This window comes from Schistocerca piceifrons, chromosome 1 (genome assembly GCF_021461385.2).
Source record: "Schistocerca piceifrons isolate TAMUIC-IGC-003096 chromosome 1, iqSchPice1.1, whole genome shotgun sequence".
Classification (NCBI taxonomy): domain Eukaryota; kingdom Metazoa; phylum Arthropoda; class Insecta; order Orthoptera; family Acrididae; genus Schistocerca; species Schistocerca piceifrons.
The window spans coordinates 500,567,576-500,711,754 of record NC_060138.1 but is presented as its reverse complement, the minus strand read 5'-3'; the positions used below and the strand labels follow the sequence as shown (position 1 = coordinate 500,711,754).

Sequence of the window (144,179 nt, the reverse complement as noted above, 5' to 3'; positions counted from 1 at the left end):
GACCCACAAACATCACTTGTTTTCACAAAGGCTAAATTTCCTGGCGTTCCCAACAAGGTGTGGTGTTATTCTTCCACCAGCACCCTACGCCCTTTGTTCCCACCCAGGCTGCGCAGACAGGTTTTCGACGCCCTGCATAACCTAGCCCACCTGGGCATTAGAGCCACCACACGTCTCGTGTCAGAAAGTTTTGTTTGGAAGAATATCAAATGGGACTGTCAAACCTGGGCATGCAGCTGCGTTGCCTGCCAGCGCCCATATCTGGGCAAGTTCGACGTTCCTGCAGGATGATTCTGTCTCTTACATATTGATCTGATCAGGCCTCGCTCATTTCAGGTGCCTGACCACTATCACCATCGATCAGGGTCGACAATTCGAATCCTCCCTTTTCATGATCCTCTGAAATGTCTGTGGTATTAAAAAAAATACACACTACCACCTATCACCCACAAAGCAAATGGGTTGCATAGATGGCACCACACCCTCGAGATGGCCCTTCGATGCCATGATTGTCTCTGGTAGGAAGCTCTTCTGTGGGTGATACTTGGTCTACGCTCGACCTATAAACCTGACCTACAGGGGACTATATCCGAATTTGTTTTCGGCGAGAATCTGGTCCTACCGGGGGAATTTATTCTTCCCCAGGTTGGTGAGGATCTTTCCCCCTCGCCAGATTTTATTAGCTGGATGCGCATGCATTTTCAACAAATGCGTTTGCACCCGCCCATCAGTCACTCACCGCCTGAGACTTATGTTCCCAACACACTCTCCGACTGCTCCCACATCATGCTGCAATGCAGTTAGGCAGCCTCTTCAACCTCCTTATCTTGGCCCCTACAAGGTCCTGTGGTGGGGGACACGATTTTTGATATCATGATTAAAGACCGCACACTGACAGTTTCTCTGCATCGCCTGAAACTGGCTTTCGTCGACCCTGATGGTCTGACACCACTGCAGTCAGATTGTGCAGACGATCCATCCTTGATCGAGAATGAAGACATGCTCCCATCAACCTCACCACACACCTCTTCCGTTGAAGACTGTTGACCACCATTTGCTGGTTTCCCGAATTCGCCCACTGTTTCAACCTGCGCAGGTTTCGTGCCCTCACCTCCAACGTCACACACACACACACACACACACACACACACACACACACACACCTACTATCAGTTTGTCCTGCAGCGTGCCGCCGCACCGAGTGAACGACATTTCTATAGTGACGTTCGATGACCGAGTGCTCATCCTTTTGACAGATACTGAGGTCCTGCCATCAGACGGCCCCTTACACGTCAACATTGCACACATCCCGCATGAGTGTGACCGAGCATCTCTACGTGCTTTCATTTCTATGGATGGCTCGATCCACTTAAGGGCCACACACGCCTCCACCATGCCATCGACCGCCCCGCTCGCTTACTCCTGGGCTGGCTGCCGTCTCATCCGGCCATGGTGGCTGACTGACTACGAAGTGGATCTGTCTCTCGCCGCTCCGCCTGCACAATCCACCTCGTTCGAGGTGGAAGTAGCTGTGGTGCACTTGCCTACACGCACAATTTCCACCGACATCAACACCCGCACACCACCCTTGGACATCTGTCGTGAGCCGTACTGAGGGGGGAGGGGGGGGGGGGCTGTGTGGCATTGATAGTTCATATCAACCACGAAGCTTTATATCTGTGAACTCTAATGAGCCTCCATCTTAACTTTACTTTAATCAGTTCTGTGTTATACTTCATTCTGTACGGACACAGTGTCAAGTGTAAATACATACCAACTACGATGCATATGGGAATTAAGTTTTCTATATCCTGATTACAGATCCCATTCCCATAAAGGTATGAATAAAGCCACTTCCCTGCTGTATCACTTGTGCCTGGGTATGTAGTTTTGTGTAAAGGTATTTGGTGATTGACACAGTGAAATGCTTTTGTTAGAGTGCAAAATATTCCAACCATCTTAATTTTTTTGTTGGTGGACTCCAAAACATTGGCAACAAATGCAAATATTTCATCTTTTGTTGACCTTTCATAAATCCAAACTGTCTTTCACTGATGATACCCTCTGTAAGTCCTTGGAAAAACTTGTGTATAGTAAAGGCAGGTGATATTTAACAGTATCTTCCTCATCTCCCTCCTTGTTGTTTTACAACTGCATACTTAAAATTTTCTGCAACTATTCATTGTTTAAGTGGTACATCGAAAATATGCCAAAGGATTTTATTTACATGGCTGCAACAGTATTTCAATAAGTAACAAGATATGTTGTCCAACTTTTCAGAGATTTAATAATTCTTTCAATTTCCTGTACAGTGACTGTTGTTGCTTTGAACTGTTGTACTGTGATAGGTGCACCAGCTTGAAGAAAATTCATGAGTTGATTTATGGAGCATTGTGATCCTGTTTGCTCTGTTACCATTAAAAAGTTTTTCTTGAATTATCAGCAACTGTTTTTTGGATCAATAAGAAGATGATCCTAATTTTTATTTGGATATTTTCTCTACAAACTGTACTTCTTTACAAAATTTCTGACTTTTTTACTTTACTGTTTTGAGTTATGATTTTTGGCCTTCAAAAACAAGTTATTCAATGCCTATATGGTCTTGTGATGAATCCCATTGTACAATTTGTAAAGTCTAATGTCATTGGTCTCCTTTGCTGTCTTGGCTACAACATAAAGCAAAGCTCTCTTTTCATTCTAAAAGAAATTTTGACACCTTAGTAATCCAAGACCTATAGCCGGATGTGTTCTCTCAATAGCTTTTGGGGAAAATATTTCATCAAATAGACTTGTAACTTCATTAATAAATACATTAATGAGGTGATAAGTCCACTTAAAGAAATGTTTTCCCAAAACATTAATAAATATATTAATAAGGTTATAAGTCTATTTGAAGGAAGGTTTCCCAGAGCATTAGTGAGAGTGAACCTGTTTAAATCAGGTTATAAGCTGTAGATTACTAAGGGCATTAAACTGTACAGAGATTGGCAGTTGACATATTGTGTGTACATAGGTGAAGAGATCATTTACTGTTGAATCACATTGTTGATGATAAGTCAATGTTAACAAGAGCAACTGTAAAATACATAGGAGTAACTGTTCAGAGTGATGTAAATTGGAATGATTACATGAAACTATCTGTACAAAAATCAGATGTCATGTTCAGATCCTTTGGAAGAATCTTGAGGAAACATTTTTCATTCACCAAAGAATTTACTGAGAAACTACTTGTTTGATTCATCCTTGAGTACTGTACATCAATCTGGGAATATTATCATGTTGGATTAATAGAAGAGCTAGAGAAGACATAATGAAGAGTGCATGTTTCACCAATGGATTGTTTAACAACCATTTATATACAGGAGGCTCAACAAACTCCGGTGATCTATGCTACATGGGAGGTGTTGCACACCATGCTGAAGTTTATTGCTGAAATTCAAAGAGTGCACATACCTAGTGTTGTGCAGCATATTACTTCCTCCAGCTGCCTCAGCACTCCTTCAGCCGAAAGCTTACTTGTTTGACGTGCCCATCTGCAACTTGGCCTCTCCACTACGAGTATATAGTGAGTAGCAATGTCTCCTTTTCATAATATTGTCACTATTCCATCCCATATTTATCAGTGTAATTGTTGTCTTTCAATAAAAGTATAATTTCTGTTTATCTTATTGCATATTTCTTTTGCAGTTCATTCTATATATGGCCTAAGTATCATCATGTATGTTGCCTGGTAGTGGCATACTACCTGAAATTTAATTTTGTCTTTAAGTTTTGCACATTATTGTGTAATTTATGAGAGGAACAGGGATTTTTTTTTAAGGGGGGGGGGGGGGGGGGGAGTGGAATTAACAGCAGTATCAGAAGTACTCTCTGTGCAGTCCTAATGTATCAACTGCACATTGAGCATTGCATTGCCGCAAAACAGCATCAAGAAGGTGCTGACCCACATGCCAATGGAAAGAGCAGGCAGCTCCACACCTCCAGGAAGACGAAGTTCACTGCCCCCTGTCAATGCTGATTTAACCAGCTGCCCATCACTGATTGGCCAGTTCGGCCGCAGTCTTCGAGAGCAACAGTTCTAAGTAACAGGAAGGCGTTACTTAGCCTGCGTTCTGCGAGTAGTAATAGTCATTGGATGTAGGAGGCAAAGGAAGTTAGGTATTGTTTCTTCCCTTAACAGAAATAAAAATTTCTATTAACATGCAAGTTTAATGTACAGATGATTTTGGATTTCTGCTACCGGCCATTGCAACTTCTCTACTTCCTTGTTTGTGTGGGCACTGACTACCACAGTAGCCAACATAACACTTTCCACCATACACACTGTAATGTGGCTTGTGGAGCATAGATGGAGGTGTAGAAAAGAATGCCTGCGTCACCGTCTTTTATAATCATTATAAGTCATTATGTCAGTTAAGAACAACAGCTGACTAATTTCATTCACTTTTATATTCATTTGTCATGTTGTATAGTTAACATCACAAAGGAGAACCATCAAGGATGTGTGGCAAGTCAAGCAACACATTAAAAAAGTGAAGCACCTGTTATAAACAGCATTAATAATTAAACCTTTTAAATTGCTGTAAACTATTGTGCTTACTCGAGTTAAATTGAATAAGGTAAAATTAACAAGCAATCCTTTAGTACGAGTACTGAACTTAATGTACTCGTTTATTTCAGGTTTTATTTATTCTTAGTTTTGTATTATTACTGTGTTGCATTTTGTCAAAATAATTCTCTACTAGCACTCGCAAAGTTAAGGCTCCATACACGTAACAGGCCCACTAATTCATCAACATTTTAGTTTATTATTCATAAAAAGGTTCACACAATTGATGCCATCGGCAAGATCAGAGAATGTGCAGATAGGATATTTTTTGTTTTGTTTACCACTTTCCAGTAAAATTGCATACTTTCAAATTATTAGTGGTACAATTTGTATATGTAACATAATAAATAGACCATTTAAAGAAGGAAATAAGAAAAAGAAACATTACTACTCAGTGCTTAAGGCACATTTTTTTTGTCAGTGCTTGTTATTGTGAGCACTGTCCTGTATTTCGACAGTACAAAATTCTTACGCCTTTGTGGAAAAGAATATTTCATATTTGCTATTAGTTTTGAGACAAATGGAACGATACATATCAGAAGAGCTGTACAACGAAATATTTGTTTAATATATTTATTTATAAAACATAATTTCACATAATACAGGTGAAGTTTATAGGCTACTGAAGTTTTGAGGAAGAGTTCTTGGTAGGCATATTATTAATGACCTTAGTTTTAAAGCAAATGGAATTGGAGGACTTGTTTGCAACAGACCATTATATTAAAACATTGTCTTGAGAAAACATGTCTGGAGTGGTTTCCCTTTTGCTACTTAATATAAATGATGCTGACAGTTTTGGTTTCGAAGATTATAGTTCAGTGTACATTACCACATTCTGTTGTTTTGGTATATGTCCTTTGGTAAAAGGTATTGCAATTAAAGAGAGGAACTCTCTCATTACATGTTGTCATTGAAACAGAAGTAGATGGGAGTATAGCATTTTTTGGGCAACAGTTTGTTGATTACCCTCTTGCATGTTTGCTTCCACAAGACCTTTCACGTGTGTCCTCTGCAAGTTTTTGGAGTTTTATTTATTTATGTGTAGTGACTCATTTATCTTAAGTACAGTAGATTTTGAATTCAAGTTTGCATATTTATTCTGCTTTTCTCTTGTTTTTGCAGTCATCACATGTAATGTGTCTCAACATTTTGACGTATAGTAACTGTGAGATCACTCCCATCCGCATCTATTTCTAGTGAAATGTTAGTTTATTTGCAACTATTTTCTGTTATTGACTGGAATTTGTATTTGTGTTATATTGTGAACCTATACAGTTTTTGCCTTTTTCACCCATGCTCCCATAATTTTTACTTTTAGTGCGCTGACAACCTTCTTTAATGCTTGTAGTTCGGCCTCTGTAAGAGCATTTGCTAAGCTACCTGCCTCTAATTCAATTACAACTACTTTTTCCGGTAATGGTATTTCCGTGTTCTTTTTTGCGAAATGGGTGAAAGGCAATACTTTCTGGGTCATTCTCAGTTTACGAATGTCAATCTGTCTTTGCAGAAGCATTTTAGACTTCGCCACGACTGCTTCCTGCAGTTCGGATTTATTCTGGCTGTTTTCCGAATGAATCTGCTCGTCACTGGAAACTGTAGTTCCTAAAAGTTTCGTGGGCTTACATGATTTTTCACGCACAGCAGTGTCTTTGGCTTCCCCACATTGCCTTGTTTCTTGCGAAACTTTGCGTTTTTCAATACAACGCTGTATAAAATACAAGTGCTGGTGATGACCTGATTCTGTATTTATATGTTTCAAAACTTCTGTCAGCGGAATTTCATCAAGGCTAACCTGGTCTGATACCTTGGCTTTCTGTGAATAAGGTACAATTTGACTAACCTGTTTGTTATGTGTATATTCTGTTTCCATGTTGTATTTTGTCCAAGTTTCTTCTATTATCCCTTGTTTTCGTTCCTTTAATGAAGAAGTTCGTTCACCAGGCAGTATTTTCTGCATTGTCCTATATTTATTTACATCGTATGTTTCTAACGTCTCTATCTATTGTCTTCTTGGTTGGCGGCGTTTTCAGGTACATTGTTGGTATTCGATGCGGAAATAAATACAATTAGTTACTGTGTATTATAATCCAACCCTTCTTGTTGAATAAGTGCTGGAAAAACTATCAAAAATTCGTAAGACGCGTGGAGATGCGCACAATCCCTTCAAGAGTAACAACGGCGCGCACCGGCTTCACCGAGTACAAAAGTTTCCAGTTCGCACCGCTTGCGAGTTTCCAGAGAATAATTATTATGATTTAGTAGCAAAACAGGTGGGAAACTGCTGTCGCTTACACAGCTAGCTCTATGGATGGGCAATTACTTGCAATTAATGAATGAATCGTAATTATTAGGGTTATCGAACATGGATACACTAATATTTATTTCACGTCAATTAATTTTAGGTAATCGATTGTCCTTACCATTAATTACTTTAATTTATCCATATTTGTTTTAATGCTTTTTGAGAGATGGTACCTTTCGTTTTTAATACTTCAGTGTTTCATTTTTTTGCTAGCTCTAGTGAACACTTTTTCTGAAATGACACAGAGGTCGGAACATGTTCAGTTGTCATCAAATTTTAATTATTAATGAAGCCGTTAAACATTTGTAGCCCTTACTGCAAGTAACCTAAGAAATCAATAATAAAAACTATGTACCTGGAAGCAAAGTAACACCATTTGTTTATTTGTTGTCAAGAAAGTTAATCGACTTACATGCATGTCTGACAAGAGAGCACACACAGTTGACAATCTACAGCAGTACAAAATGCACTGTGCAACAAAATTAAGTGATAGCTTTTTCAGAATTGTCTCCCACTGCGACAGACAACTTTGAAATTTGGCTCAAAGGTGTGTACGACCTTCCTTTCTAATGGCGCTAAAGCGTGGCGCCCTGCGACGTCACCCTCGGGCTCGGCGACACTTCAAACAGGCAAGATGTCGACACATGCGGAAAAAAAGGCTAGAGATCAGAAGTTCATTTGAGCTGTAAGCTGAGTTAATGATGCCACATTGGCATCAAATTTAACCACAATTCTGCCCCTGTGGACGTGTCACACAACGAGAAGGTCGTCATAGCCCCTCTTATTGACGTTTCACCCCATCTTCTCACATCTCTGCGATTGAGGTCGAAACTCTGACACCCAACGTTGAAATAAACCGGTTGGCTGAGGAAAAAAAATTTCAGACACCCCGCCACTCAGAATCGATACGAAAAGGCCTCAGCAAGTGGCGTAAGGGACGTCAATAAAACTACCCCATTGTCTAGAGCGTCGATTCCCACAAATTTTGCTGTTGGCAACGATAAACTGCATTGCGATGAGCAACAGGAAGATGTCCTCGACAACCTTTGACACTACTGACACCCTTGGACGTTTAATCCATTCTATAAGCACATTGTGAGACTGTAGTACCACTGAACGTGATCGTACCCCTTTGGAGTGCAGTACAACCACAATTTTTGCTCTTATGTACAGGTTGGAACACCAGGGATCATTAAAAATCATTCGACGAAATTTGAACGTTATCCGAAACAGTAAAGGGTACCTATGTTTTTTTCCGACATCCTATCGCGTGATTATGTGGAAGTGCAACATTAACATGTGCATGAATAAACCAGCAAAGTCCCTCTAAGACCCCTCTCCCCAGTTCAGCAACACCCTCGGTGCCACTCACGCAACTTTATTGAGCATGGTACAAATTTATCTGTCAGAAAGTTTGACACCAATTCAGCCTAGCGGTTGCTCTAGTGCCTGAAGGCAACACCGACTCAAAGGCAGGCCTCGGCGCTTGTTCGTGACGTCACGTCAGCTAGGCATGGCGAACGCCAGGTCTGTTGCAGGCAGGAACGCCTGGGCGTGCTTATCACTATAAATCTCTTATTTTTGGACAAAATGTTTGGTATTGTTTTGGAATCTGCAGGTTTATTTAGATGAAAGATTTCCGTACTATCGTAAAGCTACAAATGAAGATCATAGTTCTGTATTACTGAATCCTGTTGAAACAAACTTAAATCAACATGAGAAGATGCTTTGCCCCATTGCGAACTTCGGAAATTTTACATTCAAGTAATTATATTTACTTGATCCATTTTGTTATCGAAATTTACCCCAACCCCCTTACAATGAACTCGTTTCTTTTATTTATTTATTTATTTTCGTTTGACATCGTCTCTGGAAATGTGAACTAATTTACATGTGTAAATGTCCAACTGTTGCCAGTCCTTAGATTACAGTCGTTTTCAACGAAAGGAATTCTAAACAGGAAACAAAATAGCTTCATACATCGAAAATACTGCTGAGCTTAAACTTTTTTAAACATGCATATTACAAAAGATAAATATTCCCCTCTTGCAACTGAAAGGAGAAACTTTATAAGATAAAAAAATTTTATTTGATAAAACAAGTATCTCTCTTTTGCCTCTTCTTCTGTCCCCCACCCCCTCCCCCAACGAGTACAATCGCAAGATATTTCATTAACATTCAGTGCTCCTCACCTCATAGTCAACCAAGATACCTAAAGAAGAGCACCAATATGTTCACATTTTCTCGCAACTTCGTCAGATTTACAAATAAGGTAAAGAAGCACGAATTCTGTTGCTGCTGGACCATGAAGTTATTTTTGTATGTCAATCCTTAAAACAGGTGGAAATTTAAGTTCAGGTGTACACTATTTGTTAAGAAGTGTAATGAATTGCACAATTAATTGATTGCAGAAATCTCTCAGAACAACGTGTGTTGGTCAACTATCGCCAATAGTTTCACATTTTCCTGTGTCAGAGAGGGAGACACCACCATTATGAGTATGCCTGCAACAGACCTGACGTTCGCCGTGCCTAGCTGACGTGACGTCACGAACAAGCGCCAAGGCCTTCCTTTGAGTCGGTGTTGCTGAAGGCAAGCAAACCGCACCCAATGCTGTCGAAGAGTTTGCCCAATTTGGAGCATCTCCAGACTCGTCTACGCTCTGGAATATTATTTACAGGAGTAGAATTGTCTTACGTGATGAGTCCTAATTACCAACGAAGACGTGTCTGGAGACACTCCAGATAGCGGTGGGATACCATCCTGATTGCTGCCCACCATTCGGCCTGACAACCAGGAGCGATAGTCTGGGGTACCACTTCATTCCATAGCACGACCCCTTCGGTTGTCATCCACAGCACCTTTGCAGCACAGAGGTACGTTGGTAACACTCTACGCCCTGTTTTGTTGCTCTTCATAGCAAGCTATCCTGGGCTTACAATTCAGAAAGATAATATCCACTCACACATGCCGAGAGTTTCTACTGCTTGTCCGTGCTTGGTCAGCAAGGTCTCCGGATCTCTCCTCAGTTGAGAATGTTTGGGGCAGTATGGGCAAGGGCGTGCAACCATCTCGGGATTTTGACGATCTACCACGCCAATTGTACATAATTTGGCACGATACCCCTCAGGAGGACATCCAACAACTGTATCAATCAATGCCAAGCCGAATAACTGCCTGTATAAGAACCAGAAGTGGACTAACGTGTTACTGACTTACTTATTTTGTGAAGCTCTTTCTCTTGAATAAATCATCAAACTGTTCTGGAACTGTAATCATTTGTTAGTCTCTACATGCACACCACAACTACAATTGCTTCCTGAAACATTTTTGCCTGGTTTGAAAAGATAATTTCCATAATATTCGGTGTTAGGCGGCAGAACTTCATTGCCACAAGGTCGCTAGGCGAGATCGACCAAGAGAAGAGTTTTCGAAATGTTGCTTCGATTCGCCAGCTAACTTTGGGCTGACATTACGAATAAAATGTAAGCCCACGTTCGTTGCCTCAGTATTATTTATTTTAACAAATACAGTCACCAAGTCGCTACTCGTTGGTAACAATACTGTTTGGTTCCAGTGTTTATGGCAATGGAAGAACCGTTCTCTCTAATCGTTTGACTGCCAGGTTACAGAAGTGTAATTTGACGTAAACAACTGGTTCTAAATTATTGCTTTCACACACGCTTGAATGGCAACTAGGAAGTTATACTATTCCCCTGACGCCCAGGAAATGCAAAAGATATGTACAAAATTTTAAATGAGAATGATAGCTGCCTATAGTTCCATTAAATGTTACCGTGTAGACAAAAATACTTGCTACGAACATGACTTGTTATTTCGATTAGAAAGAATATTAGATACACGTCACGTTGACGAACTTGCTTGAAATTTTTAGGAACTTCCCTCAGGTGTGGACAATCTTGCGTCGTAATATCTTACACAAATTTTAAAATTGGTTAATATTGATTTCAACTATATAACTTAACTGCTTAAATATCTCCTGTTACCGTTACTGCAAGGAAAGTAGTACTTTTCTAACGTTTTCCAACTTGCCGCAATGGTACAGAGAAGCCTCGATATTTGTGGCAATAGCTTGTCTAAACGTTTTACTCGTATTTATTTTGAAGGAGCTTTGGCAGGTACTATCTTTACACTGTAAATTACAGCATTCCCTTCGCGATGCAGAAACCTCAATGCGTCTGGTACTGAGGCATGGCACACAAACATTAGATACATTCGTTTGGGATAAAAATCCAGACACACACATTCTTGTTTCTGTCTGTATGCTGCTGCATCCGTGTCCATGATGACAAGCGTACCGTACCGGAGAGTTATAAATGAAGTGTAGCTACTCAAAGTGGCCCATGTAATTACCGTACGGCAGCGAAGCTTGGTAGGTATTCTAATGCGTTAATGCGAAACAGATTTATGCTAGGAAAAATTTAGTTCCAATTTTGACCACCAAGGGCAAATCTAGCTCCGTGAATGCAACAAATAGAAATGTTTCCATATGTAATGCATTAGGAGCAGGATGTGGGCAGAAAAGGTCAAACAAGTAAGAAAGGGATAATGTTGATTTTTATTATTAAGTGCCACTTACACAGTTTGTTCAGCATGAGCACCGGAGACATCGACAAGAAGCTGCATCCGTAAATCGACGTGATCAACGATTCCTCACAGCAGCTGCAGTGGAAACCGGAACGTGTTCCTGTACACTGGACTTCAGATTGGGTTGGGACCAAATGTGTCACTCTAAACACACGTTTTAGGTATCACCAGAGCCAAAAGTCACATGTATTCAAATTAGGTGAACTTGCGGGCCATGCATCTGGAAAATCTCTGGAGATACGTTTGTGGAAATTTGCATTAAGCATGTTTTTCACTGGGCGGGCGACTTGAGGTGTTGCCCCATCTTGCACGAAAACAGTGGTTTCTACACAGTTGCGCTCTTCCAGAGCAGGAAACACTTGTTGTTCAAGGAGGCCTCGATAATGTGCAGATGTTATGGCACACATGACTGACACACTGGGTGTATTCTCTTCAAAGAAGAATAGAAGTGCTTGTGGATCCATATCGCACAGCGACATACGGCGAGTACAATGGCTCTTCATGCGTAACATGTAGTTTAATAGTGCCCCAAATCGGTCGGTTCTGTGTATTCACTGCAACCTCTGGTGTAATACGTACCCCATCATCCTACAGAGTATTACCCAGCCCGTGCCATCATCGCACCATACCAGATCCCATAAAGCAAATTCAGAATGTTGCTGCGGCTTGTGAAGTTTCATTTGCTGTACTACCTGGATCATTTACGGGTACCAGTGTAAAATAGAACGCATAATTTTTCCTACTGTCGCTCATCGGATGGACAATTCTCGTGACACCGCACGAGCATAGCACTGCCTCGGGCACGTGCTGCATGGTCAGTTACAGCAACAACATTTTCAATAACTTCCACTGGAATAGGACGCCTTACTCTTCCAGGTGGCACACCAAATTCACTCGTGTTGCCGAATTGCTTTATCATCTTATTTAAAACATTTTATGATATCCAACCTCTCCTCAGACCTTCCAGTCGGCAATATTCTCTCAATGGAGCACAGTAATTGCTGCCGTTGACATAAAACCGTTTCGCTAACAGCATAAGCTCTCTATTCTCGTTAGACATACCATTCATTCACATTATGGCTTGTCAAATGAGAGTTGATGTCACATCATTACACAGACAGTGTCCAGCGCCAGATTTGCCGAACCTGGAAGTAATTTTTTTCCAGCGTAAATCGGTTCCACATTAACGCATTAACACATCTACCAAGTTTCGCTGCCATACGATAATTACAGCCCACACTGGACTTCTGTGAGAAGCTGTACTGTAATTATAGCCACCCTGTATTTTCATTTTCTTTGCTGGGCCAGAAAATTTGGGAAACGTCGTTAATAGTATTACATTATCATTTTTCAGGTTAAAACCGAGAAGAAATAGTTTTCTTTCACTGTCAGAATGATGTACACTACCGACCATTAAAACTGCAACACCATGAAGGCCGTGTGCAACAAACGTCAAATTAGCATAAAGCGAACTACATGGGTGGATATGTAAATGATTAGCACTGCAGTGCAACCGTACAAAGTAGTTGGTGGTAAAGCCATCTGCATTCCGTGTATACGGAAAGTGGGTTTCTCATTCAGAAATCACATTTTAATGTTGTTTGTTTGTGAGAAGATCGTCTTGCGCCTTGTGTAAGGAGGGGGAACGTGTTCCTGCAAGTGTCTGGATTCGACAGCGCCACAATCGTGGCCTATTGAGACTGCAGTTTACCATTCCGCAGCTGCCTGCGTTGTTGAGGTCCTGCAACTGTCATGCGAATATGGAATCGATGCGTACCGGACGGCCGTACTTAACACCATGAGGAATCTCAGTGGCCACATACGTCTTGTGGCCAAGCGAACAGACACTCACTCAGCCGTGAAGGATCCTATAGGCATGTCACATATCTCATGTCAGAAAATGGACTTACTTGTAACCAGGCAAGTAACGACACGGACAGTACGACGAGTGGAGCTCAACAGGCCGTCAGCATGGTGACAGTTCTTGTGGCGTCCCTTAATGTGGCAGCATAAAGAGGCACACCGAAAGTGGTGTGCACAGCAACAACTCTAAATGAATGGCTCTGAGCACTATGGGACTTAACTTCTGAGGTCATCAGTCCCCTAGAACTTAGAACTACTTACACCTAACTACCCTAAGGACATCTCACACATCCATGCCCGAGGCAGGATTCGAACCTGCTACCGTAGCGGTCGCGCGGTTCCAGACTGTAGCGCCTAGAACCACTCGGCCACTCCGGCCGGCCAGCGGCAACTCTGGACACAGGATGGGCACTACATCATCGTTTCAGATGAGTACCGGTTCTGTGTACATAAACGTGATGGGCATATCTGGGTGTAGCGACTCTGGGGGAGAACAAGTTCCGTGTGAATTCCCATTGTAATCTTGGAAATGTCGTAGGTTCGTGTCGAGATTCTGAACGTACTTTCTTCTAAGACCAGTTATCCCTTGAAGTTCAGTTACATGAATCCACTGCAAGAACAAGTATGCAGTGTAGGTGACGTCAGTATCTATTACGTGAGAAATTTTGTCGAGTTCCTAATGCAGCAGCAAGAGTTTCCCACTACCGGTACCTGTGCCTTCGTCTAAGTATATAATGGACAGTCAAATGAAAACTAGACTGATGGAAAGAAGTAAGTAAACTGTTTCTTATTTCAAAAGTAAGCGCCATAACTATTCAGACGTTTATCCCACTGTGAGAGAAGACGGTCAAAGCTTTCATGAAAACTTTTTACCATTGCTTGCGGAACTACAGTCGTAACCAGGAGTGCACCTCTTCGTTCAAAACAAATCGACGGCCACGAACGTCTTTCTTCAAGGCTCCAAAAATATGCAAATCGCATAAGGAGAGATCAGGTCTGTATGGAGGTCTGTAAGGGTTTCCCAGCGGAGCTCGTGCAGCGTAGTCGAAACAACCTAGGCAACATGTCTGCCCGCCCACGTGTTCGATTTGTTTTGGACGAAGAGATGTACTCCTGGGTACAATCATGGTTTCGCAGCAACTGCAAAACATTTTTCCATGAAGGCTTTGACCGTCTTGTCTCACAGTGGCATAAATAATCAACAGTTGTGGCCCTTACTTTTGAAATAATGAACAGTTTGCTTTTTCCATCCGCCTCGTTTTCATTTGATTGCCCCTTGAAAACTTACACCTGACACATTTTTTCTTCGCTGCATACAACAACAATCATAAAATAACCGAAAACGTTTTCAGTGGAATGCAAATATTTCTAATTAGGCAAGTTTCAGAAGCATCCTCTTTTGATTAGGTTTGCCCGCTACAGACAAACATATTATGCGCGTTAAAATGTGTCAGTTTCGCAGATTTTAGACTCCGAAAAGAAACACGAAATAATGAGTGAATTAGAAACTAGATCTGCGTTGTTTCAGGTTTCTGTGTTAAAGATCTGACAATGATTCCTGTAGAAAGCTGGTTAAGAAGCATAAGGTATTCACAGAACGTTCAGAAACATGTAAATAAAATCGAAACCCCTCAAAACTTCTATTTGTAATATTCTAAAGGTTGCCTGTCGCATTGTTTAACATTTATATACGGCTCGATAAAAGTAAAATGAGTTCACTGCAAGCAGGACGAGGAGTTACAATAATTTGTATTCTTTAAGTCTGTACAGAGGCACAAAATATTTGTTTCCAACAAAAGTGATGAGATTGAAAGTTCGTTCCTAAGCAGCGCAAATAACGGAGAAGAGTTTAAACAGATGCTGGACAAAGCAGTTGACTCCTCTGAAACATCTACTTCTAGTAAAGATGTGAAAGAAAAGAAACTTTAAAAAAAGGCACATGGCACAATGATTTCTTAACTATTATTCCAAAACAATGGTTGGGTTGTTTTTGGGGGAGGAGACCAAACAGCGAGGCTATCGGTCTCATCGGATTAGGGAAGGACGGGGAAGGAAGTCGGCCGTGCCCTTTCAAAGGAACCATCCCGGCATTAGCCTGGAACGATTTAGGGAAATCACGGTAAACCTAAATCAGGATGGCCGGATGTGGGATTGAACCGTCGTTCAAAATAAGGAATCGCTGCCTTGTAAACAACAGCAGACGGAAGCTACCCACATTTTCAAACTGAATGCAGATTTCTGTGCAGCGGCATGTGCTTTCCTTACTGGTCTCGCTACTGTTGCCCTGTACCACGCGATTTGAAACCTGCGTTTTTTTACACCGGATCAAGCTCCAAGGCGCAAATTTCACAAAACCTCGAAACTGACGCGAGTAATTGCTTTGAACGTGAGTTGTGTTTACAGTAATGTTCCTGAGGAACGTTTATAGTTTTTACTCCCGCTTTTCACTTCCTCTATAGGAATACTTAATATGCATGAAATGCACAATATACACTATCCAGTCATATTAATGCGGCCACAAGCCGGAATAACTATCTTTTTGCAGTGCAGATCGCAGCGAGACGTTCAAGCAAGAAGAGGATCAGTGACATCATGGATGGTATCCGCATGGATGTGGAGCCGAGCCGACTCCAGTGCTGACCAGCTGCACTAGGTTTCACGGTTGAGAATCCATGGCACGAACAGCCCGATGCAGCTATTCGCACAGATTCTCGATTGGGTTTAAATCTGTGGAGTTTGATGGTCAGGGTAGTACGATGAACTCATCCCGGTGCTCTTCGAACCACGTACGTTCACTGCAAGCTGTGTGACATTTCACTTTGTCCTGCTGGAAGTGCCGTGGTGCCGAGGCAAAACTAACTGTATAGGAATGCACATGGTCTCCACGGAGAGTTGCCTACTTGTGTTGATCCATTGTGCCTTCCAGAATGATGAGATCACCCAAAGAATGCCATGAAAACATTCTCCAGACCGTAACACTCCCCGCTCCAGCCTGGACCCTTCTGACGATTGATACAGGTGTTTCACGCTGTACAGGCCAACGGCCATGTGTCCGTCGGAGCATAAAATGTGATTCGTCTGAAAAGACCGTCTTTCGCCACTCATTGGACGTCGTCAATGAACAGCAGTCAGCGTGGGTGCTCGAATCAGGCAACTACAGCAGAGGCCCATACACAGCAAAGTTCGCTGGACGGTCGTTGAGCAGTCACTCTTGGTAGCCTCTTGGCTCATCTGGGTGGTCAGCTGCTCAACAGTTGCACGTCCATTCGCCCGTACACATCTCCGCAGCCATCGTTCACCCTTTTTGTCTACGATCCGTGCTGTACCACAGTTGCCTCAGCGCCGGTTTCGGATAGCGGCATTTTTCCATGCACGGTATACTTTTAACCACGGCGACATGCGAACAGTTCACAGACTTAGCCGTTTTGGAAATGCTTCCACCCTTTGCCCGAAAGCTAATTATCATGCCCTTTTGGACGTTACATAAATCGCTCCGTTTCCACATTAAGACAACGACTGCATTGTTTTCTGCATCGCTATGACATGGTTTATATACCCTCCACTGCTATGGCTGTCATCTGTGAATGATTATTACACGTTGGCGTCGAACATAGGTGGCGGTTACATTAATGTGACCTGAATGTGTATAACAGTTTACACGTTTGCAGTAAAATTTCATTCCGGATTTTGCACCATGATCTGATAGCAGTGGTACACTTGTGGCTGTACCTATCTTCGAGTTCTCCGTTGACTATCTTTCAACAAGATAACGCAAAGTCACAAGTTTCCTGTGATATCTTGGCGTAACTCGATGCAAAGGATGTCTGATTGTTGCACTGGTCTTCAAGTTCTCCAGGTATCTCACACACTGAAAACATCCGGCCATGGTTTACCAAGAGGCAGGCTCACCAGCGCTCTCCAGCCACCAGACTGATGAATTCTGGCACAGAGCTGCAGCAATATGTAATGTCATGAAGGTAGCTGTTATCCATGGTCAATTAGACTCAGCATCCAGCTGGGTGAAAGCCATTGATGCCACAGCTCTATGAAATAAATTTCGCACCCTATATACCCACAAATCAGTTGCAATTTTAAACAAATATTCTTCTTCTATAGTGTTTATGCACAAAAATAAAATTTTCGTTATTTACTACCCTTCCTGGTGTTGCAGTTATAGTGTGTTTTGGTTGGATGTACAGCTGTAGCTGTTGCTGGTGTCGCTGTCGTCTCTCTTCACAAGAATCTGAACTAATACAGATTATCGAAAGATGGATGAAATGGCTCTCGAAGATGTACCAGCTATCATTGTTCCCTGGCAGATCACTCACTTGCTGATCTTCTGTCCCACGTGTCGGACTTCATTCCTTGCAGCAGGTGTTTCGTCGCCTAATGAAGAACTGATTAACAAAAAGGGGCAACAGGGATGCTACAGATCAATGAAAGTCAGAATAAAAATCGTCCTGGCAGATTAAAACTGTATGCCAGACCGAGACTCGAACTCTGCACTTTTGCCTTTCGCTCTGCCAGCTGATCTACCCAAGCATGACTCAAGGCCCGTCCTCACAGCTTTAATTGCGCCTGTTCCTTATCTCCTACCTTCCAAACTCGAACTGAGGAATTGGGATGTGCGGACGGGACGTGATTCGTGCTTGGAGCGCTTGCCCGCTAAAGGCAAAGGTCCTGAGTTCGAGTCTCGGTCCGGCACAAAGTTTTAATCTGCCAGGAAATTTCATAGGGGGCACATTCCACTACAGAGTGAAAAATTCGTTCTGGAAAGTCAGTATAGTCTGACAGCGCTGGTATCTCGCAGTGCAAATATAGCGACAGCACCGTCGCAACCATTGTAGTTTCAGTTTCCTTCTTAATTCTAAACATCACGAGCAGCTCGCAGATGGCTAACACCATGCTGCTCGCAAGGTAGTGAGAAACTACACTTGTCACTAAATGGTGATAACTGCTGCACAATGAACCTCTCGCAGTGTCCACACCTTTAGAAATTGCAATGTAATGGCTGGCCGGAGTGGCCGTGCAGTTCTAGGCGCTACAGTATGGAACCGAGCGACCGCTACGGTCGCAGGTTCGAATCCTGCCTCGGGCATGGATGTGTGTGATGTCCTTAGGTCAGTTAGGTTTAATTAGTTCTAAGTTCTAGGCGACTGATGACCTTAGAAGTTAAGTCGAATAGTGCTCAGAGCCATTTGAACCATTTTTATTTTTTTGCATTGTAATGGGCTGGAGAGCTGCTCTCTGGAGTAATTAAAGGCTCGGTTGATGAAATACAGTGCACTTCCACAGTAACCAACCAAACAGAAGTTGGAGGTGTGCTGTTCTGGGTGACTGTAGCGGCCAAGTTCCTGGGTTCAAGTTGGGTGGCCCGAATTTTCACGGATTCCCAGAACGTGGGAGAATTGTGTGGGTCTCCGCCACCGCGTGGCTTCAGCGACGATTCGGAACAATGGCCAGGAAGCCAAGCCAGACTTCGCCACATTGGGCGTTTTCTATACTAAATAAGCAGGGAATGCCAAAATTATACTACACGCCCTCAATGATCCTCCTGTAGACAATACCTTGGAGGCGTCTGCGGACCTGGGAAAATTATGTGCATGTCAGGTTGTGGCTGAGGTGGAAGTGGGGTCTAAAAAAGAACAAGTGTTAATTTTTCAACTCCGGTCGGCAAACTGCCACCCGTTTATTGAGAAAACATTTACTGATTGACCTAGCCGGGGTACATTATGTGAGTTTAGCGGCCCTAAGGCGCAAACAGATTGAGCCGGGGCTCGAAAAGCGCACGGAGGCAACCGGCCAATGCGTCTGATCTCGTCGGGGGCCTGTCAGTAAAAGAGAGTGATCCACACGCCTCGTCCGCGCAGCTCGGCGCGGTGGACGCTCACACGTGATCTCCTGGACCTTTCTGATTGGCTGCTGTAGGAGCTCCGCCTAGGCAAGCAACGCTTTCCTAAGCGTCACCCCGTGAGCAGAAAGGTTGTTCGTCGAGCACGTGAACAAGCCGTGGGATAGCGGCACATACTGGAAAAATCTGATGTGTCGCCAACCCAGGACCCGTGCACGGCTTTGTGAAGATCCATTGCCATCCATAGCTCACGCATTTTTAAAAAAAATCCCTTTTCTTTTATTGAAAATAAAGGACTCCCGTACTCAATCTGTCAGCACCTGTACAATTAATTTAGTAATATTAAATGAGTAATTAAGATTGACGACTTCTCAATTAACTAACAGAGCCGTTTGAGTTTGGTATCAATTCACTCGGAATCGTATCGGGTACCGGGCTAAACAGATGTTGTGGCCTCATTGTATGCATTGTGTACTTGACTAAGTCACTGCATTACATAGTTTTAGTGGGCAGCAGTGTAAATTATTCCTACATAATGCATCGCACAATTCTCTCAACTTCTGTACCACTGTCTATTGCAGCACACACAATTTTCCATGTTACAAGTGGGTCTTATTTAGCAGATATTGTTTCGCCTACAGAAACCGCTTTGGGGGCATTGCCAATGCCGTTCGAGATACTCACCAGTTTGTTGATACCATTACTGTAGAATGTTTGACTTCCTTGATGGAACTACAACCTCGCCTTTGGTTGCACCGCTTCATCACTATCAAAGTGAAGTCCCCAAAAGTTTTCTTTAAGTTCTGGAAACAGATGACAATCGGATGGGGCCAAGTTGGGACTGTATGGAGGATGATCGATGACGGTGAACCCAAGGCGTCGGATTGTTGCCGATGTTGCAGCACTCATGTGTGGTTTGGTATTGTCATGCCGAAGAAGAGGATGCTCCATGTGTGGACTAATTCTTCTGAGGTTATAAATTACAGTATGCCGTTTCTCACGCACCGACATAGTTACGTTACATACCGCCATGTTACAAGCTACAATTCGGAGCCCTATAGTGGCAAAGAGTTGCGACTTGTGTTAGCAAAGTGGCAAAGTTGATTGAGTAAGATGCATGACATGTAGTACATCAACCCCCACGCCCTCGCACATATTCGGCATATTCTGAGAGTTATTATGTTTTACTTCTATATGCACCTCTGAATGAAGTGGAATTTACTGTTTCTATTGCTTTCAGTAGAACCCACATTTATTAAAGTCAACTGGCGATCATAACAGATTCGCTGAAGATCTGCCCACCATCCTCGCAGATAACGATACCAGTGTTACATAGGTGGTGAAATTTTGTGAACTGCCAGGCCTCATCCCTAAATTGGTGGGGAAGGGCGACGGACCTCAATAGATTATGAACTGCTCCGCATGTGGGACAGCCTTAGTCCCAAACCATGGGATTTCCATTCTGATGACCATGATGTCGAGCGTCCCTCAACCCAAATCATCATCATCATAATCGTAACAGATTTTCGACCCCTTCTTAATGTGCAACAAAGTCTCGGTGTGCTGAGTAATCTGGAATCCCTTTTACAATCAATCTGTAATTCATACCAAAGCGTTTCACTACAAAATGCAAAAATTATTATTAAATTACTAGTTTCAGTTTTAAGTTTTATTTTGGCAGCGTATAGGCCTGTCTAATCTGTGTTCACGCTTATCGCTACATCTGCAGCAATTCATTGAGGTATCAAGTTTGCTTTAGTTGCCTCTTTCTTGGGCCTGACATCACAAACAGGATGTAAACTTATAATAATTATACAGGTACCCCTAAACATCTAGCACCAGACTGCAGCACAGTCTTCACCTGTCTGCTAAATAAATTCTATGTAATCATAGCGGTGATAGTTTCGTATCAGTCTCAGACTAATAGTGCTCGCTTTCCGTGATCTGCCAACTTGTTGTTCAGAACAAAAGAAGGCTTGTTTGTAAAAGCAACACACAAGGTGCTAAAAGTACACGACTTAGCACGTTACCAAGTCAAACGTATAGTTTAACAATTTCCCTTTCTTAATCGATTTCCTTTTTATAGTCAGTTAGAGAACAAGACAAATTTGACGAGATACGTGTTTAAAAGAAACGACATGAACTCAAAAAGTAATGTAGACTAATGATGTGCACGCACATATGGGCCTGTGGTATGTATGCACACAGACAAAAAATCTGCGCTCTAGTCACGACTAAAGAGCTGACGATGATCGTTATACACTAAAAACGGTCATTTTATTTCTTAGTAAATCACACATGTAACTGTGACGCAGATGAACACCGATTAATACATTAACAATTTATGGGAAGCTATAGACAATACATAGTCGCTAATTAACAATGTCGAAGTGCAAGGGGTCTCTCTAAGGAAGAGAAACAATCAATTTTATATTCTCTCCGGATTAATCTATTTTAAGAACATTTCTTTGCTTGTTAATATGCTTACTTAAGAGGTGACTGTGACTTTAATTTCGTTGTTAGATACTTCGCATGATCATAACCTTCAACATCGCTAAAATGTACCTTCTTCAAAATTTCCTTAGGATTGACGGGTACAAGGAAAATAGGCTTATTCAGGAGGTACGCCACGCAACCGACCAACCCACTGATCTCTATATCGGATCTATCTGCGCGGCAAATTTAAGTCTTGTCACACTCTGGTACTTGGGCTGACGTCATGAGCCACGACCCGAGCGAACCCCACGAGAAAGACAGGCCGTGGTGCGTACGTCACGAAGGAAGGCCGAGGTCGCTCAACTCAGCAGGCAAACTGCTTTTCTACATCTGTTAGCTCGTAACTAGACGTGTATGTATAAACGAGAATTGCATCTTCCACTGGAAGCCACTATTATGGAGTCTTACTGTTATTAGTCCTACAATGATAGGAAGTCCACAAGCCTATTGATAATTTGTTACTGCTGTACCGGAGAATAATAAAATTAAAATCATGCCAAAATGATAATCTGTTGCATACGGCACCACATCTTGTATGGCATGAGGACTGTTAATCGGAAGAGACTAAATGCTCCAAACAAGACGTTATGCCATTTATGTTGAGGATTGATCTTAAATTTTATTGCACGACTAGTAATCAGTAAGACCTCGTAATATCAGATTCCAGTAGAAGATGCAATCTCGTTAGTACGTACACACCCAGTTGCGAGTTAACAGGTTTAGAAACGCATTTTGTCTGCTGAATTGAGCGAGCGAGCGTGACGTACGCGCCGCGGCCTGTCTTTCTCGTGGGCCTCACGACCCCAAGATGCTCAGCATTTAACGCCAAGTTTCTAACGTGGCGGGGCACCGAGTGAAACTGAGCTTGCGTGAAGAAACAGATACGACATTCCATCTTGCTTCATCAACCTAGTGGCTGGGGAATGGTGATGAGCAACCCTGGCCAGATATTTTCATTGAGTGATAGACCTGGAAACGTGCAGGTCAGGACAAGAGTGAAACACCCTCTATATCGACGTAGGCCAGGACAGTCGGCAAACTTGTGACTTTGTGTTATCTTGTTGAAAGACAACGTCAACGGAGTCCTCGAAGACAGGGCACAGGCACAGGCCTTAACACGTCGTAACCTTTAAAGCGTCAGATTACAATTATGCGAAACAGGGTTGATGCTGTGCACCCATCAGCGCCCCATACTTTCACGCCAGGCGCTGAGCTCGTATGAGCGTGAGGAAGATCATCAGGTAACGTTTGTTCTTCTTGGGGACTACACAAACACACTTCGTGGAAAGAAACAAAAACTAAATGTATAACGTCATCTGATAAAGCCAATAGCATGGTGAAGATGTTGAAAGGCTAATAAATAAACATCTAGTGGCGTGCCGCTCAGGAAGACGAATTTATGCTCCATCTGTGCATTACGTCACGCAGTAGCCAACGTAAATAACGAGCGTGAAGTTCATTTAAGAACCATTTTTCACGATATGTACATTGTGACAATGTTGTTACAATTAAAACACAATATTAGAGACAACTTACTTATAAAAGTAGCCTACACTAAACTTCAGATCGCTATAATACTAAGAAATCTGACGTTTTTAGTGTTTTAGCATAATTTTGCATTTCCTTTTACAGTACCAATTCATAAATGTTCAAATGTGTGTGAATTCCTAAGGGACCAAACTGCTGAGGTCATCGGTCCCTAGACTTACACACTACTTACGCTAAGAACACCACACACACACGCACACACACACACACACGGCCCGAGGGAGAACTCGAACCTCCGGCGGGAGGGGTAGCGAAAGCCGTGGCAGGGCGCCTTCAACCGCGCGGCCACTCCGCGGCACCAGTAGATAAATTTCACACTTACTATACACGAATGCAACATTCTTATTTGCTTCTTTAACTACACTTGTAACACATCGTGTGACGAGCGCATGAGTGCCCACGCAAGGCCAGAAACAAAGGATGAGTCAAGAAGTAATTGTTGTTCTGGTCTTCAGCCCTGAGACTGGTTTGATGCAGCTCTCCATGCTACTCTATCCTGTGCAAGCTTTTTCATCTCCCAGTACCTACTGCAACCTACATCCTTCTGAATCTGCTTAGTGTATTCATCTCTTGGTCTCCCTCTACGATTTTTACCCTCCACGCTGCCCTCCAATACTAAATTGGTGATCCCTTGATGCCTCAGAACATGTCCTACCAACCGATCCCTTCTTCTGGTCAAGTTGTGCCACAAACTTCTCTTCTCCCCAATCCTATTCAATACTTCCTCATTAGTTATGTGATCTACCCATCTAATCTTCTGCATTCTTCTGTAGCACCACATTTCGAAAGCTTCTATTCTCTTGTTGTCCAAACTATTTATCGTCCATGTTTCGCTTCCATACATGGCTACACTCCATACGAATACTTTCAGAAATGACTTCCTGACACTTAAATCAATACTGGATGTTAACAAATTTCTCTTCTTCAGAAACGCTTTCCTTGCCATTGCCAGCCTACATTTTATATCCTCTCTACTTCGACCATCATCAGTTATTTTGCTCCCTAAATAGCAAAACTGCTTTACTACTTTAAGTGTCTCATTTCCTAATCTAATTCCCTCAGCATCACCCGACTTAATTAGACTACATTCCATTATCCTTGTTTTGCTTTTGTTGATGTTCATCTTATATCCTCCTTTCAAGACACTGTCCATTCCATTCAACTGCTCTTCCAAGTCCTTTGCTGTCTCTGACAGAATTACAATGTCATCGGCGAACCTCAAAGTTTTTATTTCTTCTCCATGAATTTTAATACCTACTCCGAATTTTTCTTTTGTTTCCTTTACTGCTTGCTCAATATACAGATTGAACAACATCGGGGAGAGGCTACAACCCTGTCTTACTCCCTTCCCAACCACTGCTTCCCTTTCATGTCCCTCGACTCTTATAACTGCTATCTGGTTTCTGTACAAATTGTAAACAGCCTTTCGCTCCCTGTATTTTACCCCTGCCACCTTTAGAATTTGAAAGAGAATATTCCAGTCAACATTGTCAAAAGCTTTCTCTAAGTCTACAAATGCTAGAAACTTAGGTTTGCCTTTCCTTAATCTTTCTTCTAAGATAAGTCGTAAGGTCAGTATTGCCTCACGTGTTCCAGTGTTTCTACGGAAGCCAAACTGATCTTCCCCGAGGTTGGCTTCTACTAGTTTTTCCATTCGTCTGTAAAGAATCCGTGTTAGTATTTTGCAGCTGTGACTTATTAAGCTGATAGTTCGGTAATTTTCACATCTGTCAACACCTGCTTTCTTTGGGATTGGAATTATTATATTCGTCTTGAAGTCTGAGGGTATTTCGCCTGTTTCATACATCTTGCTCACCAGATGGTAGAGTTTTGTCAGGACTGGCTCTCCCACGGCCGTCAGTAGTTCCAATGGAATATTGTCTACTCCGGGGGCCTTGTTTCGACTCAGGTCTTTCAGGGCTCTGTCAAACTCTTCACGCAGTATCGTATCTCCCATTTCATCTTCATCTACATCCTCTTCCATTTCCATAATATTGTCCTCAAGTACATTGCCCTTGTATAGACCCTCTATATACTCCTTCCACCTTTCTGCTTTCCCTTCTTTGCTTAGAACTGGGTTTCCATCTGAGCTCTTGATATTCATACAAGTCGTTCTCTTATCTCCAAAGGTCTCTCTAATTTTCCTGTAGGCGGTATCTATCTTACCCCTAGTGAGATAGGCCTCTACATCCTTACATTTGTCCTCTAGCCATCCCTGCTTAGCCTTTTTGCACTTCCTGTTGATCTCATTTTTGAGACGTTTGTATTCCTTTTTGCCTGTTTCACTTACTGCATTTTTATATTTTCTCCTTTCATCAATTAAATTCAATATTTCTTCTGTTACCCAAGGATTTCTACTAGCTCTTGTCTTTTTACCTACTTGATCCTCTGCTGCCTTCACTACTTCATCCCTCAGAGCTACCCATTCTTCTTCTACTGTATTTATTTCCCCCATTCCTGTCAATTGCTCCCTTATGCTCTCCCTGAATCTCTGTACAACCTCTGGTTGTTTTAGTTTCTCCAGGTCCCATCTCCTTAAATTCCCACCTTTTTGCAGTTTCTTCAGTTTTAATCTACAGGTCATAACCAATAGATTGTGGTCAGAGTCCACATCTGCCCCTGGAAATGTCTTACAATTTAAAACCTGGTTCCTAAATCTCTGTCTTACCATTATATAATCTATCTGATACCTTTTAGTATCTCCAGGGTTCTTCCATGTATACAACCTTCTGTCATGATTCTTAAACCAAGTGTTAGTTATGATTATGTTGTGCTCTGTGCAAAATTCTACCAGGCGGCTTCCTCTTTCATTTCTGTCCCCCAATCCATATTCACCTACTATGTTTCCTTCTCTCCCTTTTCCTACACTCGAATTCCAGTCACCCATGACTATTAAATTTTCGTCTCCCTTCACAATCTGAATAATTTCTTTTATTTCATCATTTAGACTATGAAATTAGGTGACAGATTTGGGACCTTTTGACGAGGAATAAACCGCTGCTACTCCATTATTTGCATATCAGTTTTATTTCGAAGTATCTAAAGATTGAACCGCGAATTAAAGCTGTTAAATAATTGCAGAAACGAAAATAATTCCCTACCCACAGAGGAAACGAAATCTGTAAACAGGCCTCAGCTGTCGTCATTTTGAGAGAAATTAATAAACTGTTCAAAATGGTGGCGGCCGTTAAAAATCTTATTTTTAGACAGAGTGTCTTCTTCACCTTGGGACACGCATGAACACAGAACATCCTGCCATCCGAGGCTGCCATCCCAGCGGCCGAAGCTGCGCCTGGTTAAGGAACTTCTGGGGCAAAGAGGAATTGGCGAAGTCTTCGGCCCAGCAGGCGACAGCTAGCCGCTTGACCACACAGCTAGTTGGCACCGGAACTACCTTTTTGAGCCGTAGACATACTAGTGTTGGGTGCCGACCAGCTACAAAAAGTTCCTAAGCATCACTGCTCCAGCATACTCTGGAACGTATTCTTACCTACTGTCTCTTCTGCGACTGCCTATCGTCCATTAGTAAGCTCCACCACACGACAGTAAAGCTTAACAGATCGTGACTCTGGGTACAGCCTCATAATGATGCTCGGATTCGATCACTGCTTCAGTTGTTTGACGATCATGAGTATTTCGCGGTACTTAGGGACAGCAGCAGTGCCAGCCATGCGATGATGGTTCAAATGGCCGTAAGCACTATGGGACTTAATATCTGAGGTCATCAGTCCCCTAGACTTAGAACTACTTAAAGCTAAGGACATCACACACATCCATGCCCGAGGCAGGATTCCAACCTGTGACCGTAGCAGCAGCGTGGTTCAGACTGAAGCGCCTAGAACCGCTCGGCCACATCGGTTGGCCATGCGGTAATGTTCACCAAATTCTGCCACCATCCCTTTTGTGGCCAGAACCTTGTTCTCATAGTTCAGTATTCTCTTCCAAAGTGTTTTGAGTTGAACTTGTGTAGCTATAGGTGAATGATATTTCTACATGTCATTCAGTGAATGTGTCAATGTCAGTGGAGGCTGTCCTCGGGGCATCAGTCCCCTAGACTTAGAACTACTTAAAGCTAAGGACATCACACACATCCATGCCCGAGGCAGGATTCCAACCTGTGACTGTAGCAGCAGCGCAGTTCAGACTGAAGCGCCTAGAACCGCTCGGCCACATCGGCCGGCCATGCAGTAATGTTCACCAAATTCTGCCACCATCCCTTTTGTTGCCAGAACCTTGTTCTCATAGTTCAGTATTCTCTTCCAAAGTGTTTTGAGTTAAACTTGTGTAGCTATAGATGAATGATATTTCTACATGTCATTCAGTGAATGTGTCAATGTCAGTGGAGGCCGTCCTCGGTGAAGAGTATGTTGTTATGCGCTCATTTCAGAATATATCTTTTTGTGTTACTTTTTAAATCTTTTATTTTCTGTTGCGATTTCTATCATCTTCTCCTAGTACTTACAAATCAGTGGCTCTCTGCAACTAGGATCATAGTCCACGCCTTTCTACAATCTGATACTGGGTAGAATAATAACATGAAAACCCAACAGCCTATTAATATTTACTTCACTTTTCATTCAGGCCACCTGGGATACAAAAACTGGGGCATTCAGTTTAGGTGTAGTAGTGCACACTGTTCACTTGGATTAACATGACACCTGTGAAAAGTTTAAATAACCACCCTTTACAGTGCAGACTGCTGTTAGACGTGCAAGAAGAGTCGATGAGTTTCTCAAAGATATCGACAGGGATGTGGAACCATGCCAACTTCAGTGCTGTGCCGGCTGTGTTACATTTCTCACATCCATGGTATGAATGGCTCAATCGTGGTCATCCCACAGTTTCTCGATTGGATTTAAATCTGGGGAGTCTGATGGGCAGGGGAGTACAGTAAACTCATCCTGGTGCATTATAAACTACACATGTATGATGTGAACTGTTTGACATGTTGCATTGTCCTGCTGGTAGATGCCATCCTGTGAGGAAAAACAAACTAGTATGGGTGGACATGGTTCCCATGGATAGATGCACACTTCTATTGATTCATTGTGCCTTACAGAATGACGAGATCACCCAAGGATGCTGTCCAACTGGCCTTTCCGACAATTGTTGCAGTGTGTTTGCTTTCTGATATTTCACGATATAAGTGCCAACAGCCATCATAACACCCTGGGGCAAATATTCACCACAAAATTGCAGAAATCATAAATTTGGCTGCAGTGCATTTGCCTGATATTGGTCCCCACTCCCCACAAGGATGCCTGCTCCCCATGCTACACAACGTAATCTCAACAGTAATATACAAACAAAGTGTATGTACTACAGTACCGCATAGACAAAGAAGATTTGTGATAGCTTACTGAGTCTACATTCTGTTTTACATGGCAGAGCTGTTGTAATAGACTCTGAAGAACATGGTCGAGCTATACTATAGGTGTGTTCATTTGTAGGTCCAAATGCACCAGCCGAGAAAGACATAGAGATACGAAATTGAAACAATGAAAATAATGAAATAGGAAAAGTGTTTGGCTGTCAAGAGAGCAATGCGTGACACCTTCCATGACTGCCACAGCAGAACATTGTCGAAGGATCATTCACAAAATCCAAAGAAGTTCTGGTTGTACATAAAGACTGTTAATGGCACTGAATTAAATGTTCAATCAATCACCGACAAGACAGGAACTGAGACTGAGAGTAGCAAAGCAAAGCAGAAATGCTTAAATCTGTTTTCAAATGTTCTTTTGCAAAGGAAAGCCCAGGAGTATTTCCCCAGTTTAATTGTCAAGCCACTGAAAAGATGAGTGGCATGGAGAAATAGCTAAAATCGTTAAAATTGAATGAAGCCCCAGCGCCCTATTGAATCCCTATCAGATTCTATCCCCAATTTAGTCCCGCTGTTAACTATAATCCATCCTAGATCCCTTGAACCAAAAAACAAGCCCAGGAGTTAGAAGAAAGCACATTCTGGGTGCAGCTAAGTTTAGGGCTGCTCATCTTTGTTAGGCGCGCTTCTACCACTTGTCAGTTGATTAACTAGGAACAATAACTTTATTTATTGAAGAGTAAAATAGTTGTATCCAGTCCATTACACTAATGAGAAGACATCTTACATGAGCATAATATCGTCCTCAACACTCTGGGATGGCAAACAGAAAATAATAGTAGAGCTAAAATTGTAACTATGCACAATTACATGGAGAATGAATGAAAGGCATAGAATAAAAACACTGTTGCTGTAGCATCATATGTGGTGGTGTGCATAATTTCACTTGACTAATGGCCAACAACAGCAGACGACGGCAGATGATGATGTCTTGCTACACACAAGTCACACCCGTATACAAGAAAGGTAGCAGAAGTGGTCCACAAAATCATCATCTAATATCCTTCACATCCATTTTTTTTTTGTAGAATCTTAAAACATATTCTGAGCTAGAACGCAATGAGGTACCTTGCACAGAAGGACTTACATGTCAACCAGAACAGATCCCGAAAACATTGCTTATGTGAATCCCAACTTCCAATATTCTCACATCTCTCACTGAAGGCCTTAGATCAAGGCAGTCAGGTAGATGCAATACTTCTCAATTTTTGACAAAATCTAACTCAGTACTACACCTATGTTTATTTTCAAAAGTAAGAACATATTTGTGACTGGACTGGGGACTTCTTGGTTGGGATGACGCAGTAAGTTATCTTGGACGGAGAGTCATTGACAGATGCAGGAGTAACTTCGGTGTGTGCAGGGAAGTGTGTTGGGTCCATTGCTGTTCATATTGTATATTAATGACCTTTTGGACAATTTGAATAATAACTTCAGATTTTGGCAGATGCTGCTGCTATCTATTATGAATTAAGTCTGAAAGAAGGTGCTCAAATATTTGGTTAGATCTTGATGGATTTCAAAGTGGTGCAAAGACTGCCAACTTGCTTTAAATGTTCAAAAATGTAAAATTGTGTGCTTCACAAAACTTAAATTTATAATATCCTATGACTACGATGTTAATGAGTCACAACTGGAATAACTCTGGTAGTAAGACAACTGTGTAACACCATGTAGGGACATGAAATGGGACAGTCACATGGGTTCAGTCATGGGTAAGGCATGTAGTAGACTTCAGTTTATTAGAAGAATAATATAGAAATGTAGTCAGTCTGCAAGGGAGACTGCTTACAAACGACTCATATGACTCTTCTTAAAATAATGCCTTTGTGTGTGGGGTCTGTACCAAATAGTACTGTCAGGGGATATTGAAAGTACGAGGGTGGTTTGAAAAGTTCTGGGACTCACCAAGAGAGGTCAGCGAAAGTGCAACGAGTTGTTTACATGATATTCATTGGACTGTTGCCTGTAAACATCTGCCACATCAGTGATCTAGGAAGAGAGCTGTGGTGGTGATGTGGTTCTGTTATTGTTCCCGCATAGTGATTTGTGAAGATGGAAAAAATCAAGATTCGATCAGTGATTAAGTACTTCGTAAAGAAAGGTATGAAAGCAAAGGACATTCATGCCAATTTCCAGAATACACTGGGGGACCCTGCTCCTTCATATTCAACTGTTGCCAAGTGGACAAATGAATTTAAATTTGGTCGGGAGAGCTTACATGATATCCGCACAGTGGTCAGCCAAGATTTGTCACTACTCCAGAAATCCTGGCAACGTGCACAAAACAGTCGTGGAAAATCACTGATTGAAAGTGCGTGAAATTGCTCGGGCTTGCCAGATGTCATCTGAAAGGGTATATCACATTTTAATTATAAATGAAAAAAATATCTGCAAGATGGGTGCCGTGACTCTTGACAATGGATCAAAGACGCATGAGAATGGACAAATTGGAACAATATTTGGCCTATTTTAGGAGAAACAAACAAGATTTTTTCATCAGTTTGTGACACTACCAAATCCAAGAAACAAAGCAACAGTCAAAGCAGTGGAAACATGCTGATTCTCCGCCACCAAAGAAAGCAAAGATAATTCCTTTGGCGAGAAAGGTCATGGCATCAGTGTTCTGGGATGCAAAGGAAATTCTCTTTATAGATTATCTCCCGACTGGGCAAACAATTACTGGAGAGCACTACACTAACCTCCTGGACAAATTGCAACAAAATCTAAGTGAAAAAAGGCCAGGTTTAGCAAGAAAGAAAGTAATCTTCCATCAAGACAATGTGTGCCGCACACATGGGCCATCACCAAGGTAAAATTACACGAACTAAGGTATGAATTGCTGCCATGCCCACCTTATTCACCTGCTATGGCTCCATCAGACTTCCATCTCTTTCCAAAACTGAAAATTTTTCTTGGTGGATGAAGATTCACTTTAAATGAAGAATTGATAGCCAGAGTTGACAACCATTTTGCAGGCATGGAGGAAACTCGTTTTTGAGATGGGATCAAGGCACTGGAACATTGTTGGACAAAGTGCATTAATCTACAAGGAGACTATATTGAAAAACAAAACAAAAAATCAGTTATGTAAGTACTTTTTTTCTATTCCATCCCAAGAACGTTTCAAACCACCCTCGTATACAGAGAAGGACAGGATGAATGGTCACAGGTCTGTTTGACTCATGGGAGACACTCACAGAGATTTTCAAGAAACTGAACTGGCAGACGCTTGAAGACAAACACAAACTATCCCAAAAGTGCTTACTTATGAAGCGTCAAGAAGAAGCTTTAAGTGATGAATCTAGGAATAAACTACAACCCCCTACATATTTCTCTTGTTGGGATCAGGAGGACAAGATTGACCAACCATAGCACCCAAAGAGTTGTTGAAACAATCATTCTTCCTGTGTTCTGTGTGTGAATGGAACTGAAGAAAGTCCTAATAATTGGTACCATGGGAAGTATTTTCTGCCGTGCTCTTCACAATGATTTGCAGAGGATGGATACAGATGTAGATACAGGCTCTGTGGGAAATGGGACTTTCTCAAACCCTATGGCATACTACAAAGCACAATAAGCAGTCACAGAGTTATGAATCTGGTAGTCCAATTGATATAGCTTTAAATAACATGTCAAACTGGAGAGATGATTACTGCGATGATTCAGTCTTAGGCTGTTACAGGTTGATTCTACCCTCCAATTACACAGTGATTTTTGGAACTTTTTCACATTTATCTCCTTGAATATTGGTGTTGAGTTATACTTTACCCAAACAACCCAAAAACACATTATTTCAAATTTAATTATACTAGTCAACATTAAATAAACAGTAGAAGACAGGAAGATATAGTAATAGACCTATTTACATGGTCAAAGGTGAAATTTTGTGAACATTCACATTGTTATACACTGCATTATAGCTGAAAACGCATTTTTAAAAAGTTTATTTCCTGTTCCTTCTCTTATGTTGTCAAATAGATGTAATCTAGGTCATCCAATATATCTTTGTCCTGATGGTGTTCTGTATACCAATGTGTTATGTGTAACAGAACATAATATGATAATCACAGAAATTGAACAGATACACCTAGATGGGTACAATTTGGTATTCCATAACTGCAGTCTTACTATAAGAAAAACAGAAGGGACAATATACACAAAAAGTTTAATAAATTTCCAGGTCACAGATCTAAGCAAGAACTTCAGAGAGCAACTTTTTGGAACTCTTCAGCAACAGACTTGGAAACATACAAGATGGCACTTATGACAGTGTACAGGCCCTCATCAGGAATTTTTTTCCTGTTCTCAGGTTAAAAGAAATAGTACTAATAACCTGCAGTTGAAATAACTGAGAAGTCATTGCATATGGTGATTTCAATATTGATTTTATTTTTTACAGTACTGATTGAGGGCACTTACATTATTTATGTGATGTCCAAGTTTGTTGAATCTCGTATTCCTTCATGAGAAAGGGAAAATTACAGTGGAAGTGGAAAGAAAGGGTGGCTAACATCAAGGACCAAATTATCTTGTGTCAGGAAGAGTGAGCTTTATTTGGCATTGGAAAGCAGCTCTAATGAAGAATAAAACCTATACTAAAAACAAGGGCATGTTCACAAATGTGTTAATTTCAAAATTCACAACAAGAACACAGGACGATTTTGTCATACATAAGCACTCAGCACATGCATTTTCACCACATTTCCTGTCTTAATAACTTTTAAACCTTTTCATAAATGCTTTGATAGAGATCAGAAGAAATAAGTCTTTCACAAACTTCACCACATACTGAACAAAAAACTTTCTGGCTGTCCTAGTGCAGCAAACCAATAACAGATTCAAAACAAGGCCTCCGCAAGAAAACAGCTCACTGTGTAACAACCGTCTTAAGATGGATTTGTATGTAAAAAAATAAATAAATAAATAAATAATCTGAAACCAGTCACGGCTTGATCCAAATAAACCTTGTTAAACCAAACCATATTTGTGGCTAGTTTCTATTTCAATTATAAACCATTTAATACTGAAAAAGTCATGTACACAAGAACTAAAATTTATAAGAACAAAACAAACACAATTTCGTGGATTATTAGGCATGAAAGGAATGAACTTGGTTAGGTAAATGAAGTTTAATTCCCAGATGGAAAAGCCACAACACAAATGAGGTAGGAGAACTAAACACACCACTAGTTCAGGCAAGGTTTGACAACAGCAATGATGGCACCGTGCAGCCACCAGACTTTGACATACACATATTTTTTGTTATCAATGATTATAAAAAGAAGAGTGTTGATCATTCTTCTCTTGCCCATGTGATACCATCGCTACGCTCCTGGAAATGTCAAATGCCACAAGTCAAGTCTCGCATACTCAGTGAAGTAATAAGGTGATGTAATAGTGCTCTCAGTCATTCTCTCTTAACTGCATTGTTTTCACCACCTCTTTTCATGCTTGGGTGATGTAATCACACAGGACTGGAGTGGAAATTTTTAGGGTCTAATAGTACCATTTATTGTGAAAGGATAGGTGGCAGCCTAACATCAAACTTTCTGTGCTAAGTGTAATAAGAGGTATACCAAGGAACATTTAGGATTTCAGGAGGAGTATGTGGGAGTTGATTTGAGTTAGGGCAAACACAATATAATGAAATGATGGAGTTAGAGAGATCAAATTCTGATGATGATCCTAGTCACAGAAATATGTGTGAAGAGATTGTTGTTATAATAAATAGTGAATATTTTGAGATTGTTGATAAAATAGATAGGGCACTGTAGAAGGAACACAATTCAAAAAGAAATATAAATGTAGTATATAAAGATTTATGAATGAGAAGCTGGGCACACCGTCATATGTGCAGTCAAGAAGTTGGGATGACACCATGAGCTATGAATAAATTTTGTAATGTGTGTTGAAAGGGAATAGTAAATATATTAAAGATGAAAACAGTTTAACAGATAATGAATTGCAGGAACAGAAACTGTGATTGAAATAAGTTCTGTGACTCAGAAGTAGGAAGAGGGTAGCCATGTTGTTGTTGTTGTGGTCTTCAGTCCTAAGACTGGTTTGATGCAGCTCTCCATGCTACTCTATCCTGCGCAAGCTTCTTCATCTCCCAGTACCTACTGCAACCTACATCCTTCTGAATCTGCTTGGTGTATTCATCTCTTGGTCTCCCTCTACGATTTTTACCCTCCACGCTGCCCTCCAATACTAAATTGGTGATCCCTTGATGCCTCAAAACATGTCCTACCAACCCTTCTTCTTGTCAAGTTGTGCCACAAACTTCTCTTCTCCCCAATCCTATTCAACACCTCCTCATTAGTTATGTGATCTACCCATCTAATCTTCAGGATTCTTCTGTAGCACCACATTTCGAGAGCTTCTATTCTCTTCTTGTCTAAACTATTTATCGTCCATGTTTCGCTTCCATACATGGCTACACTCCATACAAATACTTTCAGAAACGACTTCCTGACACTCAAATCTATACTCGATGTTAACAAATTTCTCTTCTTCAGGAACGCTTTCCTAGCCATTGCCAGTCTACATTTTATATCCTCTCACTTTGACCATCATCAGTTATTTTGCTCCCAAAATAGCAAAACTCCTTTACTACTTTAAGTGTCTCATTTCCTAATCTAGCCATATAGCACTCATTTGTGTGACTGCCCATTACAACAGTAGGTGTTCAAATTGTACACCAATGGATGGTTGTTATATACTGTATCTGGTAAATATGTATGGTGGAGAAAAGGAAAAAAATTGGAAGTAAGAATGAACAGAAAATAGACAGTAAGCCTAGACAACAGAAAATAACAATGTAGAAAACAAGTACAGGAATCGAAAGAAGCAAAATTGGAAGAAATATTAAGAAAATGGAATTTTCAGAACAAAAACAATAAGCAGAAATGGAGGGAAAGGAAAACCATGTCCTGTTAATGATAAGGGATGAAGCAGAAACACACACACACACACACACACACACACACACACACACACACACACACACACGTGCGCGTGCGCACATATATACAAATGCACACTGTCAGCACAACAATGACCATCTATGAGTGAATGTATCTCTTCCTAAAGTTTCTATAAGAAAATCATCAACAAGAAATTGCTCAAAGATAAAGTAAGTGATGTACTTAAACTGATTGTGAATGGACTTGAAATAGTTGTCTGGACTCATATAGTGAATATAGTGCCACAAAACAAGCAGCTACAAAGCCTGCACAAAACAAGTAGCTACAAAGCCAACACAAGATCGATTCATCACCAACTGGTAGTTAACCATCAACTGTTGTGCATTGTGTGGTCAACTATCGGACATTGTTAATGTAAATCCAAAACAGCATTGGATTCAGCACAACCTCACAGGCAGTTATATTTTACATATTCTGGACCTGAACAGTGTATGACTTGAAGTTGGGCACATGTTATCTACTATATATGATGCATGTGATCTATACAATTTATTTACTACCCCCTTATTTCTGCTGAATCAAGGTTATACAGAAGTATTTCATTATAAAGTATGCAAACTGTTCTACTAAAGTCTAGGAAGATGCCTTTTAGAAGTTCCCCTTTATCCAAAGCTTCAAACACTATTGTTATGAATTTTATTGGATTTAGCCTTGTGTTACTGATCTATTGTTTACGGGCAGTCCCTATTGTTTACCGTTTTGTGTTTTGAAGCATTTTGAAAATTTTACCAGCATGCATCATTACACCTTTTTGTATTTGACATAAAATTGTATGAAGGCTGGGTCACTCCGTTTGTCTTTCATAAAGCTGAGGTATTTGAGTTTTTCAGACAAATCTCTAACACCTTTTAGTCACCATTTTCTTTTCATTTGATATCCATTGGAATTTTATACTTTAGAAATTCTTCAAATTTTAATTTCAATAAAAATATAAAGTTCCTGGATTTATGTGTTTCTGAGTAAGCTTCGTTCCATATCTGGTCAGCTAACTGCATGGTAGACTTGTACCTTTTTTATGTTCTTTTAGTTTTATTAATGAATTTTCAGTTTTTAAAAATTCTGTGTGGGACAGTGGCAAACAAAGAATATTATAGCTGTGTAGCTTTATATTAGCTTGTCTACATACTTCTACTTTAGTATGCTGAAAGGTCAGATATCCATCTCCTCCACTCTTTGTTTACACCTATACTCCTTAGTTTCCTTCACACATTTCTTCCAATAGAATCTTTCTCTCTTACTTTTATTCAGCCACTACTTAGGGCAACAGTATCCCTGTAGATAACTAGGAAGAAATACTAATTTAAAGTTGCTACAAAGATCTGGGATCAAATTTCTGCATACCAATGGGTAACACGCTTTTCAAGATTTTTTTATGCAATTTTCTCTTACTTTTGATTTACTGATTTCTATCTCAGAAGAAGATGTCTTACATGCATATACAAAGCAAAACATGAACATCACCTCTGCATCCTGCTAATAACTGCAAGAAAGTTAAAGCTGAGAGGGTTTCTATGGATGAATATTAAATGGGGGAAAATACACAGTATTTTGGTGGAGTTGGTTGGTTGATTTGGGGGAGGGGACCAAACAGCAAGGTCATCGGTCATTTTGGTAAATGGATTTTCATACAAATTTTGTTAGGACAGCTTGTCCATTTACAGTCATCTTAAAACTTAACCATGCCTTAGAAAGGAGATAAATATTTGTTAGAACAATGGTATTTTGAGGATGAAATATGTCTCTCAAACAGCATTTTATGTTTTCATTTAACTCAATCAATTATCTGAAAAGTAGATGTATGCAGTCATCGACAGGTGCATAAACAAGACTCCCCTCTCTCACTCTACCCAGCATAACCGCATCCCATTTAGCATGTAGAACTGCTGTCGTGGCATTGTATATTCAGCTTGCAAAATCTTTCTGTGACTGGTTTGATTTCTCGTTGGTCCTGTTAAATTACATCAGGAACCTTATATCTTTACTGAAATTAAAATTTGAGGAAGCATTTTCTAAAGTATAAAATTGTACTATAATGTAGGGCGATTCAATGAATACAGTCTTACACGGGCAAAAAGAGAAGAAAAACAAACAATATTGTAAACAATATAAATGCGAGGCACACAATATTACATCCAAGGTTTCAAGAAGAACAACAATATTGCATACAACATAATTGCAAGATATATAGTATTACATACATTAGCATACAAATTACATCATTTACAACATAATACATATTTTACAATAGCTGAAGCTCTACAAATTATTTTCAAATATATGCAGTGTGGTTTGTGAGGAATTGTTTTGGTTTACTCTTGAATACATGAGGGTTGCCAATGTGCTTTTTTACATTCAGTATGAGCATATTTTAAATTCTTATGCCAGCCTGGATAATTCCTTTTTGTACTATATTGATAATTACTGAGACTTTGAAAAGCCTTTGCTTCTGCCTTGTGTCATGACTGTGAATATCGCAGTTAATATGTAAATATTTTTTGTTGTTGTTTACAAATAATACCAATAAGTAGTTGTACAGACTTGTGTCTGTCAATATCCCAAAGAGCTGCCTACAGGATGTCTGATCTGTAGCATCGCAGATCAAACTGACAGCTCATTTTTATATTTTTTAAAATGTTTCCATTTTTGCAGCATTTCCCCAGATTATTATACCATACAAGATCAGAGAGTGTAAATATGACAACATTATTATTTCCCAGTCAATATATGGCAAAACAGTTCTTATTGAAAAGCATGCTGGGCTTAGTTTCTCGAGCAGATAATCAATATGGTCATTCCATCTTAATTTGTTATTCATCCATATTCCTAGAAATCTTATACACTGATGGGAAAAAATCACAACAACAAAAAATAATTGATGTAGAAAATGAAATTTTGGGAATACACTTGTCCAGGTAACATATTTAAGTGATAAACTTTGCGAGATTATAGGTTACAGTAGGCGTGAGAAAAGCCATTACAAATGTGAAAGGTTGATACATTAATGACCGGTGTAACCACCAGAATAGTGAATACAAGCATGCAAACATGCATATTTTGTGTTGTATAGGTGCCCGATGTCAGTTTGTGGGATGGAATTCCATGCCTGTTGCACATGGTCAGTCAATACAGCAATGGTTAATGCTGGTTGTGGATGAAGCTAGAGTTGTCATCCAATGATGTCCCATATGTGCTCAATGGGAGACAGATCTGGTGATTGAGCAGGCCAAAGAAATGTGTCAACATTCTGTAGAGCATGGTGGGCTTCGACAGTGGTAGACTGTAATTTCATGTGAAGGTCCAGAGTGTCTAGCAAGCAGACAGGTTGGTTGCAAACCCTCAGCTGGCTTCCTTCTAACCAATACATGGTCATCGTTGGCACTGAGGCAGAACCCGCTTTCATCAGAAAACAGAACAGAGCTCCACCCTGCCCTCCAATGAGTTCTTGCTTGACTACACTGAAGTTGAAAATGGCCATGGTTTAGGGTCAGTGGAATGCACACTACAGAGCATTTGGCTTGGAACTGTCCTTGAAGTAATGGACTTGTAACAGTTTATTGTGTCATGGTGGTGCCAACTGCTGCTCGAAAGATACTTGTATCATCAGCAAACATTACTATATTACATTGTGAAAGCCAAACTGGGAAGGTGTTAGGTGTTCATACAGCCTGTTGAATACTAGGCTCTCAAATATTTTGAAAGAACTGGTAGCAGAGAGGTAGGATGATGGTTAGATATTACATGTCTCTCATGAACTTTGTGAACTGACATCACTGCAGCATGTTTTTACCTATAGGGAGATACCCCAGTTTTCATAGACTGCTTACATAAACAGTGTGGTATGTTGCTGATTAAGTCACCCTGTTGATATTCTACTACACCCAGAAAAGCTGGTGCTTTTTACGAATCTGATTATTTTTATAATTTAATTGGGCATTATGGGTTCAAAGTGCAGTGTTATTGTTGGTGTACATTTGGGAAGAGTAAGTACATTGTTTTAAGGCTTCTGAGGGAGGCTGAATTTTCTGTGTTCCTATGTTTTCGGTTACAGGGAGGAAAAATTTGTTCATGTCAGAGGCTGTCCTTTTCAGATTATTGAGGTTTCTCCCATTTTCTGTGAACTGTGTTAGCCATGATATTCTGTTATTTTGTCCCTCTTTGTTTCAGAGTTTATGATTTTCCATTGGAGTTTTCTTTTATTGTTTAATCTGTTAATTTCCTGTGCACAATGCACGTTTTAGGCTGTCCTGATTACACAGTTTAAGATTTTATAGTATCTCTTATAGTGTATTTTCACTGCTTTGTATGTACTGTTCCTCTTTCCTGGGTAAAATCCCCTTTTTCTGGAATGTGATGCCCTAATCCCAGATGTCATACAGTTCTTCTGCCTGCTTACATTTGATTTGTATTTGGGGTAAGATGTGTGTGTGTGTGTGTGTGTGTGTGTGTGTGTGTGTGTGTGTGTGCCATCTCCATTTAATTCTTCTTATCAATAAAATCCTCATTGAGAATAACGTGTACTTCTATTGTTTTTTCCCGAAATCTATTGAAGTTCATCACCGATGCACCCCTTCTACAACATCTTATTATCATATCTTGGTCAGGACAGGCATATTTTCAGATTTTATCTTTGACAAGCAGTTATGGGATGGGAATTGTGAGATTCTTGTTACAAATTCCACAGAATGATTTCTAGGATGCACTGCACAATTTTTAACCACCAACATTAAACTAACAAAATATCACTTTTAAACGTATAAGCAGTCTTTTCTTCGGTGTTATCTGTGTAAAGTACAAAAAAGTTATGGTGATTTGTACAGAGCAAATGCACATATAGTTGTTGATCAGATAAACCAAAGATCAGAACTGGAGCAGAATGCAGCAATCGAGATAGGATAACAATGGGTACCATATTAGAATACCAAGTTTGAGCATGGCATCAGAGAAAGCAAAATAAAGAATTGTAGTTTGGATGAAGATGGTTTTTGTTGTTTTGTGTGTTGCTGAAGAGCACTATAATTTACACTTTGATGTGCTGCACCACTCTTTCAAACTGGTACTGATGAAAAACTTGCATGTGAAGAATACTTTTTATTCATTTTATTCTTTGGTTTTTCGCCACTGACCATGTATTCAGAACTAGATTTGTACTTTGTATGTGCACTTAACAAGCAATATAGACAACTGTTTTGTAGCTCATAATTAGTTACTAATTGCTACAAGTTGATTCTACATGTTTAAATTTTAGTATGGGCTTAAAGATTTTTTTGTTTCCATTTCCCAATAAATGGACTTGCAATGCATGTTTGCCATATTCTTCAGTTTAAGTAGTGTCTTCTATTTTATTAATGCATCTAATGTCATGACTGTATTGCAGATATATTCTTAGGAGTTAATCACTTCTTGCACTGTTTTTCCTCAGTTGCTGAATGTCATTTTTAATACCACCACAGTGACAATATCCACTATGTTAGGTGATGTTCAATGAACAAAAATATACAAGAGGTGGAACTTAAATAGTGGCAACAATTTATTCGCAACTGAAACAAAAGAGTTACATGTTTGCACCTGTTACTGTCCTTCAAAGTAGTCACCAGTGTTGTGTAGAATCTGTTGCCAGCAATGTGGATGGCATAGTATACCATTAGCAAGTCTGTTCAGTTGATGGTGCGAATGGAGAGCGGGCTACTGCGTGTAGAATCTCTGGAATAGTTCTGAAGTGAATGCCACAATGTGGCTCCTTCATCTTCAGAATCAAATCAAAGTCACAAGGGCTTAAGTTGCATTACTGTTCATTTTTGGAGCATCACCTGCAACCAGATTTGCGAAAGAAGCGGAGACACTTTGTGTGAAACCCACCCACAATTTTACACAACAACACGTGGGCACATACAGCGCAAGCTGTGGCTGCTCTGTGTGGTCGATGGGACTGGGAAGTACTGTACCATCCACCACTTCAAGGCCTTGTGACTTTGGTTTGATTCCAAATATGTAGGAACCACTTCATGGCATTCGCTTCAGAGCTGTTCCAGAGATTTGACAGGCAGCAGACCGCTCCATTGGCACCACCAACAGAACAGGCTCTGCGAATAGTATACTACGCCTTCCATATCACTGGCAACGGGTTCTACACAAAGCTTGCTATCACACCTTGCAGTTCCTCCTTACCTCAGTGAAAACAACTTCAATCAGTTGAATATCTGAATATGAACTGGTCTGTAAATCATATTGGCTGAGACAATAATGGTATTTCTTTATAGTTTAGATGACTAACATAAAACTATTTATTTCTTAACAAAGTATGGATGAAACATGAAGTTCAAACCACACAAATGTTGTTTTTCTTTCATTGTTTATTGGAAGCACTTAAAAGTACATTTATTACGCCATAAAAATATTTTTTTAACTGAAGCTAATAAACAAATCTAAATTAATAGACTATTTCATATAAACAATATGGACACAAATCTTATGCATGCATATGCACTGCTGCCAATGTGTGGCATACTATCGTAAAATATACTGTACTTTTATTCATCATGATGACAGATTAGTCCATTGAAATAATGGGAAGGCACTTTGTCAGCTTTTTGAATTGTTTTAACTTGAAGTTTTCTGTGATACGTTTGCTAAAGGGAATCTAAGCTGAAAAATTATATTTTTGTATCTGTCTACATCAGGTTGTGGAATTTGATAATTTCATACTTCGCTTGAGAACAACAGGTTTGAAAGTTTTTGGAGAATTCTTGGTAGATACTTTATTAGTTGCAAAGTGTCTGGAAACAAATGGTGCAGAAATGTTTGCTTGTAGTGGGTTAACTTCCAACGGTAGCTTATTTTCAGAATTTGCTTGGGGATTTATGTTCTTGTTATCCGAAAAGGAATGAACTACAGACTTCTGTTTTGTAGGGTGCAAACGGTGATTCATTGTACCTTTCTTCTTCTCTTGCATTTCTCTCCTATTTAGCGATTCTGTATTTGACTTTTTTTGTTTATCAGCTTGAGTGTTTTGGAATTTTATTGCAATTTGTGAGTTGTACAGTGTTGCTGGGTGCGTCATTTTGAGCCCGCTAACGTTTCGATTTGTTTCTTGTATCTTTAATTTTGTACCGCTGTATGATAATCCTGGTGATCTCTTCGCTGAAGATCTTTGTAATACAGTTTGCATTTTTGGCGTACTGACAGGAGTTGACTGGGGCATTGTTAATACTACACTCTGTTCACATGTTTCTGTCTCTATGTTTTCAAATTCTTCATTCATTTCATATACTGCGTCCTTGAAACGCTGCAGCTCGGTGAGCTCATACGTAATTTTATCCACTTCACAGAGCATTTGAGTGAAGTTACTGTAAAGAAGTTTATTGTCTATGCCTAAGATATCCATATTTTCCTCTTTTCTTACCTCGGAAATCACATTCATCGTGTTGACTGCTTCCTTTGATGTATGGCTTACAGCCCCTTTGCATGCATCTGCAGCTGGTGCTATATTTGTTGGTATTTCAACAACCTTTTGCTGTAATTTTCCGTTGTCACCGAACTGTTCTACGTGGTGAGATGGAGGTATTTTGTGCCCCCTATTCGTTTCGGTCACCTCATTTTTGAACGAAGACTGCCGCTGTTGGAAAAGCTCCGTAGGCGTTAATGTTGTACTCTGCGTTCCAGCTATATTTTGACGGTACTTGGAAACACATAGCTCTATATTGGAGGGTATTTTCCTTGGAAGTTGTTCTGTTGTAATCGTACGCGTCGTCTTGTCAACATGCGCGACTTGATTGCGATTTCTGTTTTTGTCGTTAGATTTACGCATGTCAGTAAACCACTGACTATTGTATAGTGACCGAAGAGACTCTAATTCACTGTTTATATCCTTCAGTGCCTCCGCAAATGCTTTTTCATCATATATATTCGATTGCCTCAGTTCTCCAGGTTCTTGTGAAGAAAATTCGTGGGCACTATGAATGTTTGCTTTTGCTGCTTCCACATTTTCACGTTCTACTACTGAACAACTATTTTCTGATAGAGTTCGGTACAGTTGTAACTTTCTAGCCGCAATCCTATCGTTGCTAGCGGCGGTGATCTTTGACCATGCTCTTGACCGCGGAGTTTGTAACGACATTGCGGTTTAAGGGCTCATTCGGGTAATTTCGTACATAAAAACGGCTCACACGCAACACACCACACACTTCTCATTGACTGTTACTGCATCTGACACCGAAGAAAAATCGAATGGTTTATCTGTAGACACAACTAAAAATTCATAACATTCACAAAGTGGTACATTATCCCTCAGTAGTTGATTTTATGGTCTACGGTACATATTACCCATTCCGAGAACTCCACATCACCTGCTTCCAGAGAACATGTATCGTTGAGGCAGTGATATGTATACGGTATTACCCACAGAGCTAATGTTAACTGCGATATGATTCGTCTGTGGAAAGTTTAGCATGATTATTTTAATCAGCCGGCAGTATATTTTGAAACAATCGGCGTTGTCAGCAAGGAGCTGAATCAATCACAGAATTTGTAGTGAAAGTTTTACGACGCAGTTATGATCATGAATAATGAAACAGAATTCCATATTCTATTAATACAGAACAAAACAAATATGGAAAGAATAATATGAATATTTAGTTTCAGTGAACTGGTGAAAAGAGAGAAATCTGAATTGGACTATTTACCGATTTCCGTGTTTCATATTTCTTTTCCAATAAAATGTTTTTGAGGAACTGTTTGTTTGCATTTGTTCACACTAAATGTTGCCTGACTGAAGTTGGGACAGATTCCCGTAGGGGCTTATTGCCCGTAAATGGTGACCAAATTTTCTCTCTAACAAATTAAATTTTTGAGTCGGTAAATAACAAAGTGTCACCTATTGGAATTTTCTGTGACTTTTCAAACGCTTTTGACCTTGTAGACCACAACATAGTCTTAGGGAAGGCCAGTTTTTACGGTGTGAATGGTAGCACTGGTAGATTCTAGCACTTCTCTAGACTCATTTTATCTAATGATTTTTGTCTGTAATAACCATTCTCTCTTTACATGCCATGACCACAACACAAGGTCTAAAATGATTTACATAGGGATCTAAAACATCTAAGTCTTGCGCAAAAAGGTGTCCACTGTTCTGCCATAAAAGTTTTCAGTTCTCTTTTGTCAGACATTAAAGCTCACATTAACGACCCACCTGGATTTAAATCTTAAGAAAATGTCTTATGAATAATTCATTTTACTCTGTTGATGAATATATGAAGATTAACCAGTGGTTAATGTTTGTAAACTAGTATTGTCATTTGTATTTACATGTCGAGACTTTGTTTCTGATTGCTGGCCATTATTTGTCTTCCGGGTATGTGACAGTCAGTGTGTATATATTTATTTCTGTACCTTAAGATGTTCTCAATAATGAACATTACTTTATTATGCACTGTTTATTGTATCTATATAATAACGTAAACTCCATTCCACATCCTTGTGATTCATGAATTAAAAATAAAAAATAAATAAAAGTTAATCCCATATGTGAAGTTGGCTCTGACTATGGGTTACAGGAGAATATCCCAACATATTCCCTGAACATTAGTTCTGGAAATGCCTTAAGTATATTTTCAGAGATTAGGTCAACACATCTTTCTTCGAGTGTGTGGCAATTTAATTTTTCAGAATTTCTGTATCCTCATGTTTGAGTCGCTTAAACCAAAGTGTTTTACTTATACATGTACTTTGTAAACTGTGAAATGTATCTCTGCAAATTGATAATCCCAGGTATTAGACAACATGACTCTCTACAATTGTGATTAACTATGATTCATCATATAAGCAAAGTTTAATTCTCTTTTTATGTTTCACAGAGTGTACACAAACATCTATAGCTATAAGTGCAGGATGATTTAGAGGGATCATCAGTATTTATCAGGTCCTTTTGATGGAAATACGGAAGCGTCCGATCCCGCCCGTCTGCTTTGACCCATGACGTCAGAAATATGGCGGAAACACAAAAACAAACACACACACACACACTTTCCACAAGAAGCCTAATGACACTAACGGGACAAGCGCGGAAATGGGGTGTTTTGGGTGGGGGGCAAACTAAATATAAACAAATTTAGATGCCTTGCGTAGCTACAACGTGTAAGTGAAGACAGCCATGCATGAATACCCACCCACCTCCCCAGGGGTCGTAACCCCTGCAACCCATAGAAGATAAAGATGCTTCAGTAGCTGATCAGTGTTTTTTGTCTTTTTTTAAAAAAAATCTCACGGGATAGAACGAACAGATCAGAAAGATAAATATAATAAACTAAAACAGAAATTGGAGTACACAGATAATTAAAATAAGTAAGAAGTGTTTTTAAATTTAAAAAAAAAATCTCGCGAGATAGAACGAACAGATCAGAAAAGTAAATAAAATAAGATAAAACAGAACTGGCGACAGCCACACTCAAACCAAACTCCACGCCGCCATGACGTCACACACGACAGCACCCTTACGTCACGGGTCAAAGCCGACGCGTGGGATCGGACGCTTCTGTCGACCCCTTTTGATTTATTACATACTTCAGGAGTAGATCTACATCAGACATAAAACTTAGGGTGTCTGTGACGATATAAAAATTGGATGTGAAATGTAGATAATTTGAGTTAAAATACATTAAAAAAGAAGAACATCATAAGGAATTGATTTTCCAAATAGGATGGAAATCTGTAGCTGTGATGTACATGTAAAGGCACATTTTCAGCCTAGAATCTCATTGACAGGAGTAGAATTGTCAAATTGTCTCTGGTGATAATTCCTGCTTACAATCAAGTCCTGGTTACAACCAAAAACGTTTCTGGAGACACCCTGGGCAGTGGTGGGATATCAGCCTGACTGTCTCCCACCATATGGCCCAATAAGCAGGGTGATACTCTGGGATGCCATGTCTTTCCATAGCATGACTCCTTTGGTTGTCATCCACAGGACCCTTACAACACAGTGGTGTGTTGATGATCCTCTGTGCCCCATTTTGTACCATTAATGGCAAGACATCCAAGGCATACATTTCAACAAGATAATACTCATACTCACATGGCGAGAGTTTCTAGTGGTTGTCTTCGTACTTGCAAAAACCTATTTTGGCCAGCAAGGTCGCTGGATCTCTCCCCAATTGAGAACCGAGGAGCAATTTTGGCAGGGACCTCCAACCTGCTCAGGATTTTGATGATCTAATGTCTACTAAATTACCCTCATCAGCCAAAACATTGTGACCCCTGACCTAGTATCAATATAAACCTGTCCAGGTGATAGTAGAGGAGTGACTGCTAGTCGACACACATATGGTGCATGTAGTGTCAGAGTGCTTGCCGTTCATGTGTAGAATGGGGAAGGTGCGCGATCTATCTGAGTTTGTCCTGGGGCATACTGTGATGGCCTGGAAGCTTGGCTTGAGCATTTCAGAAACTGTACGACTTGTCAGGTGTTCAAGGAGTGCTATGGTGGGTGACTTCAACACAGGGCAAAACTACGACCAGGCATGGGGTTGGGTGGTCACATCTCATTACAGATGTCGGTCATTGTAGGCTAGGCAGACTGGTAAAACAGGGCAGGTGACAGATGTGGTAGAACTAACATCAGACTTTAAGGCTGGACAGAGTACAAGTATGTCTGAAAACACAGTGCACTGAGCAGCCCTAACGACATGCCTCTGCAGCTGACGACCATGCATGTGCCAATGTTAAGACCATGACATTGGCAACTATGACTGAGATGGGTACATGACCATCAGTACTGGACGTTGGTACAGTGGTGAAGTGTTCCTTGGTCTCATTGATCCTGATACCTTCTCCATCATGCCAACAGGAGTACACGAATCTGTCATCTTCCAGGGGAACAGCTCCTTGACACCTATACTGCAGGACAGAGACAAGCTCCATTATGATCTGGGGAACATTCATGTGAGCATCCATGGGTCCAGTGGAGTGTGTGCAAGGCACCATGATGGCCAAGGAGTATCATACATTTGTTGTTGTAATACCACATTCACCCCTTCATGATGATCATGTTTGGTAGTGCGCTATGTCACAAGGTCAGGAGGGTGATGGAGTGGTTTGAGGAACACAGTGGTGGGTTCCAATTGATGCCCCCCCCCCCCCCCCCTAGCTCTCCAGATCTGAACCCAATCGAACACATCTGGGTGTGACTGAATGTGGTATTGGAGCTCATTGCCCCCTTCCCTGGTATTTACGAGAATTAGGTGACTTGTGTGTGCAGATGTAGTGCTAACTTCCTTCAACGATCTACCAGGGCCTAATTGCTTCCATGCCACAATGTGTCTCCGCTGTTATCTGTGCCAAAGGTGGAAACAGTGGCTGTTAGTTAGGTGGTTATTATGTTCTGGCTGATCACTGTACGTCCCATCCAGATAATTCCTTTGAGGTGAGTCTTTTTTTGTCTTGGGTGTGTATTGAACAGACTGTAATGAAGTTATTACAGGTTATGATTATATTATAGTTTTATTTATTGAATAAAAAGAAGTTACTTAAAACACAAGAACACAGAACATTTGCAACTAACAGCAGTAACAAAATTGAAAAAGGGTATCATATGCAATGGAATAAAGGACTTAGTATTGGTCAGAAATGCCAAAGAGAAAAATGCGTCAAACACTTGGCAAAAGCACTACACCCACAGAATTTCTACTCTATGACTAAAACTATAGAGATATTTGTACTTATATCTAGAACATACATTCATACAGTCTTGAAAGCAATGAAACTTTATGTCTATGTGTTTAGTCTTATTGTGGTGTTCATTGTTTTTCATTCCTAACTGCAATGCATTCAGGTTGTACATAAAAAGTTGTCTTGGTAGCTACATGTTTTGCCCACAAAATGTTGACTTGGTTACTTCATGTTGACACCAAGCTCCCATTAAGAACATGATTTCAGCAACTGTATTGGATGCTACAATGTGTCTGCTTCTGTTGTAAATGTGGTAATACATTTTTGCCAGGTCCACTGGGCAATACAGGGAGAGTTTAATTAAAGTTCCATTTTTAAAATGCTGTAAAAAAAGTGCTACCCAGAATGAGGACAATTTAAACAGAATATTATTGAAAAGAGGTGAAATGTTATGGGAGAAAAAAAAAGTAACAAAAATTTTCCCAATACATCAATACATGGCACTATAAGCTTCATAATGTAAATGGGTTCCGCTACAAATGGCAGATGAATTGCAATACAACGACTGTGGTGTGAGTTACACAGTAACCAACCATACTGTACAATGTGGGTGACCATACAAGCTCGGCAATCAGTAGTTGTTGCACTGTTTGTTAGGTAAACCAATCCACCACAGAAGGTCATACTACATCAAATGTGAAAAATCTGTTTTTAATTGTCCTGAGACCAAAGCTCACATAAAGAGAATGACGTCGGTTTTTAATTGTCCTGAGTCCAAAAACACTATAAAGCAAAATGAAATCAGTTTTTAACTGTCATGAGACTCGCGCAAGAAATGTTCCACACAATGTCCGCCCTTCTCTGCAACAAACAGCATGTTCCACAAGACATCTAAGAGTTTTAGGTGTCATATTCAGAATGTGTTGTGCAATACCTGCTTTTAATTTAGCTATGTTTGTAATTAGAGCATTGAACACAGCATATTCCAGATAACTCCAAAAACAGAATCCACATGAAATGAGATAAGATGATCTGGATGGCCAGGCTGTAGGGAAATGACGGCCGATGAATCTAGCATTTCGAAAGTGCCTCTGCAGCAGCTGCTTCACTGGCTGGTCAATGTGCAGAGGAGCACCAAAAGATGATCCTAGCAAAACATCCACACTGTTGAAGGGTTTGAATGACACTGGTGTGCAAAAGGCTCTCATAGCATTAAGCAGTGACTGTACAGAAAAAAGGACTCGCCTTGAAAAAATATGGTCCTAGAGAAATGATGCCATCAGCCTGCAACGTGCAGCATTGCAGAATGAAGCATGACTGTTTTATGTACGAGCGGAGTTTCTGTTGCCTATATTCTGCAATTCTGTGTATTGACATGTACTTGGAGATGGAAATGGGCTTCATCTGATCACAAAATGTTCTACGGCCATTCATTGCCCACTTCCAAGCAAGCAAGAAATTCTAGAGCAAATGTTTGTCTTACTGGCAGGTCAGCATCAAGCAACATCTGAACTTGGGTAATTTAATATGGATAGCAAAGCAGGATGTTCTGTAGAATTTATGCACTGTGCTCATATGCATGTCAAAAGTTCAGGCAATTCCTTGTGCACTGCATGTTTGTACACCACTGTTCTATCCCTCTTGCAACGCTGTTGCCATGGATCAATTGTTTTCTTTCCTATGCCACATTCCACTTCGAAAAAACTTGTCTTTTCAAATTTTGTAATCATTTTCCCTGGACCCTTGGCAGACATGGGACCAATGCCTTTTCTCATACTGTTGCGTATGAACTTCTGCAGAGCTGCTGGCGCACTGTCACCAGCAGCCCAGCAGATAGTCATGCCGAGCATCTCAGATGCAAACTGGGGAACATGCATGTAATCTGGGTCTTTTATTTTGTTTTTTATTTTATTTATTTATTTATTTATTTTGCATAATCTGCCATTTACAGTGCCATCTAGGGGTAAAATTTTCTTTAATTCTTTTTGATTTCTATAACATTTTCCCCTTCTTTGAAAATATTCCATTCAAATTTGATGTAATTTGTAACAGTGGCTCTATTTTTACAGTGTTTTGAAACTGGAACTGTAATTATAATCACTGTGTATACTGTATGGCCCATTGTTGAATGACGAGTATCATTATCTTCAGCAAAATGAGCATCCTACACTGCTTGAAGTTTATGATTACTACCACTGTACTTAATACTTGTGTTTCTTATACCTTGAAGATGTTTTAGTATGTGTTTAATAACTGTCTAGGGTTGGACTTACTTGACTAGCAGAAAACCATGTATGAAGTATTCCAACTGTGGCAGCAAACATCAACCATCTACAGCCTCACATTTTCCATGGATTTCGTATTGTCATTAGCTGGGCACTGTCCCAAATGCAATTTAAATTCCAATCAGCAGGTGTTACATAGGACTTCCAGTTGTTTGTGCTGAATTTGTGTAAGATATGTCATACAGCCCTCTTGGGTAATGAACTGTTCTTTACTTTTACAGTTTTGATTTGATTTCCAGTCATACAAAGTAACTGGGATCATCAATCACAATATCAGTATTCCTCAAGTACTTTATTTACGTAGATTGATTCTTTCAAAGAAGAAAACAGCAACCAGCCATTATTGATAATGCTATTTATTTATATATATCACACTGTAAACGATTTTGAACAGACAGATTTGTATTCAGATGTCTGTTCACAAGATGCAGATTTGTTCATGTGCATTTTGTAAACAGCCATCTGAAGATGAACCTATCAGTTCAAAACCAGTTACGACACTTTTACGTAAATAAATAGCATTATCAATAGTGGATGGTTGCCATCTTCTTCTCTGAAAGAATCAACCAACATTTTGTCACTTTTTGACAAACTAGTATTTTATTTATGAGGCACATTGTACTAAGTCTAGTTCAGAAGGAAGTAGAGTGGATACTACAACATGCACACAAATTATGGGTAATAATAAAAACTTAGACATGGTAAATACTCAATTTGGAAACAAGTAGTGTTCACACAGATGACATGAAACTAATGTTATTCCTGACACTTATAACATTTAGCACTTCTAAGCTTTTCAGCTATCAATTAAAAAGTTGGCACTTCATTACAGAATGATAGATTCATTTCGGAATCTAATTGTCTTCAACATGACTTAGTGTAACTGTTTTAGTCACATGCAGATCTACTATGAAGATACGGTACTGTTGTCATATGCAATGATGACAATTGATTTCTGGTTACATAGAGAAAGAGCTGAGCAGCACTGTGCTTGGACATAAATAACTTCCTGGCTGTGGTGGCGTAAGGTGTGTGTCTATGCCTGCATCTTTGATTTGTTGCTGCATTTGGCAGCAAGTGTCTTTACTTTTGGAGTCCATCTTGAGCTACCAACTTTTGCTTGTGACCTTGTTCTGGAGATAATACCACAATTTATATCTGCAGTTGACTTAGAATTAGGCCATCATCAAGAAAAATAGCTGAAAGCAGTTCTTAGCCTATCAACTTGAGCACGAAACACACAGTTATCTGAAGAAAGCTGTTTGAAATCAAAAGACTTAGTAAAGTGAACAAATTTTTGATTCCAACATTGTGGAGACTGCTTCAGCCCATAAAGGCATTCTTTATTTTTCACACTAAATTTGCCTTGTCACTGGTGAAATTTTCAGGCTGCATCACGTAAGTATATTCTTGCCAGTCAACACTGAAAAAGACAGTTTTTATATCAAATTGCTTCACGTCCATATTACATACTCCAGCCAAACTCAAAAGAATACTAACTGATAAATCACCAATAGCAGGTGAAAAACTTTCACCATAACCAGATTTGAGTTTCTGGGAACATCCTTTTGCAGATAGTTTACATTGAATTTTGTAAATCCACTTACAGTTGAGGGGATCAGAAGCAAAAGGGTACAAGTCACTTTTCCACAAAAATGAGATAAGTGCAGCAAAAGCATGGTAAGGTATGTAAAATTGTTGTGGCAAAGCTATACAAGTGAAATCTCACTCTGTGCTGCTCCATTGAATATGAAAAGGAAATTAGATGTCAAGAAACACTTACATTCATGTAGGGTTATATTAATGTTTTGTGTTGTATATTATCTGAATAATCTTTTTATGATATATGAGAAGAGGGAAGTGAATTAGGTGACACGAAATATTTTCAATAATGGGATAATACATTAAACAGTATCCTTTCTTATTTTGTTTCTCCATGTTTAACCACAATGTAACATTACAGAAATGTTTTGTTATATCTATAAACAGCAGTTTTATGATAAGTGAATTAATAATAGCCAATAATAAAGCATTACAAAAGAAAATAAAAGACATTCTTCCCAATTCGCCATATGCTGGAAGCAAAGGGATACAAACTTTTACGAATTACGATATAAAATTGATCATTTATTTTAACCTGTCATTCCAACATGCAAACAGAAAACTCTACAAATTATCTTTATGTCTAATATATACACAAAACTTGGAAATTCCATTTTGATATTTCAAGAGGATTTTGGGACCTTATGAACCTTAACTCCAGTTTTCTCGAAACACTATGAAGTGTACTTATACCCCTTTGCTTCTGACCCCTTCAATTGACAGGTTGCCAAACTGGAGGTAATCCCAGATATTGTTTAGAGCCATTGAGGGCATTTCATCTTTTATTGCTTTGTACCACTACTCAGTGACTTGTAGACCTCATCACCTCTTTGAGGGGCAAAGTTCATCATACTTTCTAAAATTCATTCCTAGTTGAGCAACCTCCTCAGTAACAAAGGATCCTTGGTTCTTAGCTCCATTTTCAACAGGTTATTGAACTTCATGTCCTTCTGCATCTGCAGGAAAGCTGTATTCACATGAAGTGTTGTTGGTACTGATTTCTGTAGGATAATCTGCCGTATTTTCATTGAAGACCACTTAGTGTGAAACAGTTATTTTTTTGTTATAGGATCATACATCCTACAGTTGTTGTGGTAACCACTGTGACCAGCCATGACCATTTTCTTTGATTTCATTTGAAACCTGGATGGAAACTGTATGAGAGTATGCATGAAGCATCTGGCTCCAGCTCTGCTCATATGCTTCAGTGATTTTTCCTTCCCAAACCATTTCTCATAAGGCACCTTATTGCATTTACATTAAATGAATTTACAGTTGCGAATGAGAACAACCACCAGCTGTAGGATGGAATGACAACAATGAAAATTTGCACCGGACTGTCACTCAAACCTGGATTTCCTGCTTATCACTAGTGGTTGCTTTACCATTTGGCTATCCATGCACTACTCATGACCAGACCCAAACTACCATATGTTGTCAACCATGTGTCTGTGGCCTGTACTTGTACATCCACTATGTATATTCCTGTACAGGTCAGATGTTGTACTTGAAAGTCACTTGCCCAGTATTGGCAGATAAATACGATATTGCAATACCCATGTTATTGTGAATCGATGCAGGCACTGCAGCGACTGCAGCTAGTATGTAATACATTAAATGAATTTGCAATTGCAAATGAGGACAACCATCAGCTGCCAATACTGGAGAAGCGACTTTTAAGTACAACATCTGGCCTGTACGGGAATATATGTAATGGATGTATGAGTATGGGTTGCAGACGCATAGTTAACAACATATGGAAGTTTGGGTCTGGCTGGAGTCATGCATGGATAACGACCATTAGCAATAAGTGGGAAATCCGGGTTTGAGTCCTGGTCCAGTACAGATTTTAATTGTTGTCATTCCATTCTACAGCTGATGGTTGTCCTCATTCACAATTACAAATTCATTTAATGTATTACATAATGGCTGTAGTCACCACGGTGCCTGTATCTATTCACAATAATGCAGGCACTGCGCTATCATATTATTAAATATACACTAAGATGGTATCTGTTCTTTCGGACATGTCCGATGGATAGACCGTCTGCCATGTAAGCAGGAGATCCCGGGTTCAAGTCCCGGTCAGGGCACACATTTTCATCTGTCCCCGTTGACATATGTCAATACCTGTAAGCAGCTAAGGGTGTTCTTTAATTGTAATTTCATTGTATTATTAAGTTTAGGCTTTCATAGACAGTGATATAATGTTTAGACTGCCATATTGACAGCTTCTGCTCAAAGTGTCTCTGGAAGGCAAGAATCAAAATGCACTGTGCAGTCTGTTTCCAATATGGATCTGATTTCACATTCAGCTTCACCATTCTGCTCTGGCATATATGGTGAGCTGGTTTCATAGATGATACCAGTCTCCTTGAAATTATTATGAAGTTGACCATTAAGAAATTCTGTCCCATGGTCAGTACTAATGACTTTAAGCTTGTTTCATGAATGGTTTTCCATCAACTGTTGAAACTCTAACAACACAGAAGCAGCATCACTTTTATCCGTGAGAAAATGTACAAATCCTTGTAAAGTACAATTACCTCTATAAACACTGAAGTCCATCTAATGATCTGTGTGGCATCTTTTCACATACATCAGCATGAATAAATTCTCCTGGACCACAGGCAAGTCTGCAAATTCAATCTCACTGCCTTCTTATTCTGTTTACCATACAAAAAGATTTACAAAAGAATTTGCTTAAGATTATTTTTAAATTTGGAATTTGATGTCTGCTGTTTTCAGTCTTATTGCAATATATGAGCCAATTGTCTCCATCATCATCATGATGAGGGACTGTCTGTTGTGAAATGGCAAAGGCACTCACTTTTATTCCAGAGGACAGCATCTGTTTGGCAAGATTACATCTTGGAGATGGTACATGCTGAGGTACAATTCTCTATGTACATAGATAACAATTGTGCTCATTGTCCTGCATTTGCTTGCAGCCAACTACACCACTCTTTCTTTATCAGCTGCATACATCCCTGCATTCCTAAGTGCATCACTGATGTCTCTATTAGAGTTGTTATCACAAAGTCTAATTTCCGTTGCTTTCTGAAACACAGGGCCCCAATCAGTGCATGAATTCTGATGCTATAGAATGGAAGTGATTTCTTACTCCAAATGCCTTTTTTAAATCCAGGAAGAGCTCAGTCAACTGTTTCCATTTTTTCTTGTAATCAAGTGGATCTAAGTTATTGTCCAGAGACATACACATGACAAATACTACAAACTTAGGCTTTTGAAAACCATGTTGAGCATTGGAAAAAAAATATTAATCTTTCCAGAGTTGAAATGGTTGGTGGAAAGGAGTGGTAACTGTAAATTTAAAAAGAATTAGTGTGAACTCATTACCTGTTGTGATTACAAATGCAGAATGTGATGGTAACAGATAAATCCATTTGCAGTGCTAGAAGGATCTGTCTGCTATATTTAATTTAATTGCAAAAAAGCTGTCACACTGGAAAGTGGAAAAATGGCATAATAAAACAAGAAATATGCAGAAAGGAAGCCCACCAGAAAATGATTTGGAATAACACTAGTGCAGATCTGAAAATATCAGTTGACATTGATGCACACACATAATATGAATTTAACAACTCATAAGTAGAGCAGTCAACAGACTTACAAACAAACTGAAAATGTGCCTTTTAATTGGACATGATCACATACAGCTGTCCACCCAAGTGTAAGACCACAGCCAAACTGTGGTCAAGAGCAAAGTTTGTCATCCACTGGTAGAACGTGCTGCTCAGTAAAACATGCTCAACTTCATTGACTACATTGCATCCCCTTCCCCTCAATAACAACTTCTCCTAATTAGTTAGATAGGTTTTGTTCTTAGAACACATCCTTCAATACTGGCATCAGTGTCTGCTAGCTCCTTTCCCTCATTTATCTCCAACCCTGTTCCCATGCTCCCTTTTTCACACTACTGCTCTACATTCACATTTTTCTCTCTGCCACCTTCCCCTCCCTCTGATATGTTTAGCCCATCATTACACCCCTTTCAACCCACTCATCACATTATTACATGCTGCATGCAACTGCCCTGTCTGTGCCAGGATGGGCCACATTCTTATCCCACATTCTTGTTGTCTTTCCGTCCACCCGTTGCATCACCTCCCTGTGTCCTGGATCCTCTCACTCACAATGCATGACACAGATGCATGGCAACACCAAGACAATGTAGTTGACCTGGCAAACATAACTGTGTATGTATGTGTTTTCTTTCTTCTTTTACTTAGCTTTGAAGAAAGCTGTTGTTCAAAATTTGGTTTATGTGTCTGTCAATCATTTAACTGTATGTTCAGTGGTTAACTGTTCATCTGCATCCACATCTGTATTCTGCAAATCACTGTGAGGTGCACTGTATGGAGCAAACGAAGAATGAGTCTTTGACTGCCTCCCTACATGCAGTAATTATTCTAGTCTTATCCTCACGATCCCTATGTGAGTGATACATAAGAGTTTTGGTATTTTCCTGGAGTCATCACTTAAAGCTGGTTCCTGCAATTTTGCTAACAGACTTTCTGGAGATAGTTTACATCTATCTTCAAGAGTCTTCCAGTTCAGTTCCTTCAGTATCTCTGTGACATTCTCCCATGGGTCAAACAAACCTATGACTATTTGTGTTGCCCTTTCTGTATACATTCAATATCCCCTGATAGTCCTATTTGGTATGGGTCTCACACGCTTGAGCAGTACTCTAGGATGGGTCGCATGAGTGATTTGTAAGACTGAGTGCTCTTCCCCAGTATTCTACCAATAAGCCAAAGTCTTCCACCTGCTTTATACACAACTGAGCCTAAGTGATCATTCCATTTCATACTCCTCTAAGTGTTGCACTGAGGTATTTGTAACAGTTGGCTGATTCCAACAGTGACTCACTGATATTATAGCCATAGGATACGATGCTTTTTTCATTTCTGAAGTGACAATTTTACATTTCTGAACATTTAAAACAAGTTTCTAATCTTTTATTCACTTTGAAATCTTACCAAGATCTTACTGAATATTAGTGCAATTTCTTTCATATAGTACGTCATTATAGGTAACTGCATCATCTTCACAAAGCCTGATGTTACTATTAATAATGTGTGCAAGGCTAAAGGATGGGTCCCAACACACTTCCCTGGAGCACATCTGATGTTACTTCTACATCTAATGATGACTCTCCATCCAAGATAACACAATGCGCATTCTCCCTACCAAAAAGTTCTCAATCCAGTTACAAATTTCACTTCACACCCCATATGACTGCACTTTTGACAATAAGCATAGGTGTGGTACTGAGTCAAATGCTTTTTGGAAATACTGCATCTATGTGACTGCCTTGATCCCATGCTGGTTGGCACTGATGAGAGCATTCTGTTCAATGTACCTCATCATGTTTGAGCTGAGAATATGTTCTGCAAGAGGTGACTATTGGGAGGGCATCAGTAGAGTTGGTTCCATGTCAGGTGGCGTTCTCCCAGTTCACTCCATGCCAGTTTTCCTCTGAAGGATAGTAGTGACCTGTGGTCCTTGGTAGGCACAGTGAAAGAATATTCAGAATTAGTTATTTATTTCCATAAAAAATAAGTGGCATATTGACTGATGATTAGCATCATCTGTCAGTGCCTGCTCAGGAATCACATCATGTGGCATTCAGCCCGCTCAAGGCAGCTGACACCGGGGCTTCACTGCTTGCAGTGACCCCAGCACTGGCTGTACCATGACACCTTGGCAGTGAGTGATGGCATCATGCATATTGAACTTGGAGACGATGACTTGAGGAGAAGGTACTCTGTCCTCCCCTCCCCTCCCGTCCCCCCTGCTCATCACTCTTCTTCGTCATCCGTTGTATCCCGATGATGGTTGTGTGTAGCCATGAAGTTCGACGATATTGGCCTGCCATCAATGCTTGTGTCCTGATCCTTGTGGGAACGGAAGACTTCCAGGTCCGCCCACCTGCGACAGAGGCAGACTGTGGTGTTGAACTCTGTGACTGGTGACTATGGCAAGGTAGCCGTCTCTCCCAGTGGCAGATGTTGTTGTCCATATCTTGCACGAAATCTACAACAGACTTGTGCCAAATGGCACTTCACTGCAATTAGGTTGCAGCGAATAATGATATTATGGTGAAATAATAACATTTAACACCACTTTATCGTAATGATATGTCGACTCATCATAAAATCCGTGGTAAGTGCCACAATTGCTGTTTTGAGGGGATAGCAAAAAACTTCCAGAAGGCATTCCTTATTTTTTATAGCCTAAACAAGTGAAGACAGTTAATCTACAAACATTTTTACAGTTAAGTTACTGTAAAACATTTAACAACAACAAAAATTGTTGATGGAACAAAACAAGAACAGGGCTATGTGCCAACCTCTCTAACACAAAGCCTGGGCTAAGTCTACCACTTATATATGTAAATAAAGGGGTGTGTGAAGGATACTAATAATAATAATAATAATAATAATAATAATTTTACTATTATAAAAATCTGGTAACTACTGTTTACAGTTGTTCTGTAATAGCTATTTTATTATGAAAAGTCAGTCAGGCCTACAGAAGTGCTGTGTTAGCAAACAAACTAGTTAAAGAACAAAGACAAAATCAAGCACATTACTGTGTTCTTAAAAGTTTTATTTCAAAATAAATGCCTTTTACAAAGTTTAAAAAGTTAAATTTTGTGTTAATCTACCACTATTTTATATGCAAAATATTACAATGTTACAGTCTATAAACACTGCTGTGTTTACTCAGTCAGATATTGGTAAAACAGTTTTTTTGTTGTTTGAGATAAGGTATAATCTTTTTAAGTCCTTCTCAGTTTTCAATCTGGCTGTTAGTTCAAGCTGGTTTCCATCTTCACACCTTTTTTGAATATATTTGTTTGCATCAATGTTTCAACTTCATTGAATGTTTTTTTGTTGTAAGCACTTTTCCTGGGTTGATTTTGGAAACTTTGAGCCAAACAGCCATGGAAATTTCTAACTTTTTCGTGATGAGGTGTTCTTTGCTACTTTGGAGAAGTCATAAAAATCATCATTGTTCATGACAGTGGTTAGAAAAGGAGTTTTGCTATTGGCATTACACAAAACTCTCACAAGATCCAAAGGAACTTCAAATTTTTCTACTCTTTTTCTTTTTTCAATTAGAGCAAAGTCTCGATCACAGGGTAGGTATGAGTGTCCAGAGGTGACATACTTGTGGTGAACTTCATCAAAGAAATCATCACAGACCAAGTATACCCATAGGAACAATACCGTTTGATTTTTGTTTTGGCTGCAGCTGTTGTCAGACCACACTATTAATGTTTTTTTTTTTTTTTAGGTAATTTTACTTTTAATCCCCCTTAACACACAGCTCGCTATTTCATTGCCTCCACTGCCACTCATGCCCTCATGCCAAAGAAACTTAAAACCTTTATTATTATCTGCCATATGCAATCCCAAATTGTAACAAGAAAGTTGATGTAAGTAATACATTTGGCAGTGTGATAATGTTGGCAAACAGAAAACCTGTTGTAAATCTATGGATACTGTGCATGTATCACTTAAGGGAGTGGTAGAATACAGGTGATCGTGCTTCATCTCTGTTACAGCTTTTTTTAAGCATGTCTGCAATGAAATTCTAGTGAAGTAGGATGTACGGCACTATTGGCTGACTCATTCAACATTTTACTTTTAAGCAGATCACACATGTTACAGGTATCTTTCCTTGGGTGGTGAAAAAAAGCTTCATACATTCTGCTGTAATTTAAATCTTGGCTTAAAAATAGCGTTTAGCCCTTGTGTAATGGCTTTTGTCCTTGGGGAAACTTTTGATGTGTTCAACAATGCATTTTACATCATCAGCTGTTATTTCCTTTGTTTTTATTTCCCCTACGTTCAACGTAGGTAACATCACCACTCTTTTTTTCTTTTATCAAGGTTTCCACTCTTCGCCTGGTAATTTTGTGTATTTCCAGAAAGGTTTTTTTTGCAAATTTGAAAATGTCCACCTTTGTCATCAGGAACTGTATAAAAAACCGTAACCTGTTGGTGACTCTCCTCAGGTTCTTCATAAGAACCATGGTGTCTTCTTCTAACATTACATACACTTACGTTTCCCATCAAATAAGAGTTTTGCTTAACATTATCACCTAGTTCATAGAACTGATTGAATATGTTTATTTTACATTGATAGTGCCACTGGTGTAAAACCTACAGCAAACAAGCACGGAAATTAGAGGCATTAAATAATTTGTGACTGCCACGAATAACCTGTTTGTTTGTTACTCTGCTCAGTTAGTAGGACTAATATAACCCAGAAACAAAGTCAAACATGGCGGTCTGCATAATCTAAACACAGGTTAGCTTAAAATGCCACAGAAAAATCATAATCAAGCGAAGTTCTTCAAAACAGCCTTAGTTCTAAGGTGTTAAGTTATTATATACTTTTACCTCATCAGGTGGAGGTTGTTTTTGAGGTACAGTAACTTTCTTATTGATCTTTATGGTTTTACCTCAGCTCTTAGCTTCTTATTTATTTGGGAAACACTACCTTCACCCCTTTTCTGACGTTTTCTTGTTTCACCCATCGCATAAACCACAATAGTAAGCACAAAAGACAGGACTAATCACTGCAACTGGAACACAATCGAACCTCAAACTAAAAACAACAGCATGGGCACATAGCCCAGATTTTGTTTCTGAACAGGTGGTACTTAGCACCTGGCACATTCTGGTGGCAATGTTTTACACCACTTCCACACTGATTAGTAGATAGCCCGGTTTTTACTGACGAGGGTTAGGCACATAGCCCATATTTTGACAATGAACATATTTTTTTATTTTATTTTTGGCATTTGGACTGGATTTTGTAATTAGTTGACATATACTTTATTCACTTCATGATCACAAAATGTAACAACACAGAACAAAACTAGACATCAGGTCAGTTCGAAGATCATCATCAAGAGAGTTCACACAGACTGATGTATTGAACTGTCACAAGGCCCCCCCTGCCCCCCCCCCCCCTCCCCCACCCTGGGAGTGTGGAGCATGGTGTAGGAGCAAAAGGAGAAGGGAATTGTATTGGGGAGGTGATCAGGGAAGACACAACGTAATCTTTCGGCCACGTCAGTTAGCATAGGGGACGACTGGCATGGGAGAGCAGGATCTGAATAGGAGGGGAAGGGAGGGACTGTGGACAGTTGCATAGAATGACAATTCACAGTATCCCATCCTAGTCAATAAAAGCTCGATGAGAGCGTTGAAAAAATCTTCGGGTAAGTGAATAGCTCGGATGAGTGTGAGGTTAAAATCCTTAGATTCAAATACATGAGAAGGCACACAAAAAACAAACAAATAGTCATTATGATGTTGCACTGAACTGAAGACTTGTGCTTTATAGTTGAATATGACAAGGTTATTTGAATCTGCTAGCAATATGGCACCACAGCACACAGAACTGACAGTGTCATTTGTAAGTTAGAATTAGAAAGTATAACAAATGGATTTTTTGACAAAGCAGCATTATCGCATGCACAGAAACCTGCTGATGGAGTGGTGTAATGAGAAAATTTTCCTACAAAATGCTCACAGGGTGTAAGAGAATGTGCAGCAATGTCCATTATCTGTGCACTTTGTTGAGCCAGTTGTGATGATGCCAATGAAAATTGGCCACAGTTTTCTATTTTCACATGATCCAAAGAACAATGGTGGCAAATTGAAGCAGAAGACATATGTGTAGATGTAGAACTGGTGGACAGAGTCAGTTGCTGCATCTTAACAGGCATTGTTATTGTTGGCTACATTATCCTTCGCTATTTTGATCACAGAAATTGTCCAAATTGCTGGATTCACAAGAAATGTGTAACACTGGGTGATCAGTGTGGCAACTAACAATATTATGGTGAAATAATAACATTTAACGCCACTTTATCATAGTGATATACTTTATCCACTTTGTGATCACAAAACATGACAACACAGAACAAAACTAGACATTACGTCAGTTCAAAGATCACCATAACGAGAGAGCAGATGGACTGATGTATCAAACTACCACAAGGTAATTGAATGTGAACGTCATGAACGCCATTGATCCATTTGACTGACTGCCTTACTAGCTAAACTGGTGGGGTACTTAAGGAGCAAAGTACTGGATAATGTTTACATTATATAATTCACCATGACTGCATAGGGCTTGCTATTATGAAGGTATCAGTGATTTCCCTTCTGCTGTGCTTACTTAATGAGTGTTGTAGTATAGAACTGGTTCAAAAAGCTCTTGATACTGTTTGTTGCATTCACCTTAGCCTTTCTTATGTCATATAATGAATGTTTGGCTGCTCTGGCCCACTAAATTCTACTGAAGAATGCTGCCTGGCTCGCCAGAAACATCACTGTTGTGTTTTGCCCTGACCCAGTCTCGGTGGCAAAATGTTTTCGTTGCAGCTGCCTTCTGTCAACACTGTCATACTGTAGGGAGATATCTTCACTCTGAGACTTTTGAAAAGTTACCCATTTTACTGTCCTATACAAGGATGGCATGCAAGAGTTCTTAGATCCTACAACAAATCAATGTCAAGGATATTGAGTGGTTGTTTTGTGGATCACTTCTACTATCCTTTTTGTAGCCAGGTATGACGTGTACTTTTTTCCAAGAATTGGGCTTGGTTTTTTGTTTGAGGAACCTGCGATAGAGTTTATTTAGAAGAGGGCTAACTCAGCTGCAAATTCAATATAGACACTAGTAGGGGTTCCATCGGACCCTGGAATTTTCTTCACTTTTAACAATTTCAGCTGTTTCTCAACACCACTGACACTAGTACTTATTTCATTCATCTTTTCAGATATACGAGGAATAAAGTGGGGTAGTTCTCCTGTGTTTTCCTCTGTAAAGGAAAATTTGAAAATGGAGTTAAGCATTTCAGCTTTTGCTTTGGTACCCTCAGTTTCAGATCCTGTCTTGTTCACTAGGGACTGGACCCTAACTTTGGTGATACTAACAGTCTTTAACATGACCAGAATTTCTTTGGTTTCTGTGAAAGGTCATTAGACAAAATTGTGCTACAGTAGTCATTGAGGCATCACGCCATGCTCTCTTAACAGCTAAATGCGTTTCCTTCACCTTATCTCTATTTAATGCATTTCATTCAGCTTATCTCTATGTATAGCCCAACAATTTATTTTACACCTATTTTGCATTAGTCTCTGTTTCCTTAAAAGTTTCTTTACAATAACTGTATACCAAGGAGATTCCCTCTTGTTATGGACTGTCCTGCTGGGTACATACCTATCCAGTGTGTGATCAACTACCTTTTAAACTTGAGCCACAGTTCCTCTACATGCTTCTGCCCTGTGCTTAAAGTTTCAAGTCCCTCAGTGAGATACAGCACTACTGATTTTTTATCTAGTTTACTGAACATATATCTTTCTGTTTGTTTTCATTGTCCTTTGTACTTTGGTAATCATTGTTGCCACAACCTCATCATGGTCACTGATACCAGCTTCGATGTGGATGTCCTCAAAGAGGTCAGATCTATCTATTGCCATTAGATCCAATATATTTTTATCATGGGTGGGGTTTCCGACTATATTTTCTAGGTAGTTTTCAGAGACGGCAGTTAGTACTGTTTCACAAGATGTGTTGTCTTGATCTCAATTAAAAACAGTAGTTTTTCCAATTAGTTGTTGGATGATTAAAGTCCTACAAATGATTACAGTATGATTGGGGAACTTATGTACAAGTGAACTGAGATTCTCTCTAAAGTTTTCTGTTACATCAGGAGATGAGTCTGGTGGGCGATAGGAGGATCCAATTATCATTTTATGCCTGTGCCTGGTACTGAGTCTTGCCAAAACAATCTAACATGTCACTTCAGTTTCTATCCTGGTGGATTTGAGTTTCTTGTCTACTGTGAGAAATACACTATCTCCATTTCCCATTTGCCTATCCTTTCAATATACACTTAAATTTTCCCACAAAATCTCAATGTATCAATTTCAGGTTTCATCCACTACATTATTAATTACTTTTTCTACCTAGAACTTTTCAAATTGCATATCAGCATGATGTGGATGAGTTAGACATGTTTTTAGATGCAGGAGCTACTGTATCTTCAACCACTGCATGGACTGAATAATGATGATACATGTAAGGTATAGATGCTGCTTGACTTTGTTTTAAGACTGTTTCAAAATAATTACTTTTAATCTGATAATTCCATTTTTTTAAAATTTCTAGACATGAGAAGAAGTGTTAAGGACAGTAAATAGTTTGCAGAAATGTTGTCAATATAATGTCACTGACATTTCTGTGTCATTATCTCATTTCTTGTAGATCGCCTGCTATCATCCATGAGATGTTCAGATGAGTAGTAGTTTATCCATATTATACAGAGTGATTCAAAAAGAATACCACAACTTTAAAAATGTGTATCTAATGAAAGAAACATAATATAACCTTCTGTTATACATCATTACAAAGAGTATTTAAAAAGGTTTTTTTTCACTCAAAAACAAGTTCAGAGATGTTCAATATGGCCCCCTCCAGACACTCGAGCAATATCAACCCGATACTCCAACTCGTTCCACACTCTCTGTAGTATATCAGGCGTAACAGTTTGGATAGCTGCTGTTATTTCTCGTTTCAAATCATCAATGGTGGCTGGGAGAGGTGGCCGAAACACCATATCCTTAACATACCCCCATAAGAAAAGATCGCAGGGGGTAAGATCAGGGCTTCTTGGAGGCCAGTGATGAAGTGCTCTGTCACGGGCTGCCTGGCGGCCGATCCATCGCCTCGGGTAGTTGACGTTCAGGTAGTTACGGACAGATAAGTGCCAATGTGGTGGCGCTCCATCCTGCTGAAATATGAATTGTTGTGCTTCTTGTTCGAGCTGAGGGAACAGCCAATTCTCTAACATCTCCAGATACTGTAGTCCAGTTACAGTAGCACCTTCCAAGAAAAAGGGACCAAAAACTTTATTGGCTGAAATGGCGAACAAATGTACAACTAAATGAAACTTTATAGCTCCCTTAATTCGCCGACAGATAGTGCTTAGCTCTGCCTTTTGTCGTTGCAGAGTTTTAAATTCCTAAAGTTGTGGTATTCTTTTTGAATCACCCTGTATTTTGAGGAAGATAATTGTATTGCATGATTGCTGGAACTTTGTACCACTTTCACTATTTTTACCTGCTATCTGTCAATTGCATTACTGATGTAGAATTTATGCCAATCACTTTAAAGAGAATTGGATCTGTTATTTATTTGTGGATTTCATCATTTTGTTATTAAGGGACTTGACCTAATTCATGTACAGTTTATATTTATCCTCTTATTCTATTTTTTCCTTGGCTCTGAACAAGAATCATCTCATTTTTTGGATCTATGGAATGAAAACTGAATCTAATTTAATCTAATCTAACCAAATGCACTAAAGCATCATGGCCATGGGATCAGCACTGTATATGTAATTTACAAAGTGCTGATTTTAAAAAAAAGTTAAACAGAAGAAACAAATTTGAAACAAGATGCATCAATAAATTGCATAGTACATCAAAGACTCTCTGCTGTTGTAAACTGTATGAATTTTCTGGCTTGTAGACAGGACTTCTTTGAATAACTTCAGGTGAATGTAGGATAATTTGATCTCTTGGGTTTTCTTGATGTGATCAATTGATGGTGTGCTTTCTGATGTTCCACTGAGTTGTTGTTTCCCTTTTATACACAATATGTTATGCACAATATGTTGAGTCTGACATCTTCTTAATGTGCCATGAGTTTTGCTGTTAGGTGTGGGCCTATTCACTGTTTGGATTCCAACCAGTTGGACTCCAGGCAATGAGTACACATGACAGAAAGACTTGGAACACCTTAATAGAACACCTGGCTTGGTCATCAAAATATTGTGCATGAAGTGGAAACAACAACTCATCACAACTCCTTGAAGCAAGTCATTAAGCAAGATGATTATTCTAAATAATGTTGACATTATGTCTTTTTAGAATAAATTAATTGTATTCTGTGGATCATGTTGAAGTAGCCTAAGACAAAGATGTGCACTTTATTTTAGTGTAAAAGAATAATTGAAAAGTTATGAATGTTCTTGAACTGCTATTATCAATTGTGACAAGTAACATTTGTTTTAAGAATTCCTACAAAGATGCTCTTCAGTGGTATTGACAGAGCAGGTTAACAAATCACTCTTGAACTCTGCTGTTACAACCATAAGATTAATATGCTTTGATCAGCTGATGAACACACACATTAGCTCTTGTACAAGTATTTGTCTCTCCCTGCGCTCTTTGAGTCTTTGTATATGTTTCATCACCATAATATAGGTTTAATTGTGCGTACTGGGAACATAATGAAATCACTACATTTTAGTAAGTCTAGGAAGTGGGTTTCCTAAATTGTATTGTGATCTATGAGGGTAATACATTTTTCAACATCTCAGAATGATGCCACATCCTCAGCTGTATGCTAGAAGACAAAAGAATCATGCAACACAAAAAACATCTCATTTGCAATTACTGTTTCCCATTCGACAGCCAACACTTCGATTGGAGCTTGGCTACAAGCACGTAAACATAGTGTGTACAGTCAGCTCACCTGTCAAGTGTGAGTCGTATAGTGTTATTCAATTTTTGGAAACAGACAGATATAATGTGTCAGGATGACTGTCCATATACTTCAAATGTGTGTGAATTCCTAAGGGACCAAACTGCTGAGCTCATTGGTCCCTAGACTTACACCCTACTTGAACTAACTTACACTAAGAACAACACACACACACCCATGCTCGAGGGAGAACTTGAACCTCCGGCAAGAGAGGCTTTATATATAGTCACAGCACCGTGAGTGAAGGTGCAGTGTGAGGAAATTTAGGGAAGGCTGAACAGATCAGATTAGCTAAGTTTGCCAGGGTTGGGAGACAGTGGCAAGTGAACATCTCGGGCAGTGAATACAACAAGTTGTATGAGACAGTTGGAGGTTTACTATTTATGAAGTGATGAAGGACTTTCTGGAAGAATTCAGGTCAGCACTCTACAGCAATGTTACAGAAACTCTTGGATATTGTAAACTTAGTGTATGTTAGCAACTTAAAATGTTGTGTACCAAACATAAGACTCAGTGAATTGGATAAGCTTTAACATTCTGCTGTGTTGTGAAGGGGAGATCCAGAATATTTTGAATAAAATTATGAGAAGTGATGAAACATGGATTTCTATCAACAGCCCAAAAAAAAAGAACAGCAGCCACAACATTGGTTGCATGCCCACTTATGAAACAAGACCAGAAAATTCAGTGGAAAAGATTGGTGAAAATTATGACAGAGAGTGAAGTAGTATTTGCTATTCAAAAACATTACAGTATCAGATTGTCCTCAGAAAATTAAATGACTATGTCCTTATTATCCACTGCAAAATATTAATACGACAGTCATGTCTGTTTGTTACTCCAACCAGTATACAATAAATGGCGTTATTTAAAATTATTTTTTGCCTGAAGTATATAGAAAGTCATTCCTAAATAAATGTGTTATAAAAAGATTTCTTGTGCTGATACATGCCTGAAAGTATTCCTGGCAGTATACCTCCATGTGGGATGGCATTTTGACATATTGCTACAGCCTTGAATATCCATTATTTGTGAGAATACATTATTCCTACTAGATTCAGAGAAAAAAATTAGTTTTTACTGCAAAATTTGTGGAAGCATAATATCTTTATTTAGAGCTGCTATACACTGAGAAAATTTTTTTTTGTGCTTCTCTACAACAATGGTGCACAGTGCAGGTAATTTATCACTTTGCTTGAGCACGTCTTCTTTGGAATTTACTTTGAGAAGTCGTGGAAAGTATATTCTTTCTTGCATAGTGTTTAGAAACAACTGGTGCAGAGGGACTTAAATGCAGCACACCAGTTTCTAGTGGTACAGGTTTCACAAATCCTGCTTGGAAATTTCCATTCTTGATATTTGGGATGGATGTTAAAGACCTTGGTTTTGAGTATGGAAAACCATGATATATTGCTGGTTTTTGTTTGTCTTGCATTTCTCTCCTCACTAGAGCAGCTGCTGTTTTCTTTTTATCAGCATGGACATCAAACACTCTTCTTTCAACTTGAGGTTTGTTCATAGTAGATAGCGACAGCGACTGTAGGCCTACTGTTTTTCCTGCAACACTTTGTCGGTTATATTTTTTCACATCTACTCTCGCAATGGTGGACGATGACCAGACAGGTGTTTTCTCTGTAGCTCCTGCAGATTTTCTGTGCTCTTTTGATGTGTGCGCCAGTCCACTTCTGCGAGCTGCCAACGATTTTGAACTCGTCTTTGCCGCCCTTTTCTCCTCCCTTTCAGTTTCAGCATTCATGGCATTAATTGCGTCTTTGAAAGTCTGGCGTTCAGCATCTGTAAGTGCATTTGCAGTGTCACCTACTTCTGACTGTGCCTCCGTGACTTCATTATGAAGGGATCTGTTGGCCTCTCCAGATGCTTGTGCCTGTGTGATGTTATGTGGCGTAGTTCCTACATTTTCTGTTTGCGTCGCTTGGGTGCTAATTACGCCGGTTGCCTTTTTAAAATCTTGGCGCTTATCGTCCATCACGGGTGCTAAAGTCATGTTACTAGTCTTTTTCTGGACTTGTTTTTCGTTTGTGATATATTCTGTGCTTGAAGGAGAAGGAGGCATTGTCTTTTGGTTCAAACTTAACCTGGTTAGCTCATTTTCAAGATCTTTATCCTGTTCCCGGACCTTTACCTTTGAGCTCTGCGTGACCGCATCTCGCATTGACGACTTATTCAATACATTCTTCGTAAAATGTGTTTCCTTGCTGGAGCGAACTTTAAGTGGAAGTTCATCCAATTCGATGGTGTTTGCAAGTGCGTCTGGCTTTGTGCTATGCTGCATAGGATTCAGGACATCTGCGGTTTTACTTTTATTGCTAAACCACTGGTTGTTGTACAGCGCCTGAAAAGATTCTACTTCATTGCCTATATCCTTCATTATACCAGCAAGTGCCTCTTCCTCATTTATACTGGTCTGTTTTTTCCCAGTCTTCTGTGAGGTTTTCCCAAACTTCTGTGAAGAAAATTTCGGCTCCTTAACTGTTTCCTTGAACATTTGCTCTATTTGCAGGCTGAATTCCTTGTGAGGTTTCCCTGCGTCAATGTGTTCACTTTCTCTGGACGGAATATCGTGTCTTGAAGGAGTTAGATACATGGGCGGTATTCCTTTCCCAGGCCCATCGCCTCTAGCTGCGAAAATCTTTGGCCAGGTTCTTGACTCTGACGTTTGCACTGACATAGTGTGACGTCTGCTCAGAATTAATCTGGCGCCGTAATATATTATGTAATACGTTAGTAAACAATTTTAACAACTCACCAACTACTTTTCACCGCATGTCAATGCGCCCCTAGCTGTTTCACTATAGATGCTTGTACAAAGTCATAACAAAGGTAAAAATGTACACTGTAGTGCAGAAAACGTAGATACATCTGCTTTACGTATCGTTCAGTTCCTAGAACGTAGAAACTACTCTGGTTTCCAGAGAATATTTATTCATAATTCAGCGAAGAAGTTACCGATCTGCACCCATGGAGATACAGAAACTTTCATAGCTGCACCAGAAAGATATGTAGCTGCTCTGTAAATGTTCAGGTGATGGATTACAAAGCAACTGTATTAACAACGTGTTCAGACAATAAAGAGACCACAGTCTTTGGACTGTGACGAGACTCAGAGGTGTACTATTTTCTGCTAGCTGTCAAATCTACAATCTTTTTTAAATTTATTTTCCTCCTTTGTTTTTGGTGCACATATTACGTGATCAGCTGCTGTTTTCAGTAAAATAAATCTCTCATTTGAAACTAAAAGTATTCACGTATCTCTCGCCTCGTCTGTTTAGAGAATATTTCTGAAAATTTGCGGAAGCGTCTGTGTATTCGGCGACAAATATCCTGTTTTTATCGAGGATGTTACTGATTTTATTGTTACTTAAGTTATTTATTTGACCATATTCAGACAAAAATTTTACGCCGCGCGTTTTTAAGTTTGGCGTTTAAAATATTGTAGAAATACAATTATGCAACTAGACATAAATAGATAGCTAACCACTTGTTTGAATGAAAATATGTAGGTCTGCCCTTTCATTACATTCAACGTCCATCTTTCCTTTCCGATTTTTCTGCTTTCATGTACTAGAAATCTGGCTATAGCGTCATTTACACACCTGTTTGTATTTACGATACAAGCACGGGGATAGCGCAAAGCGTCAGGCAGTGATTATTTCGTGAGTTCGTTTAAAAATTTGACTAACCATTCTCTAAGTGCTTGCGCTAAAATGGAATGTGATTTGTGTCACTAAGTGTTACGTCAACACATTGACAGTAGGGTGCATCCATTACACCGATTTTAAGCAAGTGACATTGGAACACCCATGATTGAGACACAGTTATTTTCCTTGTTTTTAGAGACTTTTCAAACAAAGGGTATCTTGATACGAAAGTCTGTAAACTTGAATAGCCCTCATCTCTTGCTTTTTGACTTTCAGTCCATTCTTCCTGCCATTAGAGAATCGTTTGTTTGATTTTCAAGAGGAATTTTGTGTATGGAAGTCTTCCGCTCCAAACTGCATATTTCTCTAGGTGATCTGCTGCTTGATTTTATTTAATCCGGTATGAGATTTAATCCAAACGATTTCTATAATCTGATCATACTTCTTTGCTTGATGATTGCCCTCTACTGATCTACTAGGTCCAGAATGTTTTAAATTCTTTTGTTCCAGTTCCTCTAACTGATTGATTTCAGAAAGTTTTGTGAACCGGTGAATATTACCGCTTTGGAAATTCTGAGGGAAATCCTGTATTTTACTGCCTCTATAAGTGCGAATGTTTCAGCTAGAAATATGGAAGTATAACGGGATAGTTGAAACTTTTCTGTGTTCCGCTTGTGGAGAGAAGGAAGCGCCTCTAGTGTGATTCTCCGTATCCAGTTTTGATCCGTATATATATGTCTGAGTTGAACTTCCACACTTTTCTTTGGGGAACGAAGTAACAGGTTTTTACTCATTAGTGGATTAAAGCTGCAGTGAAATAACCTCAAATTCGCAACAAGGTAAAACAGTATGCTTGCGCGTGACTTCAGCAACAGAGTCTGACGTGAGTAGCTATCACTCTAATCACTCGAAAGAAACCCCTCCTACTGTCTGAATTATAATTGTTGCAGTACTGAGGTAGTGTATTTTGTTATCACTATTTTCGTTCTTCCAGACTGAAACATTTTCTCACTTCGATTAAATGGCATAGTTTTTATTGTGTTACAAATAAGTAGCAAATCGACCAGAAAACGTAATAACTGTTTAATTATAAATCTAGCGATCTGTTTGTCTCAATGAAGCCAAACTGCCGACCGAAGGGGTTTTGGACGTAGCATCGTGCGTCACGTTTAGCTCAAATTATCTTTTGTTAGAGAGTTCCGACGGAGTTGCGCTTCGATGCAGATGAAAATATGAAGTATGGCTCTGAGCACTATGGGACTTAACATCTGAGGTCATCAGTCCCCTAGAACTTAAAACTACTTACACCTAAGTAACCTAAGGACATCACACATCCATGCCCGAGGCAGGATTCGAACATGCGAGCGTAGCGCCTAGAACCGCTTAGCGAAAATATGAAGTATACTTAAGATTTGGTTCGCATAATGTGTCCGCCTAAACGCAAACAAAACAGACTTTCCCACATGTCAAAATTTCAATACTGTCATTAGAAAATCCAGTTTTGTTAACTTTCTGTATGCCGTCTTAATAGTTTGCTACCGCAAATAAAACTAAAATGTAAACCCTTCCAGAACACAACGATGCCAGTTCCATCATTGTAAGATTACTCGTGTGTTTTGTGTAGGGCGTGACAACTGATCTCTACCCCACCATGTGTTCCTGCCGAAGTGTTAATTCTGAAGTAATTATGAGCGGACTGTAATACATTGTCTTTCGCGAGCAGTACGTTCCATTTGCACTGAATCAACGCGCATAATGGACCGACTCACAGTTTTAGCACGTATCAATTCATGAGACTGCACTTGAGCTGGTTCCCCCACTACAAGTTCCTACAATACTTTCTAGATTTCTGTTCACTGAAATCGCAACACCAGGTGGTGTAACAAATGATGAAATTTAATTTACTGAGGGTGTACAATATAGTAGGAAGACTACGTTGTCACATTGGTAGGTGATGCAATACTCAGTGCGCAGAGGTGCCACTTCTGGCAGCAATGGTTCTAACTCAGCTAGACATCGAGTCGAACTGAGCTTAGATGACAAACCAGGTATGGTAATCTATGCTGATTCAGCTGCAAGCCAGAGTTCATCAATCGTAGCGGCTGGAGTGTGGTTGCGGGCAAATCTTTCGGTAATCCATGACCACGTGTTGCCAACGTATGAGAGATGTGGCGAATGTGCTGGCCAGGGCAACAGCCAAACACCCTCTGAATCGAGGTAGGACACAATAGCAAGGGCAAAGTGGGTATTGGGTTCTTGTCGTTGTTGTCCTTCTGAATCTGCTTAGTGTATTCATCTCTTGGTCTCCCTCTACGATTTTTACCCTCCACGCTGCCCTCCAGTACCAAATTGGTGATCCCTTGATGCCTCAGAACATGTCCTACCAACCGATCCCTTCTTCTAGTCAAATTGTGCCACAAACTCCTCTTCTCCCCAGTTCTATTCAATACCTCCTCATTAGTTATGTGATCTACCCATCTAATCTTCAGCATTCTTCTGTAGCACCACATTTCGAAAGCTTCTATTCTCTTCTTGTCCAAACTATCTATCGTCCATGTTTCACTTCCATACATGGCTACACTCCATACAAATACTTTCAGAAACGACTTCCTGACACTTAAATCTATATTCGATGTTAACAAATTTCTCTTCTTCAGAAATGCCTTCCTTGCCATTGCCAGTCTACATTTTATATCCTCTCTACTTCGACCATCATCAGTTATTTTGTTCCCCAAATAGCAAAACTCCTTTATTACTTGAAGTGTCTCATTTCCTAATCTAATTCCCGCAGCATCACCCGACTTAATTCGACTACATTCCATTATCCTCGTTTTGCTTTTGTTGATGTTCATCTTATACCCACCTTTCAAGACACTGTCCATTCCGTTCAACTGCTCTTCCAAGTCCTTGGCTGTCTCTGAGAGAATTACAATGTCATCGGCGAACCTCAAAGCTTTTATTTCTTCTCCATGGATTTTAATACCTACTCCGATCTTTTCTTTCGTTTCCTTTATTGCTTGCTCAATATACAGATTGAATAACATCGGGGATAGGCCACAACCCTGTCTCACTCCCTTCCGAACCACTGCTTCCCTTTCATGTCCCTCGACTCTTATAACTGCCGTCTGCTTTCTGTACAAATTGTGCCTGCATCTCGTGGTCGTGCGGTAGCGTTCTCACTTCCCACGCCCGGGTTCCCCGGTTCGATTCCCGGTGGGGTCAGGGATTTTCTCTGCCTCGTAATGGCTGGGTGTTGTGTGCTGTCCTTAGGTTAGTTAGGTTTAAGTAGTTCTAAGTTCTAGGGGACTGAAGACCATAGATGTTAAGTCCCATAGTGCTCAGAGCCATTTGAACCATTTTTTTCTGTACAAATTGTAAATAGCCTTTCACTCCCTGTATTTTACCCCTGCCACCTTCAGAATTTGAAAGAGAGTATTCCAGTCAACATTGTCAAAAGCTTTCTCTAAGTCTACAAATGCTGGAAACGTAGGTTTGCCTTTCCTTAATCTTTCTTCTAAGATAAGTCTTAGGGTCAGTATTGCCTCACGTGTTCCAACATTTCTACGGAATCCAAACTGATCTTCCCCGAGGTCGGCTCCTACCAGTTTTTACATTCGTCTGTAAAGAATTCGCGTTAATATTTTGCAGCTGTGACTTATTAAACTGATAGTTCGGTAATTTTCACACCTGCCAACACTTGCTTTCTTTGGGATTGGAATTATTATATTCTTCTTTAAGTCTAAGGTAATTTCGCCTGTCTCATACATCTTGCTCACCAGATGGTAGAGTTTTGTCAGGACTGGCTCTCCCAAGGCTGTCAGTAATTGTAATGGAATGTTGTCTACTCCCGGAGCCTTGTTTCGACTTAGGTCTTTCAGTGCTCTGTCAAACTCTTCACGCAGTATCGTATCTCTCATTTCATCTTCATCTACATCCTCTTCCATTTCCATAATATTGTCCCCAACAACATCGCCCCTATATAGAACCACTATATACTCCTTCCACCTTTCTGCTTTCCCTTCTTTGGTTAGAATTGGGTTTCCATCTGAGCCCTTGATATTCATGCAAGTGGTTCTCTTTTCTCCAAAGGTCTCTTTAATTTTCCTGTAGGCAGTATCAATCTTACCCCTCATGAGATAAGCCTGTACATCCTTACATTTGTCCTCCAGCCATCCTTTATTAGCCATTTTGCACTTCCTGTCGATCTCATTTTTGAGACGTTTGTATTCCTTTTTGCGTGCTTCAGTTACTGCATTTTTATATTTCCTCCTTTCATCAATTAAATTCAATATTTCTTCTGTTACCCAAGGATTTCTACTAGCCCTCGTCTTTTTACCTACTTGATCCTCTGCTACCTTCACTATTTCATTCCTCAAAGCTACCCATTCTTCTTCTACTGTATTTCTTTCTCCCATTCCTGTCAATTGTTCCCCTATGCTCTCCCTGAAACTCTGTACAACCTCTGGTTCTTTCAGTTTATCCAGGTACCATCTCCTTAAATTCCCACCTTTTTGCAGTTTCTTCAGTTTTAGTCTACAGTTCATAACCAATAGATTGTGGTCAGAGTCCACATCTGCCCCTGGAAATGTCTTACAATTTAAAATCTGGTTACTAAATCTCTGTCTTACTATTATATAATCTATCTGAAACCTTTTAGTATCTCCAGGGTTCTTCCATGTATACAACCTTCTTTCATGATTCTTGAACCAAGTGTTAGCTATGATTAAGTTATGCTCTGTGCAAAATTCTACCAGGCGGCTTCCTCTTTCATTTCTTAGCCCCAATCCATATTCACCTACTATGTTTCCTTCTCTTCCTTTTCCTGCTCTCGAATTCCAGTCACCCATGATTATTAAATTTTTGTTTCCCTTCACTACCTGAATAATTTCTTTTATCTCATCATACATTTCATCAATTTCTTCGTCATCTGCAGAGCTAGTTGGCATATAAACTTGTACTACTGTAGTAGGCGTGGGCTTCGTGTCTGTCTTGGCCACAATAATGCGTTCACTACGCTGTTTGTAGTAGCTTACCCGTACTTCTATTTTTTTATTCATTATTAAACCTACTCCTGCATTACCCCTATTTGATTTTGTATTTATAACCCTGTATTCACCCGACCAAAAGTCTTGTTCCTCCTGCCACCGAATTTCACTAATTCCCGCTATATCTAACTTTAATCTATCCATTTCCCTTTTTAAATTTTCTAACCTACCTGCCCGATTAAGGGATATGACATTCCACGCTCCGATCCGTAGAACGCCAGTTTTCTTTCTCCTGATAACGATGTCCTCTTGAGTAGCCCCCACCCGGAGATACGAATGGGGGACTATTTTACTTCCGGAATATTTTACCCAAGAGGACGCCATCATCATTTAATCATACAGTAAAGCTGCATGCCCTCGGGAAAAATTACGGCTGTAGTTTCCCCGCCGGCCGCGGTGGTCTAGCGGTTCTAGGCGCTCAGTCCGGAACCGCGCGACTGCTACGGTCGCAGGTTTAAGTAGTTCTAAGTTCTAGGGGACTGATGACCACAGATGTTAAGTCCCATAGTGCTCAGAGCCATTTTTTTTGTAGTTTCCCGTTGCTTTCAGCCGTTCGCAGTACCAAAACAGCAAGACCGTTTTGGTTATTGTTACAGGGCTAGATCAGTCAATCATCCAGACTGTTGCCCCTGCAACTACTGAAAAGGCTGCTGCCCCTCTTCAGTTACATTCTTGAAATATAGTGTGACGTCTGCTTCCCAGGTAACCTATTATATGAGCCAAAGGGATCGTGTTGTGTACCCAGCAGCACCTCAAACTATCACTACTATAACAACAGGTGCTGGTACCATATGACGATGACGAATACAAACTGGCAACATTCTTATTCCTTGGACCCTCCGCATACAGATGGACACGTCCACCATGATCCCGTTTGTAGAACCGGGACTCGTCTGAAAAGAGAATGTGTCCAGTGTTGAAGGTGGCACCACGAGTGTCAGTGTGCCATGTGTCGCCATGCTGACAGTCTATGCAGAACCAGACGTTGTCGCACTCAAGGTATTTAGAGAAAGGCGCCTCTGGCGAGTAAAAAACTCCCTTGTACACTTTAACGTTAATTTGAGGACTGTCGTGGCTGTGCGTTCAGCTTTACACGGAAATCATTGTGTACATCCAAAGATAACAACTCGTTTTGTGTCAATCATGAGCAAGGGTCTTTGTAATTGCACCTTGCCACAATTCACTAATACTGCTCGAGAGATGGCAAATATCATTTGTCTTAGTTTTCCCAAAAGTGATCACCTGCAACGTGTATGGATGGTTCGGTGCAAATGCGCTGGTGAAGCGAATGTGAAAACTGCACATATGTGTTCAGTTCATTTCCAGACTGAAGATTATGAAGAAGATTTGAAAAATGAACTTATAGGATTACCTTCGAGAAAGAAGCTACTAAGCACAACAATGTCCAGTGCAAACATTAGAAACTGGCTTGGGGAAGACATTACAGAAAGCAGGGATGCAAGCAAAAAGGTGTGAAGTCAAAATAATTATAACTCAAAAATTACCATAAAATAAATTCATTCATGTAAATGTAATGCTTTTTTCGCATGGTACTCGATTACACTACCACAGTGAACGATTCACTACGTTGTACAGGAAAGTAATAAATTATGTTGCTTAGGTTTATTAGCTTTTACTCCTCGTGGAAATAGCTCTTATTTTTTTCGTATTCTTGAGATGTAGCTATTAGCTATTTCAATGTAAGACTACATTATGTCTTCTGGCTGAGCTCTTATACCTGCACGTTTTGTATGACGCTCTGTGGTTTCAATAATAATGGTGTTATAGTCCGCGTCATGTAGGAAGGCCACCCTACTTTCAGCCGTTCTGCGCATCCACCACCATTAACTGCTAGCAGCCAATAAGATTGTCTCTCTCCCAGCGGCTAGCCGCGACTTACGAACTGGACTGCGAGAATCTCTCTCCCGCGTGCTATGCTGTTGCCGTTTTTCGCGACAAAGCAGTTTCATTCACAGAGCGACCGAATTATTCATACAGATGTCGATGCTGATTTCTTGTAGCAGTATAGCTGTGAATGTATATATGTAAATGTCATAGTGTGATTTCCAAATGAATATGTCAGGTTGGATTCCGTAGAAATATTGGAACACGTGAGGCAATACTGACCCTACGACTTATCTTAGAAGCTAGATTAAGGAAAGGCAAACCTACGTTTCTAGCATTTGTAGACTTAGAGACAGCTTTTGACAATGTTGACTGGAATACTCTCTTTCAAATTCTGAAGGTGGCTGGGGTAAAATACAGGGAGCAAAAGGCTATTTACAATTTGTACAGAAACCAAATGGCAGTTATAAGAGTCGAGGGACACGAAAGGGAAGCAGTGGTTGGGAAGGGAGTGAGACAGGGTTGTAGCCTCTCCCCGATGTTGTTCAATCTGTATATTGAGCAAGCAGTAAAGGAAACAAAAGAAAAATTTGGAGTAGGTATTAAAATCCATGGAGAAGAAATAAAAACTTTCAGGTTCGCCGATGACATTGTAATTCTGTCAGAGCCAGCAATGAACTTGGAAGAGCAGTTGAACGGAATGGATAGTGTCTTGAAAGGAGGATATAAGATGAACATCAACAAAAGCAAAACGAGGATAATGGAATGTAGTCTAATTAAGTCGGGTGATGCTGAGGGAATTAGATTAGGAAATGAGACACTTAAAGTAGTAAAGGAGTTTTGCTATTTGGGGAGCAAAATAACTGATGATGGTCGAAGTAGAGAGGATATAAAATGTAGACTGGCAATGGCAAGGAAGGCATTTCTGAAGAAGAGAAATTTGTTAACATCGAGTATAGATTTAAGTGTCAGGAAGTCGTTTCTGAAAGTATTTGTATGGAGTGTAGCCATGTATGGAAGTGAAACATGGACGATAAATAGTTTGGACAAGAAGAGAATAGAAGCTTTCGAAATGTGGTGCTACAGAAGAATGCTGAAGATTAGATGGGTAGATCACGTAACTAATGAGGAGGTACCGAATAGGATTGGGGAGAAGAGAAGTTTGTGGCACAACTTGACTAGAAGAAGGGATCGGTTGGTAGGACATGTTCTGAGGCATCAAGGGATCACCAATTTAGTACTGGAGGGCAGCGTGGAGGGTAAAAATCGTAGAGGGAGACCAAGAGATGAATACACTAAGCAGATTCAGAAGGATGTAGGTTGCAGTAGTTACTTGGAGATGAAGCTTGCACAGGATAGACTGGCATGGAGAGCTGCATCAAACCAGTCTCAGGACTGAAGACCACAGCAACAACATGTCATGTGACGGCAATAAACGCGAAGTTCCTCAAAAGCAACCGTAATTAAATTGCGTGCCTATGGAGTGTCGTCTTAGTTGGGCGACTGGATTCGTGATTTCCTGTCGGAGAGGTCACACTATTTAGTAATCCACGGAAAAACATCGAGTAAAACAGAAGTGCTATTTGGCATTTGCAAAGAAGTTGTAGGTCTTCTGCTATTACTGATTTACTAAACGATTTAGGAGGCAATCTCAGCAGCCCTCTTAGACTGTTTGCAGATGATGCTGTGATTTACCGCCTTATAATGTCATGAGATGATTAAAAGAAATTGCAAAACTGTTTATATAAGAGACGTCTGTGTGGTCAGAGAGGTGGCAACTGACACTAATTAATGAAAAATCTGAAGTCATCCACATGAGTACTAAAAGGAATCCGCTAGATTTCGGTTTACAGGATAAAACGCACACATCTGAAGGCTGTAAATTCAACTTTATACTTAGGTATTACAATTACGAATAAGTTAAGTTGCAACGATCACATGGATAATGTTGTGTGGGGAGCAAACCAACGACTGTGATTTCCTGGCAGGGCACTTAGAAAATGCAACAGATCTAACAAAGAGACAACTTACACCACGCTTTTCCGCCCTCTCCTGGAATACTGCTGTCCAGTCTAGGATCCACAGCAGACAGGATTGATCGAAGAAGTTCAAAGATGGGCAGCTCGTTATCGCGAAATTGGGGAGAGGCTGCCACAGATATGATATGCGAATTGTGGTGGCAGTCATCAAAACAAAGGCGTTTTTTGTTGTTGCAAGATCTTCTCATGAAATATTAGTCGCCAGCTTTCTCCTTAGAGTATGAAAATACTTTGTTGGCGCCCACCAACATATCGAGGAATGATCATCACAATAAAATAAGAGAAATTAGAGCTCACACGGAAAGACTGAAGTATTCGTGTTTCCCGCGCACTGTTCGAGAGTGGATCCGTAGAGAAATAGCATGAAGGTGGTTCGATGAACCGTCTGTCAGGCACTTAATTGTGAAGTGCAGAGTGATCTTGTAGATGCAGATGTAGATTACTCCAGACGCAGTCGAGTGGGTTTATGCCCCGCATTTATAACTTATTCAAATATGAATTTGAGAACGAGACTTCTGTTTCTGGCATTTTGAAGACTCAAGATCGAGCTGCAGAAGCACGTTTCCGCAAGAGAACTGAACAGAGAATAGTAAACAAAGTGTTGGAGTTGTCGATACCTCAGGAAAACTTGTTTTCGAATCGCTTGGAAAGTATGGAAATCGCAAGAAACCTGTAAAACAAGTACGTGCTTTTGACAACGACATTATAAAGCGCTCCATGTTTGAAATGTATATAAGAAGGGAATCCCCGACATCACAAAAACTTGTTACAATTATACGTGAGCAAATTAGCTTCAAAGGTAGTGCTTCGCCACTGCAAAGAATTTCAAAAGACATTGTTTTCAGAACAGTTAAGAAGTGAGTGTTTAAATTAAGAAGTGACATAGAAGCAGCACGAACTACGTACCTTATAAAGAAGCACGATACAAGAGGAGGAGGTAGTTCTACAGTGTATTACCTTGATGAAACATTTGTGACTCAGAATCATTCCTTGAATACCTGCTGGAAAAATGAGTGATGGTACTGGCGGTTTTATAGTTCCCATAGGGAAAGGTTCTCAGATACTTATTCTGCATGCTGACTCTTCTGCTGGTTTGGTTCCTGAGAATAAACATGTATTTAGCTGTAAGAAAGAAAATAGTGACTACCTCTCAAGAAGTGGTTCACTGCACAATTTTTGCCATACCTTACTTCGAAGTCAGTCATGGTAATTACCATGCCAGTTATCATTCAGCTGTTGTATAGAAAAGACCAACTATGAGCGCCAGGAAAGGGGATATTGCGCCCTGGCAGAAAAACAAAAATATTCCGGACAATATAAACCACACTCGTGCTGGAATCAGGCAGCTCCTTAATTTATAAAAGTCACGCGACAGGATATAGAAGTTCGTCTTTCTTGCATGCGAATGGCGTCACAGTGTTTTGCTTTTACTCACACATCGGTGGCAGTATAACCCGACAGAATTAATTTGCGCACAGGTTACAAGCTATGCGAAGAAAAAAAAAATTCAAGATAATAGACACTGATACGCTTGTGCATAAAGCAACAGACTGCATCACCGTTCAGCGGGGGCACAAGACTGACAGGGAGGTGAAGACGGATAAAAGCCTAGAACCCATCATCCTAAATTTACAGTCACATGGTTCGGACATGGACTCGGATAGCAGTTGGCATTACGATGTAGGCTTTGAAACAAAATAAAGCTATAATCTTTCTTGGTTTTAAAGACTCGTGGTTTAAAAATGTTTGTGTCAACGTATCAGTTGTGTACATAGTACATGAGAACTTCCCAGCTTTTACTGATTGCGAATATGTAGCCTATGAAGTATCAACACATTGCCCTAAGAGAAATTAAGCTTCTCCCAGCGTGTTGTATGCTCTAATTCAAAAATGGTTCAAATGGCTCTGAGCACTATGGACTCAACTGCTGTGGTCATAAGTCCCCTAGAACTTATAACTACTTAAACCTAACTAACCTAAGGACATCACACACATCCATGCCCGAAGCAGGATTCTAACCTGCGACCGCAGCGGTCGTGCGGTTCAGACTGTAGCGCCTTTAACCGCTCGGCCACTCCGGCCGGCATTTTCTAGTCGGTAATGCGCTCTAATTACTCGTGAGAATGCTGCCGGATAAATTCGTCAAAAACTCCAATATTTCGACAAAGTAAACCCCTGTCATTTTCAAGGCAGGAACTGGAAAATGCCTTAAAATGAAAGGGTGGGTTACTTGTCTAGATATTGATGGTCTTCGAGGTTGTCAGTCAGCATTCCGTCGGGTTCTTCACAGAAGATGGTTAATTGTTTGCTTGTTCAGTGGATCATAAATCCATTCTCCCACTGTAATGTCGAACGAATTAGCTTAAACTTATAATTCCTGTTGACACCGAAAAATGTGATAACATTCTGACAGTTTTTACGATAGTCTTTTGCACTAGTCTTTGCTACCAGTAATTCTTTTTTACACTGAGCTGCAGTGAAAGACGCCCACATAAGCGCATTACGCATATTAAAAGGAAGTTATATCGAGTAGAAGCAGTTACCAAACAAATACAGGGTGTACATAAAGTCCAGGAACACTTTCAATTATTAATTGCACAAGAAATAAACATTGTACAGATGTAATACATATTGCATTTTGAAGAGAAACTCCGAAAGTTCTTTTTACAAACATTCGATATGCGAACCATGAGTGACCCGGCAGACATCAATACGGTAATGGAAGCATGGCATGGCATGGCATCGTCGACTGTGGCTGTCGCTTCCCGTATTTTCTCCCGGAGCTCTGCTACATCACGTGGTAGAGGCAGTACATACACCAGATCTTTAATGTGTTCCCACAGAAAGAAGTCACACGGAGTGATATCTGGTGATCGGGGAGGCCATTTCATGAACTCCAATACACAGAAAGCTCGCTCCGCAGCTGAACACGCCATGTTTGCTATTAGCGCTGACTATCGGTAAATTACCAACCTACGCGGTGACAGTATACATGAAAAAAACTTTCAGGGTTTCTCTTCAAAATGACACATGTATGATATGTGTACAATGTTTGGTTCTTGTGCAATAAATAATTGAAAGTGTTCCCGGACTTTATGTACACCCTCCATAATGATTTCTGTTTGAGTTTGAAGTTTATTTTGTTGTATATTATATTTTTTCTTATAATATAGTCAAAATCGCAATAAATGGCAATTATTCCAACCATTTTCGATGATCTTGTCGCTAGGCAATCGTCATTTTGAGAAAAATTGTACTTGACGTCTTCACAAAGCTGCGTTAGATGTTCTCACCTTCCGACATCACACAGACAATTGCTGTGCATCAGTGGACACAACGACAAGACGTGAAGTAAGGTTTCTCTTGTGTAGACAAGTAATCGAAATCGGTTTTAAAATGTATTATTCTCTAATAGACTGGAGCGTATAATACGATGTACTGAAGGCAAAAGATCCTGATTGTTGTCCGCAGTAACACAGTTCGGCAACACGGAGTTTGTTTATATATAACACCAAGTGTGCTCCCTGCCGTCGTTGGATAAGCAGCTGCAGCAGCAAGTCGTATACTTCTAGCTCAGTCATTTGTTACATAGTTTAATTCTTAATTTCTTTGCGTGTTTTTGGTACTTGCATTGTTTAATTCATAAATTTCTGGCGTATTATAGTATTTGAGAGTTGTAGCATCGCGTTTTAATACCTGAATAGTGTAAAATCGCGTAGTCTCCTTCCGCCGCCGAGCAGTGTGTCAGCAGTGCGCAAGTAGCAGCATTACTGCATTTACTATGCAATCTTGTATTTTAATACCCGTTTAAATTTTGTGTCGATTTGTTTGCGCTCTCTGTAGATTAGTTCAGACGTTCTTTGCACAACAGTTTTTAGCATGGATAGGGACTGCAACTGCTGTGTTCGGATGCAGGCTGAGTTGGCATCCCTTCGCTCCCAGCTTCAGGCAGTGTTGGCTTCGGTCACACAGCTTGAGGCTGTTGCCAATGGGCATCACTGTGGGGTTCCGGATGGGGGTTTGTCGGGGACGGCCAGCTCGTCCCACGCATCCCCCGATCGGACTACGACTGTGGTTGCCCGGGATACTGCCCGCATTGAGGCTGATCCCTCACCTGTGGTAGAGTGGGAGGTCGTCTCAAGGTGTGGCAGGGGGCGAAAGACATTCCGGAGGGCTGAACGGAAGGCCTCTCCAGTTTGTCTGACGAACCGGTTTCAGGCTCTGTCTCAGGCTGATACTGATCTTCGGCCTGACATGACTGCTTGTCCTGTTCCAGAGGTTGCCCCTCAATCTGCAAGATCCGGGCGGTCGCAGAGGGTGGGCTTACTGGTAGTTGGGAGCTCCAACGTCAGGCGCGTAATGGGGCCCCTTAGGGATATGGCAGCAAGAGAGGGGAAGAAAACCAATGTGCACTCCGTGTGCATACCGGGGGGAGTCATTCCAGATGTGGAAAGGGTCCTTCCAGATGCCATGAAGGGTACAGGGTGCACCCATCTGCAGGTGGTCGCTCATGTCGGCACCAATGATGTGTGTCGCTATGGATCCGAGGAAATCCTCTCTGGCTTCCGGCGGCTATCTGATTTGGTGAAGACTGCCAGTCTCGCTAGCGGGATGAAAGCAGAGCTCACCATCTGCAGCATCGTCGACAGGACTGACTGCGGACCTTTGGTACAGAGCCGAGTGGAGGGTCTGAATCAGAGGCTGAGACGGTTCTGCGACCGTGTGGGCTGCAGATTCCTCGACTTGCGCCATGGGGTGGTGGGGTTTCGGGTTCCGCTGGATAGGTCAGGAGTCCACTACACGCAACAAGCGGCTACACGGGTAGCAGGGGTTGTGTGGCGTGGGGTGGGCGTTTTTTAGGTTAGATGGCCTTGGGCAAGTACAGAAAGGGCAACAGCCTCAACGGGTGCAGGGAAAAGTCAGGACATGCGGGGACCAAGCAGCAATCGGTATTGTAATTGTAAACTGTCGAAGCTGCATTGGTAAAGTACCGGAACTTCAAGCGCTGATAGAAAGCACCGAAGCCGAAATCGTTATAGGTACAGAAAGCTGGTTGAAGCCAGAGATAAATTCTGCCGAAATTTTTACAAAGGTACAGACGGTGTTTAGAAAGAATAGACTGCATGCAACCGGTGGTGGAGTGTTCGTCGCTGTTAGTAGTAGTTTATCCTGTAGTGAAATAGAAGTGGACAGTTCCTGTGAATTATTATGGGTGGAGGTTACACTCAACAACCGAGCTAGGTTAATAATTGGCTCCTTTTACCGACCTCCCGACTCAGCAGTATTAGTGGCAGAACAACTGAGAGAAAATTTGGAATACATTTCACATAAATTTTCTCAGCATGTTATAGTCTTAGGTGGAGATTTCAATTTACGAGATATAGACTGGGACACCTCAGATGTTTAGGACGGGTGGTAGGGACAGAGCATCGAGTGACATTATACTGAGTGCACTATCCGAAAATTACCTCGAGCAATTAAACAGGGAACCGACTCGTGGAGATGACATCTTGGACCTACTGATAACAAACAGACCCGTACTTTTAGACTCTGTATGTACAGAACAGGGAATCAGTGATCATAAAGCCGTTGCAGCATCCCTGAATATAGAAGTTAGTAGGAATATAAAAAAAGGGAGGAAGGTTTATCTGTTTAGCAAGAGTAATAGAAGGTAGATTTGAGACTACCTAACAGATCAAAACGAAAATTTCTGCTCCGACACTGACAATGTTGAGTGTTTATGAAAAAAGTTCAAGGCAATCGTAAAATGCGTTTTAGACAGGTACGTGCCGAGTAAAACTGTGAGGGACGGGAAAGACCCACCGTGGTACAACAAAGTTAGGAAACTACTGCGAAAGCAAAGAGAGCTTTACTCTAAGTTTAAACGCAGCCAAAACCTCTCAGACAAACAGAAGCTAAACGAAGTTAGAGTAAGGAGGGCTATGCGTGAAGCGTTCAGTGAATTCGAAAGTAAAATTCTATGTACCGACTTGACAGAAAATCCTAGGAAGTTCTGGTCTTACGTTAAATCAGTAATTGGCTCGAAACAGCATATCCAGACACTCCGGGATGATGATGGCATTGAAACAGAGGATGACACGCGTAAAGCTGAAATACTAAACACCTTTTTCCAAAGCTGTTTCACAGAGGAAGACCGCACTGCAGTTTCTTCTCTAAATCCTCGCACAAACGAAAAAATGGCTGACATCGAAATAAGTGTCCAAGGAATAGAAAAGCAACTGGAATCACTCAACAGAGGAAAGTCCACTGGACCTGACGGGATACCAATTCGATTCTACACAGAGTACGCGAAAGAACTTGCCCTCCCTCTATCAGCCGCGTACCGCAAGTCTCTAGAGGAACGGAAGGTTCCAAATGATTGGAAAAGAGCACAGGTAGTCCCAGTCTTCAAGAAGGGTCGTCGAGCAGATGCGCAAAACTATAGACCTATATTTCTGACGTCGATCTGTTGAAGAATTTTAGAACATGTTCTTTGCTCGAGTATCATGTCGTTTTTGGAAACCCAGAATCTACTATGCAGGAATCAACATGGATTCTGGAAACAGCGATCGTGTGAGACCCAACTCGCTTTATTTGTTCATGAGACCCAGAAAGTATTAGATACAGGCTATTTTCCTTGACTTCCGGGAGGCGTTCGATACAGTTCCGCACTGTCGCCTGATAAACAAAGTAAGAGCCTACGGAATATCAGACGCTGTGTGGCTGGATTGAAGAGTTTTTAGCAAATAGAACACAGCATGTTGTTATCAATGGAGAGACGTCTACAGACGTTAAAGTAACCTCTGGCGTGCCACAGGGGAGTGTTATGGGACCATTGCTTTTCACAATATATATAAATGACCTAGTAGATAGTGTCGGAAGTCCCATGCGGCTTTTCGCTGATGATGCTGTAGTATACAGAGAAGTTGCAGCATAAGAAAATTGTAGCGAAATGCAGGAAGATCTGCAGCGGATAGGCACTTGGTGCAAGGAGTGGCAACTGACCCTTAACGTAGACAAATGTAATGTATTGCGAATACATAGAAAGAAGGATCCTTTATTGTATGATTATATGATAGCGGAACAAACGCTGGTAGCAGTTACTTCTGTAAAATATCTGGGAGTATGCGTGCGGAACGATTTGAAGTGGAATGATCATATAAAATTAATTGTTGGTAAGGAGGGTACCAGGTTGAGATTCATTGGGAGAGCCTTAGAAAATGTAGTCTATCAACAAAGGAGGTGGCTTACAAAACACTCGTTCGACCTATACTTGAGTATTGCTCATCAGTGTCGGATCCGTACCAGATCGGGTTGACGGAGGAGATAGAGAAGATCCAAAGAAGAGCGGCGCGTTTCGTCACAGGGTTATTTGGTAACCGTGATAGCGTTACGGAGATGTTTAACAAACTCAAGTGGCAGACTCTGCAAGAGAGGCGCTCTGCATCGCGGTGTAGCTTGCTCGCCAGGTTTCGAGAGGGTGCGTTTCTGGATGAGGTATCGAATATATTGCTTCCCCCTACTTATACCTCCCGAGGAGACCACGAATGTAAAATTAGAGAGATTAGAGCGCGCACGGAGGCTTTCAGACAGTCGTTCTTCCCGCGAACCATACGCGACAGGAACAGGAAAGGGAGGTAATGACAGTGGCACGTAAAGTGCCCTCCGCCACACACCGTTGGGTGGCTTGCGGAGTATAAATGTAGATGTAGATGAAGTGGCTGTATAGCCTAGGCCGTAGAGGATACAATCCCTGCCTGACATGTCGAAGGTTATGAGATCGTATCCCGTTAACGGTATGAGCGTTTAAAAAAATTCTGTCGAAATAAGGTATTGTAACGACTTACGTGACTATTATTTTATCGCTTTTGCCTATTATTTATCTGATTAATATGAGAAATTAAAGTGGTTGTATAGTGCTCGGTAAATAATTCCAGGAACAGTGAAAACAGATTCATTCTTTAGAGATCTGGAGGTCGTGCACAACGCTGCGAAGCAATAAGTATGCAATAACGAGCTTTGACGACTTTAGAACCTGCGAAAGAAAAAAAAAATGTGGACCAGACCGAAGCTACAGATCCTGTTCATGGGCTCAGTGAGACAGTGAATAAGCATGTAGAAATTAAGGAACTAAGGGCTGAGATTGAACTTAAAAAAAACTTAGTGCAGAGAAAGAAGCAGCACTAAAAATGTGATGTAGCGTTACCAAGTAAAACAAATGCTTTTCGCTATATTCTTTAGTTAAGGCAGGCAAGAAGGTCGTCTGACGTGAAAGAAAAGAAATATTACATAAAAGTGAATGCAATGCGTGTTTTACACCGGCGCAAATGCGATGTCTGTTGATTGAAAGGGCAAAGTGGAACTCGGAGTACGTTGCCCGTGCTTTGACTTAAATGCACATGCTTATTTACGAAAGCAAAAAATAGCTTTGGGGTGCAGGGCAACACTTCAGAAACGAAGGAATTTAAATGGAGACCGGGTATTCTCGAAGATATCCTGTGTTTACCGAAAGCTAAGTCACACATTTTACTACCCGAGAGAGACCCGCAGTTTTGACATTTGACGCAATGAATATTAATGGTCGCATATGTTACGACTCGTCGGAGAATATAGTAGTCGATTCACATTCCAATGTTTAAGTCTGCATGATCCGTGGGTTGTGTAAACAGTGGAGGCAACCCGTTTAATTATGATTTCGACACAGTTACGACTAGTAGCTTGCTTCAGAGTATCATTACGGCAGTTGAGGGATGAGTATACGTATGTTGTAGCTGTGACGTGTGATGTGGATGGGAAAAAATATCAAAGTTTGGAAGGACTTCTGTCTTGATAGAGATGAAAAATATTCCGTAAATATATAACGCAATAGGCCTACAACTTCTGACTGGACTGCTCTGCGTCCCTGTATTTCATTACCAGTGAGCTCTGTCTAATGTTGTTTATGAATCGCCAGAGCGAGAACTCCCAGAAGATATGAACGTCTAACAAAATTTATTACCAAATTTGCAGATTAACAGATTTTGTGATGACTCTGTATTCTCGGACGTTCTTCTAGATGGCGTGAAATACATTCCAGGCTATATTGCATGCAAGTTCAGAAACCCTGATAAAACATTAGGTTCCCAGAAACAAAAGTGAAGACGAGAGCCTGACGTGGACGGGATATCATTATATCTCGTGGTGATCTTTACTCCCCGATGCCAGCATGGACAAACAAAGTGTTACAGTGTAAGAATAATGTGTTGCTTTGCGCCGAAATGGAGTGTGCAAACAAAAAATCTCATAAAATCTCTGTCCTATTTTTCGAAACAAAATTTTGCTTTTATGTAAGAAAAAGAAATTTATAAGGATAAAATATCCGAATCAATAAGCAAAGTTGTAAACCATAAAGATATGTGATACAAGGAGGAAGTAGTTATGGATTCCATCTTTACCTGGTAAATGGCAATAGAAATCTGGAACAGGCTATGTTAGCATCTGCTTCTTCATCAAACGAGTTCTTTTTCCAGCTTCATTATCATTTATTTAGTCCTGATGTGTAAGAAGATCTGGGTACGGTAACCGGGGAGCAGGAAACTTCTTCCACATCTGTAACGCTTCCAAGCAATAGTCAGGAGGTAGGCGTGTTTCGAGAATCAGCTGGCAGTGCTTTTGGGTACATCTGACATGTCACTTGTCTTGATCTATCCAACTGTATATCGAACCAAACCGAAAGTCAAATGAACGAGTAACACGCCACAGCGTGTGTGGTGCGGCGCATTTGCCGTACAACCACATTGCTGCACTACGCTACACAGCCTCCATGACAGACTAAATTTCTAGTCTCCCGTGCCAGCCTCATTGTGACATCAACGGGCTCTAGCCAATACCAAGCAGAATGCTCACCCTCCCTATAGGGGCTATAGCCCCCCCCCCTTCCCCCCAATGGAGCATCATATTACACTGGATAAAATGACTTCAGAAATCGGCGAATGTATTACTCCAACAGATTCAATCTTTTTTTTATAATTATGTAGCAATATACGTTGCAATGTATTTCAAACACATTTTAACAAAAGAATAAGAGCGGCAAATAGCTTACTATCTAAACCAATAAATATCATTTAACTTAAAACGGGCGTCTTATTATTTATTAATACTCATTTTTTACCCTGAACTCGAAAACAGTTACCAAAAACTAAGCAGCACCAAATTTTACCAATTTGTCGGTGGAGGACCCCAGCTCTCTTTTTGTTAAGCGATATTCCGTTCCCCCAAACCTCCCCCCCCCCCCCCCCCGCCCCCCACCGGTCCGACTTCTAGAATCGCCCCTGGCAACGTGGCGTGGCATGTTACTGGACGTCCCCTGCAGAATTTTCAGCCATGCTGCGTCTACAGCCGTCAATAATTGCCGGTGCGGGACTTTGTGGACGAACTAAAAAAAATGGTTCAAATGGCTCTGAGCACTATGGAACTTAACATCTGAGGTCATCAGTCCCCGAGAACTTAGAACTACTTAAACCTAACCAACCTAAGGACATCACAAACATCCATGCCCGAGGCAGGATTCGAACCTGCGACCGTAGCGGTCGCGCGGTTCCAGACTGTAGCGCCTAGAAGCGCTCGGCCACTCCGGCCGGCCGTGGACGAATTGGCCTCTCGATTACGTCCCATAAATATTCGGTGGGATTCATCTAAGGTGATCTGGTGGCCAAATCATTCGCTCGAACTCTCGAGAATGTTCTTCAAATCAATCGCGAAGAAGTGTGGACCAATGACGTGGCGTATTGTCATGCATAAAAATGCATAAAAATTCCGTCGTCCATGAGTAGCTGCAGATGGTCTCCTAGTAACCGAACATAATAATTTCCAGTCAACGATCGGTTTAGTTGGAACAGAGGGCCCAATCCATTCCATGTAGACGTAGCCCACACCGTTATGGAGCCACCACCAGTTTGTACATTGCTTTGTTAACATGGATCCACACTCGAACCTATCATCAGCTCTTACCAACTGGAATCGGACTCATCTGGCAAGGCTACGGTTTTCCAGACGCCTAGGGTCCAACCGAAATGGTCACGAGCCCAGGAGAGGCGCTGCAGGCGACGTGCTGCTAACAAAAGCACTCGCATCGGTCGTCTGCTACCATAGTCCATTAGCCCTAGATTTCGCCGCACTGTCCTAACAGATACGTTCTTCGTATTTCCCACATTGATTTCAGCGGTTATATCACGCAGTGTTGCTTGTTTGATAACACTGACAAATCTACGCGAACGTCGCTGCTATTGTTCGTTAATTTGAAAGGCGTCGGCCACTGCGTTGGTCACGGTGAGAAGTAATGCTTGAAATTTGGTATTCTCGGCACACTCTTGACACTATCGATATCAGAATATTGAATTCCTAACGTTTTCCGAAATGGAATATCCCATGCGTATAGCTCCAACCACTATTCTCCGTTTAAAGTCTGTTAATTTCCCTCGCGCGGCCATAATCTACGCCGGAAACCTTTTCATGGAATCATCTGAAAAAAATTGACATCTCCACTGATGCAGTGCCCTTTTATACCTTGTGTACGCAGTATATCAGCCCCGAATTTACGATATTTCCGAACAAGGGTAGAAACTTAATAATAGTGGCGCTCATTTCGCTCTGTGGAATTTAGACGTGCATATTTCGTAATGGAAGCCATCAAGCCTCTATTCAGGACAGTGGAAACTAAAATGTCCTGTGGTGCCTCTCCTACTACCAGTCGGACGGTTTGACATCATACCTCCCTTAAACGTACTCGGTGGGATTATTTATGACCGGAAGAATAAGAACTCTTTAGCAAATATGCACTCTTTATTGCCTATTAGCCAATAACTTTCTCTTTTGTGTGACATAAAATTAAACATAGGACATATAAAAGCAGCAAATGCAGGAGACAAGTAAGGCAGTTCACATTTCTTCAGTCCTTAAGTCCCAGAAGTTTTTTCTTTCTAATCTTGCTATAGGTTTTCGCGGCATGCTGTCCTTTCTGCGAGAGACGTAATGTTCGTCAAATATTTTGCTACATGAAAAATCAAAATGTCGTTGTCTAATAACGAAAAAGCTGTTAATACGAATGATACCCAAGAATGGTTTCGTTTCTCGGTTCGATTATGTCTATTTTGTAATTGTCTGCTAGATAAAATGAACTACGTCTTTCTAATATTGCAGCAACTATAACACTGGCCAAGTGAGTGAGACTATTTTGGGCACAAATGGTCATTTTTATCTACCTCATTTACATAAATAACACTCCAGAATATAATTCACGAAGTACCGATGAGATAAAAAAGCAGTACTAGTAGCCGAAATTTTTACATAAATTTCGAATCGTTATATTCTTCCATATAATTTGTGTGATATCCCAGTTTCTTCTCCTTCCTTGTTCTAACAAAAAAATCTTATCGTCACTGGAATGAACATCTCATTCTGGAAACATCCCCCAGGCTGTGGCTAAGCCATGTCTCCGCAATATCCTTTCTTTCAGGAGTGCTAGTTCTGCAACGTTCGCAGGAGAGCTTCTGTAAAGTTTGGAAGGTAGGAGACGAGATACTGGCAGAAGTAGAGCTGTGAGTACCGGGCGTGAGTCGTGCTTCGGTAGCTCAGTTGGTAGAGCACTTGCCCGCGAAAGGCAAAGGTCCCGAGTTGAGTCTCGGTCGGGCACACAGTTTTAATCTGCCAGGAAGTTTCTTATCGTCACTAATTGTGTAACTGCCATTGTCAAAATTTATTCTCCGGTTAGCTTCACTAATCCTGCTAGAATCACCGGTTCAGTTATCCCGCGTTTATTCGCTGGTTAGGTGTTATTACGTGTTCGTACCACGCGTTCTCCGCGCTATTCCGAGGATGGAACTTAAGGGGCTGCTAACCGGGGACCGTACAACTGCCCCTCAGCAGTGTGACGATCTAGCAAAAATTTTCTGATAAAATTTCATTTTCTTGGGTACACCGAGAAGATAATATCTAATCTTTCTTACCTGTTATTTATTTCCACTCTGGTGGTCTGAATCCATGGATTTCGCTTATGATTATAATAACGCTCATTACTCGCACACTCACTCAACCACGTAAACAAACAGCTGTTGGCTTTCACCCTTTCGGGTTTATTCATCTCAGCTCGTATAACCGCGTCCCCTTTTGTCTGTGGGTAAGTTTTTTGTTTCTAGATGCGACGGGGATTTCTCTGGCAGAGACATCATGTACACTATGCACGCATTCAGAAATCGACTTATGATTCGTTCAGAAATCAACTTAGAATGTATTCAAAAATACTCAAATTCCAACACGGATGCGTTTCAAAGTCATATGAATAATCGATAGACCAACGTGCGTTGGATCAAAGGCGCTTTCTGTAAGAAGGTTTTTCCTTCAAGAATGTAAATTTGGTACCCCCTTGACATTGCTGCCCGGGGCAGATACCTCGTTTGCCCCCCCCCCCCCCCCCCCTTACTCCTCCACAGCCCTCGCTACCTCATGACTTGTTTCACCTCAGTGCATCTTCTAAATATTTAAACATTTTTACACCAAATTTTAATCACCTACAAAGTAGTCTCCATTGACCACAACGCAGTTCTTCAAATGATCCTTTCATTCTTCAGTACAGTTTTTTAATTCACTTATCGGGATGTTCTTTATGCCTTACAGCGATTTTTGTTTTACTTCCTCCATAGTGGCAAAACGCTTTCCTTTCAGTCCCAATTGAGCCCGGAGAACAAAAAGAAATCACAGAGGGCTAGATCCAGTGAGTAGAGGAGGGGGGGGGGGGGGGAGGGGATGGACAATCGATGTCATGCCGTTTTTGGTCAAAAACTGCGCTATGAAGAGGCCGGTGTGGGCCGGCGCATTGTCGTGTGGAAGAATCAATCGCCTGTCCACCAAAGATCTGCCCTTTTCTTCGGGAAACTCTCTCTCAATCTTTTCAAAACCTCAAAGTAGAACTCCCAGTTGACAGTGTGATTCGGGGGAATGAACTCCGCGTGCACAACACTTCTGTAATCGAAGAAACAAATGAGTATTGACTTGATGTTTGACTTCACTTGGTGAGCTTTTTTGGGAAGAGGAGAGCCACTTGTCTTCCACTGGCTTGATTGCTGCTTTGTTTTGGGGTCGTATCCGTAGCACCACGATTCATCACCAGTAATCACCTTGGGGAAAAAAATCAGGGTCCTCTTTGAGCTGATTTTGAAGCTGAAAACATGCCTGAATTCGACGTTCCCTTTGCTTGTCTGTGAGAAAGCGAGGGACAAATTTGGCTGCAACTTTCCTCATGTGCAGATCTTGGGATAAAATCCTCTGAATTGAATTTCATGATATTCCAGACATCTCACAGAGTTGATGAATGGTTCGGCGACGGTCTTCTCGAACATAGGCATTGATTTTGTCAACGTTTTCGTCACTTCACGATGTTGAGGGTCGTCCTGAACGGTATTGGTCTTTAGTTGACATTTCTCCATTTTTAAAACATGGAAACGACTAGTGGACTCTAGTTTTACTTAGGGCAGCATCCCCATAAGCAGTCATAATAAGCATTACAAAAGTTTCCGCGGTCGATTTCCCCAACGGGAAACAAAATTTGACAGCCGCGCTTTGCTCTCGGCAATCTGCCATCACGTTTTCACCGAAATTGAAAAAGATCTCACGGGCGAACCGATGCACTAACAGTGATACAACTTCGCACACTGAGTCAGGTGGCGTGACCATAACGGGTGCCCTCCCCACTGCAGCCCAATTCCCGTTACTTTTGGGCCCCCCTCATACATCATAAATTAATCTTGGACTTGTGGTGCGGTGTAAAGTATGATGAGCATGTACTGTGTACAATTTTTTTTTACGGTTGGATGTTAAGTATGTTGCGAGGTGTACTGTGTACAATTTTTATTGTCATGTAACCAGAAAAGCAGAAGGGAAAAACAGAAAAGCGTTAATTTTCGAGAACATTTCTTTCTGGTGTACAGTGGTTTATTTGTTATTGAAAATTGAATATAAACAGTGACAACCACAATAAAGTTCTTTTAATATCACCTTACTGATTTCAATCTGTCTTAGACCATCTTCAGACTCACACTGTGATAGTAGTTGGTGGCTGTAAAGGAGCATACTGAGAGAGGCCTAGTTACTCTCACCTATTTTTCGCATATGGAAAATTATTAAAGATTTTGTTACAACCTGACACACCTTGTGCGAGACTTTAGAAAGTTAACAGCCTGAGCAGACGTTGATGGAGCCTGGTAGAGCACTAAAAGCATGAGGTATTTTTATCGTACTTAGCTTGTAGAAACAGCATGTTGGGAGTTGAAGTCAATTTGCGGTGAGCCCATCCCTTAGACAGGCGCACAGCCATAGAGGGCAGACTGGGCAGTCCCTCATCGAGACAGGTCTCCAGCAGAACAATGCCGTGATACCTGCCAAGGGCCGGCCGGAGTGGCCGAGCGGATCTAGGTGCTACAGTCCGGAACCGCGCGACCACTACAGTCGCAGGTTCGAATCCTGTGTCGGGCATGGATGTGTGTGATGTCCTTAGGTTAGTTAGGCTTAAGTAGTTCTAAGTTCTAGGGGACTGATGACCTCAGAAGTTACGTCCCATAGTGCTCAGAGCCATTTTTTGAACCTGCCAAGGCGCCAGCAGAAGGCCTGGGCTGGGGCGACGGTCTGAAGGAACACGTCTACTCAGTGGAGCAGTAAACCGGGCATTGTGGGCAGAGAAACGCATAATAAAAATTCACAAGTTTTTGTGTTCGCTGAAAGTGCAAATAGGTCAGTGAACCACTTCCCACAGCCACCTTGGTTGTATAAGAAAAATCCGGCATCTGAGAAACGTTTAGATATAGAATTTTTATTATACCTCATAGCTGGGACTAACAAGCTCCAAGGCACAGGCAATTTAGATAAAGATCTTTAAGACTGTATCTGTTCGCTTGTTGCCATGGGAAGTGACACGACATCAGAGAAAATCGTCTCTTCTCCCTCTGCGAAAACTTAAAAAAGCCAGTAATTGGCGGTTTCCTTTTTTTTTCAGAGACCCATGTTTCTTAACTCTTGCCCTGGTTCGAAATGAGTTTGTGCTGTCGTGTGGGAGGGGAGATTTAGCGCCTCTAGAGCCCTGTGATTGGCTCAAGACGGCGTGAAGGCAGTGTCGTTTGTGCACTTTGTGGGAAAATGGATTTTTTTTTTTTTTTTAAGAGAGGGCAAGGCTCTCGGGTGCAGGACTTTGGGCTGGTAAGCAACTTCTGGTCGAAGCTCAGGCATGTGTGGTTGTGCTTGGGACCTGTCCTGGGACTGACTTCATTTGTGAGTTGTTTAGACTGGGGAGCCTGTGGTGAAGTCCTAACTGTACCGACAGTGTGTCTTCAAACGTCTCGGACTACTCGTTTACTGAGGGCATTCGATTTTGGTTTACCGGTCTTGACGTTTGGTATCCTTGTGAGCTCTGTCGTATAAGTGAGCCAAATTGGTCCTTGGTACGACGAGCGAATGGGTGTGTCATACACTGAAATGTACCGTGATTTCAGGGCTCTGGTAGAGAGTAAATTGCGATATGTCTGCCTGATCGCTAGACCATGAGATGTTCGCATTTCTTTCGTGGCCGCCATCGATTCACAGGTGCCGCTTCCAGATCTCACCTCCACTGCACACATCTCGCCAGCTGCAGGTTATATTACCACACGAAGCAAACAGGGTAATGTACTGCTGCTCTGGTATTGCCAGGGTGTACAGATCTCAATCGCCACTTGCTCTCAGCTGTACCTATGTAGAGAAACTATAGTTGATTGGATCAGTCAAAGTCTGCTCAGCGTCACATCAATTAAGATTGCGTTATCCACATTTTTAGAGACAGAGTACTTGATTCACTCCAGTAGTTACACTGTCTCTGCCACCCAGGATCCTTGACCAGTGTAGTCTTGAATCACCTGTTAGTTATTTGCGGTATTTAATCAATAACTTGAATGAGATTTTCACTCTGCAGCGGATTGTGCCCCGATATGAAACTTCATGGCAAATTAGAACTGTGTGCCGGACCGAGACTCGAACTTGGGACCTGGAGATCGAGTCTCAGTCCGGCACACAGTTTTAATCTGCCTGGAAGTTTCAATCAATAACTTGTTTAGCATCTTTTATGCCTGTTTTAAAGAGAAAATAAATGTTAGGACACGAAAACTATGGCAACATTCCCAGTCAATTTATGTAGTCCAGTCTCAATTTATATAGTACCACTAGGGTTACCTTTCAATACGCTACGCCTCCACGAACGCTAATTGCTCCAGTTAGCGTCCGTGGAGGTATAGCACCTGCTCAGTTCACATCCACAATCTATCATCACCGTATGGGTCTGAGCCGCGCGAGTGGCCGCACGGTTTGAGGCGCCATTTCACGGACTGGGCGGCCCCTCCCGCCGGAGGTTCGAGTCCTCCCTCGGGCATGGGCACATGTGTGTGTGTGTGTTGTTCTTAGGATAAGTTAGTTTAAGTAGTGTGTAAGTCTAGGGACCGATGACCTCAGCAGTTTGGTCTCTTAGGAATTCACACATATTTGAACATTTTTTACAGGTCTGAAGATGGTCTAAAACAGACCGAAACATGTAAAAAGGTTTATCGCTGTTGTGACTGTTTATATTAAATTTTAGAAAAGTGTTCACCTTTGCCCCCACCTACTCTAATGTCTGCTAGAAGAAAACCAAGTTTTTCGAACGTGTGATGAACTGAGAATGAGAAATGGAAGGGCGTGCAGTACGCAGCAGCTGACAGCGAGGCTGGACGGGCGGGCTGCGGCGACGCGCGCGCTGCGACGCCTGCGCAGGTCGCGCGGGCGGCGGCGGCCCGCGACGCAGCGGGAGGCGCCGAGTCGGTGGCCGCCGCAGCCGACGGGCGGATGGAGGGCCTGCTGCCGGGCGAGGGGGCGGCGGCGGCGGCGGCCAGGCCCCGCGGCCGGCCGTCGCTCACGTCGCGCCGCTCGCAGCTGTCGCGCCGCAGCAGGAGCTCCGAGCAGGAGGCGCAGGCGGACGACACCCGGCCGTCGGCCACGTCTTCCTCCTCCGCTGTGGAGGACGCGCGGCTGCTGGCAGACCACCGCCGACAGCTGGAGGCGATCGCGGCCAAGCCGGCCTTCGCCGCCGCCTGCGCCACCGTCGAGCGCGTGCTGGCCAGCAACGTCTTCCGTGCCCAGCAGAAGATCTTCAAGGTACGCCCGGCTCTCAACAATAAACAGTACGAAGTCCTCCAGACGATCGCTAAAAAAAATTCGTTAAATTTCGGTTACACGATAAATATACACTGATGAGCCAAAACATGATGAACAACCACCTGCTTAATAGCCCTTTGTCCGTATTTGGAACGAAATACATCGCTGATTCTGCGTATCAGCTATTCGACAGTCCGTTGGTGTTGTGGTGGTATGTGGCATTAGATGTCTCCGCACAGGTCATGTAATTATCGTAAATAACGGGCCACTGATTTGCGTGCCCTTTAGTGGCGTCCGATATCAACCCACATGGGTTCCGTAGGATTTACATCAGTCGAATTCGCTGGTCGAGAAATCAACGTAAGTGCACTATAATGCACCTGAAACCACTGTAACACGGTTCTGGCTCCGAGACCAGACTATTATACTGCTGAAGGGCGACATCGCCGTCGGAGAAACATCAACCATGAAGGGATGCAGATGGTTCACAGCTGTCTTCGATTACTACCACAGATCCCATCCACGCCAATGCAGGAGAATATCTCCCATAGCACAGTACTGCTCCCACCAGCATGCATCCGTCGCGCTGCCCGTTTCGAGCCGCCTTTCACTTCGAAGATGCCGTGGAGAAGACCGTCGACCTAGTGTGGCAAAGCCCGAAAAGCTGACATGTTTACGTTGACCGCTATGGTTCAAATGGCTCTCAACACTATGGGACTTAACATCTGAGCTCATCAGTCCCCTAGATTTACAACTACTTAAACCTAACTAACCTAAGGACATCACACACATCCATGGCCGAGGCAGGATTCGAACCTACGACCGTAGCAGTCGCGTGGTTCCGGACTGAAGCGCCTAGAACCGCTCGGTCACCGCGGCCGGCTGACCGTTATGGTTCCGTGCCCACTGCAATCGTAATTGACGATGTCGTTGCGTCAACACTTAGGGTGGGTCTGCTGCGGAGCTCCACGTTCAACAGTGTTCGATGAACGGTGTGCTGCGAAACAATTTTGCAGAGATGCCACTGATCATCATCTATCCTACTTTATAGAGCAGACAAGCTTCCGAACCACACGTTCTGTGCAGAGTCGTGGACGTCCAAACATTTAGATCCTAGTGGTAGTTTCACTGTGCTACCTCTCTCCGTAGATGCTGACGACAGTAGCACGTGAACATTCGATGAGCTTCGCCGTTTTCGAGATACTCGTTCACAGACTGTACGTAATAACAATGCGACCTTTGTCAAAGTCGCTTTTCTGAGTGGTTTCTCCACTTGCAGCCCATATCTTCGCCAGAGTGATCCCCGTTCGTGTTTGCTCCGCCTACATACTTTCGTTATCGCGTCACGTGCCCGCATGGCCACCAAGAGGCATCCACCGTCGTTGTGCGCAGTGGTCATAATGCTTATCAGTGTAAAAATGTCGTGGTATTCCATCCAACTAAATACCTAGACAATACATGTGCAACCTCGTCGTCAACTAGTTTTCCGCTGTGCAGATTATTACCGATAAATGTTACTTGTGATATTCTTTATTGTATCTGACGTCGTACAAAGATAAAATTTAGGAATGAGACTGAGGGAGTAGACCTAACGACGTACGTCTTTTATAACGTACTGTTTTACCTCCATATGATTGCGTATGTTCTTTTTGCTTTTGGAAAGTATTTTAGTTTCCACCAGCTACCAAAATAATTTTATAACTGTATATCCGTTATCACATTTTCATTAATACTGCATATTTATATTTGCAATTGACTATGAAATGAACACACAAGCTCTCTCTCAGTTTCGTCGTCAAATAGTTGCCAGCCGTGCAGGCATATTGTTAATAAAAGTTACTGTCCTATTATTTTCTCTTATACGTGACGTTTTACAGAGATAGGATTTTGTAATATGACTTACGTTGCAGTCCTAACAACATGTTGTCTATTTTAGCCTATTGTTTTGTTTTACCTCCATACGATTACTACGTTCTTTCTGCTTTTTAGAAAATGTTTTTACTTCCTCCTGCAAAACACACACACACACACACACACACACACACATTATATATATATATATATATATATATATATATATATATATATATATATATATTGTTTTACCTCTATACGATTACTACGTTCTTTCTGTTTTTTAGAAAATGTTTTTACTTCCTCCTGCAAAACACACACACACACATTATATATATATATATATATATATAGAGGGTATGGCGAAACTTTCAGGAAACATTCCTCACACACAAATAAAGAAAAGATGTTATGTGGACATGTGTCCGGAAACGCTTAATTTCCATGTTAGAGCTCATTTTAGTTTCGTCAGTATTTACTGTACTTCCTCGATTCACCGCCAGTTGGCCCAATTGAAGGAAGGTAATGTTGACTTCGGTGCTTGTGTTGACATGCGACTCATTGCTCTACAGTACTAGCATGAAGCACATCATTACGTAGCATCAACAGGTTAGTGTTCATCACGAACGTGGTTTTGCAGTCAGTGCAATGTTTACAAATGCGGAGTTGGCAGATGCCCATTTGATGTATGGATTAGCACGGGGCAATAGCCGTGGCGCGGTACGTTTGTATCGAGACAGATTTCCAGAACGAAGGTGTCCCGACAGGAAGACGTTCGAAGCAATTGATCGGCGTCTTAGGGAGCACGGAACATTCCAGCCTATGACTCGCGACTGGGGAAGACCTAGAACGACGCGGACACCTGCAATGGACGAGACAATTCTTCGTGCAGTTGACGATAACCCTAACGTCAGCGTCACAGAAGTTGTTGCTGTACAAGGTAACGTTGACCACGTCACTGTATGGAGAGTGCTACGAGAGAACCAGTTGTTTCCGTACCATGTACAGCGTGTGCAGGCACTATCAGCAGGTGATTGGCCTCCACGGGTACACTTCTGCGAATGGTTCATCCAACAATGTGTCAATCCTCATTTCAGTGCAAATGTCCTCTTTACGGATGAGGTTCCATTCCAACGTGATCAAATTGTAAACTTTTCTCACTCAACATGTGTGGGCCGACGAGAATCCGCACGCAATTGTGCAATCACGTCATCAACACAGATTTTCTGTGACAGTTTGGGCAGACATTGTTGGTGATGTCTTGATTGTGCCCCATGTTCTTCCACCTACGCTCAATGGAGCACGTTATCATGATTTCATACGGGATACTCTACCTGTGCTGCTAGAACATGTGCCTTTACATGTACGACACAACATGTGGTTCATGCACGATGGAGCTCCTGCACATTTCAGTCGAAGTGTTCGTACGCTTCTCAACAACAGGTTCGGTGACCGATGGATTGGTAGAGGCGGACCAATTCCATGGCCTCGCGCTCTCCTGACCTCAACCCCCTTGACTTCCATTTATGGGGGCATTTGGAAACTCTTGTCTACGCAACCCCGGTACCAAATGTAGAGACTCTTCGTGCTCGTATTGTGGACGGCTGTGATACAATACGCCATTCTCCAGGGCTGCGCTGCATTACCGCATCAGGGATTCCATGCGACGGAGGGTGGATGCATGTATCCTCGCTAACGGAGGATTTCCTGTAACAAAGTGTTTGAAGTTACGCTGGTACGTTCTGTTGCTGTGTGTTTCCATTCCATGATTAATGTGATTTGAAGAGAAGTAATAAAATGAGCCCTAATATGGAAAGTAAGCGTTTCCGGACACATGTCCACATAACGTATTTTCTTTCTTTGTGTGTGAGGAATGTTTCCTGAAAGTTTGGCCGTACCTTTTTGTAACACCCTGCATATATATATGTCCAGAGATCAAACATTCATGGGTGCTGGAGAAAAATAAACGCATCAATTTGAGGCAACGGTCACTGTACCGGAAACGTGTGAGTCGAAAGCTATAAGCGAAAACCGTTCTGAGATCTCTAAAATACATGCCTGACGATCTACGAGCACATGTTCATCTTCGCTACTGTGAAACAAATCTCTTTTACTGATTAAGTGCTCATAGCTCTTAAGGTTTGCATTTTAGAGCCCATGTTTACGAGACCTTTTTTCTTGTTTTGGTCCGTACTACCATCTCTGAAAGCAGCCTACTTTACAATCTTAGCGTCATCAGCACCAGTACAGTATTCCACTTTCAGAGATGTGAAAACGATTTTCGCTTATAACTTTCGATTCGCTCTTTTATGTATTATAATTATGACGTGTACGCTAGTTTTCATAAAGTAACATGGTTTACACTTCATAAGCACTATTCGCAGATCACGTGATGGCAACTCTGTTTACCGAAACCAGACATCCTAAATAAAAGTTCTACAAACGCAATCTTAGCTGAGGAGTCTCTCTTCAAGCTGAAAACTTTCAGACCGCCCCTTATCACTCACCATAGGCAAGTTAAACATCTAGCGATTACAATAACGAACAACTTAAACTGAAATGAATACACAGAAAATGTTGCGAATAAAGCGAGCCAAAGACCGCATTTTATTGGTAGAACACTTAGGAGACGCATCAAATCTGCTAAAGAGACTGCTTACACCACGCTTCTCCGCGAGGGATGAAAAAAAATTAAAAACATTGATTGTGGTGACAGTATGGCGTCAATTGTTTTGTTATGACAACCACACGGAATTGTTTACAAAGCGAAAAACGTAAGACTAAATGCCCTCCATTCATTAGACGCACCGCTACCAACGTGTACAATTCAAGCAGCAGCTGACGACATGTAAACTGCACTTTAACCTTCCGAATACAAATAAATTGAATGACTATGAAACAATGAAATAAAACGATGACAGTTAATCTGTCGAGTTATTTCTTACGTTTATTGGCCACTGAGACGTACGTTCCAGTTCCACATATCTTACATTCCGCTTCAAATTCATTTCTCCCTTTCTTGAAAGCTGGCTATTTGCAGGAAAGGACATCAGAGAATGTACACTTTCGTTTAGGCATAGCCAAATACTTTACGTAGCTCACTCGGTTAAAAATTACACTCACAAATGACACGCACGCTACAGGAAGCCAAGCCAATACAAAGCGAAGATAAGAAACGAAAATTTTAAATAATCGATATTTACATTAGCTTACAGGTCGATCAACGATAACATCGACGATCCTGGTGCCACCTACTAACACTGCCTTCGTGCCAATAGTTTAGGTATGAAACTTCCTGGCAAATTAAAACTGTGTACCGGACCGAGACTCGAACTCTGGATCTTTGCCTTTCGCGGGCAAGTGCGCTACCAACTGAGGTACCCAATCACGACTCACGCCCCGTCCCCACATCTTCATTTCTGCCAGTATCCCGTCTCCTACCTTCCAAACTTTACAGAAGCTCTCCTGCGAACCTTGCAGAACTAGCACTCCTGGAAGAAATGATATTGCAGAGACATGGCTTAGCCACAGCCTGGGGGATGTTTCTACAATGAAGTTTTCACTCTACAGCGGAGTGTGCGCTGATATGAAACTTCCTGGCAGATTAAAACTGTGTGTCGGATCGAGACTCGAACTCGGGACCTTTGCCTCTCGCGGGAAACTGCTCTACCGACTGAGCTACCAAGCACGACTCACGCCCCGTCCCCACAGCTTCACTTCTGCCAGTACCTCGTCTCCTCCTTTCTTTCAGGATTGCTAGTTCTGCAAGGTTCACAGGAGAGTTTCTGTAAAGTTTGGAAGGTAGGAGACGAGGTACTGGCAGAAGTGAAGCTGTGGGGACGGTGCGTGAGTCGTGCTTGGGTAGCTCAGTCGGTAGAGCACTTGCCCGCGAAAGGCAAAGGTCCCGAGTTCGAGTCTCGGTCCGGCACACAGTTTTAATCTACTAGGAAGTTTCATATCAGCGCACACTCCGCTGTAGAGTGAACATTTCATTCTGATAGTTAAAGTATTTTAGAAAAGAGCAATAGAACGGGACGAATTGTAAATTTAACTATATTACGCTCAACTTTGCGAAAAAGCCGAACACTGTAAAAATCCGCCCGGACCCCGGACAAAGAGCTGAAAAGGAGGTCATGTCCGGATTAATCCGGACGTGTGGTCATCCTAGCTGCACTCGTGCAGGGCTTGACGGAGGCGGACGCAGAGGGCGGCGGCCCGCGCTTCCGCTACCACGTGCGGCCACTGTGGGTGTTCGAGTGCGAGCGCGCGAGCGGGCGCAGCGTGTCGGCGCTGTGCTGGAGCGCGGCTTGCGGCGACCTGCTGGCCGCGGCCTACGGCAAGTTCCACTACGGCGGCGGCGGCGGCGGCGGCCGGGGGCGCGGCCGCGGCGCCGTCTGCGTGTGGTGCGTCAAGAACCCCGCCGAGCCGGAGCGCGCCTACGGCTTCGGCGCGGAGGTGTCGTCGCTGCGCTTCTGCCCGGCGGCGCCCAACCTGCTGGCCGTCGGCTTCTACGACGGCGCCGTCGCCCTGGTGGACGTGTCCGCCGGCGGCGGCGCCTGCAGGGTGGTGGCGCGCGGCGCGGCGCCGGTGAGGGCCCCCGTCTGGCACGTCGAGTGGCTGCCGCGCCCAGACGCCGAGGAGGGCGAGGATCTGCTCGCCGCCGACCAGGAGGGTCGCATCTCCAGGTTCGCTCTCGTACACCACTAGCATCTTCTGCTGGTACCCGAGTCCATTTCCAGCTAATTACCGAACTCGGTGACAGTTTTGTAGATCCCCAATACCAAAAGACGTAGAGCGTATCTTAACAATGGAAAATTGTACTGAAATGCAGGAGGATCTGCAACGAATTTGACGCATGGTGCAGGGAATGGCAATTGAATCTCAATGTAGACAAGTGTAATGTGTAGCGAATACATAGAAAGAAAGATCCTTTATCATTTAGCTAGAATATAGCAGGTCAGCAACTGGAAGCAGTTAATTCCATAAATTATCTGGGAGTAGGCATTAGGAGTGATTTAAAATGGAATGATCATATTAAGTTGATCGTCGGTAAAGCAGATGCCAGACTGAGATTCATTGGAAGAATCCTAATGAAACGCAATTCGAAAACAAAGGAAGTAGGTTACAGTACACTTGTTTACCCACTGCTTGAATATTGTTCACCAGTGTGAGATCCGTACCAGATAGGGTTGATAGAAGAGATAGAGAAGATCCAACGGAGAGCAGCGCGCTTCGTTACAGGATCATTTAGCAATCGCGAAAGCGTTGCGGAGATGATAGATAAACTCCAGTGGAATACTCTGCAGGAGAGACGCTCAGTAGCTCGGTACGGGCTTTTGTTGAAGTTTCGAGAACATACATTCACCCAGGAGTCTAGCAATATATTGCTCCCTCCTACGAATATCTCGCGAAGACACCATGAGGAGAAAATCAGAGAGATTAGAGCCTACACAGAGGCATACTGACGATCTTTCTTTCCACGAACTATACAATACTGGAATAGAACGGAGAAGCGATAGAGGTACTGAAAGTACCCACGGCCACACACCGTCAGGTGGCTTGCGGAGTATGGATGTGGATGTAGATGTAGATATCTTCTTCATAATTTCATGTATTGAGCCAGTGTTTCCCAACTTTTATGAGACCATTACCCATGAGTGCAGCCCTCATCATTATCAACTTTAACGTGTAAGCAAACTTTAGAATGAAAAATAATTTTCTTTGTTACTTTTAAAATGACTAACACTAAATGATACTTAGTTTTCGTAGGCGTCTTATTAAACCGCAAACTAATGAGTCAATGAGGCAACTGGTATTGCTTATTTCTAACAACCATTTTTATAGAACGATGAAGCAATTCTTAGAGCCTGGTGAATGCTACCTAAAGCCCCTTATCGTAAAACAAAGCCGATTATCCACAGTGAGAAAAGACACTTCTTACCAACCATGCCTCCTCTACGGCTCTGCTCTCCCTAGCGTCACTTGCCTCACTCATACCCTGAACCCCATTTAAAATCAACCACATTAAAATGTGTGCGTTATACTTAGGTATACTGATTGTAAATTACTTGACTGCTGGGCTTCTTACTTCTAGCTTGGACTTCTTCACGGTGCGATTGCTTTGTGTTTGACAATTACCCCTAATAATAATAATAGTAATAATAATACAATGTAGGCGCTACAGCAGTGCAGTACCCATTGCATACATAGCTACTGTTGTGTTGTGCTGTCTGTTAGTTCGTTTACTGCTGCAAAGTGAGTATTGAAGCACTTTTCGGTCTATTGCAGCAACTGCTAAGCTTAGCCAGCCATTTACATGACATATTGAAGGATATGTCTACATCTACATCTACATGAGTACTCTGCAGTTCACACTTAAGTGACTGGCAGAGGGTTCACAGAAAGACTTTCACTTTCTTTCTGTACAGTTCCACTATCGAACAGCCTGCGGGAAAAACGAACACTTAAATCTTTATGTTCCACCTCTGATTTATCTTATTTTATTACAATGATCATTTCTCCCTATATAGGCGGTTGCCAACAAAATATTTTCGCGTTCGGAGGACAAAGTTGGAGATTGATATTTCGTGGCCGGCCACTGTGGCCGAGCGGTTCTAGGGGCTTCAGTCGGAACCGCTCTGCTGCTACGGTCGCAGGTTCGAATCCTGCCTCGGGCATGTATGTGTGTGATGTTCTTAGGTTAGTTAGGTTTAAGTAGTTCTAAGTCTAGGGGACTGATGACCTCAAATGTTAAGTCCCATAGTGCTTCGAGCCATTTTAATTTTGATATTTCGTGAAAGGAACTTACCCGCAACGACCAACGCCTTTGAGAACGATGTCTTTCGCGATGGCACTGACATGTGAAACATTCTCGTTTTTCTTGCCGCGCCAATTCGGGAAAAAATCTCGAGCTTTTGACGATAGTCTTCATCGTCATTGTCAGACTGACTTCACTGCAGCTGTGTTGGCCATATATAGTCCGTGGAAGGCTTGTGATTGATCGGCGATTACGTACTGCTGTCGCAGACAGTTTTAGTGTCTGTGCTAGTGGCGCCACCGCTTCCGTGGGAACGTAAACATTGCAAGGAATGTCGCTGCTGCTTCTCTGCATCGAGCGCTCGTTTCCTCGCACCGCTCAGATAATATCCGCTATCGCGGTTTAAGTTTTCTCGCTCATTCTTATTTCAACAGCCTCCTTAATAACAGAATCCCAATATGTGGACGCATGGGACAAAATTTTTGTTTCATCAGTCAGTTTTTTATGTTTGTTGGTGAGCCTGTGCTCCGCACTTGTCGATTTCTCTAGCTATTTTTAACATGCCATTGGTGTTGCGAACAGTGGACCGATTTTTCGTCCTCCTAAGGAAATTGAGGAGATGATGCGCCCTGTTAATGATGTCTCGACGTCAGGGTCCCTGCAATTTATGACATCCTCTGCGAGTATGGAAGCAGTTATATAGGTCAGACCATACGTACCGTTTCCGACCGCTGTGCAGAACGCCAACGGAGTATGAAAAATAGAGAACTACAGAAATCGGCAATTGCGGAGCACAGATTGCCTGCATTATATTTTCTCATTCTTTATTTACATCGTCATTAGTGGATGTTTCACTTAGGAGGTACTTTGTAATTTTATTTTCATGAAGAGTTCTTAAATATTCTTCTTGTAGAAATGGTTCAGATGGCTCTGAGCACTATGCGACTTAACTTCTGAAGTCATCAGTCACCTAGAACTTAGAACTAATTAAACCTAACTAACCTAAGGACATCACACACATCCATGCCCGAGGCAGGATTCGAACCTGCGACCGTAGCGGTCACGCGGTTCCAGACTGAAGCGCCTTTAACCGCACGGCCACCCGGCCGGCCTTATTGTAGAAGGTACGCCTTGTACACTTCCTCATTTTCTCATTTGTGGTTCGGGTATTTTTCCTTCGTTTTGGAATGACGAGGGTTGGCACTTACATAGTGGCAACTATTTAAAAAAATGGTTCAAATGGCTCTGAGCACTATGGGACTCAACTTCTCAGGTCACTAGTCCCCTAGAACTTAGAACTAATGAAACCTAACTAACCTAAGGACATCACAAACATCCATGCCCGAGGAAGGATTCGAACCTGCGACCGTAGCGGTCTCGCGGTTCCAGACTGCAGCGCCTTGAACCGCACGGCCACTTCGGCCGGCCGGCAACTATTTAGTCACAACCGATACAAAAGAGTTACATGTTTGCACCTGTTACTGGCCTTCAAAGTAGTCACCAGCGTTGTGTAGAACCCGTTGCCAGCGATGTGGAAGTCGTAGTATACCGTTAGCAGAGCCTGTTCTGTTGATGGTGCGAATGGAGCGGTCTACTGCCTATCGAATCTCTGGAACAGTTCTGAAGCGCATGCCACGAAGTAGTTTCTTCATCTTCGGAATCAAATCAAAGTCACAAGGACTTAAGTCTGGGAAGTATGGTGGATGGTACAGTACTTCCCAGACCCATCGGCCGAACAGAGCAGCCACAGCTTGCGCTGCATGCGCCCACGCATTGTCATGCACAATGATGGGTGGGTTGCGCAGAAAGTGTCGCCGCTTCTTTTGCACCATCACAGTCGTACACGAGAATCACCACAACTTTCACAATACTGGGTCTCTGACACATTTTCGACTTTCGCGGCGACCCACAATGACACCATTCGTTGGATTGGCGTTTCAGTTTTATCTCGTACCAATGCTGTGATACGTCGTAAGAAAGCCTCTCCTTCGCGTGGTTTCCTACATCCCAGTAGGTGAATACCGGGCTGGTACCGACGTCCCGCATCAGTTACACGTTTATACATGTAGGTAGTTACGGTACTCAAATTCCTTTCATCATGCGATGGAGGAGGGGGAGGGGGGGGTAAAGGGGTGATGATTGGAAAAGGAATTCGGCCACCCTCTAACACGAAAAATGCCAAATCGAATAATAACCATGCCAATCGCGTCAAGATACAAGATAAAGGCAACAGAGAAAGGAGAAGAAATTACTTGATGATTAAAATTCTGCCGGGTGTAGTATCGCGTCATAGTATAAAATACCTACCGAAGTAAAAGAAATGAAGAGGGCATGGAAGAGAAAGTTCCGGTAGTACACTAACCATATGCAAGGGCGTCAGTGAAAGACTAAGCAACGTCCTCCGCCGACGAAGTTTCAAACCGATTTTCTGCAGCAGCCACAGGATCCACAACATGATACGTTTCAGCAAGGAAGCAGTCAACAAACTAAATACTGCAGGAGCCGGCCGAAGTGGCCGTGCGGTTAAAGGCGCTGCAGTCTGGAACTGCAAGACCGCTACGGTCGCAGGTTCGAATCCTGCCTCGGGCATGGATGTTTGTGCTGTCCTTAGGTTAGTTAGGTTTAACTAGTTCTAAGTTCTAGGGGACTAATGACCTCAGCAGTTGAGTCCCATAGTGCTCAGAGCCATTTTTTTTTAAATACTGCAGGAGTATATGAACCACATTGTGAGTGTGGAACTGCCTACATAGAGGATACAGGGAGACCAGTTAGCGCACGGGTAGCAGATCATGAACGTTATGTGCCATTAGCACAGCATAATGAATCGGCGATAGCGGAACACCAGCGTAACCGCGGACAGCCTATCTTGTTCCAGGAAATCCGTGTGCTGGCGAAAGAGCCGTGGATGCGCAAACGAAAAATTCTACAGGTGATTAAAATTACTTAGCAGCCCTACAACATCAATAGAGGGGACGGCTGCAGCTATCCCAGACCAACAGGCCGCGAGCAGTCTCGTGGCAGAAGCTTCACTGGGTATGGACACGGTAGCCCGAACAAACAGCTAGTAGGGAACTGCTAGTGAATTTACGCGCACACCAGGATGAGAACATGCACTCTATCTTCAGGCCACAAGCGGCCCATCGGGACCATCCGACCGCCGTGTCATCCTCAGCTGAGGATGCAGATAGGAGGGGTGTGTGGTCAGCACAGTGCTCTCCTGGTCGTTATGATGGTTTTTTTTTTGTCCAGAGTTGTGATGGTTTTCTTTGTCCAGAGTCACTACTGTTCGGTCGAGTAGCTCCTCAATTGGCATCACGAGGCTGAGTGCACCCCGAAAATTGGCAACAGCGCATGGCGGCCCAGATGGTCACCCATCCAAATCCCAGCCACGCTCGACAGCGCTTAACTTCGGTGATCTGATGGGAACAGCTGTATCCACTGTGGCAAAGCCGTTGGCAGGAAGAAAACATGCTCACCAGAAACTAAGGCCGATTAGCAGACTGTCGTCAATCACTTACAAGCTGGCTAGCCCACCAGTCACTTCTTTTGTACCCTCTCCCCTTCCGTCATGACTACCCCATTATATTCCAGGGCCAATAAAGTTTCAAAAATATGACATATTGACACCGATCGTCTAAAATGAGTAGAGCCACCTTTCCTCCACAACATCCCCTATGATGACCAACCCTGGTACAATGCCACACCTTCAGAAATACATCCCTCCGTCCCGATACCTACACACACTCTGTAACCTATCCCACGGCAACTTCAAGCAACTCCCTCTCCTAGTCACTGAGATCCACCCTGCTATTTAACCCTCCTACTAACTGTAATGAGAAGTAGCAGACATGAGAACAGCGAGAAACTTAACATCAGGATTGATGGTCACGAAGTCAATGAAGTTCAGGAATTCTGCTACCTAGGCAGTAAAATAACCAATGACGGACGGAGCAAGGAGGACATCAAAAGCAGACTCGCTATGGCAAAAAAGGCATTTCTGGCCAAGAGAAGTCTACTAATATCAAATACCGGCCTTTATTTGAAGAAGAAATTTCTGAGGATGTACATCTCGAGTACAGCATTGTATGGTAGTGAAACATGGACTGTGGGAAAACCGGAACAGAAGAGAATCGAAGCATTTGAGATGTGGTGCTACAGACGAATGTTGAAAATTAGGTGGACTGATAAGGTAAGGAATGAGGAGGTTCTACGCAGAATCGGAGAGGAAAGAAATATGTGGAAAACACTGATAAGGAGACGGGACAGGATGGTAGGACATCTGCTAAGACATGGGGGAATGACTTCCATGCTACTAGAGGGAGCGGTAGAGGGCAAAAACTGTAGTAGGAGACAGAGATTGGAATGCGTCAAGCAAATAATTGAGGACGTAGGTTGCAAGTGCTACTCTGAGATGAAGAGGTTAGCACAGGAAAGGAATTCGTGGCGGGCCGCATCAAACCAGTCAGTAGACTGATGACAAAAAAAAAAAAAAAAAAAAAAAAACTAACTGTAACTCTTCCCAACCTATCGCAATCCACACGAGGACTCCTCTCTCCTCTCCCTCTCTATCCAGCCCCATCACTTTCCTCTTGCAACCCCACTGCCCTACCCATATGACACAGTACTCCTCAACCTGTGTCTTTCTCACCGACTGTATTTCCCACTATCCACCTCAGCTCCTGCCTCTCATTTCCATATTTTTTACTGTCTAACGGACACCTATCTTTCTACCCGCACTTTCCAACCCTAGAACACATTCTCTCTGTCAATATCTCTCGCCTTAGTGCAGGTTCTTCAGTTTTTATGAGAAAGTGCAGCGCTTCATTGTTTAATCAGAAGAATTTCACTTTCCTGAGATGTTTTTAGAATTAAACATATTTCCGTTTTTTTAACTTTCCTCTTTGATTTTTAATTTAAAACAAAACTCAACCCCAAATTTTGTTTATATTTCTCATTGTAAATTTTTTTACTTCGCTTGGCTGAAAAGTGGAGAATTGTACTGCTGACAGACCACCCCCCACCCATACTGGGCGGGGGTATGAGATTACAATAAAGCGAAAAATCTCCACCAAAACCTGTCTTGTCCTGAGGTAGGCCGTTGTGATGCGGTCGGAACGTTGGTTTATGTTTATAATCAAAGATTTTTATACTGTGAGGCAGTACTACACCGAGAAGACTTATGATTGTGACACCGGCCGCGGAAGCCTACGTATTTATGTCGAGGCCGTCTATCGGTAAACTGCTAAGAAGCTTGTACGTTATGTGTTAACGCAGGCCGCTAGCGAGGCTCTGCTGTTCCATCAGCGCGGCGCCGTTGACAGGTACCGGCGCAACGGCGCGCGGCTGGAGCAGACGCAGGTGATGCGCGTGCCTTGGCCAGAGGGCGCCGTGGGCGGCGTCGCGCCTCCCCCCGGCGCGCGGGCGCCGCGACGCCCGGGCGGGGAACCCCCGCCGCCTGGGGAGCCGGTGTCGTGCTTCGCGGCGGCGCTAGTGCTGGCTCTGCGGCCGGACGGCGCGGGCGACTACCTGGTGGGCACCGACGCGGGCTGCGTGCACGTCTGCTCCACGCGCAGCCTGCACCGACACCTCGACCACTTCCGCGCGCACCGCGGGCCCGTCTACTCCCTGCAGTACTCGCCCTTCTGTCCGCAGGTGACTACTGGTCTCCTCTAGCTCTCCTCCTCCTCCTCCTCCTCCTCCTCCTCTTTTCCATTCTTCAGGAGCTTTCCGCTTTGGGAAATCTTACGGACCAAAGCGAAAGAGGTCAGCACGCTTGACTATGGAACGATTTCAGTTCGGAGACTATGACGTACCAGGTGTCCAGAATTTTGGTTTTCTTAACTGAAAACACAACTAGTTCCGGGAAGACATGATCTCATTATCAAGTTCTATGAACAAGGAAAAGGCAGATCATTACTTTCACACACTAACATGCTTATAGTGGAAATACAGAGATGGACAAAAATATGGAAGCAGCAAAAACACAACACATTACCATCCCTTATACAGTGTTGGAAACGTGCTGGCATTCAAAACAGCTTCCAGTCGTCTCAGAATGGGTAGATACAAGCCCTGCAGATTTTGAAGGGACTAGTGGCAAGTTCAGGTAACGATGCTGGAGGTGGATAGAGATCATGCACCCTTCTCTCTAAAGCTGATCACACAGGATCAATAACAATGGAAAATGGAAATGAGCGTTGGCGTCATTGGTCGGGAGGCCCCTTGCGGGGCAGGTCCGGCCGCCGTGGTGCAGGTCTTATTACATTGGACGCCACATTGGGCGACCTGCGCGCCGGGTGGGGACGAAATGGTGATGAAGACAATGCAACACCCAACCCCTGAGCGGAGAAAATTCCCCATCCAGCTGGGAATCGAACCCGGGCCCGTAGGACGGCAATCCGTCACGTTGACCCCTTTTTTTTTTGTAATATCATTTTGTTCGCTGTCGTTCATTGCATCCGTTCGGAGCGGACGTCGCAAGACACCCGTTTTAGTTCGTTGTTGATCCATTAACTCAGTTTTCGTATTAAAGAGGGCAGCTAACCCTCTGACCGAACACGCTAAGCTATCGTGCCGGCGCCACTCAGCTATCGGGGCGGACAATAACAATGAGATCTGGTGATTGTGTTGGCCAGGGGAGATGCGACAATTCATCCTCGTCATGCAATGTAGGCTTTCACGGCCGGTGTTGTCTTCAGTTGAAACTTCCGGGCTGAGAGGCCGTGGTAGATGTATAAAATTTCCACCTAACGTTTCGTCTCCGTCTGCGACAGACATCTTCTGAGGTCGTCTGGCTACTGCCACTGAGGATCCAGGTACTCTCGCATTTATAGAGCGCATAGAGGGCACCACCACCCGTCACGTGATGCCGACGGTATGCCTATCTTTGTAAGGCGTCATCATTCTCGATTAAGAGTAATCGACTGTCGTTCTGCTGGCGCAACATCGACATCCATATTTTGTTCAACTTTAAAACTTCTTCTTTTCTTTTAAAATTATTGTGGTGTTTGTGAATCTCTATTGCTTCTCTATACATGCGCGCATGATAATGGGATGTTCGTTCTAGAACGCGTGTCTCATTAAATTTCATTTCGTGGTTCCCAGCTCGAAAAACATGCACAGCTACGGCCGATTTTTCGATGTGTCCTAAGCGACAGTTGCTTTTATCTTCGCTAAGCGGGTGTTTACACTTCTTTTCGTTGTTCCTATATATACTTGTCCACAACTGCACGGAATTTTGTAGACCCCAAGTGTTGTTCGGGGGTGTCGGACGTCTTTTGCAGTTCTTAAATATTCCTTAATCTTCTTGGTGGATCTGAAGATTGTTTCGGTCCCATACCTGGCCAGAACTTTCCCGATACAGCCCGTGACTTTATTAATGAACGACAGGAAAACTCTTCCAGTAAGTGACCGTTGTTGCTCTTGACTTCTGGCTTCTTTTCTTCTTTCATGGAGGGCTCGATCAGTTTCCTTGCTGGATATCCGCTTTTCATGAAGGCTGACCGTAACTGATTTTATTCATCTTGCAAGTAAGCAGGCTTGCAGATTTTGTTGGCTCTGTCCACCAAGGTTTTCATGACACCTCTTTTTCGCCTAGGATGATGGTTTGATTCCTTGTGGAGGTATCGATCCGTGTGAGTGTTCTTTGTGGCCCAGCATCCCATCCACCCGTTTAATTACCGACACATCCAGGAAATTGAGTTCACCGTTGCTCTTTTTCTCCATCGTAAACTGTATCTTCGGGTTAATACTCTTCAGATGAACCAAGAAGACATCCAGCTCTTCTTCACCATGAGCCCACACAACAAATGTGTAATGAACATAGCGGTACCATTTATCTGGCTTTTTACTCGCAGTCTGCAGCACTCGCTATCCGAAGATCTCCATAAATAAATTGGTAACAGCTGGGCTGAGAGGGCATCCCATCGCCGCCCCGTCGATCTGTTCGTAAAACTCGTTGTTGCACTGGAAATAAGTTGTCGTCAGGCAGTGTTTAAATAAAGCCACTATGTCAGTCAGTCTCCCGTAGACGGAGACGAAACGTTAGGTGGAAATTTTATGCATCGACCACTGCCTCTCAGCCCGGAAGTTTCAACTGAAGAATTCATCGTCGTGTTCGCAAAACAAGTCCTAGACGACGCGATCTGTTTGAATAGGTGCGCCGTCGTCTTGGAACACAATATCACCATTGGGGAATAAATATTGCACAATGGGATGGATCTGATCAGCCAGAATGGTCACATAATGCTTGGCCGTAATGGCACCTTGCAGAGTGACCATGAGACCCGTGGAATACCACGATATGGCTGCCCAAATCATAACCAAACACCCGCCATGTTTCACACTTGGGACGTGAACTCGCCAGAAGTGGCAAACATCGTGAAACAAGACTCATCCGACCGAATGACATTCTTCTATCGTTCTTTAGTCCAGGTTTTATGGCTTCGCCACCATGGTTTCCTGTTACGAGCATTTGATTTTGGAATTCCACCTCGTCCAGCTCCCTTCGAGTTGTTTTGGTACTGAGTACGATAATCAGGTTTGCAGTGACTTTCGCAGCCGTGGTGCTCTTCAATGGCCGTCCGCCACAATCACTCAACACAGACTTTAGTCTATGTTGTGACTTGTCAGGCGAGGTTTTTCCGCTTTTCCTGTTTGCAGTATAACTCCTCGATACGATGCCTCTTCAAACACGAAACACTTCGGCTGCCTTGGTTACGGAAGGACACACCATGCGAACATCAACAATGTACCCTAGTTCCACTTCACTTAGCTCCGACATAATGCACTCACAACTACACAGAACTCTGGTCTGACAACGACTGACACTTGCAATTTGTTGATGACGTTGCGCAGATACCTTTCATGGTCAGATTCAACAGTGAAACCTGCAGGATTGTGTAGCACCTGCATTTATGTTCAATTATGCATTTCTCCCTGTATTTCCATAATTTTTTACCAAATCCCTGCATGCCTACATTGTCCATGTAATATTATGGACGTTGAAAGTATTAAGCCATTAAGCACATTCTAAAATAGCCAGTCAGCAAACAGAGACAGTCAAAGATAAACTGATGTGAGAATCGTCGTGGGATAGCGATATGCACACATACAGATGGCGGTAGCATAGTGTACACAAGATATAAAAGGGCAGTGCACTGGCGGAAGTGCCGTTTGTACTCAGGTGATTCATGTGAAAAGGTTTCCGACGACATTATGACCGATCGTTAGGAATTAACAGACTTTGAACGCGGAACGGTAGTTGGAGTTATACACATGAGAAATTACATTTCGGAAATCTTTAGGGAATTCAATATTCCGAGATCCACAGTGTCAAGAGTGTGCCGAGAATACCACATTTCAGGCATTATCACTCACCACGACCAACGCAGTGGCCGACGGGCTTCACGTAACGACCGAGAGCAGCGGCTTTTGCGTAGAGTTGTCACTGCTAACAGATAAGCAACAATGCTTGAAATAACCGCAGAAATCAATGTGGGGCGTACGAAGAACGTATCGATTAGGAGAGTGCGGCGAAATTTGACGCTAATGGGTTATGGAAGCAGACGACTGACGCGAGTGCCTTTGCTAACCGCGCGCCATCGCCCGTAGCGCCTCTCTTGCGCTCGTGACCATATCGGTTTGACCCTAGATGACTGTAAAATCGTGGCCTTGTTAGATGAGTACCGATTTCAGTTGATAAGACCTGATGGTAGGGTTCGAGTGTGGTGCAGACATAACGAATTCTGGCACCCAAGCTGTCAACAAGTCACTGTGCAAGCTGGTGGCGGTTCCATAATGGTGTGGGCTGTGTTTACATGTAATGGAATGCGTCTTCTGGTCCAAACGAACCGATCATTGATTGGACATGGTTATGTTCGGCTACTTGGAGACCGCTTGGAGCCATTCGTGTATTTCATGTTCCCAAACAATAATTGATTGAATTTTTCTGGGCGACGAAGCGCCTTGTGACTTGGCCCCAGTTGTTGGCGACTGGTTTGAAGAATGTTGTTGTTGTTGTCTTCAGTCCTGAGACTGGTTTGATGCAGCTCTCCATTCTACTCTATCCTGTGCAAGCTTCTTCATCTCCCTGTACTTACTGCAACCTACATCCTTCTGAATCTGCTTAGTGTATTCATCTCTTGGCCTCCCTCTACGATTTTTACCCTCCACGCTGCCCTCCAATGCTCAATTTGTGATCCCTTGATGCCTCAGAACATGTCCTACCAACCGGTCCCTTCTTCTAGTCAAGTTGTGCCACAAACTCCTCTTCTCCCTAATCCTATTCAATACCTCCTCATTAGTTATGTGATCTTCCCATCTAATTTTCAGCAATCTTCTGTAGCACCACATTTCGAAAGCTTCTATTCTCTTCTTGTCCAAACTATTTATCGTCCATGTTTCACTTCCATACATGGCTACACTCCATACAAATACTTTCAGAAACGCCTTCCTCACACTTAAATCTATACCCGATGTTAACAAATTTCTCTTCTTCAGAAACTCTTTCCTTGCCATTGCCAATCTACATTTTATATCGTATCTACTTCGACCATCATCAGTTATTTTGCTCCCCAAATAGTAAAACTCCTTTATTCCTTTAAGTGTCTCATTTCCTAATCTTATACCCTCAACATCACCCGACTTAATTCGACTACATTCCATTATCCTCGTTTTGCTTTTGTTGATGTTCATCTTATATCCTCCTTTCAAGACACTGTCCATTCCGTTCAACAGCTCTTCCAAGTCCTTTGCTGTCTCTGATAGAATTACAATGTCATCGGGGAACCTCAAAGTTTTTATTTCTTCTCCATGGACTTTAATACCTACTCCGAATTTTTCTTTTGTTTCCTTTACTGCTTGCTCAATATACAGATTGAATAACATCGGGGACAGGCTACAACCCTGTCTCACTACCTTCCCAACCGCTGCTTCTCTTTAATGCCCCTCGACTCTTATAACTGCCATCTGCTTTCTGTACAAATTGTAAATAGCTTTTCGCTCCCTGTATTTTACCCCTGCCACCTTTAGAATTTGAAATAGAGTATTCCATTCAACATTGTCAAAAGTTTTCTCTAAGTCTACAAATGCCAGAAATGTAGGTTTGCCTTTCCTTAATCTAGTTTCTAAGATAAGTCGTAGGGTCAGTATTGCCTCACGTGTTCCAACATTTCTGCAGAATCGAAACTGATCTTCGCCGAGGTCGGCTTCTACCAGTTTTTCCATTCGTCTGTAGAGAATTCGCGTTAGTATTTTGCAGCTGTGACTTATTAAACTGATAGTTCGGTAATTTTCACATCTGTCAACACCTGCTTTCTTTGGGATTGGAATTATTATATTCTTCTTGAAGTCTGAGGGTATTTCGCCTGTCTCATACATCTTGCTCACCAGATGGTAGAGCTTTGTCAGGACTGGCTCTCCCGAGGCCGTCAGTAGTTCTAAAGGAATGTTGTCTACTCCCGGGGCCTTGTTTCGACTCAGGTCTTTCAGTGCTCTGTCAAACTCTTCACGCAGTATCGTATCTCCCATTTCATCTTCATCTACATCCTCTTCCATTTCCATAATATTGTCCTCAAGTACATCGCCCTTGTATTGATCCTCTATATACTCCTTCCACCTTTCTGCTTTCCCTTCTTTGCATAGAACTGGGTTTCCATCTGAGCTCTAGATATTCATACAAGTGGCTCTCTTTTCTCCAATGGTCTCTTTAATTTTCCTGTAGGCAGTATCTATCTTACCCCTAGTGAGATAAGCCTCTACATCCTTACATTTGTCCTCTAACCATCCTTGCTTAGTCATTTTACACTTCCTGTCGATCTCATTTTTGAGACGTTTGTATTCCTTTTTGCCTGCTTCATTTACTGCAATTTTATATTTTCTCCTTTCATCAATTAAATTCAATATTTCTTCTTCTGTTACCCAAGGATTTCTACTAGCCCTTGTCTTTTTACCTACATGATCCTCTGCTGCCTTCACTACTTCATCCCTCAGAGCTACCCATTCTTCTTCTACTGTATTTCTTTCCCCCATTCCTGTCAATCGTTCCCTAATGCTCTCCCTGAAACTCTGTACAACATCAGGTTTAGTCAGTTTATCCAGGGCCCATCTCCTTAAATTCCCACGTTTTTGCAGTTTCTTCAGTTTTAATCTACAGTTCATAAACAATAGATTGTGGTCAGAGTCCACATCTGCCTTTGGAAATGTCTTACAATTTAAAACCTGGTTCCTAAATCTCTGCGCCGGCCGTGGTGGCCGAGCGGTTCCAGGCGCTGCAGTCCGGAACCGCGCGACTGCTTCGGTCGCAGGTTCGAATCCTGCCTCGGGCATGGATGTGTGTGATGTCCTTAGGTTAGTTAGGTTTAAGTAGTTCTAAGTTCTAGGGGACTGATGACCTCTGATGTTATGGCCCATAGTGCTCAGAGCCATTTGAAACTAAATCTCTGTCTTGCCATTATACAATCTATCTGATACCTTCTAGTATCTCCAGGATTCTTCCATGTATACAACCTGCTTTTATGATTCTTGAACCAAGTGTTAGCTATGATTAAGTTATGCTCTGTGCAAAATTCTACCAGACGGCTTCGTCTTTCATTTCTCTCCCCCAATCCATATTCACCCACTATGTTTCCTTCTCTCCCTTTTCCTACTCTCGAATTCCAATCACCCATGACTATTAGATTTTCGTCTCCCTTCACTACCTGAATAATTTCTTTTATCTCATCATACATTTCATCAATTTCTTTATCATCTGCAGAGCTAGTTGGCATATAAACTTGTACTACTGTAGTAGGCGTGGGCTTCGTGTCTGTCTTGGCCACAATAATGCGTTCACTATGCTGTTGATAGTAGCTTACCCGCATTCCTATTTTTTATTCATTATTAAAGCAACTCCTGCATTACCCCTATTTGATTTTGTATTTATAACTCTGTATTCACCTGACCAAAAGTCTTGTTCCTCCTGCCACCGAACGTCACTAATTCCCACTATATCTAACTTTAACCTATCCATTTCCCTTTTTAAATTTTCTAACCTACCTGCCCGATTAAGGGATCTGAAATTCCACGCTCCGATCTGTAGAACGCCAGTTTTCTTTCTCCTGATAACGATATCCTCTTGGGTAGTCCCCGCCCGGAGATCCGAATGGGGGACTATTTTACCTCCGGAATATTTTACCCAAGAGGTCGCCATCATCATTTAACCATACAATAAGGCTGCATGCCCTCGGGAAAAATTACGGCTGTAGTTTCCCCTTGCTTTCAGCCGTTCGCAGTACCAGCACAGCAAGGCCGTTTTGGTTAGTGTTGCAAGGCCAGATCAGTCAAGCATCCAGACTGTTGCCCCTGCAACTACTGAAAATGTTGCTGCCCCTCTTCAGGAACCACACGTTTGTCTGGCCTCTTAACAGATACCCCTCCGCTGTGGTTGCACCTACGATACGGCCATCTGTATCGCTGAGGCACGCAAGCCTCCCCACCAACGGCAAGGTCCATGCTTCATGGGGGTAGGAAGAATATTCTGGACAATTCGATCTAATGGTTTGGCCACCCAGATCGCCCGGCTTGAATACCATCGAAAATTTATGGGACGTTATTGAGAGATCAGTTCGTGCACAAAATCATATCCTGGCAACACTTTCACAATAATGGACGGGTGTAGAGGCAGCATGACTCAATATTTCTCCAGGGGGCTTGCAACGAGTCGCTGAGTCCATGCCACGTTCATTTGCTGCACGTCGTCGGGAATAGGAGGTCCGACACCATATTAGAAGGTACTCTGTGACTTTTGTAACGTCAGTGTATAAGATTCTCAAAATACACGTATGATGGCAACTTTTTCTTCTTTTCGTCAGTGATTATCTCGTCTAGGACACACCCTGCTCTACTCAAGTTTTCGCAGTTGTGTGTTTATTTAACTGTGCGGCCTGATACCCTTCCTGTCACTTTAGCTGTCAGATACCTAGGAAGAGAAGTCGTGTGCGCCACCAGTCTGCGATTGTGAAACTTTGGTGTGTGTGTGATCATATTTTAACTGTTGGAATTTCATAAAAAAAACCACATTCAGGCTGGCTGTTGTCGCAGTCACGGTCGTTAATCCGCAAAGTGTATTCGATCCTACTGCAGCTCAGCTTCTCGTCTAATGTTCGCGTCATGTAAGAAGGCCCAGTTTTCAGCCGTTCTGCGCATCCCTCTCCACTAGCCACTGGCGGCTAGTAATATTCATTCTCTTTCCGAGCGGCTAGCAGAGGGTTACAGCCAGAGAGCGAGAATCTCCCTCCTACATGCTGCACTGTTGCCGCACTTCGCGACAACCGAATTATTCATGCAAATATCAGTTTCTTTGTTTCCTTTTATTTCTTACAGCGGTATAGCTGTGAATGTGTATCTTGTAAATGTTTAAGTGCGATTAAAAAAAAGGTCAGGTGAAGGCAACAAACGTGAAGTGCTTCGCAAGCAGGCGAGGCGGGTTATTTACAGCATTTATAACTTTTTCAAACGTGAGTTAAAAGCAGGTCTCTTACTGTTGACATTGGAAAACACAAGAACGGACTCCAGAGCCATGTGGTGTCAGCAAGAGAATTGTAAAGGATAGGGAGGTAGTGATGTTGGGCGGTGGTGTCTGCAGCGTAGTTGACGTTATAACTCGTCCCAAAGGTGTTCCACTGGGTTCAGGTTTGAACTGTGGGCAGGCCAGTCCTTTTCAGGACTGCTTCATGACAGGGTGAAATGTCATGATGATGCAGTCATTGTCTCCGAACTGTTATTCCACTGTTGGCAGTACTCGATGCTGTAAAATGTGTTCGTAGGCTTCCTTATTCAGCGTTTCTTGAGAGTAAAATGTGGACTAAACTCCAACCACGAAAGCACCCCCATATCGTAACACTACCTCCTCTGGACCTCGTTGTTGGCACTACACGTTATGGAAGGTGACGTTCCGCAGGTATTCGCCAAACTCAGGTTCTTCAACACTCGTTTCCAGTTATCCATTATCCAGTGGTGTCGCTCTTTACTCTACCTCAAGTGTTGCATTGTAGTGACTACAGAAATGTGTGGCTCTGAAGAGCTGCTCGACCATTGGACTCCATTGTTATTAATTCCCTATCCACAGCCATTGTGCTAGCTGGACTGCCGATAGCACTTGTGAACTTACGAGTGATTCCTTTTGCTGATTTCATGCAACTTTTTGCAACCGCTCTCCGGTTTTCACGACGGTCCCCGGTATATGAGGTCTGCGTGGCCTTAGTTTAGCTGCGCCATTCCTTCGCTTTTCCACCGTGACAAATACTTTTGAAACACATTATATTTATTGAAATTCCAACATCGAACAAACATTTCTATAAAAATTAATACTAAAAACCCCATTAACACTTTCTTTATTACAAGACTTCGAATCACAAAAAAATCCCCAGTAAATGCTACTTACAGATGGGCTCACACACAGTTATAATATATCGATGCCAATGGATTCGGACACAATTACAATAAAACAAAATACAAAATACATACCACACATTTGTAATAAAACACACTAATCTCTTAATTACAATTTAAAATCAGTTGTATTTTAGTGACTTAGTCATCAGGCTATAAGCAACATCACCAATCTTGGAGAAAACACCCCTTTCTACCACGAAATATTCTGATCGAACAGTATATTGCACTACAGTCAAACAACGAACAACGTGATCTAATGCATGTCCATCAACTAGTTCAAACAATGACCAAATTATATCTTGTCTATATAATACAATTCAGCACCATTCTATTGTTCAAAAGGGTCACTCCCGATAAATCTCAGCCAGCTACAACCCAGTTAATGTGGCTTACCGTATTTTACGGACCGTAAGAGCCACCTTAATTTTTGAGCAGTTTTTTTTAAAATAACATTTTATTATTAGATTCCAAAGCCAGACTAAAAAAATCTTAGTTTATAAAACCGAGCTGACCTTCACAATCCCTAAAAATCGTCATCTAAGCTTTCTTCGTCTTCTTCTTCCTCTTCATCGTTATCGTTGTCCCTTTCATGTATAAGATGGTCCTCACTGCCATCGAGAGCGTGACTTATGCCGCACTTCTCGAAAGATTTAACAATAATGTCTTCTCTCACTCTAGAGGAGAACTGCTTCATCCACTGACACACTTGATTGATTGTTGGTCGCGGGTTCGAGTGCCAGTCGGGGCACACATTTTCAGCTGTCCCCAATGAGGTATATCAACAACACCAGTTGGCAACTGAGAGTTTAGATTAATTATCATTTCTGCCAGACAGAGATAGGTTTCACTCGGCGTCGAATGTATGGTCATTTTTAACACTAGCGGGAATTTTAAATCAAACACTGGACTGTTTACATTAAATTCGAATATAAGACGCACCAAAATTTTGGAGACAATTTTCGAAGAAAATAGTGCGTCTTACAGCCCGTAAAATGCGGTACACAAAGATACTATCGACCCCTATTCAGATGTAATAAACCGCCACAGCATCCGTACGAAAACATCAGTCAACCCGTGCAGCGGCGCCCTCCAATTTGAAAGTCTTGTATGCAAGCGTTCCCCAGTATTGGCCACAACCGGTATACGAAATAACATTAATGTCTGATGGTAACTGCCACTGTCATCGACACGGACCAAGTAACAGCTCAGCATTGGCACGGTGAGCAGCGTCCTGCATGGGAAGCGAGTTGAGTTCTTGGTTGTTCCAAGCCGAAGGGTGGATGTAAGAGCTCCAGAAATGTACCTGATAAGCCGCAGCTGCAACTAGGCGGCACCACAGTCGCGTCACTCACAGTGCCGCGCTGCAGCGAGAGGCACGCGCGGGAATTCAAACCATCGCAACTTGTGATTACTTGCGGGCCGCACAGAATCAGTTGTGATTCGCACAATGAAGGCGCGTAGGGTGTTAGAAAGAATGAGGGACATAAGCGACACATTTGTGTAGTCAATGCTAAGCGACGTTTCCGGTGGTGGACTGTGGATCACTGGATACGAGCGATTTGGAGCAATGGCAATCCGATGGAGTGGTATGGGTTTGGGGAATGTCTGGAGAACTTTACCTCTGATCATGTGTAGTGGCAACAGTGAAGTACAGTACGGTATGAGAACGTATTTTGTTGCAGTGGTCTGGTCCCGTTATTGCGCTCAAAGAAACTCTAAATGTGGATGGATATGAGAAGATTTTACAGCGTTGTGTGGTGCGTGCAGTAGAGGAAGGTTTCGGACAAATCACCCTGTTATAAAACAGTATGTTTCAGGCAACGATTGGTTGGTTGGTTTGTCGAATGGAACCAAACACCGTGGTCATCGGCCCCATACGATTGAGGGAAGAATGAGGAAGGGAGGCGGCCGTGCCCTTTCAAAGGGACCATCCCGGCATTTGCCTGAAGTGATTTACGGAAATCACGTGAGGCAATGGTTTGTGGACAACATGCTTGAAAGGAATAATCTATCGAGAGTCCCGATCTGAAGGAATTGGATCATTTTTGGGATGAGTCGACTTCGCTCGAGACTCCATCGTCCAACTTCGCTATAGTCTATACAAAATTACTTTAGGATTGATAGCTACGACGGAAGTAGTAGAGGGCGTATAGCACTAGCCTGCCGTGAAACAAGCTAATGTTACCCTCTGAGAGGATTTAGAAATTTTGACCGTGCGTGTGTCTAATGGATCAAGGTATCGGACTATAATTTTGAATATGGTGAAATTAACAGAAAAACTAAACAGACTTTAACCTTGGGAGTTAACGAAAATGGTAAAATTAATATGTAAATGAAAAAAATGAACAATTCCCAGCCAATTGGGCACATTAATTTGGAAATATATGTTTAAGAAAATAGAATTTGGTTATTGAAGTTACTTTCATTAATATTTCCCTTTGAAAAGCAGACAGGATTCAAACTGATGCAGGGCACTATGAACTGTGTGTAGCAGCCGTTACCAATAATGCACACACCAGTCATCATAGAAAGCACATTTCCACCAACCTCATACTAATAATAGCTACACTCAAGATCATTACTTAAACCAATACTGAAATATTACTGCATGAAATGCAGAACTTAATTTGGACATGAGGGGCTTCTATCGTAACTGACATCTAAAAACACAAATAAAGGTAAATAAAATCATACTTACACTATTTACACTCCATACATACAGGGTGTTACAAAAGGTACGGCCAAACTTTCAGGAAACATTCCTCACACACAAAGAAAGAAAATATGTTATGTGGACTTGTGCCCGGAAACGCTTACTTTCCATATTAGGGCTCATTTTATTACTTCTCTTCAAATCACATTAATAATGGAATGGAAACACACAGCAACAGAACGTACCAGCGTGACTTCAAACACTTTGTTACTGGAAATCCTCCGTTAGCGAGGATACATGCATCGATCCTCCGTCGCATGGAATCCCTGATGCGGTAATGCAGCGCAGCCCTGGAGAATGGTGTATTTTATCATAGCCGTCCACAATACGAGCACGAAGAGTCTCTACATTTGGTACCGGGGTTGCGTAGACAAGAGCTTTCAAATGCCCCCATAAATGAAAGTTAAGAGGGTTGAGGTCAGGATAGCGCGGAGGCCATGGAATTGGTCCGCCTCTACCAATCCATCGGTGACCGAATCTGTTGTTGAGAAGCGTACGAACACTTCGACTGAAATGTGCAGGAGCTCCATCGTGCATGAACCACATGTTTTGTCGTACTTGTAAAGGCACATGTTCCAGCAGCACAGGTAGAGTATCCTGTATGAAACCTTGATAACGTGCTCCATTGGGCGTTGGTGGAAGAACATGGGACCCAATCAAGACATCACCAACAATGCCTGCCCAAACGTTCACAGAAAATCTGTGTTGATGACGTGATTGCACAATTGCGTACGGATTGTCGTCAGCCCACACATGTTGATTGTGAAAATTTACAATTTGATCACGTTGGAATGAAGCCTCATCCGTAAAGAGAACATTTGCACTTAATGAGGATTGACACATTGTTGGATGAACCATTCGCAGAAGTGTACCCGTGGAGGCCAATCAGCTGCTGATAGTGCCTGCACACGCTGTACATGGTACGGAAACAACTGGTTCTCCCGTAGCACTCTCCATACAGTGACGTGGTCAACGTTACCTTGTACAGCAGCAACTTCTCTGACGCTGACATTAGGGTTATCGTCAACTGCACGAAGAATTGCCTCGTCCATTGCAGGTGTCCTATTCGCTCTAGGTCTTCCCCAGTAGTGAGTCATAGGCTGGAATGTTCCGTGCTCCCTAAGACGCCGATCAATTGCTTCGAACGTCTTCCTGTCGGGACACCTTCGTTCTGGAAATCTGTCTCGATACAAACGTATCGCGCCACGGCTATTGCCCCGTGCTAATCCATACATCAAATGGGCGTCTGCCAACTCCGCATTTGTAAACATTGCACTGACTGCAAAACCACGTTCGTGATGAACACTAACCGGTTGATCTACGTACTGATGTGCTTAATGTAGTACTGTATAGCAATGAGTCGCATGTCAACACAAGCACCGAAGTCGACATTACCTTCCTTCAATTTGGCTAACTGGCGGTGAATCGAGGAAGTACAGTACATACTGACGAAACTAAAATGAGCTCTAACATGGAAATTAAGCGTTTCCTGACACTTGTCTACATAACATATTTTCTTTATTTGTGTGTGAGGAATGTTTCCTGAAAGTTTGGCCGTACCTTTTTGTAACACCCTGCTTATCAGATTTCCTTAGTAGCAATAATAGTCCAATTTTCTTTCTAATATTTGAAGAATATGATGGGGACCCATAAACTAGTATAGTGTCACTAGTCAAACTCTATGATTATTTCAGTAGAAAAGACTAATTCAAACAATTTTTAAAAAAACGTAGTTCTTATTATAGGAAACAGCGATCTATAATTATTATAAATAAACGGGAAGCAGTCTTGATGGCATAAATTTTTTTTAATGTGGTGACCGGTTTCGATCTTATTATAAGATCATCTTCAGACCATAGGTGTCTGCCGGAGGCGGTGGCGCACGGCAACCCTCTTGCTGGTGGCTGGTGGTGTACTGCAACGTCTGGCAGACTGCTGTCCTGTGTGATCGTTGCAGTCTGTGATTTTATTTTGTTGTCGTTTTTGCTGTTGCAGGAGTTCTTATTTTGTTTGTTGTTGTTGTAACCTGTTGTGTGAAGCTGAAAAATATCGGAAAGAAGTTCGGGGAATGTTATGAGTGGAAAAAAAAAAATGGTTCAAATGGCTCTGAGCACTATGGGACTCAACTGCTGAGGTCATAAGTCCCCTAGAACTTAGAACTACTTAAACCTAACTAACCTAAGGACAACATACACATCCATGCCCGAGGCAGGATTCGAACCTGCGACCGTAGCGGTCGCGCGGTTCCAGACTGTAGCGCCAGAACCGCTCGGCCACCAGCGGCCGGCATGAGTGGAAAAGATCTCGTCCTTGTCTTGGTCAGGGGATTGCCGTACGAGGTCAGTCGAGAAAAATGCTTTGCGCATTAAGCGCCTACTTTGAGACTGAGAAACTTAATGGCTGCCTTCTACCCTCCGTTAACAATGTAATGGATAGAATGCAGCTCTGAACATAAACAAAAACGCTATTATGTGGATGGGCAAGGAAACGTTCGACAAATAAAAGGAAGCTGGAAAAATACCGAAGTTTGCAAGTCTTGGGGGGAAAACATTTTATCGGTAAGCGGATTACCAATGTAGGTTCACCTGCTGATGATGAGGTTCGTCATTATGTTTGAAATTATTGTCACAGAGAGAAAAGTCCGACACTCAGCAAATATTGGTTCTTATTAAAGACTCGGATTTTTTTCAAGGTAGTCGCATACGGCTTATGTCATTAGATTTACAGTAGTTACAGTAAGAACGATACTTCAGGTATCTGTCATAGCGACGAAAGTAATGTCAGTGGACTTTTTCGATTTTCACTATAGAAATGAAGTAATGGCGGATTCAACTGCTTGTTTGAAGTGCGCAATTTGCAATGGTTAAATAGTTACATTTTAAAATAAAATTTTCGTAAGTTTCGACATTTTAATGAAAAGGGCTTCTCAGCAACAAACTCCAAATGAAGTTCATGTTAGAAATTCAGTCTATACGACACAAAATAAATATTGCTGTTTACAATTTAATGGCTGCAATACCGAAGTAACGTTTTCTTGTATCGCTTTAGCTATGTCTCCAAGTACTGGTTGGCCTAAGAAAGACACGTTTTCTCATTGCGATACACATGCATAAATGTTATATTTTGTTATGTCGTAAATAAGTAGATGGATCAGAAAAATTCATGACAGGTTAATTATAAACGTAGCAATCCGCTTCCCGTAACAAAACCATACGGGTGAGGCTTAGTACTTGACGCGCTAGCAGACCATAGTGCGTCATATTTAACTGAAAGTATCTCGTATTAGAAAAGCCTGACAGAGTTTCGGTTTGGAGCAGATGAAAATTTGATGTCTTCTTAAGATTTCATTCGGATAACGTCGTCAGAAAATTCGTTGTGAATTCTCCGTGAGTCGCCTTAATAATTTGTTGCCGCTAAAAAAAAAAAAGAAAAAAAAACTAAAATTAAAGCGTGGTGCAGCTCTTGCGGAACACATTAATAGAAGTTCCATATTTCTAGTGAGCAGTTCGCGAATTTGAGCTGCGCCTCCGTGTGCTCCTGCGGGACCGTCAATACGGTCCGCGTGGGATACGGTGGCCGCTGTGCAGCGTCCCATTTTCGTTCGAATCGCTGAACATCCGTTGCCCGCTTTCGGACAGTTGTAGATGCGCAGTGATTACAGAAACGAGGCGGCCCCCCTGCAGTCTTTCTGAAATGATTTTACAGAAACTATTCGGTAAATAAATTCGTTTTTGCGTTCCTTATATCTTTACATGTCGTTTCATCATGATGTGCCCATCATTTTGCTAATGGTCACAAAGTAAGAATAGAAGAGTAGAGGAAGAATTCAGAGATGACGTTATTTGTGCCAGCGTGACAAAGTATCCTGTCATAAAATAGCATCTATGAGGCAACGGTTTGTGGAGAATAAAATTCCTGAAATGGACTGGCTTGTCGAGAGCACCGACGTGAAGCCACTCGAACACCTTTGGGATGAATTATGATGAACGGCTGCTCGAGGCAGGCACCGTACTACAGACACTGGTCAGTGGGGACAGTATTATGACGTGTGAGACATTCACCTGGGCTTCCTTGGGACCTGCGGTAGTAAAAGAAGTGCTTGATGTCTTTGCCAATGATGGTAGGGTCTTGCTCCACGGACATTATGACTCCTAATTGAAAATGTCCCTAGCACAGTTCAAGCAATCATGAAGGTGAAGAGTGGACACACCTCGTATTAATCTCCGCTGATAGATGTCCAGATGCTTTCGATCAGATAGTGTAGTTTCCATTGCATAATGCTGCAGTTGCGCCCTGGGTTTCGGTAACGGCTGGTTGCTGGCCGAGTGCTCATATCAGTGTAGGATCCCCACGAAATACCACGAGCAGTAGTTGCACAGATGACAGGATAGGCGTGGGGAGAGTGGTTGTGGTGCGGGCAGGCGCTGTAGGGGAAACGCCGAGCGCTGGGAGGGGAAGTGCTGTTCTCAACCGAAGCCTGTACTCATTTGCTTTGTAAATATTAAGTGGTGCCCCTAGAAGCCCACATTTGCATGGTTAGCATCCAAAAAGATTTGTCACCTCTGCTTCGGTTAATATCCAAAAAGAATTCCTCCGAAAATGCGGCGATTTATTTTCCCTTAGCGTGTTAACCATTTGTAACTTTCAGAAAAGTGTCACGAGGGGCTAATTTTGAGTAAAACCAACACATTCCTCTTCTCGCCATGTTAAAATTTGCTTCTTTTGGGAAAACACAGCGGAGTTTACATAGTCTCACCTCAATAACATTTTGTGCAGACGCAGCTGCGAGAAGGTTCTGAAACAGTGGTTTATTAAGAGAAAAACTGAGGAAAAGTAAGGTCAGTGTCTTATGAAAAAGCTCATCCTCAGTGCAAAATAAACGTTTAATTTGTTCAGTCGTATTATTCCAAAACGCGTAGCACTTCTCGTTTCACCAGCTACCGATGGCCAGTAACAATTACATTCTTTCATCGAAAAAGTGTGTAGGTAGCCGAATAGCACGGAAGATAACGAAGTTTTGCAAAACGATACAGCAAAATGCTCTCGTCTCTGTGTGCTATCATTTGCAGAAATGTCATTTCGACATCTCTAACTGTATGCGTATTTCGCTGATGACCGCGCGGTTGAGCGCCCGACAAACCAAACTTCTACCTATATGTGAAATATGAGGAATGTTACGGATGTTTCACTCTGGTTTTATTGCTAGCGCGGTGCGATCGCAAATGAGTGTGCTGCATCAGATCAATTTTCTCGAGATTGGTGACAGATAGAGACTTCCACCCAAGTCTAAAGAAACATTCAGTATGTTAGCCAAATTTCATACGCAGCAACTTATTGTATAATGTGCATTAAGCCCAAAATTTTTTCATTGAAATCATTTTCGACTTCCGCAAAGTGTCTTACTTCCACGTAAATATTACAATAACTACGACCATTAACGAAGTGATGGGCACATCATCATGAAGCTGACATATAAAGCTACATGTGAAGGAAAAACGAAATGTATTTTTCCAAATAATTTCTGTAAAATTGTTTGAGAAAGATTGTAGAACGCGCTCCTCGATTCTGTCATCGCCGACTTCCGCTTCCGAAGAAGCAAAAGAACTCATCCCGCAGCTTGGACGAAAACTGGTCACACCACGCCGGCCACCGTATCCTGCTCGATGCAGTGGCAGTTACACTGTCCTGGTTGGCCGGCCGTTGTGGCTGAGTGGTTCTAGACGCTTCAGTCTGGGACCACGCGACCGCTACGTTCGCAGGTTCGAATCCTGTCTCGGGCATGGACGTGTGTGATGTCCTTAGGTTAGTTAGGTTTAAGTACACTATTGCCCATTAAAATTGCACACCACGAAGATGACGTGCTACAGACGCGAAATTTAACCGACAGGAAGAAGATGCTGTGGTATGCAAATGATTAGCTTCGCGAGGTGCCGGGGCTAGCAGTGTATTTAACACTAAATTCTTCTCGAATCTTCATATCGAAATGATGCTCTAAGCCTCCCCTTTTCTAACTCCTACTTTTGCTGTTGCACATGGATTAAGAAGAAACGCGAACTGACTGTAATCGACTCTGCAAGTGGAGTAGAAAAGAGTTTGGCATCTGCAATAATTTAATTTGATAGACATTAATTAAATAAAGGAAAGTTTCAGTAACATAGTGAGAAATGAAAGGGTTGCTCTACCGATTAACAGAATAAAAGTTCTGTCCAAAATAACAATTTGATTTATTATGACTAAACTCAAAATCATAAACAAAACACATGAAACATTTACAATACATCAAATTGGATCAAATTGGATACTCAAATAAATGCTGTGAAGGTGAAGTTGTCCATAAACTAGATTGTGACATTTATGACGAAATGGTATGTGGAGCCAATTCCTTGCAACTCAAATCTTAAGAGAAACACCCAGCCAACTCAACATTAATTGCTGCTACGGTAGTGATAACTCAGACAATGAACACCCAAGACAGAACAAAGTTAGAAAAGACGAACAGGCGCGCTCTGCTGAGCTCTGATTATCACAGTGCAAATTCCCTAGTGTGCCGGTACTGCGGACATACATTACCAAGCTGTCTTCTTAACTGCAAGGACACGATCTGGCATACCGGAAGCGATGGCTGGTTGCTTCGACGTCCCGTCGTTGTGATGATAGCCCGAAACAAATTGTCCTGGTCTGGTTGTTCCAGACTAAAGACTTCCTATCAATACAAATGCGCCTCTGAGCGAGACGAAGAGGGCTCGCCACACAATCACTGATGGTACAGTGATTGATTTTAACAAACGAAGTCACACAGTAACTCCGATACAGTCAACTTTAGCCAAAACTGCCCAAGACAGACAACATAGGCCGCTTGTACGCAGAACGCTCAATTGCCAACTGTACTTGGAAAGTTACGTTGAAGTCGAAACTTCAACAACTTCGTTAAACAGTTACAATCAAATAAAAGTATATTAGACAGCCAACGGAAGGCAGGCTGTCCAGAACAGCGAGAGCTCAGTCTTGTAACCTACTCTGACCGAAAGGCGAGAACCGACTACCACAAGAGCTCCCGTACAAACTGAACACAGAACATTCCCGCCCCCACGACAGTGGCCGTGGTTAAACGTTCCAATCAGCAACTCGAAAACCGGCGGAAAATTCCACTCTATTGCCGAAGCACTACCATTCCACCAATGGAGATTCTTGGCGCCAATTTCTGCGCCGATGTTGCTACGTCACGGAGCTATGCCCTGAGCAAGCCAATCACAGTTACGATTTTACAGAAAACGCGGGAATTCGCCCGCCAAGACTGCCTGGGTACACAAGTCATTCCCACGCCTCGCTGGTAGCCAGCCAGAAAGTGTTTTCGCTAAGTTTCTGCGAAGTAACGGAACCTCTAGCCCAGCCGCTCCTTCAGGCCCCGGCGGGCGTGTCTTCGCCGCTATTATGACAATGTCGGCGTCTGGAAAGCATTCACTCGACTCCCTCACACACGTCGGCTTAACCCTTTCACCACCCGGGTGACGAGAGATGCTGCGTGGGAAGTCCGTGTGTGAAGGAATAGCAACTTTTCACCGCATGCAATTAGAGAGGAAAATCGAATTACTCAGAGTAAGATAGAAATATGAGGGGGGACTTCTGCCACCTCTCAGCTTTTCAGAGTATTCACATAAGGTTGGCGGACATGAGGAAAGTTTCCAACTGATTTCTCATACACAAACAGCAGTTGAACGACGTTGCCTGGTGAAACGTTGTTGTGATGCCTTGTGTATGGAGGAGAAATGCGTACCATCACGTTTCCGACTTTGATAAAGGTCGGATTGTAGCCTATCGCGATTGCGGTTTATCGTATCGTGACATTGCTGCTCGCGTTGGTCGAGATCCAATGACTGTAAGCAGAATATGGAATCGGTGGGTTCAGGAGGGTAGTACGGAACGCCATGCTGGATCCCAACGGCGTTGTATTACTAGCAGTCGAGATGAGAGGCATGTTATCTGCATGGCTGTAACGGATCGTGCAGCCACGTCTTGACCCCCGAGTCAACAGATGGGGACGTTTGCAAGACAACAACCATCTGCATGAACAGTTCGATGATGTTTGCAGCAGCATTGACTGTCAGCTCGGAGACCATGGCTGCGGTTACCCTTGACGCTGCATCACAGACAGGAGCGCCTGCGATGGTGTACTTAATGACGAACCTGGGTGCACGAATGGCAAAACGTCATTTTTTCGGATGAATTCAGCTTCTGTTTACAGCATCATGATGGTCGCATCTGTGTTTGGCGACATCACGGTGAACGCACATTGGAAGCGTGTATTCGTCATCGCCGTGCTGGCGTATCACCCGGCGCGGTGGTATGGGGTGCCATTGGTTACACGTGTCGGTCACCTCTTGTTCGCATTGACGGCACTTTGAACAGTGGACGTCACATTTAAGATGTGTTATGACCCGTGTCTCTACGCGTCATTCGATCCCTGCGAAACCCTACATTTCAGCAGGATAATGCACGACAGCTTGTTGCAGGTCCTGGGGATACAGAAAATGTTGGACTGCTGCCCTGGTCAGCACATTCTCCAGACCTCTCACCAATTGAGAACGTCTGGCGAATGGTGGCCGAGCAAATGGCTTGTCACAATATGGCAGTCACTACTCTTGATTAACTGTGGTATTATGTTGAAGCTGCATGGGCAGCTGTACCTGTACACGCCATCCAAGCTCTGTTTGACTCAATGCCCAGGCGTATCAAGGCCGTTATTACGGTCAGAGGTGGTTGTTCTGGGTACTGATTTCTCAGGATTTACGCACCCAAATTGCGTGAAAATGTAGTCACATGTCAGTTCTAGTACGAAGGCAGTTCAATAAGTAATGCAACACATTTTTTTTCTGAAACAGGGGTTGTTTTATTCAGCATTGAAATACACCAGGTTATTCCCCAATCTTTTAGCTACACAACACTATTTTTCAACGTAATCTCCATTCAATGCTACGGCCTTACGCCACCTTGAAATGAGGGCCTGTATGCCTGCACAGTACCATTCCACTGGTCGATGTCGGAGCCAACGTCGTACTGCATCAATAACTTCTTCATCATCCGCGTAGTGCCTCCCACGGATTGCGTCCTTCATTGGGCCAAACATATGGAAATCCGACGGTGCGAGATCGGTGCTGTAGGGTGCATGAGGAAGAACAGTCCACTGAAGTTTTGTGAGCTCCTCTCGGGTGCGAAGACTTGTGTGAGGTCTTGCGTTGTCATGAAGAAGGAGAAGTTCGTTCAGATTTTTGTGCCTACGAACACGCTGAAGTCGTTTCTTCAATTTCTGAAGAGTAGCACAATACACTTCAGAGTTGATCGTTTGACCATGGGGAAGGACATCGAACAGAATAACCCCTTCAGCGTCCCAGAAGACTGTAACCATGACTTTACCGGCTGAGGGTACGGCTGTAAACTTTTTCTTGTTAGGGGAGTGGGTGTGGCGCCACTCCATTGATTGCCGTTTTGTTTCAGGTTCGAAGTGATGAACCCATGTTTCATCGCCTGTAACAATCTTTGACAAGAAATTGTCACCCTCAGCCACATGACGAGCAAGCAATTCCACACAGATGGTTCTCCTTTGCTCTTTATGGTGTTCAGTTAGACAACGAGGGACCCAGCGGGAACAAACCTTTGAATATCCCAACTGGTGAACAATTGTGACAGCACTACCAACAGAGATGTCAAGTTGAGCACTGAGTTGTTTGATGGTGATCCGTCGATCATCTCGAACGAGTGTGTTCGCACGCTCCGCCATTGCAGGAGTCAAAGCTGTGCACGGCCGGCCCGCACGCGGGAGATCAGACAGTCTTGCTTGACCTTGCGGCGATGATGACACACGCTTTGCCCAACGACTCACCGTGCTTTTGTCCACTGCCAGATCACCGTAGACATTCTGCAAGCGCCTATGAATATCTGAGATGCCCTGGTTTTCCGCCAAAAGAAACTCGATCACTGCCCGTTGTTTGCAACGCACATCCGTTACAGACGCCATTTTAACAGCTCCGTACAGCGCTGCCACCTGTCGGAAGTCAATGAAACTATACGAGACGAAGCGGGAATGTTTGAAAATATTCCACAAGAAATTTCCGGTTTTTTCAACCAAAATTGGCCGAGAAAAAAAAATGTGTTGCATTACTTATTGAACTGGCCTCGTATAATGTATTTGTCCAATAAATACCCGTTTATCATCTGCATTTCTTCTTGGTGTAGCAATTTTAATGGCGAGTAGTGTAGTTCTAAGTTCTAGGGGACTGATGACCTCAGATGGTAAGTGCAATAGCGCTCAGAGCCATTTTTGTGCTGGTTGTGGCCGGTGTCAGGTGCTGCTGACGGCGGGCGGGGACGGGTGCGTGCGCGTGTGGCGGCAGGGCGCGTGGCAGGCGCTGGCCACGCTGCGGCACGGCGCGCCGCTGCAGGCGGCCTGCTGGTCTCCGTCGCACGCCACGCTGCTGGCCGCCGCCGCCGCGCCCGCCCTCTTCCTGTGGGACCTGCGCCGCGCCGCGCCCAGCCCCGCCTCCGCCACGGCCGCCGGCCTCTGCACGCAGCTGCTCTTCACGCCGTCGGGCCGCGGGCTCGTCGCCGGCGACGCCGCGGGCCGCGTGCACGTGCTCGCCCTCGAGGACGCGCCTTTCCCGCCCTTCTTCCAGGCCGACGCCCTCGTGGACGCCCTGCGCACCGCCGTCCTCACCAGGCCGCAGCTGGCGCGCCGACTGCGAGAACTCGGGCCCCCCTTCGGATGATCTCCGACCACTAGCATCGTGTCTATTGTGGCTGGAGTTTCTCGCGGACCTGTCACGACACCGCGATGCAGGGAACGGCAGCACAGGAAAAACCGCGCATCGTAGTCTGAACGCACGTTGGGAGATGTTTTGTGCCAGCATTGCGCTGTGTTGTCTTGCGAAGCACTGGCTGATCTTATGAATCCTACCTTTCGAACGAGTCCTTCGATGTTCTTCATCCTTCTACGACTTGAAGCTCATCACCGGGCCATCACTTGCTTCAGGCTACGACATATTCCTCCAAAAACTCGAAAAGATCCCCTTTGAAGATCTGAATGTTCCCGAGCGCTGTTATGTACAAACCGTTCCAAGAATTTTACACAGACACCGGTAGCTAGATGTGTGTCCACCAATCATCAAGTAACAAAGTCTCAGTGTCGCTTCTCTCCGGCAGCAACTTTTTCGAATTTCATTTGCATTCTACATTTCTTATCAAATCAAAATGTTAAATAACAAACATTTGTAAGCTCCCACACCTAAGGCCGATCTTCCCTTCGTTCTACCCTCGCTGCCACAGTAGATAAACTCATTTAATTAACACATTCCGGGTCAGAAAGTAACCTTGTTCACATATGGTTTGCGGGACAGAGCAGATCAGGCTATAGTTGTGGAAAGGGGCCAAAATCAGTTACTGTCAGTTGCATAATACATAAAAACTTTATTTTCCTAAAACACTTAATCACACATGCCATTAAAAGCATTCAAAAACAATACAGCTGGAGGCCCGAGCACAAGTTATTAAAATTGCCTTAAGGAATACACACAGCTGAAGACCTTAGTTACAAAATTTTACATATAAACTCGGCTGAAGGCCACACACTGGAGATAGAAGAACTGAGGGCTTAAGGCCTGGATAAGAGAATTTCAGATAGACAAGAAAATTTTAAAGGGTTTTAAACAAGTGACTTTTCAAGTTTTACTTTAAGACAGCTGAAGGCCTTATCTTAAAATATTTCATGTAAAGTTCAGCTGAAGGCCACATACTGAACGTAGAACAACTCAAGGCTTACGGCCTAGATAATAATAAGGATTTCCAATGAGCAAAATCCCCCTTTTTTTTAAAAAAAATAGATTAAGCAAGATCTTCAAAGTTTTAATTTCAGACAGCTGAAGGCCTTATCTTAACATTAAAACGAACTAAACTAATAGACGGCTGAAGGCCTCGCACAGTACTTCACACTAAAAGAAAATCACAATCTAAAATAACAGAACAGTGGTGCTCAGACGTGCTCTAAGGGTCGGCCTGAGAAGGTAACTCTAAAACAAGTTTAGGTGAGACAAGCAGCCAAGTGTAATACTAAATAATCGGATGGCAACCCGACCCAGTGATGGCTGGAGGACCGACCAACAACCTAATCAATTCCCTTTCGCCAGACCAACAGAACGGCAACGGAAAAATCAGAGAGGACGAAGATACCAGCAACACTACGTCTTGAAAATTGGCGTGTAAATACAGTCAAGACACAACAACCACCCAAAAATATGAACAACACCAAAGGCTGTCGAACTACACACCATGCCAGACAGCATCAACACAGTGAGGAAAAACACACTGCCGAGAAACTACGCTAATGACCAAGGCAGGTAACTGGAACGTTAACGGCCACAAGGCAGAAGATACCGCTGCTGCACTTCACTAATAAGTATCTAGCAATTCAATAGTTAAACACCATACAGGAAGACAGCTGCAGAATTTCGCTGACTCCAACACATCATACGTTGCTGCTTGTGGGAACGGCCCAGAAAGCAACAACCGGCAATGAACGAAGACATGTCACAGCAGTGAGGTTTCGTAACAGGTTAACTGATCACTCAACTTCAGTGTCCACGTTCGGTGGTCGACGAACTTCGTAGCTCTCGCAGCTAGCGCCTCACAAATCCAACAGCACATGCACGCCACCAGTGGCCCAGGCCTGAACTCGCGCCACAGAGACATCCTCACTACTCTGTCCCAACTGACCGACTCAATCCAGCATGCAGACAGCATTAAAATAACTGTTGAGTCAAAACCACACAAGCTACACACAGTTCCGCGAAACACTTCCACAAAGAACTTGAACAATACTAAAACCAGTCACTGTAGAACAACCAGGAGGAATCAAAAGTCGACACACAGGGAACCCGGAAGCAGTCGGCGACCAAATACACGTCGTCCAATGAAACGTCCGTCCGAACGACCAACCAAGGTCGCCCCCACTCAAGTCATATGTGTCGGCAACGGACGGGTGAGTCATGGCTGTGTGGACCTCACTGCTGCTCCGTCCCAACTCCCTTGATGTCCCTTCACAACTCAGACACACGACAACCCGGAGACACTGGCTCGGACCCAACACTTGCCCATTGGCCAACCGACATCTCTGCACAAGGAAGGAACCGATCCACGTCCCACAAGATAACCAACTGAAGAGGTCCAGAAACGGTCGAGCGAGTACTGGCTGTCAGGACCTTACTAGAGCTCCATCCCGACTGAACTCTCTGCACACCACGACCCGGAAATACTAGTGGTCGCGCCAAAGATAGTACGACAGTGCTCTTATTGATACCGCTGCTGCTGCCACTCACGAGCAGGCAGGCCAGCAACTTAGTGACGCCAGTAAATCGAATTAGAAACGGGACCGCGATACCGCAAAGACAAGATTTCAAGTAATAAACGGCACGAATACGAGTCGCGCATGGGCATGTCGTCAGTTTATAGGATGGGTACTTGTCAAAATTGTGCAGGGTTCTCACTGATAACAAATTGGGTGTGGTTCTCACTGATAACGATAAATGTGATGAGTCACAAATTTGCTGGACAATAACACACAGCACTCGATCACAAACTTTCAAATTCTAGTATTTGACAAAAATACACCATTAACAGTGTGACCTCTGCCATTCGATTTTTAATGTAACGCGCACACAGGCCGGGCAACGGCCTTGCCGCAGTCGATACACCGTTTCCCGTCAGATCGCCGAAGTTCAGCGCTGTCGGGCGTGGCTGGCACTTGGATGGGTGACCATCCGGGCCGCCATGCACTGTTGCCATTTTTCTGGATGCACTCAGCCTCGTGATGCCAACTGAGGAGCTACTCGACCGAATAGTAGCGGCTCCGGTCAAAGAAAACCATTATCACGACTGGGAGAGCGGTGTGCTGACCACATGCCCCTCCTATCCGCATCCTCAGCTGAGGATTACACGGCGGTCGGATGGTCCCGATGGGCCACTTGTGGCCTGAAGACGGAGTGCTTTGTGCACACAGGCGCACATACGCTTTACGCCGCAGCAAGCATACCAGCCACTACTTAGAGACGTTTAAACAACGCTACTTCCAGCGACTACGGTGATGCATATTGTTACATCAGACTGTACCAAGCCTTACCCATCGAAGCATTAGTTTTGGTAAGAATAACATATTTTTGTTTGTAATTGGTAATCACGTGAATTTAAATTCAAATTTGATGCAGATATACGAACTGCCTTACTCTTAAGTGAACATTACAGTGTGTTAGTGACCTGCCCTGGCTGTCTACAGCTGGATGACTAACCTGGCGTAGTGGAGATCTTGATCGTGAGGCACTGTGTAGAGCTATGATTACAATTCAGAGAGCCACATTAGCTATTGTTTTGTATTGAATCGGAGACCTAGAAAGGACGGAGAGGCTTCGTCCCGTCGTAGCCCTCAATGGTTCACAACCCGACAACAGACCACAGCATTACAGCTATCCCACCGCTGCCCCACACCGATCCCAGGGTTGTTGTGCGGTTAAGATCCCAATGGACACCCCCTCTCTCCCACCCGGGAACGTCTCATACGAGACAAGTGTGACCCCAAATGTTTGTGTGGTAGAGTAATTACGGTGTACGCGTACGTGGAAACGGTGTTTGTGCAGCCATCGCCGACACAGTGTAGCTGAGGCGGAATAATGGGAACCAGCCCGCATTCGCCGAGGCAAATGGAAACCCCCTTAAAAACCATCCACAGGCTGGCCGGCACACCGGACCTCGACACTAATCCACAGGGCGGATTTGTGCCGGGGACCGGCACTCATTCCCACTGGGAAAGCAGCGCCTTGGACCGCGTGGCTACCCGGGCGGGCTACATTAGGTAACTCAGTATCAACATTTTTATATAACTCAAACGTTTTAAGCACCACATGCGTAGTAGGTTGTCAGAAGGCACAAATGTTATAAGTTCCATATTTAATTGGCGCTGGAGTAACAGATTGTGCCAATGATGGCAGCTGTGAGCTGCTGACCACCGAGTGAGCTGTGGCCACTTGCCCGCATCCTAAATGCAGCGTCAGTCCATTGTAAGCTACATTTTCTGTTTGACCTTTTTATCACATTTCCCTTCACACCCATCAAACACTAACTCATACAAAAAAATCTATTACTGTCAGCCTAATGTCTGTGCCGCAGATCGTTTAGGAAGTCAGCTGTAGTTTTTGCCGCCCTCCACGTAGTGGCAGCTCGTGCCAGCCCGTCAGTGATCGCTCACGCGGGCTTCCCAGTAGTGGTAGCTCACACCGTCCAGCCACTTCATTCGAGCAGCCTTGCGCAGCTCCAAGGAGTTCTGACATTCTGCTATTACAGCCCTTCTTCTTCTTTCACTTCCACTTTTAGCAGGTGCTATTACTATATTACCAACAGACAGAAACCTAAACACATAATTCTGTGACCCTGCTGGATACTAGATGGCAATGACATCGTTTTTACAGTGCCACGGGACTTTTTAATTCATCATATTTCAGCTAATTTGCACGAAATACATTGTTATTAGTTATATATATTGTAACATTCCTTGTGAATGAGTCTGTCTGTTGGTGAAAACCATATCACTATCCCGGCTGTAGTACATGAGATTACACCAAACATACTGACAGAAAGTGCGTGGGTAACTGTCATTTATGTATGAACAGATAGAAGAAAAATAGAGGATAGAATATAGACATATACTAGGTGGTCAGAAATAGTCTGGAAAGCTTGTAAGGGTGTTTCAGGCTATGTTGTGCTGAGAAATAATTGTTATGGGCCGTATCCGAGTTAATTAGCACTGAATTTAGCAGTCAGGCCGTTGTACCCACTAATTAAGCGGCCCGCAGAGGCGGTGTCGCCAACGTGTTCTTCGTTTGATTTCCTAAATCCAATCGACAGAACGGTGCAAAAACTGGACATGGGACGGTGGAAAGGATCGAACGTGATCCAAAGGTTGAGCAGTCTCGTGGGCTGTCATCTACGCTATGAGAACAACTGACACTAATTGTGTCGGCCGGGGTGGCCGAGCGGTTCTAGGCGCTACAGTCTGGAACCGCGCGACCGCTACGGTCGCAGCTTCGAATCCTGCCTCGGGCATGGATGTGTGTGTTGTCCTTAGGTTAGTTAGGTTTAACTAGTTCTAAGTTCTAGGGGAACCATTTTTGACTCTAATTGTATCTGAAGGCCCACTTGAATGGTCGTGGGTGAGGGCTGGTTAGCTAACTTCAGTGCTAATTAACTCGGAAGCCAACTAACGAATTTTATAACTGCACTGAAGAGCCAAAACGTTATGACCACCACCCACTGCGAGAACCAGTAGCGCCTGGTGGCGTTGCGGGCATGTCATGCGGTAAGGGAAGTATGTAAGCGGAGCAGAGACGAATGGGAAATCATTCTAGCGATGATACGGGCTGCAAATTGGGAAACCCACTGACATAAGCGACTTAGACAAAGACGAGATTTTATGGCTTGGTGCCTTAGAACGAACATCTCGGAAACGACGATGGTGGTCGGCTGTCCGTGTGCTACTATCGCGAGCGTCTACGGAAAGCAGTTCAACTACAATGAAACCACGAGTAGGCGACAAGATGATGGGTGGCAACATTCATCGGAGGCGTGCCAACTCTCTAAACAGCACAGGAGGCGATCTGTTCTAGATTTGACACTGGAGGAGCAGGCACAGCTGTTTCAAAGCCAGCGTTCAGCAAACATCGTTGAACACTGGGCTCCACAGAAGACTGTCCCTACTTGTTCCCACGTTGGCCCAGCGACAGCGTCAGTTACGATTGATTGCAGCGGCCGCGTGATCACCGAGATCTGATCGGGGATCAGTGGAGTCATCTGGCTGGATGAATCACGTTTCTTGTTGCACCAGATCGATGGTGGTGAAGGGGTTGGTCGTCGTCCAGGTAAACGGCTGCTCGAAACAGGAGCCGCGCCACGAGCGCCTGTCAGTGGGGATAGCATTATACATTAAATTTTATATTTGATAGTAAATGCAGAATTCAGACAGACGTTTAAGAAAGTCTAGTGTTAGCGAGAGTCGAGCCAGGGACTTCACGTTTACAAGACTCATACGCCAGGAAGCATGAGGCCTATGGAAATGTTGATATACTTTGGATGGTTTGTACTTAACAGCGCTCAGAAACACTGAAATCTTCAAAGGCAGTTTCTCTGAGGTGCAAGACGTATTACTACTGCTTAAGAAACTTGATGTCCGAGCACTGAGCTTCAAATCCTACAATAATGAAAAAAATGGAACAGTGCCAGTTTGTCAGGCCTCCTCGTCGATATGTACTCTCATTCTGATGAGGAAATGGACGTAGTGATAGTATGGCATAGCACTTCAAAACGGAAAAACTCAGAGAGTAAAGGAGGATGGAGGATGGATATATGAATAGTACAGAAACTCTCCGCAAATTCTCTTTCACATTTGAGTTTTCTTATTAACGGTTCACCAACTACTTCCGATTAGACCAGGGTCAGTTCCACAAGTTCCCGAAGTCGTGCGGAAATTTATTTTTTCTGAACTTTGTTGTACACAAATCTAACTGACAGAGAAGAAAAGTTGGTTGTTTTCTTGAGATAAATTTTGTTCGATTTTTTCAAATAAATAACCAAGTTGTAAATTTAGCTGTTCTCACGCCTTGGCATAAAAAACCCACAAGAATTACGTAAGTGGCTTTGGAAAACTAAGGAAAATTGTTGACAATGTTTATGGGTTACACGTGAAGTGCAGCAGTTGATGCTTCAGGTTGCGAAACAACTTCAAATATATTACTTCATGGGAAAAACTTATGTCTCGAACACTGAGTGGCGCAGATTCAGGGGATGGACAAAAATGTGGAAACACCAAGCACACAACACGTTATCATGCCCAGTACGATACAGAAAACCCGCTGGCATTCAAAACAGCTTCCAGGCGTCTCGGAACGGATAAGTACAGTATAGTTTTCAAAGGACTCCTATACCATTCTTCTTGCAAAATATGGACAAGTTCAGTTAACGATATCGAGCGAGATGGCGCAGTGGTTAGCACACTGCACTCGCATTCGGGAGGACGACGGTTCAGTCCCGCGTCCGGCCATCTGATTTACGTTTTCTGTGATTTCCCTAAAGCGCTCCAGGCAAAATCCGGGATGGTTCCTTTGAAAGGGCACGGCCGACGTCCTTCTCCGTCCTTCCCTAATCCGATGAGACTGATGACCTCGCTGTTTGGTCTCCTCCCCCACAACAACCCAACCCTACTAAACAGTTCAGTTAACGATGATGTAGGTGAATAGCGATCACGCACCGTCTTCTCCAACGTAGACCACAAAGGCTCAATAATATTTAGATCTTGGTCACTGATAGGTGAAACGCGACAATTCACTATCGTGCTCTCAAAACCAGTCGCGGACGATGAGAGCTGTGTGGACGGGGGGCCCTCTCGTCTTGGAATACAGCATCACCAGTGGGAAATAGACATTCTACTATGGAATGAGCCTAATCAGCCAAAGACGCCACATAACCCACAAGACTTTCGACCTTGCACAGTACCCGACGGGCCCATGGAATACCACCACATGGCTGCCCTAATCTTCACCAAACCATCTCCATATTTCACTTTTGCGCTGTAAATTGACCAAGAAGTTGGAAACAGTGTGCAGTAAGACTCATTCGACCGAATGACTTTTTTCCACTGGTCCAAAGTCCATGTTTTATGGTTTCAGCACCACGTTTTCCTGTTACGGGCATTCGCAACACTAATGAGTGATTATGGAATTCCAGCTCGATGTACAGTTCAAGCTTACGGAGCTCCTTTCGTGCTGTGTTAGTGCTGACAGGGTTCGGGAGTGCGACATTCATCCTACAGGCTTTTTCTATAATCCTCTGTCACGTTCACTCACTTCCATCCGTTTTGTAATTTAGCGGATGAAGTTTTCCCGCCATCCCTGTATACAGAATAAATCTTCGATACGGTGCCTCTTAAGACACCAAACTTGGTTACTGAAGCATACAACATACGAGTACCAACTATTCGCCCATGTTCGAATTCACTTAGCTCCGACATAACGCACTCACAACTACAGAGAACACCATTTTGACTACAACTGACACTTGCAACGCATTGAGGACATTGCGCAGGTGCTGTCCGTGGTCAAATACAACAGTGAAACCAGTAGGCTTGGCCAGCACACATTTCTCGCGGTGTTCCGTATTTTTGTCAACCCCCCCTGGAAGTAGGCGCACTATTGTTGGTGTCTTACTTTCCACTCGCGCCGCCGTGCGGAACCCTGTGAATCACGGAACGTCTGCGCTCTACTATCCCACACTCCGTCGTCGCCTGCGTCCGTATGTGCGCCTGACCTTATGCGAGGGTTATCCAGAATTTAAGTTCCGATCGGTCGCGAAATGGAAACCCCAATGGAAACCAGAAACGTTTTATTTGCAACAGTTAGGTACACCTTCCACCTACTTCTCTACATAGTCACCGCTCCAACTTAGAGTTTTGTCGTAGTGTTCTATCAACTTTCCAATATCCTCGTCATAGAAAGCAGCCGCCTGTGCTTTCGGCCAGTTATCTGCACTGGTCTGCAGCTCGTTGTCTGCGGAAAAAATTTGTCTTCATAGCCATAGGTTCTTGAGAGGAGAGATGAGAATCAGGGGGGGGGGGGCAATTACGGACTGTATTGTGGGTGATCAAACACTTCTCATCAGAAACGCTGCATTGCCCCTGCAGTGTGCGGCCGAGAATTGGCACGGAGAAGGAACTGCTCGACAGTTGTGTTATGTGGGCTGCATGACACAGGCGAAATCTCTAACCTGGCCCTCA

At 42.5% G+C, this 144,179-nt stretch overlaps 1 protein-coding gene across 1 annotated transcript; it reads left to right on the top strand.

The window, feature by feature from the left end:
* Window positions 1-76,464: 76,464 nt before the first annotated feature.
* On the top strand, window positions 76,465-135,087 carry LOC124742107 (dynein axonemal intermediate chain 4). Its single transcript, XM_047248752.1, has 6 exons — window positions 76,465-76,506; window positions 76,834-76,977; window positions 97,122-97,571; window positions 103,608-104,120; window positions 111,457-111,834; window positions 134,668-135,087. The coding sequence occupies exons 1-6, from the start codon at window positions 76,465-76,467 to the stop codon at window positions 135,085-135,087; spliced, it is 1,947 nt and encodes a 648-aa protein (XP_047104708.1).
* The last annotated feature ends 9,092 nt before the right edge of the window (window positions 135,088-144,179 follow it).

Coding starts and splice junctions, on each gene's coding strand:
- LOC124742107 (XM_047248752.1), top strand. CDS start 76,465: ATGCTGACAGTCTATGCAGAACCAGACGTTGTCGCACTCAAG. Junction 104,121..111,456: donor GCATCTCCAGGTTCGCTCTC/GTACACCACTAG, acceptor GTGTTAACGCAG/GCCGCTAGCGAGGCTCTGCT. Junction 111,835..134,667: donor ACTCGCCCTTCTGTCCGCAG/GTGACTACTGGT, acceptor GGCCGGTGTCAG/GTGCTGCTGACGGCGGGCGG.